This window comes from Equus asinus, chromosome 3 (genome assembly GCF_041296235.1).
Source record: "Equus asinus isolate D_3611 breed Donkey chromosome 3, EquAss-T2T_v2, whole genome shotgun sequence".
NCBI lineage: Eukaryota > Metazoa > Chordata > Mammalia > Perissodactyla > Equidae > Equus > Equus asinus.
Genome location: NC_091792.1, coordinates 107,141,163 through 107,285,341, shown reverse-complemented (window position 1 = coordinate 107,285,341; position 144,179 = coordinate 107,141,163). Strand labels below are relative to the sequence as shown.

Here is a 144,179-nt window from a genome sequence, read left to right as displayed (position 1 = left end):
TTTAAGAAATTTCACAGTACAGAAGCTACATTGGCAGATTTTTTCACCTCATTGAACCAGTCTCTTAGTTCTGACAATAAGTCTGTTTAATTATAAGCATTTTAGGAGGTGGTGATGCAGGTGGGCTTCCAAAGTTAGGCCTACATTGTGTAAGCAAACAATCAGATATTTAATAAGAATCATTTCTATGGAAATAAAGAGAAAAAAGAGTTAATGGTTGTAGCAAATTATAAACCAGTTTCTGAGTCCAGGGGACAGCTAGTCAAGGAGATTTTTAGATGTCATAGTTGAAGTGTCTTGCAATTTTAAATGTCACTGATGATGTAATTTGGTGTTCAGGTATCTTTTTCGGTGGCTTCCACAGGAACAAGCATGAAGAATGTCTAAACATGGGCTATTGTGTTTATCTCTCTTATATCAAGTTGTTAAGCTTTAGTTTTCAGGGCTTCAAGAAAAAGATTGACTTCAGTTCTCAGTGATTCCAAATGAAAAGGATGGAATAAAACTGAAAATGTTAATGGAGATTTTTAGCCAGATATTTGAGGAAATTAGAAGAATTCAGGATCCAGTCAAGTTTATAGGTATAAGACAAAAACCTCAAAGACAACAGAACTTGAATCTAATATCCACAAGTGTGTATTATAGTTTCTACTGAAACAGTTTTTCTCTATGAAATCACCCTTGTCTTTACCAAAAATTGCCAAATTAAGAGAATTGATTTGCAAAATAAGTCTATTTTCATAAACTTGACCCAATTGTTTACATAAGTACAGTAAGAATAGCAATTGATCATATAGGGTCTTTTAAATCTGCTTTACTGAAACTTTTCATAAGGAATAAAAGATTGAACTTTACAGGCTTCTAGAGACCAGGAAAGCTAACCCAGGGACTTATCACCAGACTCCATCTGCAATACTTATACTTTGGGGTGAATTCCTTTCTTCTTGAAGTTCCCCAAAATATCTTGAAGTTCTTGTACCTGCCAAGAACTGGCCTTCTTTATTCACCTGGTAAAGTTACTGGGAACACTGCAATCAAAGTTCCAGGCCAATATTTCCAGGGGCTCTATTTACTCCATAAAATCAACCTTTTTCCATAAAGCTGTCTGATCATTTCTGAGTCTATGTATGTCTCTCTCAAATATGACACTGAAGTCAAAACTCTAGTAATGTAACCAATGTTACCAACTGTGTCCAGTTATAAAGAGAACACATTCTTAATGAATTGATGCAAATTAGCGTGTTGTCATGCAAATAATGCTACTCACTCATCAAGAGTTTCTAAATTCTGGAGGGATCAGGTAGGGAGAAAAAAGATAAATGTTTCAATTCTGCTTACAATGGTATAATTTAAAAAATTGCTGTAAGTAATGGTTAGCTTAAGAGAAGATAGAAAAAGATTTCCTTAAATCTGGAAAAATAAAACATTAAAAGAATCAGCAATATTTCAAAATTTCATAAAAATTATAATCATCATCAATTCATTCAGTCCTGTGTAATCAACTCTTGATCTTGATCCTTTGTAAGCAGTTTTTGAAGCCATTATTTTCTCCATTAGATTTCTGTGATTTCTTACCCAGTTCAGTTTTATGATCTGAAAGTTTAACAGAAACCTATATTCTAGAGTAAATGTCAGAGTCCTTCCCAGGAATCTCCCTGAAGATCAAATATATTTGCAAAAGCAGAATAAAAGAATAACTGTCTATAAATGACAAAAGAAAATAGAAATATGACTATTTGTGACCACAAACCTTAAGATATCTAATATTATGACTGATAACCAGACTGATCAGAATTTTAGGAATGTTAAATAATTTTTAAAACACATATTAATAACATCCACTTATGCAACATAATCTAAGAAGGTTTCCCACGTAATTTAACATACTAAATAAACCTAATTAGTTTAATATCTCCCTCTTTATAGAAAAAGAGAACAATTTCTTTGAGAAGTCCCAGGTACCACTTGAAAATTCTCAAAGTTACTTTCAGGTCAAAAGAAAGACACTTTTAGGATGTGAATTTGGGCAAATTGGTTCAAAAATATCAGCAGGTTTAAAACACTTGGTCAAATAGAGTCATAGGTCACTGTGAAACAATGCTTAGTCATCCATTTAACCAAAATGACAACAGAAGATGTTAAAGGCAAACATATAGAGTTAAACAGTTAAAAAAAATAAAACCTTATTTCTCTTAATAGAGAGGCCTCAGCTTTTTGAACATAGGAAATTATTTTCACAAAACATAGAATTTCTGTCTTTTAGATAGACTTATTCAAAGGTAAATAAAAATGTATTACAATCTCTTTATCAAGAGCAGACTAAGTGTTCAAGAAAATTATCCTTCAAAGACAGAGAAAACCAAATCCTAATTTTGCACCAGCTTACTTTTGATATTAAAACACATTTACTTTATTAAATTCATTTCAATCTTAGCCAACTTGACTATGCACAAACTCTTTTTTCCGAATTCTTCTTTTATAAATCTTCTATTACACTTTAAAAAGACAAAAATGTCTCCGTTCTTTACACCTTCTTTACTGAAAATATACATCTTACTTTTCTTGTACACAGAGATGTTTCCCTTATTAATTTTTAGTGGCTTTAATCACATGTATTATTAATTAAAATTCTTAACTCCTACAAACCTTAATTTTTAGTGAAAACTAAGTGGTGAGAAATTATGAACTGTTTTTTACCTTACCATTATGTGGCTTGGCAAATTTATAAATACTTTTCATAATTCTAGAAATATTACTTTATAGTACAATCTTTTAATAAAATACAAGAAATATACTTAAATGTATATAAAATATTAAATAATTAAAATATATTTTTATATATTTAAGTATACTTATATTAAAATATATTTCCTTCTTCCTTGCCCGTCTAAAACTTCTATGTGTACTGTAAGTTTTATAGCATGAGTTTCTTTTGAAGATAGGATTCAAAATTCAATGTCTTCAAGAAATAATGAATTCTATTTGGGCTAAAAGTGTTGATAATTTCTTCTAACTTGTGAAGACTTAAGATTAGCCTTAAATCCACATTTCCAAGGGCAAAATGGTGATTTATGGTGGACTAAATCAGACTTAAAGGAAATGAACTGAGCAAGGCCTACATTTTCACAAATACTTTCCCAGAAAATGAATTTCTATTCTCTAGGAAAGATTCAGATTATTTCAACTCTTCTGTCTCTCTAAAATCTATTCTCAGGATGTGGTGATATGAGATGAGATGAGACATGCACATCGTGAAGCTTAATAAAGCTTCCCTTCAATTCTTCAGGGAGGTAGATAACTTCTTGCTTATACACATTCATGTATCTTAGACTGGGACATTTTAGATTCTGCCTGACTACAAGTCCTCTGCTGCATGACTACAGGTCTGTGAATGTATTCTGTAAACTTATAAAGGCTTTTGAAAGCTACTTCTTATAAACTTTTGAAATCAGTTTCAAAGACTCTTTCATGGTTATTTTACCAAGTCTCAGAACACAAGAGAAACTTGCTCTTAGATGCAATGAAAAAGATATAAATTTGTTAACATTATAAGGAGAACAAAGAATCTAAGTGATGTTGAAAAACCTCCACTAAATACTCTAAACCATCATAAAATACTAAATGAGTCATGTGACACAAAACAAAAAATTTTTTAATATTAAAATCTCTTTCAGTATATCTGGAAATTTAGATATCATATGATAGTATAAGACTTCAACTATATTATACCCATTGTAAGTTGGAGATGTGGTAACTTTAAAATACAGTATAGTTTTATACATTTTGATAACTAAAAAATCTACAAAGCACTAAAAAGAAAAATACAATTTTATAACATTTTCAGAACATTGGCTTATAAATTTCAAATATTTAAATTTCCATGTATCTGAGAAAAAATATTTAGATCTTTTTTAAAAAGTAGTAATTGTGAAACATTAATTCATTGGGAAAAAAACTTGTATTGATTGATTTAGGCATTAGCCTAAATAGACTAATCTGAATTACTAGAATTGTTTAATTTAAAATATTTGGATTTCAACTGTATTAAGCCTTTTTCATTGGTTGCTAAAATATGATGTTAAATATTCTCATTAATACAGTAAATAATGATATCACATGACTTTAATTTAATAAGAATTTTTGTGCTGATGTGCAGTTCTTAGAATATTGCTTTGGTAATAAACAAATGGTTAACAGCAAAGGGACGTATAAGAGCTTATGCAGAAGTGGTTGTGCATTAGAGTGACAACAGGAAGGTGCATGTATAAAAAGTAAAATGGCTTAAATCTTGTTTAAAAACCCTTTAGGGAGTAATAAATTTCCAGAAATTTGAAGAACACATCACTGTAGTGGTTTTCTGATTTAATGATTAAAAAGATCACGTATATTGTGGTGAAAATATACCATATACTAGTCAAAATATTTTTGAAAAAGGAAATAAAGCAGACCTCAATGGAAAATGCATTCATTTAGCATCTATACAATACATCATTTTTGAGAATCTCAAGAAGTATACAAAATTAGACTTCTGAAAACTATATAGTTATCTAGATCTGATTTTCATATTCCCACACACAGATTTTTTAAGAACTCAAACTAGTAGTACACCATGCAAGAATATACCTTGGGAATAAATAGAAATGTTAAGAAGGTGAAAGACTAGTAGCCTTTCAAATTATTTTTAGCCTTATAAACCTAAAATTAATAGAGCAGACTACCTCAATATAATTTTAAATGTGAAAAATAATCTTGTGAATTCATGATAGGAAATCTGGATCTAAGAACTTCCCAGTATTTCCCCCTTTATGGCAAAAACATCCATACTAGAATTTTCCATTCTTCATTCTCTAATTTTTCAATTATCGCATTAGTTTTATACAAGATAAGGGCACTTTAAAGACAAAGTTGATAGATTACTTACCTGATGCCTGTCTTGAGGAACTGGAGGTCTAGATTTTGTTTCCACAGTAATTGCTTAATGGAAGGTCCACTCTCTATGTTGTTTCGGTCAGCCAAGATACTCTGTCTTATGTGTTAGGAAGGCAAATAATGAAGTCTATAGAGCTGTATGAGGGTGATGATTTAGCCATACAAAGTCTGTTGCTGTTTTAAACATAAAAGGCTTAAGAAAAGGTTTTTTATTGTCACTTGTGGTGGTAGACAAATGAAACAAAGGGCCCATGGTAAAACACAGGTTCATTCACCTGCCACACAAGAAGGGGCCAGATAAAAAACTGGGATGAGAGGCTTGTGGCAAGGAAAGGGGATTTTATTTCAGGTGACATCAGCAGGGAGATGCGAGAAGGCACTAACATTCATCTGTCCAAAAGATGTGGGAGGCAAGGAGTTTCAGAGATTGTGAGGAATATGACTACATGCAGGGATAGGGGTGGCAAGATAGCAGAATCTGCAGGTGAATGCCCTGGGTTGTGTGCTTCCATGATGAATGGTGGATTCCGGTGCCAGGAAACCAAAGAGTTGTCTTGGAAGCTTCAATTTCTTGATATTCTGCGGATATCAGTTTTCCTGTGATAAACTTTAAGGCCCTGTAATTAGCCAAGACTTCAGTGAGAGGCCACCTGAGCTTTAGTAATTTTAACTTCTACTTATGTTGTGCAAGGGGAAGGTCAGTGCTCTAATCTCAACAGTAGTTTCAGACACAGGTGAAGCTCAGGGATACAAACATTAAAGAAACTGATATTTACATGTGAATGTAACTAAGGAAGCATGGAAAGGGGATGGTTGCTCTTGGGTTTAACCCAATATGTGCTGGGGTTAGTATAGGGGAACCGATATCAGGGCTGGTAACAAAAAAATCATCAAGGGGAATGGATTTGGAAACAACCTATAAAAGGCAAGCAGAGTTGGGGAGGGCTTCAGGAGTGCCATGTGTTTGACGACTGCAGAGCGCTGGGCCACTCTCCATAGACAAATGGTTTGGCTCTGCTGAATGTGACATTCTGAGGAATAAAAGAAAACATTAGTTGTTTTCTTGTCAGAGAGAGAAGGAACAGTTTGAGCAGAGGACTTAAATCTTCTGCTAACTAGTCATTTTCTCTAGTGGTTACTGACTGGCTACAGATTAGCTTGCCTAAGTGCAGTTCTAAGCATTTGTCCAAAACACACTGTGAGAATAAGATGGGAGAGGGTAGTGTTTACACATGGAGTCTCTCATGCTAACTCGGTCTTGTACTAAGCTTGGCATCTGGAATTAATACCATCAAATTATCATGTATACTAAATGAAGGTCCTGTACTTTTGCTTCTGATTTCCACTGTAAAAGCTGAGCAAAACAGAGACGCTGTTTCATGGATCCAGGGCTTCTATTAGAAACCCTCACTAACAGGTGATTTATCTGTACCTCTAGAACTGCATGGGCAAGTTAACAGGCAAGAATATATTCCCTGTGTAGGAGAGAAGGGAAAAGGGAATGCAGCCAAAGGAAGTTGGAAACTATTCTGCACCTTAAATGATGCCTGTACCATCCAAAGGCAGGTCCATGTATCACCTTTCTTAGCGACCTAGTAATAGTGGTGACTAGCAAAAACATCTGTTTCAAAATAGAAAAAACTTGCTTGAGATCTTCTCATTTTCCATATAACCAAAATATTTTCTAGGATGTGGTTTCTTTTTATCTCTAAAAATTATGAAATTTTGATGCTGAAATTATGATGCTGGTAAAGTGCAAAGTTTTTTAAATAAATGAGTTTATTGATCTGTACAATAATGGAATTTGAAGTGAAAACCTCTCATTCAACAAAATATGAAGACACAAATGTTTTGTATTACCATACTCTGCAAACATCACAAACAAATATTTTCTTTTAATGCAATGGAAAAATCTGGATCAAGATTTTTTCTTGAAATCTGCATCAGGGAAGAAACCGAGAAACAAGCTGAATGTCACGCTGCTACAGAATTACAGGAGGGCAAAACAACTGGAGGCAATGAGATACTTGGACAGATTAATCTGAAAAACAAGGGAAAAATATTCCTAGCTTGTCTTCCCATATGCTTTGCAACCAGAACATGATCCTGAGGCTTTTAGTATGCTTCCGTATCTTCCCCTTGCAGGATACCAAGATTTATGTTCTGGAGAAATTAGAACATAGGGATTCAGGCTTGAGGGTCACCAGATGTAGTCAAGGAAAATGTGTCATAATGAAAACAGGGGAATTAAGTGATAAGACCCTACCAGTTAATTTGATTGAAGGATGCAGTCCACTTAAGTTGACCACATGGGAAAGAGACAGAGAAGTAATCAACTTCACTTCACTCTCCTACCTCTCTCAGATTTGCTGCCAAATAGAAACAGCAGTGCCCAGAATCCTATCGATATAATCCATACACATCAGCCTCCCAGGGTACAGAATAGAACGGAAAAAGGTGGAGGGTGAATCTGGAGGGGTAAACTAAAGATATCCAGCACAGTCAACTTGTCCCATTTCTTAGAGGGCATACCCCAATGAAACACTAATTATCATTTCCCTAAAAAGCATTGCTAATTTGATGAAACAATATTTTACATGTTTTTCTATCAGAATACATTTTAAAAATAAATATTCTCTAGAAATAAACTTTACAAATTTTCATAAACTATGTGTATGCATGTTTATACATATATATCCATCAGAGTGACTATCCACACAGCAAAAATAGACGGAAATCAAGTTTGAAATAACTGGAAAGACATGCTTTAGTATAAAGATCGATTACAGGTGGCATACACTATGAGCTTTTGAGGGAGGGTATCACATCAGGGGATTTTGTCAACACTGCCCTGGCTCTGATAAGACAGAACCTGAGAGCAAGATATCTCAAAGCAGAGCTCTCTAGTTTCTCATAATTACACCAGCTTTGGCAGCATGGACTGTGGATAATCTTTAAGGTGTGAATCACTTTGATATTTTTTCTGTAACTTGGGAGTCTCAAATGATTCTGACACTTTGGGCCAAACATTGGGAATGTGATGACTTCAGCACTTTCATAACAAGAGATGAATAACTGACTGAGTTTTAGGGGAGCAGGGGGGTTAAGAGTGAAACTGGGAGGTGCTTGAACTCCTGATAATGTAATTCTTCCTACAGGATATCAGATAGATGCTAACAGTTCTGATTATGAAAGGCTATAAAGAGGTAACAGAAGACCGTGGGAGCTGATGTTAATGTTAGCAAATATTTGCCGGACACCATTTTGTCCGTGAAAGGAATATAATTTTCTGTCCAATGACTTTGAACTTGGTCATGATATCTTTGGCCAACTAAACGTGAGCTGAAGTGAGAACACACCAATGATGCATTAAGGAACATTGCATTTTACAGTGGATTTCTTGTTCTTCTTGTGTCTACCTCGAAAAAGAGCATGTCCCACAAAGGGGTCAGTCCCTCAGCCTGTCGCAGAATGAAAAACACGTGTCGGTGTCTCAGCCTGTCTAAAGCCTGGAACCGTGTGGCAGTCTACAAGGAGCATGAACAAGAATAACCTTTTGCTGTTGTAGGTGGTGAGAGATTTGAGATTGTTTTGTCTTTTAGTAAAGCTGACTAACACGATGGCTTTTCACAGACCTTCCCTAAAATAGTCGCTAATTTAGAGACTGGTTTAATATTTTTCCTGTGAGTAGTTGTTCTAAAACATTTACAATAAATTTCTCCCTTTATAGACAACTTTAGTCTTGATATTCAGAGATTTGGTTAAAAGTACTGGGTAATTCAGTTCAAATTAATGGTCAGTGGTTCTAAGAGTTGATATAAATGTAAAAAGTTATATTTTTTTGGTAAACGAGTAAGGAATTTCTTTTTTAAACTCTTGCTAATAACAGAGTTGTGTATATGTACCTGAGTAGACATTCAATTATTCATTTATCAAATATTCATGAGTACCTACTGTATACAAAATCTCTGTTCTATGCACTTTGTATTGATCAGTGAATGAAATGAATTCCTTGCCTTCATGGATTTAATTTTATTTGGGTTGGAGAGAGACAAAATAGATGTTATCCTTGGTTGCTTGGTCAAGCTGGAGTCTGATAGCTGGAGTCTGATAGGTTTGTGCATCTTAATGTCACCGGTTTTCTATTTGTAATTGATTAGTATTCTCTGGAAAGATACAGTTGGTATCTGCAATGTCCAGTTCCAAATTGGATTAACTATAGTTTGTAACATAACAAATTACACTAAAATGTAGTAGGTTAAAGCAACAAATATTTATATTCTCACACAGTTTCTGAACGTTAGGAATATGGGAATGGCTTACGAGGGTAGTTCAGGCTTAGGGTCTCTCACAGGGTTACAGTTAAATTGTTGGTTGGGGTTTCAATCATCTGATGGCTTGAATTAGGGCTGGAGAATTAAATTCTGAGATCTTTGGCTTGCTTGGCTGTGGCAGGAGGTCTCAGTTTCATTCTAGCCATTGACAGATGACTTTATTTCTTTGCCATAATGAAATGTTCACAGGGCTGCGTAGTCATGACATAGCAACATTATTTCCTCTGCTACAATCTTTATAAATTTTATTTCTTTTCCTTGCCTTACTGCAGTGCCCAGAACTTCTCCTACCAGGTTTAACAAGAGTGATGAGAACAGGCATTCTTGACTTGTTCCTGATTTTAAGGTGAAAGGATTCAGTCTTTCACATTTACTTATGATGTTGGGATAGACTTTTTACAGATATTCTATATGAAGTTGATATAGTTGCCCTCTATTCTCAAGTTGCTGAGAGTTTTTATAATCAGTGGGCCTTGAATTGTATCAAATGCTTTTCTTGCCTCAATTGATATAATCATATGATAATTCTTCTTTAGCTGATTAATGTGGTGAACTATACTGATTGATTTTCAAATATTGAAACAGCCTTGCATAACTGAATTAATGTCCAATTGGACATAGTATGTAATTCTTTTCACATATTATTGGATTCAGTTTGCTAACACTTTAGTTGAGTGTTTTTGGTCTAAGTTCATGAGATATATTGGTCTGTGGTTTTCTTTTTTGCATTATCTTTGTCTGGTTTTACTATAAGGGTAATATTAGTATTATAATATGAGTTGGAAAATATTCTCTCCTCTTTTATATCCTGGAAGAGATTGTTCAAAATTGTTCTTAATGCTTCTTTGAATGTTTCATAAAATTCTGCACTGAAACCATCTAGGAATGCCTTTCTTTTTTAAGAGTATTTTAATTAGAAATTCTGCTTTTTGATGGTTACAAGACTATTCAGTTTATTTCGGCTTCTATTAGTTTTGATAGTCTATTATTTTCAAGTACTTTAATTTTTTCTAAGTTGTCAAATTTATGAGCATAAAATTGTGTATAGACTTTCCTTATTATCCTTTTATTGCCTATAATCTGTGGTTATATCTCCTGGTTTATCCCTAATGTTGGTGATTTATACTTTGTATCATTTCATCCTTGTCATTCTTGCCAGAGAATTATCAATTTTATTGATTCTTTTTTTAAGAAGTAGCTTTTGGTTTCATTAAGTTTCTCTACTGTTTTCATGCATTCAATTTCATTTTTTTTTTGGAGAAAAATTTATTTTTTTAATTCCTATATGTATCCAGGGGAAAACATCATGTTGGCTTCAGACTTACACTCTACAATACTAAATGGCAGAAAATGTTGGAGCATCATTTACCCAACACTTAAGTAAAGAGTTGTGACCAAAGGTTTCTGTATCCAGTCAAGTTGCCATTTGGAGAAGAATCATCAGAAAGATTTTTTCAAACATGCAAAGATCCATCCTGAGTGAAATATTTGGAAACCTGTGTCAAAAAACGAAAGAGCAATCAGAGGTAAATACTCAAGAGAGATGAAATTGTAGCTAACAAGGATGTGTTTTGCCTACTGAAGCCATTTATACACAATAGAAGTAGTAATTCTAAAGGAGTGTTTTAGTAGGGATACAAGATTGGTTGTCCCTCCAAAGTTCTTTTTTTTTTTTGAGGAAGATTAGCCCTGAGCTAACTGCTGCCGATCCTCATCTTTTTTGCTGAGGAAGACTGGCCCTGAGCTAACATCTGTGCCCATCTTCCTGTACTTTATATGTGGGATGCCTACCGCAGCATGGCTTTTCAAGTGGTGCCAGGTCCACACCCAGGATCCAAACTGGCAAACCCCAGGCTGCCAAAGTAGAACACGCACACTTAACTGCTGCACCACCAGGCCGGCCCCAAAAGTTCCTTTTTTAATTATTTTATTTAGGTCATCTTGGTTTATAACGTTAGGCAAATTTCAGGTGTACATTTTTATATTTCAGCTTCTGTATAGACTGCATTGTGTCTACCACCAAAGTCTGATTTCCATCTGGCACTATACATATGTGTCCTTTTATCCCTTTTGCACTCTACCCATCCCTTCTCCTCTGGTAATCACCAATCTATTCTCCTTATCTGTGTGTTTATTTGTTTGTTTATCTTCCACATATGAGTGAAATCATAGGGTATTTGTCTTTCTGTCTGACTTATTTTGCTTAGCCTAATACCTTCAAAGCCCATCCATGTTGTTGCAAATGGCACGTTTTCATCTTTTTTGCAACTGAGCAGTATATATATATATATAACACAATACCACATGATCTTTAGCCATTCGTTTGTTGATGGGCACTTGGGTTGCTTCCAAGTCTTGGCTATTGGGAATAATGCTGCAATGATCATAGGAGTTCACATATCTGTTTTGAATTAGTGCTTTCATGTTCTTTGGATAAATACCCAGAAGTGGAATAGTTGGATCATACACTATTTCTATTTTTAATTTTTTTAATATTGTATTTTTTTATTGTGGTAAAATATACATGCCATAAAATTTACCATTTTAATCATTTTAAGTGTATAGTTCTGTGGCATTAAGTATATTCACATTGTTGTGCAAGCATCACTACCATCCATCTCCAGAACTTTTTCATCTTCTCCAACCAAAACTTTGTAACTCATTAAACACTAACACCATATTTTCTGCTGCCCCTAGTCACTGACAACCATCTTTCTACTTTCTGTTTCTGTGAAGACGACTCTTTTAGGTATTTCATATAGGTAAAATCATATAGTATTTTTCATTTTGGGTCTGGCTTATTCTTTTCTTTTTTTCTTTTTTTCTATGATCAGATTTCATTTTTTTTTTATTGCAATAACATTGGATTATGACATTATATAGCTTTCAGATGTACATATTAATATATTTTGAAATTCCTTGTAGATTACATCATGTTCACCACCCAAAAACTAATTATATTCCATCACCGCACACGTGAGCCTAATTACCCCTTTTGCCCTCCCCCCTCCTCCCTACCCCTATGGTAGCCGCCAATCTAATCCCTGTTGCTATGTGTTCATTTGCCATTTTTTTATCTTCTATTTATGAGTGAGATCATATGGTATTTGACTTTCTCCCTCTGACATTTCACTGAGCATAATACCCTCAGGGTCCACCCATGTTGTCACAAATGGCTGGATTTCATCATTTCTTATGGCTGAGTAGTATTCCGTTATGTATATATACCACATCGTCTTTATCCATTCATCCCTTGAGGGGCACCTAGGTTGCTTCCAAGTCTTGGCTATTGTGTATAATGCTGCAATGAACAAGGAGTGCATGTATGTTTACATATTTGTGTTTTCAAGTTCTTTGGATAAATACCCAGCTGCGGGATAGCTGGATCATATGGTATATCTATCCTTAATTTTCTGAGGATACTCCATACTGCTTTTCATAGTGGCTGCACCAGTTTGCACTCCCACCAGCAGTGGACAAGGGTTCCCTTCTCTCCACATCCTCTCCAACACTTGTTGTTTCCTGTCTTGTTAATTATAGCCATTCTGACCAGAGTGAGGTGATACCTCATTGTAGTTTTGATCTGCATTTCCCTGATAGCAAATGATGTTGAACATCTTTTCATATGCCTGTTAGACATCCATATATCTTCTTTGGAGAAATCTCTGTTCAGATATTTTACCCATTTTTCACCTTCGTTGTTGGTTTTTTTGTTGTTGAGCTGTATGAGTTCTTTGTATATTTTGGATATTAACCCCTTATCTGATATATGGTTTGCAAATATCTTCTCCTAATTGTTAGGTTATCTTTTCATTTTGCTGATCGTTTCCTTTGCTGTGCAGAAGATTTTTAGTTTGATGTAGTCCCATTTGTTCATTTTTTTCTTTTGTTTCCCTTGCCCGGTTGGACATGGCACTTGAAAATATGCTGCTAAGACCGATGTCAAAGGGCGTATTGCCTATATTTTCTTCTAGAAGTCTCATGGTTTCAAGCCATACATTCAAGTCTTTAATCTATTTTGAGTTGATTTTTGTACATGGTGTAAAATAATGATCTACTTTCATTCTTTTGCTTGTGGCGGTCGAGTTTTCCCAACACCATTAATTGAAGAGACTCTCCTTTCTCTATTGTAAGCTCTTGGCTCCTTTGTAGGATATTAGCTTTCCAAAAATGTGTAGGTTAACTTCTGGGCTCTTGATTCTGCTCCATTGATCTGTGTGTCTGTTTTTGTGCCAGTACCATGCTGTTTTGGTTACTATGGCTTTGTAGTATATTTTGAAATCACGGAGTGTGATACCTCCAGCTTTGTTCTTTCTTCTCAGGAAAACTTTGGCTATTCGGGGTCTTTTTTTGTTGCATACAAATTTTAGGATTCTTTCTTCTATTTCTGTGAAAAATGTTGTTGGAACTTTGATAGGGATTGTGTTGAATCTATAGATTGCTTTAGGAAGTACGGACATTTTACCTATGTTAATTCTTCCAATCCAAGATCACAGAATATCTTTCCATTTCTTTGTGTCTTCTTCAATTTCTTTCAACAGTGTTTTATAGTTTTCAGTGTACAGATTTTTCACCTCTTTGGTTAAGTTTATTCCTAAGTATTTTATTCTTTTTGTTGCCATTGTACATGAGATTGTCTTCTTAATTTCTCTTTCTGCTATTTCATTGTTAGTGTGTAGAAACGCAACCAACTTCTGTATGTTGATTTTGTATTCTGCAACTTGACTGTATTCATTTATTATTTCTAAAAGATTTTTAGTGGATTCTTTAGGGTTTTCTATATATAAAATCATGTGGTCTGCAAAGAGTGACAGTTTCACTTCTTCTTTTCCAATGTGGATCCCTTTTATTTCTTTTTCTTGCCTAATGCTCTGGCAAAGACTTCCAATACTATGTTAAATAAGAGTGGTGAAAGTGGGCATCCTCGTGTGGTTGCTGTTCTTAGAGGGATAGTTTTCATGTTTTTTCCATTGAGAATGATATTTACTGTGGGTTTGTTATATATGGCCTTTATTATGTTGAGGTATTTTCCTTCTATACCCATTTTATTTAGAGTTTTTCTCATAAATGGGTGCTGTATCTTTTCAAATGCTTTGTCTGCATCTGTTGAGACGATCCTGTAATTTTTATTCTTCATTTTGTTAATGTGGTATATCACGGTGACAGATTTGCAGATGTTGAACCATTCCTGCATCCCTGGAATGAAACCCACTTGATCATGATGTATGATCTTTTTTATGTATTGTTGTATTCGATTTGCTAGTATTTTGTTGAGGATTTTTGCATCAATTTTCATCAGTAATATTGGCCTGTAATTTTTTTGTGTGTGTTGTCCTTTTCTGGTTACAGTATCAGGATAATGTTGGCTTTGTAGAATGAGTTAGGAAGCCTTCCCTCCTCTTCAATTTTTTGGAAGAGTTTGAGAAGGACAGGCATTAAGTCTTCTTTGAATGTTTGGTAGAATTCACTAGGGAAGCCAACTGGTCCTGGACTTTTATTTTTTGGGAGGTTTTTTATTCTGTTTTGATCTCCTTACTGGTGATCGCTCTATTCGAATTTTCTACTTCTTCTTGGTCCAGTTTGGGAAGGTTTTATGTTTCTAAGAATTTGTCCATTTCTTCTAGATTACCCAATTTATTGGCATATAGCTTTTCATAGCATTCTCTTATCTTTTGTATTTCTGAGGTATCCATTGTAATTTGTCCTCTTTCATTTCTCATTTTATTTTTGTGAGCCTTCTCTCTTTTTTTCTTGGTGAGTCTAGCTAAAGCTTTGTCAATTTTGTTTATCATTTCAAAGAACCAGTTCTTGGTTTCAATAATTTTTTCTCTTGTTTTTTTAGTCCTATTTCATTGTTTTGTGCTCTGATTTTTATGATTTCCTTCCTTCTGCTGATTTTGGGCTTTGTTTGTTCTTCTTTTTCCAGTCCCTTTCGATGTGCTGCTAGATTGTTTATTTCAGATTTTTCTTCTTTGTTGAGGTAGGCCTGAACTGCTACAAATTCCCCTGTTAGAACCACTTTTGCTGTATCCCATAGATTTTGGCATGTGGTATTTTCATTTTCACTTGTCTCCAGGAATTTTTTGATTTCTCCTTTGATTTCTTCATTGACCCAATCATTGTTCAGTGGCATTTTGCATAATCTCCACACTTTTGTGACTTTTCTGGTTTTCTTCCTGTAGTTGATTTCTAGTTTCATACCTTTTGGTCAGAAAAGATGCACAGTATTATTTTGATCTTCTTATATTTATTGAGACTTGTTTTGTGGCCTAATATGTGATTAATTCTGGAGACTGTTCTATACTCACTTGAAAAGAATGTCTATTCTGTGGTTTTGGGATGGAATGTTCTACATATGTCTACTAAGTCCATCTGGTCAAATGTGTCATTTAAGGCCAGTGTTTCCTTATTGATCTGCTGTTTGGATGATCTATCCATTGGTGTAAGTGGAGTGTTAAAGTCCCACACTATTATTGTGTTACTGTCTATTTCTCCTTTTATATCTGTTAATAATTGCTTTATATATTTAATTGCTCCTATGTTGGGTGCATAGGTATTTACAAGTGTTATATCTTCTTGTTGGATTGTTCGCTTTATCATTATGTAGTGCCCTCCTTTGTCTCTTGTCACAGTTTTTGTTTTAAAGTCTATTTTCTCTGATATAAGTATTGCTACCCCCACTTTCTTTGCTTTGCCATTTGCATGGAGTATCTCTGTCTATCCCTTCGCTTTCAGTTTGTGTGTCTTTAGGTCTGAAGTGTGTCTCTTGTATGCAGCATATATATGGGTCTTTTTTTTTAATCCAATTGGCCACCCTATGCCTTTTGATTGGAGTATTTAGTCCATTGACGTTTAAAGTAGCTATTGATAAATATGTATTTATTGCCATTTTGTTACTTTTTTTCTGGGTGTTTTAGTAGTTGTTGTCTGTTCCTTTCTTTTTTGCTTGCTCTCTTCCCTTGTGGTTTGATGGCTTTCTTTAGTAACATGTTTGATTTCTTTTGTCTTATTTGCTTACTTTTTATGGGTTTCTGATTTGTGATTACCATGAGGATCCTATGTAATATTCTATGTATTAGCAATCTATATCGAGTTGATAGACTCTTTAGCTTGACCTCTTTCTAAAAGCACTACTTTTTCACTCCCCTCTTCCCACACTTTATCTTTTTGAAGTCACATCTAATCTCTTGTTTTGTGTGTGTCTATCCATTACCCTTTTACCATTGAAATAGGTAATTTTAGTACTTTTGTCTTTAAACCTTCATATTATCTTCACAGGTGGTTGATCTGCTACCTCTACTATATTTTTACCTTTACCAGTGATTTTATTGCCTGTTTTTTGGGGTGAGGGGTTGATAATTTTTTATCCTTATTTGTGGTTATTGCTTTCCCACTTAAATAAGTCCCTTTAGCATTTCTCGTAGAACTGGTTTCTTGGTGATAAACTCCTTTATTTTTGCTTGTCTGGGAAGCTCTTTATCTCTCCTTCCACTCTGAATAACAACCTTGATGGATAGAGTATTCTTTACTGTAGGTTTTTTCCTTTTAGCACTTTAAATATGTCGTGCCATTCTCTTCTCACCTGTTGGGTTTTGACTGAGAAGTCTGCTGATAGCCTTATGGGCTTTCCTTTGTAGGTAACTTGTTGCCTTTCTCTTGCCGCTTTTAGGATTCTCTCTTTATCTTCAATTTTGGACATTTTAATTATAATGTTTCTTGGTGTGGGCCTATCTTGTTTGGAGCTCTCTGTGCTTCCTGTACTTGGATGTCTGTTTTCTTCCTTAGGTTAGGAAAATTTTCAGCTCTTATTTCTTCAAACATATTTTCTTCCCTTTTTTCTCACTCTTTTTCTTCTGTGGCACCTATAATATGAATGTTAGTGTGCTTGATATGTCCCAGAGTTCCCTTAGATTGTTCTCATTCTGTCTAATTCTTTTTTCTGTTATACTTGGGTGACTTCCTCTAGCCTTTTGTCTGGCTCACTGATTCATTCTTGTGTATCATCTACTCTGCTATTGAGTCCTTCTAGTGAATTTTTCATTTCCAGTAATTGTATTCTTCATTTCTGATTGGTTCTTTTTTATGTTTTCCAGTTCTTTGTTGATGAGCTCATTGTGTTCATCCAGTCTTCTCCCAATGTCTGTGAGCATCTTTATGAGTTTTTGTTTGAACTCTTTGTTGAGTAGGTTGCTTATTTCTGTTTCAGTTAGTCCTTTTTCTGGGGTTTTGTCCTGTTCCATTGATTGGAATGTATTCCTTTCTCTCCTCATTATGCCTCTTTATCTGTGCTTATATCTATGTATTAGGTGAGTTGGCTATGTCTCCTGATCTTGGAGAAGTTGCCTTGTGTAAGGGATGCCTTTTGAGGCCCAGCAATGTGCTTCCCTCTTGTCACCAGTCCAAATGATCCAGGAGTGACCACTTTGTGGGCTATTTGTGTACTTCTGCTGTGGCAGGGTTTCTCTTAATGTGGATACCCAGGTAGTCTAGTCTTTCCTTCCCTGGCCAGCAGTTTGTAAATCTGGTTTGGGGAGCCTCAGCACCATTGGCTACAAGGTCTAGCAGCACATTCCTGTTGAAGTTTTCCTGTTAATTGGGTAGGTACCCAGTGTAGCTGATTGCTAGGCTCATGGGCTTACAGTTGCTATAGGCCTCAGGCCCACAAGGCTCTTGTCAGTTCTCTTAGGAGTGCAGCTGAGTGGGGCTGGCCCTAGGCATGGGAGCACTCAATTGTTTCAGGCTTTGGAACATTGGGCTGATCCTTTTTATGGCTATTTGTGAAGAATAAGTCTTCTGCCATTGATAAGCCTCACCCCCCACATGATCACACACACTGTCAACACAGTCCTGGTCTATGCACACTTCCCAAGCCCCTGGAGTGTTCCCTGACACCCCACTGCAGAGGCTTCCACCTCTCCACCAATGTCCTCCACAGTTCACCTGGTCCTCATACAGGTCCTGCTCCACAGAGGCAGACACACTCGCCTGCCTGTAGAGGATTCAGGCACCCAGTTAATGCAGGCTGACAAGTAGCCTGAGAGCTTGCTGTTTGGGTGGGGCTGGTCCCTAGGATGGGCTGCCTGCCCTGGCTGAAGTATATTAAATCTGCATTCTAATGGGTGTGGCAGATCCCTGGGCTAACTCATCATGGGAAGTACTTCAATGGCATCTGCCTGTCTGTGTCAGCACGCCTGGGCTAGGTGACAGCAATGGCCACTACCGATGTCTCAGTCTCCCGAGAGGTCTCTCCTCGCACCAAGATGCACCCAGATCCTACCAGGTGAGTCTCTTTTCACCAAAGGATTGTCAGCCTTCTCTCTGGTGACTTTAGGTTGCCAAGAGGGGTGAGTTTGTGCATGGGCCATTTAAGACCCAGGACTTTTTGGCTTTTGTCCAATAGATTTTCTGGGGATATTCCCTGCTGCAGTTAATAGCCAGCAGAGCCAGATAGTAAGACGCTCATCTCAGTTGTGCTGAGTCTGAAGGATGCTTATAGCAGTATCAGGCCACTGTTCAGGACCTCACTTCTCCTGGAAGGGCTGTGCACCCTAGGAAGGCTCCCGCCTGGCTGGCTGAGAAACTCTGCTGCTCCTGAAGGTGGCTTTTTTTTTTTTTTATCTCCAGAAGGATTTCTGCCTCTTCCACCCTAGTCAGGACTGTCCCTTGTTGGGGTTCTTTTTATCCAGTTTTAAGTTTTCTATCCAGGGTAATTTTTCCAAAAATAGTTGTAATCTCATTGTGTTCATGGGAGGAGATGAATTCAGAGTCTGCCTATGCCATCATCTTGACAAGATTCTTATTTTTAAATTTTTGAGAAATCTCCATACTGTTTTCTATAATGGTTGCACCAGTTTGCATTCCCACCATCAGTGTATGAGTATTCCCTTTTCTCCACATCCTCTCCAACAATTGTTATTTCCTGTCTCTTTAGTAGGATCCATTCTGAGATGCGTGACATGATATCTCATGGTAGTTTTGATTTGCGTTTCCTTAATAATTAGTGATGTTGAGTATCTTTTCATGTATCTATTGGTCATCTGTATGTCTTGATTGGAAAAATATCTGTTGCTGCCATTTTTTGATTGGGTTCCTTTGTTGTTGTTGAGTTGTTTGAGTTCTTGATATATTTTGAAATTAACCCCTTATTAGATATATGATTTGCAAATATTTTCTCCCAGTTGGTGAATTGTCTTTTCATTTTATTAATGGTTTCCTTTGTTGTGCAGAGGCTTTTTAGTTTGAAGTAAACCTATTTGTTCATTTTTTTCTTTTGTTTCCCTTGCCTGAGGAGACATGGTATGCAAAAAGATATTGCTAAGACCTTTGCCAAACAGTGTGCTGCCTGTGTTTTCTTCTAGGAGTTTTATGGTTTTAGGTCATACGTTCAAGTCTTTATTCCACTTTGAGTTAATTTTTGTATATATTGTAAGACAATTGTCTGCTTTCATTCTTTTACATGTGCCTGTCCAGTTTTCCAAACACCAATTATTGATGAGGTTTTCCTTTCTCCATTATATATTCTTGGTTCTCTTGTCAAAGATTAGCTATCCATAGATATATGGTTTTAGTTCTGTGGTCTCAATTCTGTTCCATTGGTCTGTTTATCTGTTTTTCCACCAATTCTGTTCCATTTTGCTTACTTCCAAAGCATATAGCTTACTTACAAACATATTTCTTACTTACAAAACATATTGCAGTATATTTTTAAAGCAGGGTATGGATACTTTCAGCTTTGTTCTTTTTTTCTCAAGATTGCTTTGGCTATTCAAGGTCTTCTGTTGTTCCATATAAATTTTAAAATTCTTTGTTCTATTTTTGTGAAAAATGTGATTGGGATTCTGAATGGGATTGCATTGAATCTGTGGATTGCTTTAGGTAATATGGACATGTTAATTAGTATTTATTCTTCTGATCCATGAACATGGAATATCTATTTCTTTGTGTTTTCTTGAATTTCTTTCAATAATGTCATAGTTTTCAGTGTATAAGGCTTTCACCTTTTTGGTTAAATTTATTCTTAGGATTTTATTCTTTTTGTTATGATTGTAAATAGGATTGTATTCTTTATTTCTCTTTCTGTTAATTCATTATTAATGTATAGAAATGCAGCCGGATTTTGTACCATGCTATTTGCATATTCATTAATTATTTCTAATAGATTTTTTGTAGAGTCTTCATGGTTTTCTATAGAATCATTTCATCCACAAATAGTGACAGTTTTATTTCTTCCTTTCCAATTTGGATGACTTTTATTTCTTTTTCTTACCTAATTTCCCTGGCTAGGACTTCAAATACTATGCTGAATAAGAGTAACAAGAATGGGCATCCTTGTCTTGTTCTTATTCCTAGAGGAATAACTTTCCATTTTTCACCATTGAGTATGCTACTGGCTGTAGGTTTGTCATATATGGCCTTTATTATGTTAGGGTAATTCCTTCTGTTCACATTTTATTGAGAGCTTTTACCATAAATCAGTGTTGGATCTTGTTAAATGTCTTTTTCTGTGTCTATTGAGATGATCATGTAATTTTTATTCTTCGTTTTGTTAATGTGTTGTATCATATTGATTTTCCTGTGGATGTTGAACAATCCTCACATCCCTGGAATAAATCCCATGTTATCACAGTGTATGATCCTTTTAATGAATTGTTGTATTTGATTTACTAATATTTTATTGAGGATTTTTGCATTTCTGTTGATTAGCAATATTGGCATGTGATGTTCCTTTCTCATGTTTTCCTCATCTAGTTTTGGTAGCAGGGTAATATTGACCTCATAAAATGAGTTAGGAAGCATCCTGTACTCCTAAATTTTTTGGAAGAATTTGAGAAGGATTGCTATCAAGTGTTTTTGAATGTTTCATAGAATTTACAGAGAAGTCTTCTGGTCAAGGACTTTTGTTTTCGGTAGGTTTTGATTACTATGTCAATATTTTTCTTGTGATTGGTCTATTCAGATTCTCTACTTCTTCTTGTTTCAGTGTTGGGAGGTTGTATGGATTCTAAAAATATGTCCATTTCTGCTAGATTATACTACTTGTCTGCATGTGTGTTTTCATCATATTTTCTTATAAACCTTTGTATTTCTATGGTATTCATTGTAATTTCTCCTTTTTCATTCCTGATTTTATTTATTTGACCCTTCTCTCTTTTTTCTCTATGGGTCTGACTAAGGGTTTCCCAATTTTGTTTATATTTTCAAAAAACCAGCTCTTAGTTTCATGGATCCTTTCTATTGATTTTTCATCTCTATGTATTTCTGCTCTGATATGCATTATTTTCTTCCTTCTACTGACTTTGAGTTTTGTTTGTTATTCTTTTTCTAGTTCTTTTAAGTATAGTGTTAGATTGTTTATTTGAGATTGTTCTTGTTGCTTGAGGTAGACCTGTATAACTATAAACTTCCTTCTTAGTGTAGCTTTTCCTGAATCCCATAATTTTGGTATGTTTTGTTTCCATGTTTGTTTGTCTCCAGGTATTTTTATTTCTCCTTTGATTTCTGCATTGACCCAATAGTTGTTCAGTAGCATATTGTTTACTCACTATATATTGGTGAGTTTGTCAGCTTTCTTCTGGTATTGATGTCTAGTTTCATACCCTAGTGGTCAGGAAAGGTCCTTGACGTGATTACAACTTTCTTAAAATTATTGAGGATTGTTTTTTTTCTCAAAATATCATCTATATTTGAGAATGTTCCATGTGCACTTGAGACAAATATGTATTCTGCTGCTTTTGGATAGAATGATCTATCTATATATGTATCTACTAACTCCACCTGGTCTAGTGCTTCATTTAAGGCCACTCTTTCCCTGTTGTCTTTCTGTCTGGAAGAAGTGTCCATTGATATAAGTGGATGTTAAAGTCCCCTACTCTTATTGTGTTACTATCATTTTCTCCCTTTAAGTCTGTTAATAGTTGCTTTATGTATTTTGATGCTCCTATGTTAGGTGCATATATATTAATGCTCTGCCCTCTTAGTGGAATGTCCCTTTAATGATATGACATCCATCTTTTTCTCTTGTTATCTCTTTTGTCTTGAAGTCTGTTTTGTCTCATAAAAGTATAACTATATTCATCTTCTTTTGGTAGCCTTTTGCTTGGAGTATCATCTTCCATCCCTTCACTCTGAGCTTGTTTGTCTTTAAAGCTCAGATGTGTCTTTTAGAGGCAGCATATTTTTGTGTCTTTTATTAATCTATTCTTCCACTCTGTGTTTTTTGATTGGTGAATTCAATCTATTTACTTTTAGTGTGATTATTGACTTATGAGGGCTTAAAATTGCCATTTCATCTTTTGTTTTCTGGTTGTTCTAAATTTCCATTGTTTCTTTATCCTGGTATTTCTTCTGCAATTTCAGTTTGGTGGTTTTTTGTGATGTTTATCTCAGTTTTAGCTTTATTTATTAATTGTGACCCTGCTCTTATTTTTTTTGTTGTTTTGTTTTATGGTTACCATGAGGTTTTGATAAAAAAATCTAATAGATGATGTAGTCCTTTTTCTGCGGATAGCATCTTATCTCCTTTAGTGTATGCATGCTCCATCCTTTTCCTCTTCCCCTTCTATGTTGTCTTTGTCACAAATTATTATTTTTATTGTTAGTTTGTGACAAAATTGAAGTGTTTATAGTCATTTTTTATATTTTCTTTACTTTTAGCCTTTTTCTCAGCTATTATTTCTTTGAATAAGGTCTCTGCTTCCTTCTCTCTTTCTTCTCCCTCTGGGATACCTATTACTCTTATGTTACTTTTCCTAATTGAGTCAGATATTTCCCTCAGATTTCTTCCTTTTTTAAAAAGTCTTCTTCCCTGTCTCCTCTTTCACCTGAATTATTTCCAGGTTTCAATCCTCAAACTCACTAATTCTCTCTTCCACATGGTCTACACTATTTTTAATGTTTTCTACTTTATTTTTAATCTCATTAATTGCGTTCTTCATCTCCAGTATTTCAGGGGTTTTTTCTGAGTCTCAATCTCTTTGGTGAAGTACTCCTTCTGTTCATTAATTTTATTTGTGAGTTCATTGAACTGTGTTTCTGAATTTTCTTGTAACTCACTGAGTTTCTTAATGACAGCTATTTTGAATTCATTATCAGTTAGATTGCAATCTTCTGTGACTTCAAGTTTGGTTTTGAAGAGTTTCATTTTTTTCTGTTCTACCATGACACTGTAGTTTTTCATGGTATTTGACTAGTTGATCCTCTGGCAGTGCATTTGTGGTAGTAACCACCATTCTTATTTGATTACTTTGATTACTTTGTTTCTGAACTACTTCTGGTTGTATTTGAGACCCTGCACTTTCCACCCTCTCCTAACTCTGCTAGAAGCATTGTCAGTGCCTTCCTTCTGCTGCTTGTTTCTCTGAGGTTGTTAATGCCTTGCTTATGATGTTGATGCACTCCCAGGTATTACAAATAGGGTCATCAGGCTGGGAGCATTTCTGTCCTCTGGGGTCACCTGGATCTCATGTTGCACCACTGGCTCTCTGTGGGCTTTCCACAGGCTCAGATGTTACTGCCTAAGCACCACCTGTGCTGCTTCTCACAGGTTTTCTGGGGTTGATGGGAGAACCACTGCCAGAAGCACTTGGTTCATGGATGTTGTTGTCACTGCTGGTGGCCTGCAGACTCAGAAACTTGTATGCAGCCCCTGCAGCTTATAGAGTCCAGTGTCAGTGGTACCATCACTGGGGACTGGGTCATGGGTTCTGCTGTGGTTCCTGAAACTTCAGGTCATAGGTTCCAGCTGCCACTGCTGAGGGGGCAGAGTTTAAGCAAGGAATGAGTGTCATTTCTGCTCACTTGTGCAGCCTCTGGTCATTGCTGTGAGCCCTTGCATTTTAAAAATTCAAGTCAGGGCCCTCTCCTCCATCTGGGAAAATCCATATTTTGGATAAATTCCTCACTGTTGTAAAGACTAGGCCACTGCTTGGGGATGGGAAGGGCTATATCACCTGCTCTGCTCTGTATCCTGAATCCTCTGGACATGTGCATGACCTGCCATTTCTGAGGGAGGCAGGGGCTAAGCCATGAGTTCCACAGCTGCCCTTGCAGCCTCAGCCTCTATTCAGAGGTGCCTGAGCTGGCGTCAGGATCCACATTATGGTTCACCACTTCCAGGGGATGTAGAGGAGGCTATTTCTCTAGTTCCACTTCCTCTCATATGTCCATTCCACCCACCTGCAGATGTATACGTGCATGAGTCTCTCAGGTATTCTGTTGTACTACATAAGGAGTCCTTTTCTGGTCAATGGATATTCCATTGGTTGTAACTTAGAGGGGAGAGACAAAGGGAATAACTTTCTCTACCATGATGCTGATGACACCCAGAAATATCCAATTTCATTTATTTCTGATTTTGATTTTTATCATTTCTTTCCTTCTGCTTCTTTGGGCTTATTTTACTTTGGTGAACTAATGAGGATATAATAAAGTATCAGTACAAATTCCAGGAGACAGAAGTCTAGAGAACTGAACCCTGCTAGTCTAAGGAATACTTTTTCTGATTTCCTAAAAGGTGGTTGAGAAGATTAGCAGAGCTTTTGAGAGACTTGTGGGTTTAGAAACATAAAATTGGATTCCAGGTCCCAGAAAAAGATATGATAGGGGAGGGAAGGGCTTATATAGCCTCTGCATTTTTAGTCAAACCCTGAAGAACTTAGAAGTAACTGCAAATTCTCTTTCCTCTTCCTTTACCTTTCTTTCCTTTGGAAGTGGTAGCTTCACTAAGGGCTAAAGAGTTACTGGGGTCTAGCAGTCAGTTGCATGCCAGGGGGTTGAGAAAGTGGCAGTGAGGTCAGAGTTCAAGTAAGTGTCAGGGCAGAGCAAGTAACAGCATGATCATGAGATTGGTTACATATGTCAGGGTAGAATTAAGAAAAAGTAAGTAAATTAAGGATAAATGAAGCTAATTTAAAAATTTGGAAAATGAAAAGTCTGGATAGTATTCTTGGGGTTTTGCATCAGAATTGTAGGTATTAACGTAAACTTGTATTTTTTTATAGTATGAACTCTTATAAACTCAGAAATTACATATATATCTTTAGAGATCTGTGTATAGATCTGTCTATATCTATCTATCTGTCCATATCTATCTATGTATCTACCTATCTGTCTATTTATTTATCTACCCATAGAGAAAGAGACTGAGAAACAAAGAGTGGGACAGCTGTTCACTAAGATGGCTGTAAGCAATGATGACAGGCTAGTAACAATGGGCACAAAAAGTACCCAGATATTGATTTCTAAATGTGATCTTCCACTAAAAGAATTCAAAAGTCTTGGAAAAATAGCTGACTCCAGGAGTGAGGCTAGGAAAATATCTAAGTCAGAAAATAAGGAAGTTCTCAGATGTTAAGAGAATGTCAAAAAAAACACAGAGCCAGCTTGAGGGGAACTCCCACTGGCCAGATCTGGGATAATTTGAGTATCAAAATAAATTAAGAGGGCTATCCCCATGGCCTAGTGGTTAGGTTTGGTGTGCTTGACTTTGGTGGCCCCAGTTCATGGGTTTGGATCCCAGACATGGACCTATACCACTCATCAGCCATGCAGTGGCAGCGATCCACATACAAAATAGAGGAAGATTGGCACAGAGATTAGCTCATGATGAGTCTTCTTCAGCAAAATAAACAAATAAATAAATGAATAAAGATATGATATATTACAGCTTTTGAGATAAATAGAAAGCCATGATTCATATTGATATGAATGCATAAATGAGGGGGGAAAAGAGTTTTTTTATTTTAATATAACATCGTTTAATAAATTAATGATAGAAATAAACACCATTGATAGAATTTGCAACCATTGCAGTGGTGAAAGATTCAGGCTAAATGATCAATGGCTGCTAAATGCAGGAAAGTGAATTCTATTCTCAGATTATCTCCCTAAAAAATACTACTTACTTACAAAGATGGAAAGGTAACATTGTGGTACAGAAATATGGCAGAACCAATTTAACCAAATGATCCAGTTTGACAACACCCGCCAGTGGTGGAACAGGACACTATTGCATTCCATCTGATATGAGGCACTGAAAGAGCCACAATATCCTTTCTCTTCTATTCCTGCCTAAAATGTATGTCTTGACTGTTGATATGGGCAAAGTTGAGAGACACCGTACAAAATTAAAAGTCTCTACTCTAAAACTGCAAAGGTCCTGAGACATAGAATATACTGAGTAACTGTTTAGATTAAAGGAAACAAAAACAATATGAAATTAAATGGAACATGCAATCTCTGACTGGATCCTGGGCCAGAAGGAAAAACAAAAAGTCTGTGATGAAAGAGTTGGGATGGATATGAAAGTAATCTATAAATTGAATAGTAGTATTACATCAATGTTGATTTTCTGTCTTGGATAGTTGTGGTTATGTAAGAAGGTGTTATTATTTAAGGAAATACATGCTGGTATATTTATGAATGATTATATCTACTTTTTGATCTCAACAGGCTCGGAAAAAGGATAATGATAATGAATGAGTGTGAATGTGTATATGTATATATATGCATGTTTGTATGTATTTATATATATTTTTGTATGTAGTTGTATATATATCTGTATGTTTATATGTATATATACACATAAATATATGCATATATATGTATATAAATATATATATATACACAGAAAGAGAACAAATATGATGAAATGCTAACAATTGAGAAACATGGGTGAAGCAGATACACGATATTTTGCACTTCTATTGTAACTACTCTAAGTTTGAGATTATTTTACAAGAAATTATTATAAAAAAAGAAGAAAGAGTAAATTGGAAATAGGCCATTCTTTAAATGTTTGGATCATCTTAATTGTTAAAAATTGACTAAGTGGTTCTAACTATTAGTAGTTTCCTTAGGTATATGGCAGAAATATATGAATATTTTTCCTGGAGGAAAAAAATCTTATCACAGCCTTTAAATTACATCTGTAAACAAATTTTCAAATACAATCTCCAACATAAAATAAAAAATAACCAAGCATAAGACAAGATAACATGAATTGACTATAATATTGTTCCCAAATATTCCCTGCCTCATCTTTTGGAAGATTATACTTCCCCATTTTGTTGACATCAGATTTGGATATATGACTAGATCAGGCCAGTAAAATGTGAATAAAAGTGGTAAATGCGACTTTCGTGCCAAAGTTCTAAGAGCTCATAGTCTTGCCATCTCATCTACATTTGCCATGGCACCAGTGATGTCTTAGGTGTAGTCTGTTCCTTCAACCTGTCTTCGGCAATAAGCCATTATTAATTAGGGAAATATAAGGCAATATCACCATAATGAGATGCAATTTTATGCTCAAGAGATAGTAAATATTAAAATATGACAATAATAGGTATTAACATTTATGTGAAAAAAAAGGCAATATCCAGGAAATTGAAAATGTACAGACCTGACAACCCAGTAATTTGATTTACATGTAGAGAAACTCTTGGGAATTTTCTTCAGAATATATGTACATGAATTGTCATAATATCATTGCCCATAACAGAAATTTTTCTACTACTCAAATATCTATCAACATTAAAGTGAATGCACAAATATAATCTTATACCTGTAGCACAAATGAATGTTCTACAGCTTCAAATATCAACATCAGTAAGTTTTAGTAAAATGACTTTGAGCCAGGATAAAAGTAAGTCACAAAAGAACACATTGAGTATGATTGTCTTTATATATGATTAACACCTGCAAATTGAAGGAATAAACTATATGACCAAACATGTAAGAGTGTTAAGCTATAAAGGAAATCCAGGGGATGATAAATACAAAATTCGGGACAGTGATTATGTTACCAGTGGGCAGGATATGTAAAGAGAAGGGCATGGCAAGATGCACAGAGGTACTTCACTGGTATGGATAATGCTCCATTTCTTAGGCAGATGGTAGTACAGTGGTGTTTCTTTTGTTCTTATTCTTTATACCATAAATGCATACACATATTTTTGTGTGTATGAATATATATGTACTTGTGTTTATAAATATTTAATGACATAATTTAGTACATCTAATTCAGGAAAGGATATAGTAGGAGAAAAGCGAAAAATTGAGTATAAGTAAGTCTTGAGTGACTTCTAATGTAAAGAAGAACAGAGAAAATGTAGGAATATCTGGAGGAGATTTAATGCAAAGATTTGTTTTATTTTAAGTTGTGAGATATCACAACATATTTGATGATGGTAATTGATCATACAGGAAGAAAAAATGATAAGGATACAGACGAGAAGTATCAATTGCTGGCCAAGATGACAGTTGAAGAGCCCAGTGCACAAGTAGAGAGAATGGCATTACACAGATACCAAGGACTGTTCATCTGTAGTAAGAGAAAATTCAGAGTTGAATGAAAGAGATACATATTTGTTGATGGTGGTAGAGGAGCTATTTTTCTTTTATTTGTGATTAAAGGAGATAGCAAATCCTTGTAGTACCCATTCTAGCTCTAGTGCTTGTATTAAAAAATATAACGTTTTGTTTCAGGTACAGATTACCCCCAGATGAAGATTTTGACTTCCAATTCGTCTCCAATAGGAGACATTTGATATATGCTATGACACTTGCTTCTAGCAACATGGCTATCTAGATACTCTGAAAGATAACCAGTGACACACTCCATAATTTATGCAGTGTTTCCTGTGGCTGTTTTCAAGTTTTAATGAAGGAGTTGAATGGTTCCAACAGTCTGTAAAGTTAGAAATATTTACTATCTGTTCCTTTTCAGAAAAGCATTTGTTGCAGGAATATTACAAAGAATTTCGGTATGTTCACTATCCATTTTCCCCCATTATTAACCTCTTACACTCTCATAGTATATTTGTTACATACTAATGAACCACACTTGACACATTATTATTAAGTAAAGTCCATACTTTATTAGAATTATATGAATTTTTACCTAATTCCGTTTTCTGTCCCAGGATCGCATACAGGGGTGCCACATTACATTGAGGAGTCATGTCTCTTTAGACTCCTTTTGACAGTGGTAGTTTCTCAGTTTTTCCCTATTTTTCATGATATTGACAAAACTGAGGAGTATTGGTCAGATATTTTGATTATCCTTCCATTTCAGTTTACTTGATGTTTTTCCCGTGTTTATGCAATGGTTATAGGTTTTGGGGAGAACGACTAGAGAGGTAAAGAGCCATTTTCATCAATATCAAGGGTATTTATTATCAACATGTCTCATCACTGAAGATGTTCACATGACTAACTGGCCAAAGTAGCATTTGCCAGATTTCTCCAGTGTAAAGTGACTCTTCCTTCCTCACTCTACTGGCCACCCTTTCCACATTCTTTATACAGAATGAACTACGTGAATCCTACACTTCGGGGATGGAATGGAGAGTTATATGTAGTTATTTAGAATTCTTATGTATGGGATATTTATATATTCTCCACCTCTTATCTATTTATTCATTGATTTTTATCAACTTGGATTCATGGATATTTATTTTGTATGAATTAGCTTATAATCCAATACTATTTTATTTATTCTATTGCCTAAATTGAATTCTCAGGTATCTTAGTCATATAAAGAAACTCTGTTGCATGGCTCAAATTCTGGGAAATTACAATCCTCCTAAATAAATGCTTACTGAGCACTTCCTAGTCTTAACATGTCATCCATCAATCAGTAAATCAATAAACCTTCATTAAGTGCTGCTAAGTATCTAGCACTTGGACTAAGAACATCGTTCTAGACATCAAATTGTTGGGAAACCTTAAACACTAAGGTAACCAGAAATCTCCAGCTTTTCTGACAGCACAGAAGCAAAGCTACAGTGGCTACTCCTGCGTACCCACCACTCAATGCTGTCCAAGGCCCTCATTGTCTCCAGCCCACAGGAACTTTAACCTCAGCTCAGGGAAGATGCCAAAGAATCACGTAGAGTTTGAAATTGTATTTGAATTTTCAGCTGGATCCCGGTCCCCTTCTTTCTCCAAGGAAGTTACAGGAATTTCAGGACAAGTTGTGGGAAAATGTGATTAGTCCAAATTTCAATCAGGTCAACTTTGAAAATGTTGCTTTACTTATAACTAGAGTCAGAAAGATACATGAGTTTATTCTTATTTAGTTATATGTGGGCAACATCAACTATGAATTTTACAAAGGACAAAATTAAAAAGCAGTTATTATACATATAATGTTAAATGAAAAAGAATCATGAAAAAATAGATGTTTAAAAAATAAGTAACAATTGTTGCCTTCTGAGATCGAGATTCTACTTCCTATCCCCACCCCAACTGAATCTTAATTGTTTTCAAGACTCTCCAATATTTGTACAATGCATAACTACATTACATTTTTTAAAAAACAATAGCTTTGATTCTGAAAAATTATAATTATTGAACAGGGTTCTGAGAAATTCCTTAGACTTTTATCCAAACAGTAAGAAAGCAAATCATGTCAATTTCTCCCTAGATTTGACCCCTTAGTTTAGGAAATAAGGATGTAATAGTTTCCTAAGGCCCTAGTGAATTTTTCATGATCCTGTGTGTCTTCTAATTTAGACAAGGAAGCTTTGACTGTTACTGTAAACATAGTATAGAAGGAAAATCAAAAATAGAATACAGAAAAATAGGAGACATAAGCTAAAACAACGTTGTATAAGTAAAAAGTAATAATTCTTCTTTTGTTTTTGCTTTATTTTACTGGCAAATATCACATTCTTTAAAGCTTTAGCTTACAGAGCTTACATTCATCACATTGTACATAAGAGAGAAGGAACACTAAAGCTTAAGTATTTCAAATTTGCTAAAGACATTCAAGCACGAATTACAATCAGTTTTCATTTTTTATTTTGTTGCTGAGGAAGATTCATATTGAATTAACATCTGTTGCCAATTTTCCTCTTTTGTTGCTTGAGGAAGATTATCCCTGAGCTAACATATGTGCCACTCTTCCGCTATTTTGTATGTGGGTCACCAGCACAGCATGGCTGATAAGTGGTTTATGTCCGAATGTGGGATCCAAACCCACAAATCCAGGCTTCCAAAGCAGAGCTTGCCAAAATTAATCACTATGCCATGGGGCTTGCCCCTATACTCATTATTTTTAGGCATTATATAATGTAATGTAATGTATATAAAGACTATTTATAGACATCTTGAAATCAGCTCTTTTATGTCCAAAATTTACATTAGACTAAGGTAAATTCCAATATAGCCACTTTGCAGAAAGTGAAAGAAAATAAGTAAGGAAATAATAAGTATAGTTATGCCCTCAAGTTTATTTATTCTTTAGTTCTTTCTCCCTAATTTTCAAAGCCCATGTACAGTTATTAATACATAGATATATTTACACATATATCTATATATAAGTATATGTATATATCAGATGTACTACTAAATGGAAAGAAAGGTAATCACAAAAATAAAGAATATGAAATTCTTGGTTATTTTTAATGAGACTGACAACTCAAACTATCTGTGTGTTTCTACATCATTATAGATTCATGCAATATTTGAAAATAAAAGAAAGAACCAAAATAAAAAAGATAACAGCAGGGAAAACATTCTTGTTTTTTATATGAAGATCTCAAAAACCCTGTGAACCTGATCCTAATTGCTCACATGATTCCTTCTCTACCAATCTAAACTTTTAAAAAGTTGAAGAATGATGGAGGAGAAAGCTTTAACCTCAGATATATTAAGAAATTCCTTTTTAGATCTCAGTTTGTAATTTCAATGTAGACCCTTTCATTTCCTGCTCGTAGTGTGTGTCAAATTTCTCATTCAGGGCCACTGTAAAGTGATTCTTCCAGTCTCCCACAATCCCTGTAACAAAAGAGAAAATACAGTAAATACGTCTTCCAGTCAGAATCATGAAATCTTCTAATATTTATCACTTTCTTTAATCTAATCAAATTGTGTTCTTGTACTTCTCAATTATAGAAATAGAATGTATACCATAAATAATATATATTTGAGTTCACAAAGGATATATCCTGATCGCTAAAAAAGAAAAGAAAACAAACTGCAAATTTCTTTCTCTGATTCTTCCCTTTTATATTTTACTTAATTTTTCTTCTCCAATTTCCTGTGAAACGTTGGACCTCCTAAGATGAGATCCATGTTTTACCCACTTCCAAGACATTATCATCTTCATGCTGGTAACCCTCAAATCCAGACTTCTATCTCCATATCCAACTGCCTACATGATAGTGCCACCTGGATTGCATACAAGTATCTCAAATTCAACTAGTTCAAAAGTAAATTCATGTTCTCCCTCACCAAATTGTGTTTTCTTTGTGCACTTTTCCATAACCTGGTTAATGGCAACACCAGGTATCCAGGCATAAACTTTGAGGTTGTCCCTCAACCACAGCATCTAACTCTTTCTTCATATTCAGACTTCCTTCATATCCATTGCCTCCTTCCATTTCTGCGGCCACTGACAGAGAAGCTCCTCAGTGTTTCCCACCTGTGCTAATATGATAGTCTAGCAGGCCCTTCTCTTTTGCTTTCCATCATTTCCAACATTACCCTGACAGAAGAAAGTCACCTGTATTTTAAATTAGTCAGTAGTTCACTTGCTTCCTTAGCTCAAGGAGCTCTAAACTTTCCCAATGAAATAAACACAGAAGATAGAAAATGTGTGTCCTGAGGATTGGGTAGAGTCTGAGCATATAGCCGGAAGCAGCCCTTTACATGCATGACAACTATTTTAAGATCATTGTTTCATCTTAAAAATACATGTGGATATTATGGAAAAGGAGACTGAGATAATCTGAGAAGTGAATAATTAAAATATAACCTGTACGTTAACTCTCTTTTCAGGAGCTCCCTGTTTTTGTCCAGAGTCAGGTTTGTTTTTCCCATTATTTCAAAGATCCCTGACCCTCTCACTGACAATTGGGTTCAAAGAACAAGATTTTCTTTGTCCTATCTCTGCTTCACATATCAGTAAGCCTGGATATCCCAATACTCTGCATCTCCTCCACGCCTTTGGGTTTATAAACGGACTATATCTATTCAGACCCCCCCGCCTCCTAATAGAACGTCACCTCATTGTACTTTGATGTTTTTGCTAAACAGACTTGTATTTGCCACTATGTGCTTTGAAACTTAGCCTTTTTTCAAGAGGTTTCTTGAGATATAACTGATATACAAAGAACTGTGCATATTTAATGTGTACGATTTGATGAGTTTTGACATTTGTCAGTCTTGAAAAGTATCTGCCAGTTGGTCAAGGAAAAGCTAAGGGTTCTAAGCTTGTTTCATCATCTCAAAATGAGATAATAATAGAAGCTTTCTCCTGAGTCTCTGATTATAATTTAAAGAGAATTAGAATTGTAAAATTATCTATGTTTATGTAATGTATATGGTGCAGCATCAAGGCACAAAGGCTTAGTAAATGAAAGCTAGTAGAGTGTGGTATTAGTGCTGGTGCTGAAGTTGGGGTTGCTGCTGCTCATACTTAATGTAATGTGCTGCATATATTAAATAATCAACAAGTAATAGCAATATATTACTAGTATTACTAGTAGTACTAATGTTTTATGCCTCTCTAGAACTGGTAACTAACTCAATAAAGAGAGTGCTCAAAGGTCAAATAGCTCTGAAGAAAACAAGCTGGGTTCACAGGCATGAATAGACCTCAATAGACATTTGCCTATAACTATGTCAACTTGCGAATTCCTATAACAATAGAGGCAAATAACATAACTATCTCACCTTTTCTCATGAAGGGAGATATTTTTTGGTTCATGATTTCATCTGGTAGCATTGTGTAATTGGTAGATGGATTGTTCTTCATCTCATGGAATGAAGTATGTTGTACAATCTTGTCCACAAGCTCCTCTGATGGCTTCCTTCCCAGAAATTGCATTAATTTTATCACTTCTCTTTTGATATCCTAGGGAGAAAAATTATTTTGAAGACTCCATTACTAAAATTGAATACATTACTATTTGAATTTAAAAAAAGAGAGAGAAAAAAATCTTTCATTTTTCCCACTGGTAATGGAATTAGGCTTCTAAAGAGGAAAAACACCTCCTGGGGAAGTGGTATTCTTTTTCTTTGAGGAAGATTAGCCCTGAGCTCTCACCTCTGCTGCCAATCCTCCTCTTTTTGCTGAGGAAGATGGGCACTGAGCTAACATCCATGCCCATCTTCCTCTACTTTATCTGTAGGACACCTGCCACAGCATGGCTTGACAAGCGGTGCATAGGTCCACACCCAGGATCTGAACAGGCGAACCCCAGGCTGCCAAAGCAGAATATGTGAACTTAACCCCTGTGCCACCAGCCCAGCCCAGAAGTGGCATTTTTTTAACTTCTCTAAGGATAATTTTCCTTGTGCATATGATGGACATAAAAGATACTTCAATTATTGTTAGAATACTAAATGAGTTGATGTTTCTAAAATATTTATTGTTGTCCTTGAGGCATACTACATGCTCAATAATATAATCTATGAATATTAATATACTCTTTCAAAGACTACAGTTCCCTGTGAAAGACTAAGTTTTGGGGTGAAAATATGCAGACAGCTTTCAGTTTTCTCCTACTGGGGTGATTAGTGAGAAGCAAAGGAATCAGAAGGATTAAGAAAAGATGGGAAAAAGCAAATACTCAACATAAAACATCAGATTTATACAAACTATAGCTACAAACATCCCCATCTCTATAACTTCAATAGTGTACCCTATTATCCACCTAAATCCCTCAATGCAACCATTCGCAAAACCAACTAAAACGCTTATTTTGATGTTTAGTTCCCTCTACACAGAATACTGTTCTCAAGTTCTCTAGCCAATAAATTACAGCTTGTCTATCAGACTTCAGCTTAAGTATCACCTTCTTTGGGATGATTTCCTTGACTATTCCAATCTGAGTTAGATAACCCTATATTTGCTCCCATAATTTTCCATATAAATTTATTGTACCATTATTCTCATAATTTTTAAATTTATTTGTCTGTCTTCCACAAAAAAGACCATTTCTCTACATATAATCTTTGATAGACATAATATTAATTTATAACATTACATAAATTTCAAGTTTATCCCCTTATATTTTATTTTCTGTATAGAGTACATTGTGTTCCCACCAAAAGTCTAGTTGCCATTCGTCACTGTACATATGTCCCTCTTTACCCCTTTCACCCTCCCTCTCACCTTGCACCTGGCAACAACCAATCTGTCTTCTGTATCTGTGTGTTTGGTTTTCGTTTACTTTTCACATATGAGTGAAATCATATGGTATATGACTTTCTCTGGCTTACTTATTTTTCTTAGCGTGATACCCTCAAAGTCATTCCATAGCATTGCAAATGAGAAGATTTCGTCTTTTTAGAGTTGAGTAGTATTCCGTCACTCCATCTTTATCCATTTCCATCAATGGGTACTCAGGTTGTTTCCAATTCTTGGCTATTGTGAATAACGCTGCAATGTACATCAGGGTGCCTATATATGTTTTCAAGTCAGTGTTTTCATGTTCTTTGGATAACTATACAAAAGTGGAATAGCTGGACCATATGATAGTTTTATTTTTAATTTTTTGAGGAATCTTCATACTGTTTTCCATAGTGGCTGCACCAATTCATGTTTCCATCAGCAGTACCTAAGGGTTCCCTTTTTCTGCCTCATCTCCAACATTTGTTATTTCTTGTCTTTTTAATAACAGCCATTCTGACAGCTGTGAGGTGATATCAAAACAGGTTTTGCTTTGTGTTTCCCTAATAATTAGTGATGTTGAACATCTTTTCATGTGCCTGTTGGCCACCTGTATGCCTTCTTTGGAAAATGTCTGTTCAGATCCTCTGCCCACTTTTTTAACTGGGTTTTTTGGTTTTTGTTGTTGAATTGTATAAGTTCTTTGTGTATATTAGATATTAACCCCTTATTAGAGATATGATTTGCAAATCTCCTCTCCCAACTAATAGATTGTCTCTTTGATTTGTTGATGGTTTCCTTTGCTGTGCAGAAGCTTTTTAGTTCAAAGTAATCCCATTTGTTTCTTTTTTCTTTTTTTCTTCTGGCCTGAGGAAATATATTTAAAAAATACTGCTAAGACCAATGTTAAAGAGCATGCTACCTACGTTTTTCTTCTAGAAGTTTTAGGTCTTATATTCAAGTCTTTAATCCATTTTTAATTAATTTTTATGCATGTTTTAAGATAGTGGTCTACTTTCATTCTTTTTTCACGTGGCTGTCTAGTTTTCCTAACACCGTTTGCTGATGAGACTTTTCTTTTTCCATTATATGTTCTTGGCTCCTTTGTTGAAAACTAGCTGCCCCTAAATGTGAGGGTTTATTTCTGGGCTCTCAGTTTCATTCATTTCATATGTGTGTCTGTTTTTCTGCCGGTACCATGCTGTTTTGATTACTATAGCTTTGTAGTGTATTTTGAAATCACAGAGTGTGATACCTCCAAGTTAGTTCTTTTTTCTTTGAATTGCTTTGGCTATTCAGGGTCTTTTGTTGTTCCATGTAAATATTGGGATCTTCGTTCTTTTCTATGAAAACTGCCATTGGGATTTTCATAGGGATTGAAATGAATTTCTAGATTGCTTTAAGTAATATGGAGATTTTAATGATGCTAATTCTTCCAATCTATGAGCATGGAATGTCTTTTCATTGGTTTGTGTCTACTTGGATTTCTCTCAACAATGTCTTACAGTTTTCAGTATACAAGCCTTTCATCTCCTTCATCAGACAATTTTTATAGAATCTCTACATTTTAAAAAAATCTTAGTTCTCTCTTCTTCTACCTACATCATTTTTAGATTTCAATCTCACTAATTCTCTCTTCAACATGATCTGCTCTATTTCTAGTGATTTCTAATGTATTCTTCATGTCATTTATTGAGTTCTACAGTTCAAGGATTTGTTTATTTTTGGAAATTTCAATCTCTCAGGTAAAGTATTTCTTCTGTTCATTAATTTTATTCTTGAGCTCATTGAACTGCCTTTCTGACTTTTCTTGTAGCTTGTTGAGTTTCTTCAAGACAGCTATTTTGAATTCTTTACCAGTTAGATCAACAATCTTCCATGACTTTATTTTTGGTTTCTGGAGAATGTTTCTTTCTATAATGCCATGGTATTGTGGCTTTTGCTTGCTGAGTTATTTCTCTGTGGGCACATTTACTGTAGCAAACACATCTATTTAGATATAGTTTTGATTCAAGATTTTGAACTGCTTGGAGATTAGAAGCCTTTCTTTTATTTTTCAGTAGATGGCACTATTGTGCTAGCTTTTGGTTTCTCTTACCTGAGCTGCCTCTTGCTACATTTGAGGATCTGCATATCCCCCCCTGCACAGCCTTTGTATTGCCACTTCTCTCCTCTTGACCGTCTGCACTGTTGGGGCTTGCTGATGCCTTGTTGCTGGTGTTTCTGTAGTTTCTGGCTTTGCCACAGAGACTCAGGGATGGCTGACACTCTAGCAGTATCCAGGATCATCTGGTTCAGAAGTGCCACAGCCCTACTGGGGCAGGGAATGGTGGGGAGTGAGCTTGATAGTCAGGGCACCATCTCAGCTTTTGTTCCTTACCTTGTGGTCACAGGTTCAGCTGAGGTTGAGCTGTAGAGTCCTGTATGCATGTCACCACTGCTACCAGACCCCTGGCCAAGGCTGGGGTCTTTGATTATGGGCTTTCCCCCTCTACTCTGCTTCCCACTCCAGGATTGTCCACAGCTGGCTGGCTGTAGTCACACACATGCCTCTGCTGCTGCCCACCAAAATCTCTGGGGTTGAGAGCATCTGGCTTAGTCACTGCAGTCAGTGATCTAGGATCCTAGGCTGTGCCTCTGCATTCTCTGTGTGCTCCAATTCACTGGCCTTTGTATGTATCAATATGTGTATCTTTCTGGCATCCTGTTGCCTTATGCATTGTAGGCTTGTCAGATTATGGATGTTATATTGTAGATTGAAGGTGAGAGATAAAAGAGTCCTCTCACACCTACTTGGTGATGATATCATCCTACATACAATGTCAATATCTTATTTTCTTTCTACTTGATACATTGTAGAAACAAAAGAAAAGTAATTTATTCATTCTTAGGCTCCTTATTGATTCAACTGTAAAGATAACCTGAACATGGTCATTATTGACCAAAATAGGGAGCGAATGGACATGGACAATTTGAAGAGGTGAATTGGTTAAATTAACTAAGAAATTTTGTTTTTGTGCCTTTCAAATTTACTGTCTTCAATATTCTAGTTACAAAACACAATGTGCAAAAATTATTGTGCAAAAGTGTGAACAAGACACGGATATTGATTCCTTTCTTGGTGCTAATAAAGAATGAACATAGAGAGGACATTTCTCATCTCTTAATGAAGGGAACCAGTGTTTTGTCTGTTTTTAAAAAATAATTTGATATGTGTACCTATGTGCTTTAAAGAATAAAAATGAGTACAGCACCCCTTACCTACTATCCATCTTATGGAATAGAACATTCAAAATTTGTTGGGTTCTTCCATGGGCAAGTTTCAAATTGCTTTTCTTCTGCTCTCCATTCCCATTCCCACAAACAACAACAGCAACAAAACCTATCCTGAAATTGATCTAATCAATCTTGTGCTTTACTTTATAGTTTTCAAACTTTTATATGTATCCATAGACAACATCTAGCTTGGTTTTACCCAATCGATGTGCATATTTGAACTTTATTCCTTTTCATTGCAATATAATATAATATTTAATTATGTAACAATAATATACATCATATACTGATTCTTGAGTTTATGTATATTTGGGTTGTTTCCAATTTTTATGGTTATGAAGAATGCTGCTATGAAGACTGTTAACAGTACATATAACCTAATGAACACATATCAGAGATTCTGAAGAGTATATACCTACTAGTAGAATTTCTGAGTCTTAAGTTACGTGCATGTTTACCCTTCCTAGATAATGACAAGCTGTTTCCATAATATTTGTATTTTTACTCTTCTATCAGCAGTGTGTTACTTCTCCCTGATGCATTTCTTGACTAATATTTATTAAGGTCAAATTTTAATTGCTGTCAGTCTTCTGGCTATGACATGACATCTCATAATGATTTTTATTTTGAATTACTTATTACTAATGAAGCTAAAGAAAACCTAGATTATGAGGAAATTTTGATGTCATCATACTTTTGCATAATGCTGTGCCAGCATTCTCTTTACTCTCTCCTTCTGGAAGTTTGAGCTGATATATGTGGGACCTTATTACTCTATCCTACATATCTATTATTCTCTTTTCAAAGTAGTCTATTTGTCTCATGTGGCACATTCTGTGGAATTTCCTCAGTTCTATTTTATGTATAAGTAACCATCTCTTGATTTTCTAATTTTAATGTTTTTTATTATTTTAGAAATTCTATTTTGCTAATTTTTTTAATCTGCCTTGACAATTTTAGTAAGATATAGTTTCTTTGTAAAATTTTAATTTCTTCATTTCTTTAAACATATTAGACTCAGTTATTTTATAGTCCTTATCTGATAACTCCAACATCTATAAATTTGGAGTCTTGTTGACTCATCCTGTCCATTGTGATTCCTTGTTTGTATGTGCTTCTGTGTGTGTGTGTGTTTGTTGTTGATGTTTTGTTTTATTTGTTTTATGAACTCAAGTTCTTTCAAATTTTATATTTGGTAATTTTTTGCGACTTGGGTTTAAATGTATTCATTCATAGGAGACTTTTATTTACTAGTTTCAAATCTGTGCCAAAGTATCTGCATTGTTGTAACTTTTGGAGGTGGCTGCATCATTTATTTAAAGGCAGATCTTTGACTCTAGAGTGTTGTCAAATGCTACCATGTTAGAAATTACTAAGTTGCCCATATGTTTTCAGCTTCTTACCTCCTGCATGTCTTCATAGAAAAGAAATAGCACATGTGGCTTCTTTCTCTTTTCCCACCAAGATTTTGCATGTTTATACCAGGAACCATAGGGAACTAAAATTAGAGATAAAAACAATGCAAAGGCATAGTATCATCCTTATACAGCTTGAAAATGAGTCTTCACACAGCAGTATCAAAAATAAATATAAATAAATGATCATGGAATGAAAACTAGAGATCAGACACACAGCTTAAGCAAATTTCTCTGCAGAAAGAGAGGCAAAGTATGTTGAATAATCCATGTACTTTCATCATTATGACCTGGTTTATGACACAGAGGAAAAGTAAAGGAAATTCTCTTTCCATCAACTTGCTTCAGGGCTTATGAGAGCATTTTTGAAAATGATATGTGTGTGCATGTGTGAGTGTGTGTGCGTGTGTGTGTGTGTGTAAAATCAAGCTGTTAGTGAAAGGAGTTGAGTTAGTGGAGCTATCAACATTCTTATCATCAGAATTCAGGCCAGGTCTCAAATTGACCATTTACAAACTAGCCTTGGCAACTGAAGCTAGTAACTATATAAATTTTTGCTATGCTATTTCAAGCTTAGGTGGTAAACGATATTTTCTTCAAGGACTTTAGTATCATTCTGACTCTAAAAAATTGGAAGATTTTGAAGATGATCTCATATGACCAAATGCTCTCTCTTCCTTTCTTTTCTCTTATCTTCTTGCATGTATATCCAAATGTTTCACCCAATAAAAAGCTGACAGAATAACATCATAATGTGTAAGTTAAAGTATTCTGGTTTGCATTACATCATTGCATATCTCTTCTGTTCTTTGTCCTTATTGACAATTTTCTTTACAGAAAAAGTTATGTAATGATATTTATGTGGTCTTATTCATCTGTTTTATAGAGGTGCAACATTATTTTTCTCTGCCTTACAATGTGGGTTTTGATGATGTTGAGGTATATATTTTATTCTTGATGATTTAGCATAAATTTTTCCAACATGTAGCAACAAACATAAAGTACATACATCCTACTTTTATTTAGTTAATGTCATCTACCATGGATATAGAAATGGCATTATTATCATTTTTCCTTATAATTATTACTACAGGATCAGAATGGCCTTCTTTAGCTAATAGTAAACTCTCCTCTATACTTTCTTCCTCAAATCTAAATACTCAGGTGTTTTAATATGGAGTTAACTAAAAAGGAAAACTCTCCCAGAATTTCTGCTCAAGTAACTCTGTACTGTTCTGAAAAATCTAGTTGAATCATTTAGACTCTACACTGCATAGAATGAGTAAGAACTTTGTAGATGTTCAGAATTCTTTATGAATTCTGGTCTCATGTAGCACCTGAAATTTTTCAGGAAACAAATGAGCATTCTCTTCTCTTTTTTCCTTCCTGCTTGCTCAATGGAATTTAATAACATGTTGTGGAATAATTTACTAATAAGAAGAGATAAGAGAGAAAATTTGGGCCTGAGTTTCTGTCTTATGAAAATTTGTACTTCCAACTTCCAAACAGACTTCTATATATTTATTTTTAGGCACTGAGCTAGAGTGTCCAGGTTTTGACATTTGACATCCGTGTCCGGAAATCCTATGCTTGCTCTAAAATTCAAAGGCTTCTAAAACTTCTGTGTATTAATGAATGATCAGGGAAGAAATTAGACCAGGACAGACAAAAAAGATTTTTGCTCAGAGATGCCATTTGTCTTGTATCGTTTGCCTTGAAAGAATTTAGAGAAAAGAAGCTGTTCTTACCTTCTCCATCCATGAATTTCTCCACAAACTCTTGAAAAGATCCAGGATGTGGATGCCCAGCTACCATTAGAAAGAAATAATAAAAAGAAACAACCACGTCCTTGGCATTCCGGCAAAGATAGATCATCTAAGAGAATGAAATCATATATTAAATCACCTATTTTTTTTCAAACGTAGTTTCATCAAGATTTAAAAGGAAATCATTTGTGCTTTCAACTATAAATATACTATAATGCATTATATATATATAATACATATTCATTGTAGAAAGTGTAAAATATATAAAATTATAAAGAAGAAAAGTTCTTTAATAACTTGAAGTGACAGCATCTTTTGTAGTGTTGTTCAAAGCCAGTTCTCACTTTTCATTTTCATGCCACCTTCAAATATAATACCTTATTTACGCATCACAAATTCCATTGATATACATTGGACCAGATCAATTATTATCCCAAATTTATAACTGAAGAAACTAAACCAAAGCTGAGTCAGACTAGATAATTGACAATAAATCAATGAGAGTAAATGACCTGATAAATCATTACGTCAACAATAAAGTCCTCTGGTCTTTATTCTATACCACCATTCTACATACTAAAGAAAAAAAAGTCCTGCTGTTTCCTCGCTTTCAATCTTGGGGAAAAATACATTTTTATGAGGGTCTATTTAAATGCACATTGATCTCAGTGAAAATATTATCTTCAACAACACCTTGCTGAGTTTCCATTTTACACATAGAGGAAACACCAATAAATTAGCAACAGGAAGACATTTTTCTTTTTAAGTTGCTAGTTCTGACACTAAGTTCTATCATCTTTCTCAAAGCACCAAACATTTTGGACCTACATTTTTTTATGCATTAAGCAAGTGAACTGGGTCAGATCTCTATAGTTTCTTCTGGGTCTGGTACTTAGAGCTGCAGGAAAAGATCTGGAACCAATCTCTGATATCCCAGTGGTCTTCCACATCTGCCCTCAGGTGCCTGAGCAACGCGATGAGGGAAGGTTGCTCGTGATCTCCACTGTTTACCGAATACGACTAAGCTCACTAAATTTGTCTTACTCAAGTCTCTACATTTTCAAACAATTTTAAAGAAATCTTCCACGTTATTCTGAGAAGTATGGCTCTCATTTTTAAGGTCTCTCTATAAAATCTTTTCATTATTCCAGAAAGAAAGTGATATTTCGGTTCTTACCAAAGCTATCATTAGCCATATTGAACTTTTCCAATCTTATTTACAACTCTCCCTTGTTCTTTTTGCCTATTAGCTGAATGGAATTCTTTGCTAATATATTCATGAATATGCTTCAGAATTTTCACCCTTTGCCTTTCTTCATGCTATTCTTTCTGTCTTGAATATGCTCTGCATCTCAAAATACTACCCATACTTAAAGCTTGACTCCAGATCTTCCGTGAAGATTTTTATTCTGCCACTTGATGGGGGGTGGGGGAGGGAGCAAAATCAATCCCTCTTCTCATAAAATCCCATTAGTTTATCTTATCTACATTTTGGCAAATCCTATTCCATATCTAAAGCTTTCTATTGCACATACTGTTCCTGCTTTCAAGGAAAATGTAGTTCTTTCTTGAAGATATGATTTTCCCTGTAGCTCTCTCAAGTCAAAATTACTAGCTTACCCACATTTCACTTGAAATCACAATCCATCTAAAAATCCTATACTTGAAAGATTCCCTTCCTGGGACAGTGAACCCATTCCTCTCCCAGATAAATTTCTAAGCTTGTGGTCATTCCCTTGCTTTAATTGAAGATTTGAATACCTGCCTTGTAGTATTACTCTCCATTCCAAATCCTGTCATCGTCTTGTGTAATTTTAGTATCTGCACGCATGATCCCTCTGATTCTCTATGCCCTTGTACTCATTGATCATTGCTTCTATTTTGCTTCAGTCAACCACTTTTATAATCAAATTGCGAATTTTGTTAGTACCCTTAAGGTTTCGGTTTTGAAGACTTATCCTGGAGCCTCACGTTTTCTTCCAAGAAAATCCTGCTCCCTCCTTCTTCCTTATCAGTTATTCCCAATATACCTCAGCTGCAGCCACTCCAAGACCTCAAATCTCTTGGTCTCAATTATTTCTCTTATCTATAAGCCTATTCCGTTTTTCTTCACTTTCTTTTTTTTTTTTAATCACTTATATTTTCTGTCCATCACTCCAAACACACTTTTACTAATAGTCTCAATCCATTTGTCTTCTTATCCTCTAGTGAATCACCATGGAAATACTCAGATCATTAATCCATCTAACTGTTTTCCTACTCTTTGATTATCTCTGAGATGATAACCAGTTTTGTGAAGACTGAGAAGATGGTAAATGTATGGTATCTCTTTTCATTTGAAAAGTAAAGGGGTAACATCAAGGTTACAACCCATTCTCCAAAGGAAATAAAGTGACTTGGTCTAATCTCTTGAAAAAATGGCAATGACACTTTTCCATGAAAATACATGAATGGTAGTTACTAATGAGTAAACGGTATTTACTTTATGTATGGAATGATTTCACCAGGATATATGTGGTCTAACTAGGATTGCTTATGATAAAAGCAAAAAAAAACCAAATAAGAAACATTGGAATCTTCAGAATTTTGGATCACGGATCTCCAGAAAATGTCAAATACACCATTAATATCAGAGTAAAAAATGAAAATATTTCATGACTGTGATAAATCCCCTTTTTTGTTACTAATGGGTGCACACAATACTTTAATATCTCATAGGTATAGTATGGGTCATAGTGTATCCTAAAAATGCTGGAAAGGGCTTAAGAATAGCATCAGTGGTCCAAGACTTAGTGTTTTACCTGTACTTTGGGATTACATGTATCATTATTTCTAAGAAGCAAAACTGATCATGTCAATCATTTGCTTACTATATCTATAACTCCTTATTATCATCAAATAGAGTCCAAACATCTTAACTCAGCTTCAGTGTCTGCTGTAATCAAACCCAGCTTCTCTCTCTTCACTCATCCAGCCATATGTACACTCAACCTCCCAGATAAACTGAACTGGTTTCACATTCCCACCTTGGGTTGCATCTGAGATTGTATACACAGACGCTTACACATCCTTCCCAACTCAGCTTAGATGTTACTTGCTTCTGGATGCCTCCCCTGCCCTCAGTGTCTGGGCTAAAATTCTTCTCTTACTTGACCTATGGCACCTCCTGCAGTGGACCTCTCTTTCTTCCAATGGACCATGTGTCCATGAAGACAAGGATTACATGTGTCTTGTTAATTGTTACATTGCTGATACATGGTAGACACTCAGTAAATAATTATTATGTGATGCTTGTCTGGTTGATCTTTGTCTAGTTTGTCTGCCTTCCTCACAATGCCACACACAACAGTTTGCAAAAGGAGTACATTCAATACAATCAGTACTAACAATGAATACAAAAGTAGCTACCATTTATTGAGGTGTTTAGAATATGCTGGGCACTATGTTAAGCACGTTACAAGTATTATATCATTGAATCTTTATAACAACAAGATGAGGAAGATGCTAATGTTATCCTTCTTTTACAGATGAGGAAACTGCAGCTTAGAGAGTTTACCTTTTTTTGTTTCAGAATTACCTAGAATTGGCATTGAAATCTAGACTCTTTGACTATACTATGATCTACATTTATTAAATGTCTGTGGATTCAATGAAAGAATAAATGAACAAGTGTGGATAAGACACAGTTAAGATGTAACTTGATTTGATCATGCTAAAATTTTTTTGAGTTGGTTGAAGTTCTAATAATACTTGACTCTGGTTACCTTACAGTTCTTTTCCCAAAATGAGCCTGGAAGAAGGTCAGCTGACAGATGAGTCTTCATTATTCTAGGAGATGCCATCTGTTTCAGTTGTTTTATTCCTGATTTTTAAGAAATTAAAAGTAAGACAACTTCAAAAATTATAAATATTTATATGAAATTTACAGATATTTAAAAAATAAAAGTAACTTGAATATTCTATATTCTATTCATAATAATACATACTGTGATGGGAGTTTTTATAGAGAAAATTATACACAAAAAATAAGATCAAATAAAATTTCACCAATTTGGAAAAATCATTATTAACATTTTGGGAAGCAGTCTTCTATACAAATATTTCTCTGTGCCAGATTCACAGTCATCCAAATATCACACACACAGATGGAGTTTTTAATATCTTCTAATTGCCTTTTTCTTAAGATATTGTGCTGAAACTACAATGCCAAGAAACACATGATATCCTAAAATTTTTAATCATTTCATAGTGCTATTATATCTCTTTTAACTTTTCTTTTGTTGGTTAACATTTTTTGTTTCTAATTTTTCATAATATTAAAAGAATCTGTGACAAATATCCTTTTGCGTATATCTTTGAAAATTTCATGGGTATTTTCCTAGTTTTTAAAGTGTTATCATAGTCAACCCATAGAGAAATAAACAGTCACACATTACTAGGCTCTGCTGAAGGCATGTAAATACTATCCTTATTCACTGTATTCCAGACACATGCTACACCGTAAACTCTGTGAAGATTTAAATTTAGAGGCCGGCCAGGTGGTGCAGCAGTTAAGTTTGCATGTTCTGCTTCTCGGTGGCCCGGGGTTTGCCAGTTTGGATCCCGGGTGCGGACATGGCACCGCTTGACAAAAACCATGCTGTGGTAGGCATCCCACATATAAAGCAGAGGAAGATGGACACGGATGTTAGCTCAGGGCCAGGCTTCCTCAGCAAAAAGAGAAGGACTGGCAGTAGTTAGCTCAGGGCTAATCTTCCTCAAAAAAAAAAAAAAGATTTAAATTTAAATTTACAGCTTTCTTGTGTAGAAGACATAATATTTATTTCCACTCTTGTTTACAGTCTCTTTCCTTGTATAATCTACATCCACACCTTGAAACATATGTATACAACTTTTAAAATCAACTTAAACGTTACCATTCATTACATCTTCTTTTCTGCATTCCAAGTAAGGTACTCGATTAAATATGGCATCTTCTTTGCACTTTTCCACATCACCCTCTTTATAGATCATGTCTACAATTTCACTAAGCCAGGTTGTGCCTGTAAAAGTTAAACAAACCTGAGTCTCCCACTAACCATGCAGGGCTGATGACAGGACTAGTGGATTTGCCGCTGGATTAAGTAGGAAGAAACCAATACGATATTATTTGAAAGATATCAGAATAACCAAAGGACTCTAGAAATATTTCCTCTAATATTTAATCTTATAGGTCCCAAAAATAGCTTCAACAAATAAGGGTGAATATTGTAGTAAGACACACCTTTGGTGAGAGTCCAAATTTGTCCATGATGGATTGCGATATTATGCAAGCTGTTAACAGATTGGGATGGAAATTTTTACATCAAAATAAAGGAGGCTTGAATAATAATGATGCATTTAAGCATGGTTTCAACTATAAAATTTACTGATAGCTGATTAGGCCTCAATTTGAATCCTAGTTCAGAAGATGTAGAAAAGAACAAAACTGGTCTTTGCCCTATGGTCGTCCAAGGCCCTTTGAAGAGCCAGAAACAATGCTCAATAATTGCAACACTTTTTATTTCTTAAGATTTTATAATACAGGTAGGCACAGGGATTTAAAGGACTGCAAAGGAGGAACATTTAACTCAGTGTGCTGCTGCTGCTGTCACGTTTCAAAAAGAAATGCCATCAAGAGAACATAATTGAGCTCAGCCTTTACAAATTACTAGCATAAGTTCTTAACTTTGTGAGGTAGAGAAGGATTCTACCAGGCAGAAAGACTGTTTTGTTTTTTTTTTTAATCAAAGGTCAGATACTTGAAAATAGTATAGTGGTGAGGAAAAGAATTGGAAATAGATTATAAAGCCTAAATCAAAGAGTCTACCCGAAGAGATGGGTGGGGATGAGGCTACAGAGGCAAGCAGAAGGCAAACATAAAATGCCTTGTAGTTCATACTAAAGAATACCAGTTGTTTCTAAAAGTTTTGGAAAGGCACTGATGTACATTAAGCAAGCGGATGAGATTATTGGGGATATGTTTTGGAAAGATTGTTCTAGTGGGAGAGAAAATAAAACATTGGAGTGAGGGGTCAATAAGAAGGGAGGCAAGAGACCTGTAAGAGACTGATTCTGAGACATGGCTATGAGACTAAATGGGCAAAACATCTTGATTGATTGAATATGGGAAATGAAGAAGCAAGAGGAATTAAATCTGGAATCGCCCTCAGGTTTCTTCTTCAGATGCTGACATTGATCCAGAAAGAGAAGAGAAGTGGAGGAACAGCTTCAGAGTTAGAGTAGTCAAAGACATATGCAATATTTGACAAATTTAAGTACTAAATGGAACAACCAGATAAAGTGGTCTAGGCTGGACCTTCCTAATTTCTAAAGGTCTACGATTGTAGGACTCCAGAACTTTGATAAACAGTTGAGCTAATCTCAGGAAAAAAGATATTGCTTAAAAATGGAGTTCGAGAGAACGACTTAAAGAAGCGGAGCTGGTTAGCTCAAAAGAGATTTCTTAAATCCGTGAATATTGCTTATACTTTGTCTACACAATAATGACGATAGTGGCATAAATTAGAGTTAGTAATTTCAAATTTTAGTTATTGTTCTGTAGTCATTCATATATATTACATAATTTTCTAAAGTGGGCAATAATACCCATTTGTCAATGGGCTGCTCAAGTTATAGCACAGATGTGGTTTTACAATAGAGTTATCCTATGCCACTTCCTATGTCTGTATCAAAATCACTATACCTATCCTTATTCAATATGGAGAATGGGTATGGAAGAAATAAACAGCTTAATATTTACCATTCAATAGGTTTGTCATTTCTGGGTGAAAAGGGAACAACTTTGACATAACAAGGAGACTTACCAGATTTGGGATAGGTGGCAATGACAAGGTCATCTGGTCTTGCTTCGAATGCCTCCACATCATCCCAAAATTCAACAAAATCTTTATACATTAGAATTCCATGGATTCTGCCAAAGTATGAAGAACTGTCAAATTTGGAAGAATCCATCATACAGTGGTACACTGAAAGAGAAAACATATATTTTCCACTTTGTATGTACTTTGAAATGTTTTAATATTAATAATAGCTCTGAATATTGAGGTCCTCTTGAGAGTGTAGCATTTCTTAGCTGTTGAGTATTTGGGTTAAAGGCATATTAAAGAAGTATGTGTCATATTCTTGGTGCTTTAATAGTTTCTCTTCCTATTAAGGAGATAAGTCTAACATAAAAGAATAATAAAGTACAAGACACTGTCAAGTAAAATGTTTAAAACTATCTACAGAATGTGTGATACATTTGTATTATCATGTTTATAGACAATATTTATATATAATAAATTCCAAGATGAATGAAAAAAACAGAGCCCTAAATTTCTATGTCAAAATTGAAGGGGCATTTAAGAAGACTAAGAAGTTCAGAAATACAACAATATTTGACAAAGAATCACTTTGATTAATTATGTATACATCAAATAACAATAAAGATTAATGGCCATATTTGATAGCTAGTACCAGAGCTCAAAGTCAGAGTTTCTGTACTTCCTGAATATGTTTCATTAAGTGAAAAAGTTAAAATACTTGATGAGTGTATTCAAAGAAGATGAAATTGATGACACTGTAAGGAATATATCTAAGACATGGATCCTTGAGAGAACAGAAGTTTCTTCTGGGACCTCTGACATTTCTTTTACTTCTCTCTCTCACTGGATCAGTAAATTAGTGGACACTGCCATTGAGTGAGTTGTCTGAAAATTATAAGATTACACAAGATATTTATCATTTGATAATTCAAATCCTGATCCTGTGACAACCCACTTCATGTTCATGATTAGTCATAGAATTTTTAATTAAGCAAGTTTCCTTCCTTGGCTTTCAACTCCTTTCACTCTTTTTTTTCCAAACTTACCCCTTTCTGATTTTGTGATATGGCATCTCAACAAACTTTGTCCTTCTTTGGTATTAGCCTTTCTAGATCTCCCTTTTATCCACCCTTGCCCAAAAAGCTGCCTGGTAAGTTGTCGTACATTCATACATTTGTGACAGGTGCAGCTTTTATTGTCTTTTTCAGAGAGTTTGTATTATAACAGGAGCCTCTTGGAGGCAACAGTTCTTCTAGTCTCCTAATGTATTTCCTTTAATACAGACAATCCCAATCCCTGAGAGAGCACTGAGAAGAGGAAATGAAATTAGTAGATACTGTAACAAATTAGTAGAATTAAATTAGTATTAAATTAGATCAAATTAAATTTAAATCTAATTTAATTTGATTTAATTTAATTTAATTAGAATTAGTAGAATGAAATTAGTAGATACTATACCCAAAGGAAGAAATATCTGATGGTCAAATTTTAGGAAGATAAGTGACTACAAATCAAACCAAATAGACCCTTGACTTATCCTGCGGGCTTCTGATAGTGTTTTCCTCGCTGCATTTCTAGGCTGCACATTACAGATGAAAACCTTCACATAGTACCTCCTTACTCTCCCTCACCAACACGTGGCTCTCAATGCCATCGATTCCATTTTCATTATTTTCCTCTCTTTCTACCTTTATGGTCACTGCCTTAGTTCAGAACCTCTCCAACTGTTGGTTGAATATGAAAATAGTGTTCCAACTGGCCTTCCTGTAAAAAGTGCATTTCTCCTCTTTCTACAACCAGCAGAAGAAGGAAAACAGATGTTATTTACTAAGCACTTACTTTGTGCCAGACTTGAAAAGTTTTATTTTACAATCTTATTTTCATGTTATAAAATTCTGTGAAAAAGCAGACAATATTCTCAGTTTGGTTGTTTGTCCTGTCCCAGAATCCTTGAGGACTGACCATATTTGTCTTACTCTAGGAAGGATAAATATGCACATATTTACACACGTTTGTAAACATGTACATGCAAATATCCTTATTTTCGACACATAATTGTTGACAAAGTTAAATATACAGAAAATGAAAGTGCTTTCTTTATTCTAATCTCAAGAGATAATTACTCCTAATAGTATTACATTTATTTATCCAAATATTTAAATATTTATAGAATCTATACACATGTATATAACAATTTGTATTATATTTTACATTCATTTTGTCCTTTATTTTTTCACTGAACTACATAATGTGAATATATTTTGGTGTTGATGTGTAAATTCTATCTTTATTCTTATAAATGACACACAGCAGTCCATACTATGGATGGAACATAGATGATACAATTCTTTATTGTTGGAAATTCCTGTTTTATCCAATTTTTTTGGTATAAGTATCACTGCAATGTCTTCAGCATATGTCTTTCACACTTATCTTTACATGACAATGGAATTGCCAAAATAACACGTATACACGTGGAAGATACAAATTTTTTTTAACAAACCAATGAAGATTGTAACAATTTTACAGTCTATGAAATTGCCTATATTTTCACATCCTCACTAGGACTGGAAACTACTTATTATAATCTTTCATGATTGACAACATATTTTTTTAGGGAGCTGGTCCCATTACCTAGTGTTTAAGTTCAGTATGCTCCCCTTCAGCAGCCCAGATTTGGTTCCTGGGTGTGGACCTACACCACTCATTGGTAGTCATGCTGTGGCAGTGACCCACATGCAAAATAGAGGAAGATGGGCACAGATGTTAGCTCAGGGCAAATATTCCTCAGCAAAAAAATTAAATATATATATATATATATATTTTAAATCTGCATTTTATAGACATTTTGTAATTTTCCTGTTTTTATAGTTTGTAAGTTTTTTTGGGGGGGGAAGATTAGCCCTGAGCTGATATCTGTTGCCAATCTTCCTCTTTTTTTGCTGAGGAAGTCTGACCCTGAGTTAATATCCATGACCATCTTCCTCTGTTTTAAGTGGGACGCCTGCCACAGCATGGCTTGACAAGCAGTGTGTAGGTCCACACCTGGGATCCGTGAACCCCAGGCAGCCAAAGCAGAAGGTGCAAACTGAACCACTGCATGACCAGGCCAGCCTCTACAGTTAGTAAGTTTCTTGGTTATTTTATTCTATTTGATCCATTTTGCCCATGAGGAGTGTAGCTTTTTCCTAACTTATTTAAAGTTAGTAATTTATTACTGATTTGTATATTGATAGTATCTATAGTTTTTTTTTGTGTTATATTGCCAGTTATCTTTTAACTTTTTTAGTGGTGTTGTATAGAAGTTTATTATTCATGTAATAAAATGTGTCAAATTTTTGCCTTATGGTTGGTATGTTTGCCTAAAACTTTAAATATGCTCATTTAATGAGAAATACATATGTGTTAAAAGTTTATGCATTCATATTCATTTAGATGATTAATATGTACCTAGCAGAGAATATGGTTATTAAGACGTGGGCTCTACAGTAGGTCCTCTTGGTTTAAATCTTAGCTCTGCTATTTGAAGTTGTGTGATCTTGGCAAATTACTGTAGCTCTGCTCTGCTCCATTTTCTCATCTACTAACTGAGGATGAGAATAATTATAATTCTTACAAAAAACAGTTATTGAAACTTAAATGAGAGGATAAGCCTGACAAATAAATGCTTAATAAGTGTAAGCTTATCTTGTTATTATGCCAAGTCTGTATGATAATGCAGAGAAGCCAGTCACTTTAAAGTCACTCAGTAACAGTGCACATTACATGGCACTATCTCTGTTCAAAGCAGGGAAATATTTGTCCTCAAAAATTCTGAAAAGTGAGTTTCATATATATAAACTTATCTGGAGAAACTTATAGTCAATAATCTGTTTTCTCACTGGAGAGGATAAAATCTATACATGTCCAATCTGACTTTTCTCCTGTTTGTTTGCTTCTCTAAAGTTCTCTGGGACAACCCAGCATGACATTCATTTCATTTTGGTCCCAAATTGCATACCAGAAAGAAGGTACAATGAAAGATTTTTTCATTTGTTTATTTGTTTTTAACCAAAGAATGGCTTAACATGTGTTTTGGAAACCACACATTGACACTAGTCAAAGTTGCTCTTACCAAAAAGGAAAAGATTCCCAGTCCCTGAGGACAAACTCAACTCTTTCCAAACCTCCCTCGCTGGTAAATCAGATGTAATCTCACAAAAATGATGAAATTTTCATTAAAAATCAGTCTTGCTGATAAATCGGCTTGTTTCCCAAATCTTCTCATTGCTCTCAGAAAATAGATCTTTCACAAGAAACAATGTGTATGAAAGACGTCGCTTGCTCTGCCTACTGATTTGTTTATTCATGTGAACAATTTTTCTTGATGTTTTGCCCACTTTGTAAGAATTCCCTTATAGTCAATTGGGAGTAGCTGATTTATCATTAAACAATTGGCTGACTTCTGGCATCCCTTTCACAGTCAATGTTGGTCTGAGTTAACCTAGGTGTCGTATAATAAAATCTCTTTCTTTGTTTAACTTCCTTTGGTAAATTATCTCGTATTACAATGTATAGATTCACCCTCTAGCTGCTCTCTTCTTTCTCAAAGGTATAATTCATCTGAAATTGTTAATTTCATTTCCTGAGTGTGTAGATTACTGTTGTCTAGAAACACCAACAAAAAATTGTTAAACTGTGATTCATAAATTCAATTGAATTAAGAAATCTTTTTTCTTCTTTCCTTTCTCTTTACTTCTTCTTTCCTTCCTCCTTTTCTTTCTCCTTTTCTCCACCTTCCCTTCTCCATCCCCTAATCTGCCTTTCATCCAGCAAATGCTATGTGAGTGCTCACCTTGTTCCCAGGCGCAGAGGTAAGTGCTGAGATACCACAGTGAGTACAGATGCATAGGGCTCATTGAGTCCTCACTGTCTTGGACTTACCTGGATTTGGGTAAAGTGGCTGAAAAAAGAGAATATCCTTTTGTGCATCTTTCTATCTATATTCAGTGCTATGTCACAAAGTAGATGCTTCACAAATACTCGTTAAACTTAATTGTTTGATCAAATCCTTCTGGGCTTTCTAGTTTCTACTAGGGACTCTGAGATAAAATAAGTACCTTCCTGTCAATGCTTTACCAAGCACTTGGGCTTCTCCTCTTGTTTATTGGATGCCTCCCACTTAAAAGTAACAATAGTATTTGCAAGGCTGCTGGTAGTAATAGACTGCTTCTGACATATTTCACAAAAGTGAACACGAGCCTAGAAGCCAGTCTCCACTCTGTTTCTACCCTGCTAGCTTTGTTTCCTCGTTGGTAAAATGGAGACCATGTCTAGCATGCAAGACTTGCAAGGCAGCCTTGATACTGTCTATGTTAAAACTCTTTAAAGAGCAAAGTACTATATAAATGCAAAACGTTATTTTTAATGACAAAAGAGTGATTAAAAAGGCTTTAAATGCTTTACATTATTAAGTAACTAAAGTTATAATATTGATTATATTATAATCAATAAAGTTTTAATATTGATTATAAGATTGATAAAGAATTTATTCTCTCTATATTTCCTTTTTTAACAGCTTTGTGCTATATAATTTGCATTCTATACATTTAGATAAATGTATAATCTATCTATTATACATATAAATGTATAATTTAGATAAATAGATAATTTAAACATTAATATCAACAATAATAATAAAAATACAACCTGTCCAGATGATCCTGTGAAAGAAACTTGATGGTCCAGTTTAGTTTTCTTAAAATTCACACTCAGGTTGTGAGCTGCAAAAAGTTTTAAGACCACTTGCTCCTTTTGAATGTTTCTGGTGAGCTTTTATTCTGAATCCAGAGAAGGAGGCAGAGTTTAATTTGAGGGGTTTGGCTTTCTGGAGCATGTGACGCAATGGAGTAGAACAAATATGGATACACACCTGCAGATACATTTAGCCACGCCGAGTCATGCTCATTCATACAGAGATGTAGAAAGCCTCTGCTGTTATTTTTCCTTCTTGGCTCATAATCAAATTCCTAAATTTGCCAATAGCCATCAGTGTGTTGAAGACAGAGAGAGGGGAAGCTAAGGTGACAATGAGGGAGAAAAGATTTGAGACAAAATAAAGAGAGCTCGGAAAGGGAGAGTCCCTTGCTCCTTCACTGATGAATGATAAAATGGGTGAGGTACCTTCAAAAGAATAACTTGCTTGAGGAGTTAAAGGAGACAGGAAAATGACAGGGAAGAAGCAGGAGGGCAGCAAGGACCCTGGATCAGGAGACCCGGCTCAGTTTACTGAGACCTGTCAAAGAAGACTTTGTAGTACTTGGTTGTGTCCTAACACGTCAAGTGGAAAACACCTTCTATTTAAAATCTTTGCCTTTAACTCTTCAGCATCATTAAAAATCAAAAACACATGACAGGTAAGGAAAGAATGTAAACATCACTTACCTTTGAATTATTACTTTAAAAATCTCACTTGTCTCTGCTCCCAAACACATTATTAATGGGATGATGTGGATTTTCCAAGTAAAGTTAGCTATTGGCACCATTGGAATTCAGAGAAGAGAATGAGAAAAATAAAAGGCCAAGGATTTGTGGAACCTGTGAATCCCCCACCTTTCTTCTTTTCATGTCTCTAAACCTACTCTGTTGAGTTGAGAAAATTCTTCCTTGCTCCCACCCCACGACTCCCCTCAATACCTTCAACCCAGTTAGTTGCAAACCTCATTAGTTCTCATTTGTCTTTCAATACTAATTACATTGAACTTACTTTGAAAGGTCTTTCCTAACTCTTGCAAGACTAAATATCCTTTTGATTGACTTGAAACCCTCCACTTTCTCCTAATTAGCACATATTCCTCAATTGCGCTGTAATTAAAATTTTCTAGTCCAGCATCCTTATTAAACCATACACAGCCTAAAAATACGGCCTTACTCTGTAATTAGCACACTGCATGGCATGTATTAGACTTGGCATTGAATACATATTAAGTGACTGAAAATGGCTGATGTGTTCAAGAAAGATAAGAAGTTAGCACGTCTATCACTGCTAGTTATTGATGGCATTAATATCCAGCCTTAACGAAAGTGACAGAGAATAGCTAAGTAGTTTCCAAGCATGGGGCTTTTCATGATAGAAAATCAAGGTAGAGCAGGAGTAACCAGGAGCCCAAATTTAGATTTTATGTAGGCAGTCATTTTACTTTTTATATTTAGTGGAGTTAAATAAAATGTGTGTTAACAACATTTAATCATTAAATAAAAAATTTAATAAGGACTGCAATTTTTAACAAAATTGCTTAGCTTACTTTAATTATTTTATTATTTTTCAATAATAAGATTCTGTGAGGCTTCATTTATTGTTTATATAGCATATTATTTCATCCAGAAATTAGAATATGACCATGTTGATGCAAACCAACCAATAACCATTGTATAGATAAGAGAGATAAGGGGAGTTTTACTTGAGCCAAACTGAGGATTATAACCACAGAAGGCAGTTTCCACAGGGGAAGAAAATGTTCTAGGGAAGCATGATTTTTAGTATAGTTTTATAACTTTTTAGAACAAACAACATACACTAAACACACCAAAGTTACACATTCATCAAAGTTTCAAAGAGGTAGCAAAATAGCAGGTCAACATGACCCTGATGTCCGGGAAAGGGAACTTATCTTCAGGAGAATGACTATTTGCATTACCTATACTGATGTCATAGGAGGCGAAGTATGTGTTCTTAAGAGACTGCTGTCTTTTACTTTGAGATAATGTTTAATGCATTCTTTAATGGTTAAAGTAGCTCTATAATGTAGGTTTGATCAGTCATAAGTCAGGCTTCTTTAGTTCAAACTGAGTTTTGAACCAGAATAGCTATCCCATATACCTGAATATGTGAAAATCTCTTGTCCAGCTCAACCTCATCTGAACAGGTTTACCTTCAGGCCATCTCGCTTGTCTTTCACTTGTAAGCAGTTGGCTACAGGGATGTTACAAATGCTTCTAAATCATGTGATGCTGGCAAACAGCAAAGTTCAAAACACATTTAGCCTCAGAAGATCTTCCAAATGATGAGGATGCACTTGCTGGTAAAAATAAAAACAATATGCAAAATGGCCTCCTTAACCTTCATCCTTCTCCATGAGAAATGAGTACAAAGGAAGTTATAAAATGTTTGAGTCTGTGGTCTGACCTTTCCTCCTTTGTCCACTTAATCTAGAAAAAAATCCCAGGTAAGCACCTACTTTTAAAAGGTTTATCTTGACATTTAGAATTTGGGCTGGTCTGATATCAAACTGCTATCATACTCCAAAATGCTGAAAACAAATATGAGACTGGCATGTCTGTGTGAGAAATGTTCCCAAGACAATGGCTGTTCGCTATTTGTGATCACTGAGCTTTTTATTTTCCTTCCGTATCACACAGTTACTTCTGGGTTGAGTTTGAGGATTCTAGCATCTTATTTATAAATGACAAGATTTCAATATTAACAGTGAAAAAATAAGTGGTAGCATCACCAATTGGTTCTTTTTTACTTAAATGACTATTTTCTAGAACAATTTTGGGTTTGCAAAAAAAACTGAGCAGATAGTACAGAGAGGTCTGACATGTCTGTTCTCTCCTGTACAATTTCCCCTCTTTATTAACATCTTGCATTAGTGTACATTCATTAGACTTGAAGAACCAATATTGATATATTAGTATTAAATAAAGTCCATAGGTTACATGAAGGTGCACTTTTTGCATTGTTCAGTTTATGGGTGTTGACAAATGCATAATATCATGCATCTGCCGTCATAGCATTGTAGAAAATAGTTTCACTCCCCTAAAATCTCTTGTGCTCCACTTATTCATCCTGCCTCCCTTACCCTGAAATCCTGACAACCACTCATCCTTTTCTTGTCTCTACAGTTTTGCCTTTTCCAGAATGTCAGATTCGGGAATATGTAGCATTTTAATATTGACTTCTTTGACTTAGCAACATACATTCAAGGTTCTATGTCTTTTTTGCCTGATAACTCATTTTTTTTATTGCTGAATAATAACCTGTTGTCTCAACGTACCAAAGATTGTTTATTCATTCAAATATTGAAGGACATCTTGACTGCTTCCAATTCTTCCAATTATGAATAAAGCTGCTATTAACATTCATATACAGGGTTTTGTGTGGATGTAAATTTTCATCTCATTTCAGTAAATACTTGGGAGTGGAATTCCTGGATTTTATGGTAAGACTATGTCTAGCCCCTTTTAAGAAATTGCCTCAGTGGCTATACCATTTTGCATTTCTACCAGGAATAAATGAGAACTAGTGTTGCTCCACATCCTGGTCAGCATTTGGTACTGTCTGTTTTGGATATTATCCGACTAAGAATTAAACTGTGTTTAATGTTTACTGTAGTTGTAACGTCACAGACTTCGATTTCCTCTAGTGCCCTTGTTTTGTCTCCTCTGTTGTCTCTCTACCTCCCACCCTCCCAACTGCCACCATCCCACGTCTGCATCCCCCAGCCTCTATTATCAGACAGGAAGGCCAGAGGGGACTGTAGTTGGTATTTCCCTTCCCCAGGTCGGGTAAGTTTCTGGTAAGGTCTTTCTCCATCACGAGTAGGACTTTGTTGTGGAGAACACTCCAGATTTATTTGTAAATGGTTATTTTTTGCCCTACCCCTCCTGAATACAAGAGGATTTTTCTCCACTCATAATAACCATGTGAGAATCCTGAGTGTAAAACTCAACAAAAGCATGGATATCTCTGAGACTGGGCCCCCAGGACTTCTTAACTCTTGAGCTCATGCACACTCAGCCTCCAGGATTTTATCAGTTACCATTCAATTGTTCCTAACAGTTCCTGACACCAGTGGCTTCTACTCTCATTGGCTCCTTCTATGTATTTTCCTGTCTCTCCAATTTTGGGGGCTGCACTTTGCCCTGTAACCTCATTTCTCTGATGGATTTAAGAAGAATTGCTGATTTCCAGTTCAGTTTTTTCTTATAAGGGTGGGAGTGACTATTTACAAGCTTTTTATATGTCAGAGCTGACACCAGGAGTCTGACTGCACTTTAATGCATCTATGTAGCTTTATTTTTATATTCTATAACTCTAAAAGGTAAAAGTGGCTACAGTCTTCTCTCATTCATTAAAACCCCTGGGAGTTGTATCAGAAAAGACAGACGTAATCAGTAAACTTTTCTTAGCACTTATTTGAGCACATAGGTAATTTGAAATGCCAGCTATCTTGCATGTCAAGAATTTTAATTTCAAAACTCAGCATCTTTATTTCATCTAAGTAAAAGTAAATCTTCTTGAATTCAGATTTTTTGTCAATGTCAAATTTAGTAGTTGATCTTTTCATTGTCATTTATGTGAGGTACGTTCCTGCTGAGCAATTGTTAGAGTTAGCTTTAAAACTCAGAACAGTAGTGGTTGGCCTATAAATTGTACTGTTAATGTCATATCTAATTATTTTAACAACTTCATATATTTGAAAGTAATAAACTATGTATAATATAGATTATAATTCATATTCTTTTACTACATGGGTCATCACACACTTAATGTAGCATTAAAAAAATGGCACTGATAATTTTGTAAATACTTTTGAAAACCCTCACATAAAGGTCCCATTTTTGTGATTTTATTTATTTTGTGGGGATTTTTGCCCCTTGAATTCAAGCAGGTATCAGCAAGCAGGAAGATTGCAAAGTCATATTTTTCTCTTATTGTTTCAATTCCTTTCCTCCTCAATGGGTCTAATTCTCAAAGACGGTATCAATATGAAGTTTCAAGTGTCCTCATTTTACCGCTTTCTGAACACTGTACTCCCAATCCTGGTAAATTAAAAACTATTTTGAAAAAATATTGATAGCATACTTATTGTGTAGTAAGTTGGCCTTGTTATTGTTAACGTTCACCTGTAGCTAGTACCTGGGCTCTTTCTTTACTCATGCATCTGCAGCGGCAACAATGACAATAAGAAGGCACAGCAACATTTTCAGAATACCAACTATACGCCACCCAGTTTATGTAGAGTTATCTATGATCTCCACATTTATAATTTGGAGGTGTAGGGGAGCAGAATTGGCCATCCCAAAATGTATTTCTTTGGCTTGATTATTTTTAAGAACAAAAGGCTTAGGAAGAAACTTTGACCTTCCCCTTAACTGCCTAGAAGAATTTAAGATAGAAGGCCTGTTTCATTAAGGAGCTATTGCCATAGATAACTATAACATAATATGAACTAGGTGTGGTAGACAGGGAGGAACCTAGCAAGGCACATTTGATCAAAGTCCTCTCCATGTCCCACTGTCTTTAGAAGGCAAGGCAAATATTTGTTTGCCAAACATTTGCTTTCCTGTCTCCATATGAATTGACTTTCTTCCTTTTGAGGTCCCAAACTACTACTGCCAACATCTTCTTTTGTCTTTAGCTAAAGATTTTTAAGGTGATGGCTTTGGCCATTTTGATGAGTTGCTCAATTTTCCTGAGTTTCTTCCATGTATACATGTTATTAAACTTGTTTACTTTGCTCCTGTTATTCTGTCTCATGCCAATTTAATTCCTAGACCAGGCAGAGGAACTTAGAAGAGTAGAGGAAAATTTCTACTTCCCCTGCAGTACAAACTTCCAGTGATAAGAAGAACAAGTTTTGAGAATCTAATGTACATCATTGTGACTATAGTTAATAATACTGTATTGTATACTTGAAATTTCCCGAGAGTAGATCTTCAGTGCTCTGAGCACATATACATGCAAAATAACTGTGAGGTGATAGACGTGTTAATTACCTTCATTGTGGTGATCATTTCCCAATGTATATCTATATCAAATCATCATGTTGTAGAGCTTAAATACGGACTATTTTTGTCAGTTATACTACAATAAAGCTGGGGCTGAGGCAAAGAGTTAGATAAGGCGTTTTTCTTTCATACAGAGAAATCAACAAGGCTAGAAAGAACTTTGTGTGAAGTGCAATAAAGAGTGGCACGATGAAATAGAAGATCAGAGATGTTTCACTCTGAGGCCAGCCTATTCTCAGGAAGGGCTGTTAAAGAGGTTTTGTTTACTGATTCAGACTGATGGTAGGACAAAGTTCAGTGTCCTGGCAGAAAGAGAGAATCTTAACCAAAGTTTGACAAACAAGCATTTTGTTCCCATTAATCAAGAGGAGAGAGTTCTGCTCAACTTCAAGACACAGAATGGGAATTTGGGGGGTCTGTGCCTGGTGTTGTCACAAGTAAACAGAGGGACGTCCATGAGTTGTATGTAAGTCACATAGGGAAGGGTGTTTTTTTATAGTAAGCCTTTTTGCAGAAGACAAAATGTGAAGGAATTCTTTTAACATTTGCTGTTTTCTATGAACATGGAGCTCAGGTAAAGTTCAACATTGTCAGCAATGTCTCAAAATTGTAAATCCCCAGAGAGGAGGAATCAAAGGTAGTTATCTGTTCCTCTTTAAGGTCATGGTGCCCTCCACAGAATAGCAAACAATGCAGGATAGTGAATAGATCTGATAGTCAGGCTGCCTGATCTGCTTATTATAAACTGAACAATGTGGGGTGATTATTTTAACTACTGTTGCTTAACATAAAAAATAATAACACTTATCTCCTCTTACCATGTGGAACAGAGCAAATACTAAAATTTTTGTAAACTGCAAAACGTCACATGTCGTTTTAATATGTGTGAAATGAGTGAGTGCAGAAGTGCAAGGGAACAGGAGGAGCTCTGTGTTCTCTCTTTGCCAGTTTGTTAGAACATACGCTTCCTCTGCCCCATGCTTGCCTCCACGTCTTGCTCAAGCAGGAAAGAACAAATGAGGTTTAACTTGCCAGAGATAGTAACTTTGAAATCTCTGCTGTTCAGTACTTATCAAAGGCCGGGTTATGATGAGCAATATTTACAGAGAAATGTTTGAAGGGAGTGTATTGTATCTGTTCCACTGGATATTTGAAATGTTACTCTTGGATTAAGGTAGGCCATCAAAGAGCTATGCACTTAGACAATTATTTTATCTCCTTGTAGAATACTTTCTACTGAGCTAAGCCTCCATTTAGAAATATGACGGACTGGTTTAGAGCTCTGACTCTAGACCCCCAGCAGACCTGAATTTAAATCCCAATTCTGTCACTTAATCGTGAATTTGAGCAATTTATTTAGCCTTCTTGGGCTTTATCTCTAAATGGGGTCCATATAGTAACTTCATCTTAGAGTTTCTGGAAGAATATATGAAATTATATAATCAAAAAGATTCTCATAACATTTTCAGGTAATAAACCTCTTTTAGGGCATGTTTTTGGCTAAAAATGATGTTCTGAGCTCTAGTCTTAGAACCCACCAGTCAATATTGTCAAAGTGACCCTTTCCCTTTGACCACAGATGATCAAGGAGGAAGTAAACATTTCCCCAGGTAGGGTGAATCAGACTATGAGTGGCAATCTGAACCTAGAGATTCTAGATGGTTTTCGGTTGGTCTCTTGAACAAGCAATTCAATTAGAGCACTACAGTAGCCAAATTCCTTTTGCATTGAAAATTGAGAAGTAGAGGAAACCACACAGGGAGAGAAGCAAAGAGTAGATGTGAGAAAAAGACAAATTCCTTGCAGTTTTTCTATTTGGTCTCCAGTGCTCTCTGAAGGTCGCACACCTGCCTTTAGGATCTGAGAGTACCCTCATGGGAAAACTCTGCGTCTAGTTATATATTTCTATAACATAAACTTCTTCAATTATTTACTCATTTTATTTTTAGAAAAGAACATTGAAATTTGAATCAGAATGAGATGAAAGGTAAAGGAGAGACTATACATATGATTTGTGCATCCATGTAAGGAGTATATTTTATTGATGAAACCAGTATAAGTCACATCTTGTGCTACTTTAATAATTAATTTCCTTAAATGGAAATCAAGACATACTCAGTTATTACCAAATTAAAACGTTTTCTCAACAGCTTGATTTGTTTTCATCCAGCATAGACTCATCAACACAAGCTTAACTCTCAATTGAAAAATCCCTAACTGCAAAAGTTAATTTATTATTACTCCAAAAACTGGATTGTAGCTAAGCAAGAATGTAATTCCACTCAAGAAGATTTGACTGAAGACAGATTAATGAAGATATTATTTCCAAAGATGCAAGCAAGATTAAGGGAACCAATGAAGTATAATTAGGCACCCAAAGACTGGCTTCAGTGGAAGTAATCACCACTCCTAACCTAAAGGGGCAAGACGAAAAAGTGTAGCTAGAAGCAGTGAGAGCTAGAGAAGAGGTCACTTCTCAGGATCTTAAGCATGCTATTTTTTGTTGACTTTTCTTCATGACCTTCCTTAGAATCATGTAGGTCATGACATTCCTTGTTAAAATATAAAACAAGCCCTGTATTTTTATTGCTTTTGTTTTATTAACTAAGGAAGAATTGTTCAATGTATGAGTTTGTGTCTTCTTATTAATATGATTGAATCTTTCAATTACTCAAGTCTCAATTTGCATCCTTCTGTAGCTTTTGTGATTTTTTTGTGTAAGTCTCACATGAATCCAGGTGTATGGGGAGGGGTGCTTCATCTTTGTTGCTGTTGTTGTTGTTCCTGTTATTACTGTTGCTTTTGTGAATAGTTAGTTTTCTTCATTATTTCTTCTAACAGGTGGTTCTGTGATTAATTGCAAGCTCTTGCACTGATAGTTGCATTTCACAGTGAGCCTTTCACCTTCAGAATGTAGCACTTCCGTGGTGGTTACTAAGTGGTCCCCAGTGAGTACTCTTCCTGCCCTTCTTCTCCTCACTTCTTTGCTGTCAGATTTGCCAAATCTCAACTCAGGCAAACAAGTTGGCACCAAATGTCTTTATTATTTTCCCCACAATTATATTTTAATGAAAAAAGACCATGCACATGCACTGTACAAAAAAATCATGCAAACCAAAGATATTGTAATAGATAAAATGAAGCATCCTTTACACTTCCTAGAAATAACCACTCAATAATTAATTTTTGTTCGTTTGTGGTGTATATATATATATATATTTTTTTTTTAAATCATCTCACATATATTGTAGAAAAAGCAGGCATATGAATAAATAAATATAAGCCCTTTCAAACTTTGGGTATTTAAGGCTCTTATTGAAATCTCACTAACAAAATGGATGTAATATCAATACAAAAAGAAAAGACCACTTATTAATTACATAAATATCAGCTCTTTGAGGGTAAAAATTATCTCTTTTAATTATTTTAATTCTTTTTTTTGTCTATGTAGTACATTTCTGTATAAAGAAGTAGAGCAATTTACTGTTGAAGGCTTTGTATCACTTGGTGAATCCCAGAATTTTCTGAGGCTTTAGACTATACTAGTGTTGTAGGAAAAATTATTCATGCCCCTTGTTCAAGACAGTAAAGCAGATTTTATCCCGGACTATCAGAATGTATTTAGAGATTACTGCAATGGAGTTTTGCAGTAAGGGAGAGACATTGAGCTCCACTTCAAATAAGCAAGGAAAGGTGGGGCTTTATAGCCAAAGAGTAGATTAGTATGACAGGGAAATGGCAATGGATAGAAAATTACTAAGAGGGTAGGGTGTTATTCTTTGTGAAACTGAACTAACAAGATTGTTGCTGAAGGTAGGCCAAGCTGATCAGATATTACCTGGAAAATGGTAGGAGATAAGGAATTTAGTTCAATATTGAAGGTGGTCAGATATTGAATATGGGGGATTCTGGCTAAACTGAATTAGCAGGATTCTTGCCTAAATAGGGCTCTATAAGCAGAGAGATGAAACCTAAGGTCAGGCCTAGTCCAGCAGTGGGCTCAGAGGAGCCTGACTAAAGGTTGGTCAAGGTGAGAATCTTTGTCACTGGCAGCACAGGATCATGCTGCTCTCCACTGGCACATATGAGTATCTGTTGCTACATTGACTAGGCAACATTATTTCATTTTTGGATTTCTGGCTTGGAGCATAATACAAATGAAATGATCAAAAAGTTAAAAGATAGTCAATGCTATTAATTTTCTGCTGTTTTCTTCAGTTCTGTAAGAGTGAATAAATTAGTCTTATTTTTAATGCAACTCCAATAATTATTTAAAAACTAATTTGAGAAGAAATTTCTTAGCATCAACTAAGTGCCAGACACTATGAGAGTCATCAAACATGCATAGTTAGATCAGCATAGATCTTATCTTTAAGGAGCTCATGCAATAATACCACCATCAGAAAGTGTCATTAAATGTAATGCTAAAGTACAAAGGAAGTAGAGACAGAAAGAGTGTGTGTCTTCACTCTCCTTATCCTTGATCAATTTCAGATAAGAGATTTTCATCTGCAGTGTCATTCCCACCAGTTCTAGAGCTGTAGAGAAGAAAGTTTGAAATTATTTTCCTCATTGTGAGATTGTTCTTCATGAAAGTCTTTTCTTTATTCTCTGCGCTACTACAGCTTTTTCCATTAAATTCATAAAGTGTGCCAATCCACATGAAACCACCAGTTTTAGATTTAGATATACTAAATAGTTAGACAAATTTATAAATGTACACTATGTTTCAAATATGAAATAGAGTTTAACGCCAAAGAAAAATATGGACCTTTTTAAAAATATTTTTGCTTCCTAAGCAGATCCATAAATTAAGTGACTTTTAAAGTGTGTGTTACTGAAATTGTAGGGGCTCTTCCTTATAAGACATGCTTTTGGCGTTTCTGGCAAATTGCATTAAGCTTAATTAATTTTGGAAATTCTGAAATTTTAGCAATTTTTTTTCCTGGGAAGATTAGCCCTGAGATAACATCTGTGTCAGTCTTCTTCTACTTTACATGTGAGTCACTGCCACAGCGTGGCTAACAAGTGATGTAGGTTACCACCAGGAATCCAAATCCATGAACTCAGGCCACCAAAGTGGAACATGACAAACTTAACCACTATTCCACACGGCCAGCCCCAGTAAATTATTTTTAACGTGTTTTGTTTCCATTTTGTTGTTATAAACAGGGCGGTAAAAAAGTTGCTTTGTGCCTAAAGTGTTTTAAGTTTATTTTTGTGTTTTCCCATTGTAAGTTAATAAATTTTCTTAGTGTCTGCTTCACTTGTTAAGAAGGAAATTAGTGACTTTTGTTTGGTCAATCAAATATGCGTGTGTTTGTTTACTCTTTGAGTTGAACTCTGTGAAAGACTCAATTTGTGTAGAAGTGAAAATAACTTTGGTCTACAAAATGCAGTTAAAGATAGAGTTGTAGTTAAATTGATTTATACTATTGCTGCTGTTCTTTTAAAGTCAGTTTTTACAAGCTTTCTGAGAATACAGTAGACTGGCTGGGAAAGGAAAGCTGAAAGGGAAATGTATTTGGAATAGAAAATTATGAGAAAAAATGAAGAATGTGAAGACTAATGACTATAAATTTCTCCCTCTTAAGTTTAAATATGACATTCAAATTCTGTCAAGTATTTAATTATAAATTTTATTGTATTCAATCATAAAATGAAGTTACTAATCTCAATATCATGTCTATTCCTAAAAAATAATTTTTGAGGTCTCATCTTTCTGTTGATATGTAACTTCTTTTTAAAATACTAAGATAAGTAGGAAAAAAATTGGTTATGGAGCTAAAGTTAGATAAAACTGAAATAAAGACAACTCATAAATTTGGAAAATTTGCTGATTTTCTCAATCAGTTAGAAAAAAATGGACGTAGGGGCTGGCCCCATGGCCAAGTGGTTAAGTTCGCGCACTCCGCTGTGGCAGCCTAGAGTTTTGTCAGTTCGGATCCTGGGCATGGACATGGCACCACTCATTAGGTCACGTTGAGGCAGCGTCCCACATGCCACAACTAGAAAGACCTGCAACTAAGATATACAACTATGTACTGAGAGGATTTGGGGAGAAAAAGCAGAAAGAAAAAAAGATTGGCAACAGTTGTTAGCTCAGGTGCCAATCTTAGGAAAAAAAAAAAAAGACCTATATATATATATGTGCCAAAATTCAATGTTTAATTAATTTATTTATTTATCTATGTATTTATTTTGGTGAGGAAGATTGTCCCTCAGCTAACATCTATTGTCAATCTTTCTCTTTTTGCTAGAGGAAAATTGGCCTTGAGCTAACAATGTCTGTGGTGATCTTCCTCTATTTTGTATGTAAGATGTCACCACAGCATGGCTTGATGAGTAGTGTGTAGGTCCACGCCCAAGATCCAAGCCTGTGAACCCCAGGCCACGGAAGCAGAGCTCATGAATTTAACCACTACGCCACCACCAGATTGGCCCAGTGTTCAATATTTTTATCAAAATAAGTTGTCTCTAAGCAAAAGATAACAGGAAGAGTCACTAGTCTTTGTAAAATATTAATGAAACCAGTCTAATTTTTTCTTGATCTGTCTCACCATAGGTTTCTTAATTTTGTTATTCATTGCATATATTTAAATTATGATGTAATTGATCCTACTTTATTAATTCCTGCTCTTCTTATTTCATTGTTTTCATTATCATTTCTAAAGTTAATGAACAATTTAATCAAATTTAATCACCTCCCAAATTATTACAGAAAGTGTTAAAACTCCTTAACTTTTCAAAATAAGAATTATGGGAGGTTTGCATAAAATAAATGTAGAATTAGAAAGTCACATATTTAAGCTCATGGATATACATAAAAAGAAATAAAACTGTCCAAAATGGAAGGAGACTGTTTCACAATTATTGGCTTTCCTGAAACATCCATGAGCTCTGCATTTAGTGATGTGTTGAAGTACATTGTCATCTTTTAGATTTTTAGATCACATAAATGTTCTCTTCATTCCTCACATCTGCACCATACTATATGTGCTGTATCATAGAATTGCTTGCATTTTAAATTCTATTAGTTTTGTGCTTCATTGGTAATTCTCTCCACTTAATGAAATAATCTCTAATTATTAAAATTATTTAAAATAATTATAGTTTAGCACAGTTTCCTTTAGTTTAATCTTTTTGTTTTAAATTGTTCCCTTGCTTTAATTTTGAATTTGTGGACCAACTAATCTATTTCAAGGCATTTTCAGGGATTTTCACACTTTATTACACATGTGAATCATTGGAGATTTTATTAAAATGTAGAGTGTATTTAATTTAGCAGAGCTGCAGGGGGCCTGAGGTTCTGCATCTAACAAGCTCCTAGGTGGCACCAATACTGTTGGACCATGGGCCACACTCTGAATAACAGAGCTCTAAAGAGAAGATGCTAAATTATGTATTCAAATCTTGTAAATCCTAAGTGACCATAACATATTTGGAAAAAAGAACTCTAAAGAATCACAAAATTTCTTCAAATATAGGGGAGAAAGTAAGCTTTATATTGGCAAAAACATAGGCCTGAACATTAAGATACAAACATGGTTTTTCAAATATTCATTCAGAATTTCAGTGCGGCTCTTTTCTACATTGTCCACGCCAGGCCTTTCATTCTGAGCCACAGCGTAGTGATTCTTTCAATCTTCAGAGATTTCTGTTAGAAATAATTAAAGACACATTTAAGTGATTGCCTTATTTATTAGCTATGTCCTTCTCTCTTTCATTCTGATTCAAGACTACATTCACTTACTCATAAGAATGTCTTACACAGTTTTTAAAAAGTACTGAATATGACTATATTTCAGGATTGCTTTGTGTGTTAAGGTATACGAAAAATAATATTGAAATATTTTCCTAATTCCTTCTTCTATCAATAATTTACATGATATTAAGCAATCCTTCTTAGCACTGCTACTTTCTCTGTGGCATGAGTATCACACATTAGAACTCATCTTTTCTAATAAATGGGAAAACTTTATGGTCCAGTGAAAAGGAATCTAGTCTTATATAATTTTCTTGTGAATTTTCCTTCATCAAACCTGAGTGAGGTACCCAGATAATTGTATCTATAATTTTGCTTGAAATGTCCTTTTCTAGGAATTGCATAAATTTTAACAATTCATGAGGTGGATCGTATAGAAAAAGACACAAAAGGCTGATTTATCAGGGATTCAATTAAGTAAGAACTACTTTATGCCTTTTAGTAAACCACTTTTACAAGAATGATTATTGAATTGCTCAGGAGGTAGAATACTGGATCAGTAGCTGTTTTTCACACCTACGGTCTCACACATCATCATGCACCAAAGAAAATTTTCCAGTATAATTTCTACATGTACCAGAATCCACCCAGTCACAAAAAAATATGGTAAGCTTTGTTCTGGCTGAGGACTCGTAAAAGAAAACAGCTTTGGTCTTGGAGTCAATGCCTTGTGAAGAGGTCTGTTGGTTACAGAATCTTGTGACTATGTGACGAAGGAGCGTAATGCAGCTGGTTTCAATTTCCTTTAGAAGATTTGGTCTGTTGCCTGTGTCTGTAGAAATTGGAACCCCATAACTATCTGATTAAACTTTAATGTGCAATATATGTTTACTTACTAAAACCTCCTTCCTCTTGCTGTGTATTTAATGGTCTTCAAACTACCAACTCTGTAAGTTGAAGAGCGACCACTTCCCCACATAATTTCCTGTTGTCTCCTAGCTTTAGGTTCCACTGTTTCACAAAGTGGTGTAGATCGAATTCAGTTCCTATTCTTACTTTTGTAAAATCCTTTTCAGGTTCCGGTCTCTTTCTCTCTCATCTTAAGGATTACCCTCACCTCTTGGATATCCTCACAGAGCAGGAAAACTATGCCAGGATGACTCTTCTTCTCCCCACAGTCTTATATGTGTTCAAGTCAGGCACCCTAACGCACTGAAAGGAAAAACAAAGCAACTTAGATAAAGGTTTCTAGTCTGATTGCCTATGATGTCTATTTTATTTAGAGTTTTGATAAGAATACTTAAGGAATAATTTTTAAGCCATTTCATGTTCAACAAATAATCCATGATACATTGATTTCACTTCACTTTCCCTAGTGCTATAATCAACCCCATAAACAATGATTGAATTAATAAATGAATATATAGGAGAATTATATAAATATTTTGCTATATGATAGAATATAAAACACGAAGAGAAAGAAAAAGCAGAGTACAAGGAGTTCTAGGAATAAGACATGTAATACAAAAGCTTATGTGAAAAAATAAACTGAAAATGGCCTTGAAAGATGGATAGAACCTTGGCAGGCCAAGAAGAGTGGAAAAGTAATTACAGCCAAAGACAACAGGATGGACAAATGCAGAAACAAAAAGATTAATAGCATAATGGTAAAACAACAATCAGTACAGTATGGTGCAATGCAAAATACTAAACATGAGATAGGGTTTGAGAGATAAATGGAGGCTTATTCCTGAGGCCTTTTTTTGCCTGACTAAGGAGATTTTCATTAATTCAGTGGTTAGATAAGACTGAGGTTGGAAAGTGGAGAAAAGACACATTCTGAGCTTAGGACACTTCAAAATAAAGGAAATAAACAGAGGGATCAGGACAATTTGGGACAGTGTAAGCATTTGAGATATATGTAAATAAATATGTAGACTTGAGGAAATATGGGATGACAATGCTGAATAAAGAAGAAAATGGTTATTAAAAGAGGAGATGAGAAGACTTCTTAGTTTTATCTCAAGCTAGCCCAGAAAATACCAAGATTCAAATTGTTCAAACCTATCTCAATATCTCTTATAGATATTCTTTTTCCTCTTGCCCAATTGGCATGCAATCCAATATCACATTATCGTAAAAATCATAACCACATCATTAAAAGTATAAGATGATAGACTTTGATTTAAAATATTAATGTCTTTTAACTCCTAGCTAAGACAAATAGTTTTCTATGTTTTCTTCCAGACTTTGACTTTAATTTCTACGAAATTATTTTGAGCACTTCAAAGAGCAGCTTTGGGGGGCCAGCCCCATGGCCAAGTGGTTAAAGTTCCATGCACTCTGCTTCTGCAGCTCATGTTCTCAGGTTCAGATTCCTGGAGCAGATCTATTCCACTCATCGACCATGCTGTGGAGGCATCCCACATATAAAAAAATAGAAGCACATTGGCACAGATGTTAGCTCAGGCCTAATCTTCCTCAACCAAAAAAGAGGAAGATTGGCAATGAATGTTAGCTCAGGATGAGTCTTTCTCAACAAAAAAAATAATCAGCTTTGGTCCCTGGCGTGTATCCTGTCTTTCCAATATGAACTGGACTTTAGTGTCTCTAAAGACCTAGTGCATGAGGGAGAGTTCATTTCTACAGAAAATGGTCCATAATAAATGCTATAGGAATGGTAGAATAAAAAAAATCAATATTTCTCAACAAATCAGCCTAAATCCAGGCTAAGATTTTTCAGACGATAGCAACACCATTATGTAAACGGAATAGTCTTTCAGTCTCTGAACCCACTGATCAATCAGTCACTAATTGTGAGAGAATCAGAAAATATTGGTCTTCTGATGTGATGCAACTTGAAACATACTAATTACTTATGAAGTGCAGTCGGCCCTTCGTATCTTCAGGTTCCACACCTGCAGATCAACCAACCATGGATGAAAGGCCTACAATGGCTGCATCTGTAGCAAACATGTGCTGTTCCCCAAAAGGCAGGACCTAGGATTGCATGAAGGAAATGACCCAATTATGATTGAAATCTTTCTCTGTAGTTCTATCCAGTTATCGTGTTTGAGCATTATGGAACGTTAACTACCACAAAGCTGGGGATTTCTGGTTGTGTACCCAGATTAATAACCTGATCTACCACAGATGTGATGGCAGTTACCTGCATTTGCCTTCTTGCCACAGCTTAGGGAACCTTGTAGTACAAGTGAAGGGGAAGGCGCCTATATAGGAATTATTCTCCATGGTGTTGCTGGAGCAGTAGCACAGACAATATTCTATGCATTTGATGGAAACCATGGGCAGATGCAATTAGAAACTGTTTTGTAGAATCCAAAGTGCCTTATCATGAGGGAAACAAATGAACTATGTCTATGGACACCATGTGATTCCAGAAAGATAATATCTTGGTTTATCTCTTAATTATAATTATATCATTCCCTCCTAATTCTAGCTTTTACAACATATGAACTTATAAGCAGTTTTTTCACCATGACTAAAAACAGAATCTTGCACCCCTGTGGCCCCCTTTAATAGACTGTCAGAGAGAGAAATAAGATGCTACTTTAACGTTTGGATGGAACATTTGTTTGAATATTTACCAGGTCACAGGAACCACTGGTAATTTAGTTCTTTCTTTTTTCTTTCTTCCTTCCTTCTTTTTTCCTTTCATTCTTCCTTTCTTTCTTCCTCACAAATCAAAAACACTTACCATACTTTTTTTATTTTAGAAGTTGTAGTTTAGAATATTGAAAAATCCTTAAGTTGATACTGGATAGTTTTGCTTTTTTGGTTTCTTTTTGCTGAGGAAGACTCGCCCCAAGCTAACATCTGCTGCCAATCTTCCTCTTTTTGCTCGAGGAAGATTTGCCCTGAGATAACATCTGTGCCAAACGTCCTCTACTTTTTTTGAATATGGGTTGCCACCACAGCATGGCTGACGAGTGGTATAGGTCCATGCCAGGGAACCAAACCCAAAGACCCCAGGCTGCTGAAACAGAGCATGGGAACTTAACCACTAGGCCACTGGGCCAGCTTCAGTTTTGCTTTTTTTTTTTTTTTTAAAGAATATTAAAATGCTATTTGGTAGTAGAACTAATTTCAATCTGTTGCCATTAGCTTGATGACGTTGTTCCATGCTTTTCATTATAGTTATGGTTTTTAAAATATTCTTATGTTTATTATCATAAAATGTTTGGTTATAGTGTGGCAGAAAGACGAGAGCTGAATTTTTAAGTTCTATAAAACATAGCTTAGAAATCAACATTGAAGTACTATTCTTAGTTCTCTTCTCATAATTGTACTCCACTAGATAAAAGAACACTTTTTTAAAAACATAGTTTTAGCAAAAATAAATACTCTGCTTTAAAAAGTAGCCTTGTGAACAATTTTTACTCAAAATATACAAAGAACTCTTAAAGCTCAAAATAAAAAAACAAGAGACCTGGTTAAAAAATGCACAAAAGATCTGAACAAGTCGTCTCAGCAGGCAAGACATACAGATGGCAAATAACCATCTATATGAAAAGATGCTCAACATCGTATGACATTAGGGAATTGGAAATTAAAAAAATAATGAGATACTACTCCACACCTATTAGAGTGGCTAAACTCCAAAAGAATGACCATTAAATGCTGGTGAGTATGTGGAGCAGTGGAAACTCTTGTTCATTGTTGGTAGGAATGCAAGATAATACAGTCACTTTGGAAGATAACTTGGCGATTTCTCACCAAGCTAAACATAATCTTAGCATCCACTCTAACAACCATATTCCTAGGTGTTTAACCAAATGAGCAAAAACTTATGTCCACACAAAAACCTTCACGAGTGTTTATAGCAGCTTTACTAATAATTGCCAGAAGTTGGAAGCAACCAAGATGTCCTTCAATACGTGAATGGTTAAACAAACTGTGGCACATCCGTACAATTGAATCTTATTCAGCAGTAAAAAGAAATGAGCTATCAAACCGTAAAAAGACATGGAGGAACCTTGAATTCATGTTGCTAATTAAATGAAACCAGTCTAAGATGGATATAGCCTGAATGATTCCAACTATATGAGAAAAGGCAAAACTACGGAGACAGTAAAAAGATCAAGCATTCAGGGGACAGCAGAGGGAAGAACAGTGGAAAATAGGACATTTTTAGGGCAGTGGCACTATTTTGTATGATATTGTAATGGTGGATACATGATATTTTGCATTAACCAAAACCCATTGAAGTGTACAACACAAAAAGTGAATCCTAATGTAAACTATGAACTCTAGTTAATAATAATGTATCAATATTAGTTCATCAGTTGTAATAAATGTACCATGCTATTGCATGATGTTAATAATAGGGGAAACTGTTGTTGGGAGGGAGAGTATATTGGAAATCTCTGTACTTTCTGCATAATTTTTCAGTAGACCTAAAAATTATCCTTAAAAAACTGTCTATTAAGCAAACAAACAAAAGGTAGCCATGTAGAGACTCAACCACAAGTGACAAATTTTACTCAAATGTTACCAGTTACTATGGGTGATTTACGTGTGTCTTTGAAAGTCAAAGTTTTTCCAAAGGCAGTAACATTGAATATCTTTGCTTTGAAAAAAAAAAGATTAACATTGTCAAATTTTTGTTCCTGTTGTTGGAAGATTTGATATATACTAGAAGATTTGTTTAAGCATACTGTGAAATACCCATTAATGTAGATATAGGAATGCTATAGAATATTTCTTAGGTATTATCCCATGATACAACAAGCTCTTTCATGTAAAGTCATTTTAATGCAATATAAACTTAAGTAGAGATGTAAAATAGGATTCAAATTATTGTCCTTTATTTTAAGGAAATGGTTTAAAATGTAAGAAACGCATTTATCATGTTCAGAGTCCTCTCCATGTTTTATTATCAGGGTGACAGGTACACATAGAGGACAAGGTGATTTGCAGATTTGATGTTATTTTTAAGGCATTAAAAATCTAAGTTGAGGGGCTGGCCCCATGGCCAAGTGGTTAAGTCTGTGCGCTCCGCTGCAGGCGGCCCAGTGTTTCGTTGGTTCGAACCCTGGGCACGGACATGGCACTGCTCATCAAACCATGCTGAGGCGGCGTCCCACATGCCGCAACTAGAAGGACCCACAACGAAGAATATACAACTATGTACTGGGGGGCTTTGGGGAGAAAAAGGAAAAAATAAAATCTTTAAAAAAAAAATCTAAGTTGAGAGTGATTTTTCTCCTTCAATTTTTATTTTTCCACAAAGTATGTCTTGCCATTATCTTAGTAAAAAGATGTGATGAACTGATTTCATGTTCAATGCCTTTATTTTAAAATAAATTTGTATCTTTGTGTGATTTATAAATATACTAGTGGGTGGAAACACATGTGTTCCTAAAACTATTTTGTTTATTTTCATTTCCAGGGTACACTATAGCTAATATTATCAGATGATAAGAAGATTTAGATATATAAAATAAGTATCTCAGTCATGTTATCATGTTATTAGTGACAGGAAACATAATGTTTCTAAGGAAAAATTTGTACTCTATGTAATAAAATACATAGAATAATTAAAAATAATTTTTTCATGTTTCAACAACAATGACAAAGATATGTGATACTCTTCTGGATAAGAAAGACTTGGGAGAAAAAATAATGAAATACTAAAAATGAAACTTATTTGAATCCTGATTTGAATAATAGATCTAAAAAACAACCTGTTACAGGTTATCAAGAACATTTGAATAGTACCTCACATTAAATGCTTTTAATAAAATGTTAATTTTGTTGAGTGTAAAAGTGGCATTGCATTTGTCTTAGTCCATTTGGGCTGCTGTAACAAAGTACCATAGACCAGCTGGCTTGTAAACAACAGAAATTTATTTCCTGTTGTTCTTGGGGCTGGGAACTCCCAGATCAAGATGCTGGCAGATTCAGTGTCTGGTGAGAGCCCCCTTCCTGGCTCATAGACAGCTGTCTCCTTGCTGTGTCCTCATGTGACAGAATGGGCAAGGAAGCTCTCTTTTATAAGGGCACTAATCCCATTCACAAGGGCTCCACTCTCATGACCTAATCACCTGCCAAAGGCCCCAAATCCAAATATGACCACACTGGGGATTAGAATTTCAACATGCATATTTTAGGGGTACATAAACATTCAGTCTATAGCAGTAGCTATATTAAAATTACTTTTTAGAGATTCATACTACAGTGTGTAGGGGCAAAATGGTGTGATATCTGAGATTTGTTTTAAAATATTCCAAGAAAAATCAAACTGCGATGGGGGCTGGCCCCATGGCCGAGTGGTTGGGTTCACGTGCTCCGCTGCAGGCGGCCCAGTGTTTCGTCGGTTTGAATCCTGGGCGCAGACATGGCACTGCTCATCAAACCACGCTGAGGCAGCGTCCCATATGCCACAACTAGAAGGACCCACAACGAAGAATATATAACTATGTACCGGGGGGCTTTAGGGAGAAAAAGGAAAAAAATCAAATCTTAAAAAAAAAAATCAAACTGTGATGGGTTAGGTGAAACAAGCTTTGAAAGATGTTGATATTGAATCTTGGTGATGGGTTGATGGATTTTGTTGTATGATGTACTTTGCAGCATGATCAACTTTTTCATATTAAATACTTTTTTAAAATCTTTGACTGATGTTTAATTCCTTCTGTAACATGTTTCAAGCTTTACTTTAACTTTACCTCCAATTCACTTTCCAAAAATCTTAGCTCCATCCAATTTGGTGCATTCTTAATTTTACACATGCCTGTGTTTTCCTAATTCTATGCCTATGTTTGAAATTTTATACGTTTCTGAATGCTCTTTCGATCTTGTTAGGTTTGTGTTAGAGCCTCAGGAGTGGACTGCACTGACAGTTATCTGTTAACAAATTTTGTTAATCTTTAAGGCATAGCTGAACCTCCTTAAACATTTTTCCCAGAACTCTGCAATCAATGTGATATGTAAGCTTACACTTTCCAGTCATAAATTTGTCTAGAAAATCTTATCAGACACCTGGATCAGGAGTCTTTGCCCTTTGGTAGAAATAACAGTATGAAAAGGTCACATTCTTTGCATCAAACCACATAGATTATCTGCAGACACAGAAAGACACTTCAGGGTATGCTATTATATTTTCAGTCCTGAATGAGAGAATTTATAACTAATGGGAGACTGTTTCTCAAGATTGCGACAGAGAATGCTTTCTATATTCAATGTGATACACTTGTAATTTTTGATTTCCAGGTCTGAATGTAGAGAAAGAAAAATATTGAGTGTTGATTTGTTTTGTTTAGGGGAAGGATGAGGAACAAAGGAAATAATCAGAATGAAAAAGAGTATGGTCAAAGCATTAAAATAATATGAAATAGAATGGAGCAGGAACAGAAAAATATTTTTGATGATTTGGGGTGTGGTACGTAAGGGGAAAAAATCTTATGTTTTAAAAACGAGAAAAAGGACATAATATTTAACTAGATAGTAGTAAAGTTGTTAATTAAACTGTAAAACAACTAACTTCTAAATTAAGCTTTCTGGAGATTACCTGGGAACCAAATCCCTTTAGCAATAAAAGTGGTTAATTATCATCGCAGCCGAACTCTTTTCTACCTGCTCCAGTTGGTAAGTGGTATGCAACATGACTCAGATCCTTTGAATAATATATTTATGAAAAATGAAAAAAACAGTTCTATAATGTTTAAACATGTTTAAACATCTTGGGGAAAAAATGCACATTTTTTGGTTCAAGAAGTCTGATTGAAAACGTTTCTTTACCTATTCACTCTCCTAAAATAATATTGAAATCATAGAAAAGCTGTAAGTACACACTGAAAAAGTTCTGATAAGCACCAAATGACAAAATTAGGGACAACTATCTGGAATATATAAAACAGGTAAAATTGGATTGTCAGTAGAATTACAACATCATGGAGACGAGAGAGAGCCTTCGAAGATGCTGAGTTATCTCAGCAGAACAGAACCTCAAGATCAGAGACGGCAAACGCTGACGGAGGAGGCGCCTGTGGGAACAGCTGCGCATTTAATTGATGGGTGGCCGAATAGCTGGCCTAACTCTCCACTTCTGACTTGGAAGATTCCTCCTGGGCAAAAGCTGAGAGCGAAGCTATCTAAAATGGGAGTTCTGACAATAGATATTTCTAGAACAAATATTATGGATGTAAAAGTGTAACCCAGGTGACAAAAGACCAAGAGGGAAAATGGATTGCTTTTGTCAAACAAGCTAGCCACACACTCTAAAGAAAAGCATACTAGATGCATATACTCTCCAGCTGTTAATTGTGCAATATACCTCAAGAAAACTGTTAAATATAATTTAGAACCTAACAATATGCAATATAGTACATTGTGTTCTAATATAAACAGTCAACCAAGAGCATGATAGAGAGGCCTCAAAATTACAAAAAGAAGCATTAACACCTGAAGAAACTGGTTTATGCAGAAAACTTTAAAAGATTAATAATTAGTATGTCTAGGATTATTCACTAGGATATTACACCTATTTTAAAGTAGACCGCTTTTAAAAAGAAATTATCATTATTATAGAAATTAATCACATGATCATTGAAATAAAAAATTCTCTAGAGATTAAAATAAAGTATCGATTCAGCCAAGTAGGAGTTGAAGTAGAGAGATTTTTTTTGGCAGATCAGTGCAAAGGTCAAAAAGGTAAAAAATGCAAAACAAGAGTTAAGATAACCTGACTATATATGTCTATATATCTTGACATTTGAAAATCCACATAATAAATATCCCAGAAAGGTAGACATTAGGGAGTACAATGTAAAGGAAATAATAAACAGGAATGAAATAGTTTCCTTTTGAAAGAGCAATTATATTGAGAAGCGGTAAAAAAAAAAAAAAAAAAATCCACATCTTGCTAAGAAAGAAATTTTCATGAACATATTTAGTAATAAACTGATTAGGTTAATCCACAAGGACTTTCATCTTTATAATTACTGATAAGTAAGCATTTACTGTAAGCTTAACTTTTCTTTCCACATAAGGGTCCATGTAAGACATAGATATAGTGGAGTTGGAAGAGAAATTATAAGTCATGGTGTGGACTCTGTAACACCCAAAAGGACAGGTCTGTTAAACTGCCTCTAAACTACCTCTAATGTTAATTAGGTGTTGATTGCTGTCTGCATAAGCACATTTAGCATCCCCACAGAAATATTTCCTCCACAGTGAAATAAAAAATAGCAATATGTATAGAAGAATCATAAATAAACCTTGGTATAATCATGGACACAGGTGTAGAGCATCTGGAGATAAGTAATTGAGGAAAAAAATTAGAGCAGAGAGCCCTGTGGCCATCAGAGTAAAGGGTAGAGCCCGTTGTACAATATTATAACATCAGACGGCACTGAGAGAAGAACTTAAAACTCTGCTGAATGGTAGTGTTGGAATTCTACCTCAGACAGATTGACTATAGTGCAGAAGTGACTCAGCCCAGGACAGCTAACTGATTTTAGAATTAAATCTGCTAAAAGATTCAGGCTAGAAGATGAAAGGAAGAGATTCTCCCAGCTCAGTTTCAATTTTGGCATTTGAAAAAAGAAACGAAAACATTCAACATACTCAAAGTTGCCTAAATGGTCAATTGGTAAGATACACATGGTCACAGAATTGTAAATGTGGACAAACTTAGATATTTTCTAAAAGAAGTCCACTTTGCAACTGTTACCTGGTGTTCACATTCCTTTCAGAAGAGATAGACATGTAAACAGGTAAATAAAATACAGTCTTATAGATTTAAATCAAACTATACACAAGGTTGAGTGACTTCTACCTGGTGAATTAGGAATCATGCAGGAGACGAGTCTTGAGACAATTCTTACTAATTAGATATAGAATGAGGGAGAAACAGCATCCCAGGTGGTAACGCAGTGTGAGCAAAAGAGCAGCGACAAAAACAGACCAGGGCATAAAGGGAACTTCACACAACTTGGCTTGGTATCATGAAGGATAAGACTGGAGAGTCTTAAGGGAAAAGACAAAAAGCTAAGTGGTCTGTGCATATCCTGCAGGCACTGAGGAGATTTAGGGCAAAGCTTGAAGAGCATGTGAGAAAATAGAGGTGGTTAGCTTTTTATTTTGAGAAGCTTGTACCCATAGACATATAGTCACAAGGTGTCAGGATAGTTACCTTGCACTTATTCTCTCAGAGGGATATGGAAGCAGTGAACAGGAAGATGAGTCTTTATAACTCTCAGATATGACATCTTATTCAATGACTCCATACCTTAAAGGACACCCAGTAATTGTTAAAGGATTGTAGGATACTGCGGGTTTCCAACAGAGTCTTCCTACATGGTTTTGGCCAAATGGTTCTGAAAATGTGATATCCCTGGACCTGCAGCATCAATATCATCTACAACTTTTAGAAATTCAGATTTTTAGACTCCACCTCAAACCCACTGAATTGTAAACTCTGAAAGTGAGTTCCATAATCTGTGTTTAAACTACCCCTCTATATTCTGAAGTGTGTTATATTTGAGAACCACCAGTGTAACTCATTCCAAAGATCACATCAATAGATTAATTAAGTAGAGGAACTAATTGAAACCTAATATCAATCCATTCAAGGTATTATAATAATATATTTTTCAGCAATGTTATAATTGGAGCTATTTGTGAATGTCTGTATTATATATTAATCCAAATTATATGACATCACACGGCTCTGTAAAGGACAAGCTTAAGGTAAACTTACCCATTTGCAATTTCAGGCATAATCAATACCATGAATACAACTTTGTTACAAATAGAATCTTATTTACATTTTTTTCCACATTTTATTCTGTTAACAATACAACCATTGTTTATAATCTGGTGTATCTTTCGCTAACCCTGGTTGTCCTTGAAAAAAAAAAGAAATCAGATTTATTCTCTTTTGGAAGTTTACTAGGAAAACATACTCACCTAATAGGTTTTCCTTTTATTTTAATAAAAGCGTACCACCATACTATATCAATATTTAACATGGATTGGATGTTACCATGTACCAAATACTATTGTAATCCTCAGAAAACTCCATGAAATCAACAGAATTATCATCTACAGAAGCACAGAAGTGATAAGGAATGTACCCAACATCCTTCACCTAGGAGGGAGAGAGCCAGGATGATTGTCCCAGAACCCATACTAGTTCTTGTTCTAAATAGTAGTTTAAAATTCTCCTTTGTTTGCTTTGCTGTTTAAGTCAGGCTTATTGAAGCATAATATATTATAGAGTAAAATTCATAATCTTTCATGGTCCAGTCACTGCCCATGATTCATACTCTTTTCCTTTATAACAGTAGTTCTCAAACTGTGGTCCCCAGACCAGCAGCATCAGCACCACCTGGAAGCCTGTTAGCTCACCCGTCTTACCAAATCAGAAACTCAGGAGGGGATGAGATCCAAAGCACATGTCATATTTACTAAAGTTAACATTAACAGTGATAAACCATGTTGATAGTATACACACTTGATATGCTAAAATGATAATCCTACTGTACCTCCGTGCTTTTCCTCCCAAAAACTGTAGTCTAATGATGAGAAGAATATCAGACAATTCCCAGTTGAGGAGCATTCTACAAAATACTTGACAATTACTCCACAAAATTATCAAGATCATCAGAAGACAAGAAAAATTGTCATAGCCAAGAGAAACCAAGAGGAGACATGAGAACTAAATGTAATATGGTATCTTTGGATCCTAGAACAGAAAAATACGTTAAGGAAAAACTAAGAAAATCTGAATTGAGTATGAACTGTGGTTAATAATAATGTATCAATATTGGTTCATTCATTGTAACAAATTCACTACACAACTGTAAGTTGTTAATAGTGGAGAAAATTGGGTGTAGGGTATGTGGGAACTCTACTGTCTTCATCATCTTCCTATAAATATAAAACTGCTCTAAAATTAAAGGACAATTAAAATAAACAAATAATGAGATCATAATTCAACTTAAAAGTTGGAAAAAAGAATAACGTACCATAATAAACTCAAAGTATACAGAACTCAGTATTACAAACAAGAGTAGAAAATGGAAGAATGCTTAGGGAAGAAAAAGACAAAATTTTCTTTGAAATAAAGGATAAACCTAGGACATTCAAGAAAAATAAAAAATAGATAAAAATATCACACTTACAAACAATGTTGGAAACGAGAACAAGTGATTTACAGAATGAAAGTGATAAGACCTCTATGAACACCTTTTTTGCCAATAAATTAAAACAGATGAAATGGAGATAATCTTGGCAAAATATAACTTTAATCAATAATGAATACAAAGAAAAAGTCAGAAACATTGTTTTGATTACATTTCCTTAACAATTATTGAATCCTATATTACAATAATATTAAGAAACAGTAGTTTAGGGACCAGCCCCGTGGCCGAGTGGTTAAGTTCTCAGGCTCTGCTCCGGTGGCCCAGGGTTTCACCAGTTCGAATGCTGGGCGCAGACATGGCACCGTTCGTCAGGCCATGCTCGGGTGGCATCCCACATGCCACAACTAGAAGGACCACAACTGAAAATACACAACTATGTACTGGGGGCTTTGGGAGAAAAAGGAAAAATAAAATCTTTATAAAAAAGAAACAATAGTTTAAAGCAATTAAGTAAACTTTAGTCCTTAAAGAAATTTAATAAACAATTTAATACTTTACAGAAAGTAAATATCAGATTCAATGGTTTTACAGAAGAGGTCTATTAAATATTCAAAGAAAAATAATTATTGAATGTTTTTAATTTCTGATGGTGTTAAAAGTGATATTCTCTTTAGTTCCAGTAGGAGGAGGTAAAACCTAAGGATTTTTAAAGAGAGCATCAGAGAAGAAATTTGAAAGCTAAGAGGAAACTCAGATTTCAAGTTATTTTAATTCCAAACACCTTTGTGAGACATGCTCCAAGTCTTAAAGAAGTTCAGTTTTACTCTCTAGGTTATGTGTTTCCTGACCATTCCAAATGAAAATATTTGAATTTTATGTCTGGGGAAGAGTTGTGGTAGGGAAGTGATGTTAATGAATGGACTAAGGAAGATTACAAAGTCCTACTTCTTCCCTCCCCCTGCTCTCTCCATCTCTGTCTCTCTCTCTTTCTGCCTCTCCCTTATTTAGCCCGCACACACAACCTAGGGAGACTTCAACCCTTCTCTACTTTACAGATTTGAGAAGGGAAGATAGATCCATTTAAATTTTGATCCTTTCTTTTCAGAAAGAAAGTATCATCTTCGGTCATCAGGTGGCATCAAAGAGCAACATAAAAATAGATCCATTTTAATTTTGATCCTTTTTCTTTTCAGAAGGACGTACCACCTTTGATCATTAGGTGGCACCAAAGAGCAGCATAGTTTGCACAGATGAAAAAATGCAAAGTAAAGGAGAGAAACGAAATAGGTCCTGCAATAAATCATCTTTCTTTAGGCAGGCAGAGACTGTATCTAGGTTGAAATAAAATTAAACAGATTTTTAAAGATTTCCTGAAAGATAACCTGTGAATCATTAAAAATCATAACAAAACACTTGCTATAAATTCTACAATTAAACATATGATTTAATCATATGAATTATTTGATCTTTCTTGAAAAACAAGTATTACTAATTTTATTTGTCCAGACATTTCTATCATCCATGGACCAGATCCGAAACATTTAAATTCATTAGGTGCTAGGCATCAAAATGTACAAATAAATTTGTTGCTTACATTATATCCTTATTTGTTCCCTTCAGTTTATTTCAAGGCCATAGGGTTAGAGAAGAAGAGCTAATTCCAAATTCAGTTAAAAACTATCGATTTATGACCAAGTATATTTCAAGTATTGCAAGTTGCTGATGATACAGTGACTTCTACTCTTGCTCTTAAAGCATTCACAATCAAGAAGGGAAGACAAAAATATAAATAGGAAATTAAAATACAGCGCTGATAAAATACAATGCTCGTCACATGGGAATTGAACATTGTTCAAAAGACCTCAGAGAAGGGCCACTTAACAAACAGTGGAGGGGAAGTGAGGACAAAGCAAGCATAGGCCAGGAAGAGCAGAGTTGGAGTGGAATAATATGGAATGGGAATATTCCAGGTGAAGGAAATAATGTGTGCATAGGGGTGGAAAAGTAAGATCCTTACACATTCTTAAAACTGAAAGAAATTTGTTGTGGTTGTATCCTTGAGAATAGGATGGATTTTGTGAGGTAGTGAGAGGTAAGGTTAAAGAAGTGAGCAAGGCTCATATCATGCAGGGATTTATAGGTGAGTTTAGATGCTTGACTATTATCTTATAAGCATTGGGAGCCAATAGAAAAAAGGATTTTAATAAGATAGATACCACAATCAACTTTGAACTTTTGAGAGGTTGCTTGGGCTAAAGTGTGGAACACGGATTATATAAGAACAATATCAGAAGCAGTGAGAAGAATGAAGAGATTAGACTGTTCCAGTAAGACGATGGTTGCTTAACTAAGAATGGGACATTTGGTAGGTAGACTCAAAAAGAGTTAATGCTAGATTTCCTCTTGGGGAAAGAGATAAAGAGGAGTCAGGGATGGTCTGCTGGTGTCTGGACTGAGCAACTGAGGGAAGGATCAAGGGAAATAAGAGCCAGCCTCCAGCAGAAGGGAATAGTATGTTCCTCTTAGACAAACTGAATCTGAGATGCCGATAAGGCCTTCCTGATCTTCTCCCCAGAGTTCTCCATCGCAGTGAAAGGCACTAACACCCATGCATGTGTTATTTCCCTTACCCTCCGAACCCAAATTATCACAAAGTTCCATATATGTTCCTTTTTAAAGTCCCTCTAATCTGTCTAGTTCTTTCCATCCCTACCAACCGTCTAGTTTAAATGTTATCATCTCTAATTTGAATGACTCCAAAAGGCTCTGAACTGGTCTGTCTACTTTCATCCTTCTCCTATTGCAATCTGTTCTCCACGCTGAGGCCAGAGTAAACTTCAGTATATGAATCTGATCTTGTCACCTCCCATCATATTCCTACTTAAAACTTTTCAATAGCTTCCTTCCGTTCTCAAGATTAAGGCCAAGTTCTTAAATTGTCCTACAAATACCTGGATGACGTGGCTCCTGCCTTTCCAGTTTCGGGTATCAGCTTTCCTCCACACTCCTCTACTCCAACAACACTGTGTCCTTCTAGTCCTGCAATTGCATCTTGATTCTCCTTCAACAGCTCTTCATATCATGCTCTATTTTTGCCAGAAAAGCTCTCCAGCACCAATTTCAACTCTTTCTCATTCTATGGACTGTAGCTTTAAAAGCCAGTTCCTAAAGAAAGAAGCGTTTACTGGCCTGCCTAGATCAAATACCTCTTTCACAGGCACCCATAGCACTATGCAGCTCTCCTTGTTGCACTTGTCAAAGTTGCACTTTTGCATACGATTATGTGATTATGATAGTATCTCCTGATCCACTAAGCTTCAAGTTTCATAAAGACAAGACTGGGTCTAGTTTTAATTCATCTTTGGGTTTCCAGAACCTAGTCTGCTGCTGGCATGTGGTGAACACATATTTCTTATTTGTTGAATAAATAAGCATAAGCAGAGTAGTACAGTGCACTTTACATATAGCCATGAAGCTTAAGAGACAAGTCTGGATGGGTCATATGATTCAGGTGTCTTTAGAATAAAAATAATCATTGTAGTTATGGGAATGAATGAGGTCATTTAAAAAATGCACAGAGAATGAAAAAGAAAGGAATGAAAGAAGGAAAGGAGAAAGGAGGGGAAGGGAAAGAAAAAAAAAAGACAACCAAGGCTGCAATGATCACCGTTCTCAGTCGCTGACATAAAAACCGCTTCTGTTTTTAAGCAAGAAAAGAATCTATTGAAGGATTTTCAGTAGCTTACAGAATCTGGTTCAAAGATCCAGGCCTGGAATCAGACAGCAGCAGTGCTAGACCATGAGGCATTTCTAGGGATATACTGAAGCTCCAACAGGTTCTGTGCTCCCCTGAGGACCTGCAGTTCATACAGTCAATACTGGAGAATAAACCAGAAGGTCTGCCACTCCAGCCAGCCAAGAGCTGGAGCCTTCCGCTATCAGACGCACCAAGAAGTTAATTCCCCAGGCACCTGCTTCTTCATGTTCACTGAATTTCCAGTTGTAGTACCTTGAGAGTGACTCTGATAAGCAGGACCTAGATCACATGCTCACTATGGTACCAAGAGAGTCTCAAAAAGCAAATTTTTGGGTTTCTCCCTTGAGAAGATGAAGAGTCATAATATGAGAAATTACCAAAATATAGAGATGCCATTCCAAAGAAGTTGAGTACCCCTCACATATAACAAATATCTTCTTCGATGACTCAGAATAAATCCTGAAAATATCAATATAAAATGAATGGTAAAGGAAATAGAGCTAGATAAGGAAACCAGAGAGATAGGAGGCAAATTGGGGGATATTTTGTTAGGGACAGCATACGAACAGAGTATTCCTTGAAAATAGGAGGATTGGTGATGTCAAATGTTGAGAGAAGTTTAGAAGGACACAGACTGAGGAGTATCCATTGGAAACCAGTCAGAAGAAGGTCGTTAGTGACTATGGAGGGGGTAGTTTCTGGGGATAATGAAGCAGAAGGGAAAGTATAGTATATAAGGAGTGAGTGAGAGGAAAGGATGTAAAGAGAGTAAGTGTAGGGCATTATTTCAAGAAAGAAACTGTTGAAAAAGACCTATCAAAAGAATATGGGATTAAAAAGTCTTGGTTGTTATTGTTTCTTCCAAGGGAGAGATTTCATCATGTTAAACCATTAGAGACAGAAATATTGAAAAAGTTGAGAGAAGAGGAAGTTAATAGAACAAAGTCTCTGTTGTGATGCTTCAGCACAGGTGAAAGACCTGCCTTTAAAGAGGAAGAGGGACACATTCTACTGAAAAGGGAGGAAAAGAGCAAAGAAAGGTGCAGATGATTATTTTGCAGGTTTGATGGCAAGAAGAGTGAGAGCAGGTTTGCTGCAGTCAAGTTTTGGTCAGTAGAGAGCATTTGAAATAGCAGTCGAAAATAGAAAATATATTCATTTCTGTGAGCAACATTCACAGTCCAGATAAGTTTTGGGCATGGAAATATACAATGGCATCAATGTGCATGATTTTGTGGTTTTCTTCCATAGGTTTCAGTAGTCTGGTTGTTGGGATAAATAATTCAGGCCAGGGATGTCTAACGGAATTTTTTGCAGTGATGAAAATGTTCTATTCTGTGCTTTCCAATTTGGCAGCCACTAGTCATAAGTGGCTTTTAGCACTTGAAATATGGCTAGAATGACAGAGAAACTACATTTTTAATATCAGTTCATTTTAATTACTTAAAATTTGATTTTAAACATCCACATGTGGCTAGGGCTACTTCATTATGCAGTATAGATTGAGAACTGGAATTTTACGATTCAGCTTGAAAGGATAGTGGAACTAGGAAATTAAGAATGTTGGTACCAGAATGGATGAAGGGACCATGGATTTGAAGTGACTTACAAAATAGTTAATGGAAAGAAATAGGAATATTGGTTTTTCAGAAGCAGATGTCCCTCAAAATACAACTACCATTGTAGAAATATCTAAATAAGAGACATTAGAAGCTTAGGAGGTTAAGATAAAAAATTAACATATTCTAGGTACTTAATCAACATTTACGAGTCAAAGTTGAGGTAAGCCTTACAAATAGGTTGCAGAAGTGAAGTGGATGTGGAAATGAAGAGAACGAAGAATTGAAGGAAGTGGTTCTTGACTGGATTGGATAAAATTCCTAACTCTCCTTAATAGGGAGCATGTAGAAACATGTAGAATTGCTTTTGATCATTTACAAGACTGGGAAGAATTTGCTACTGGCAGTTAGGGGCAATTCAAGAATTTTCAATATCCTGAAATAAATGAAACAGACTCAAGCAAAAAGTAATTTTCCTTCACAAACGCAATGCCTAGGATTTTGGATGAGCCATGTAAGAATGTTAAATTAACTCTTGATAATAGTAGAATTTAGAGACAAGAGGAAGATTTTGAGAAAGAAGTTATAGTCCTCAGTGACTAAGTTCAAGATACTAGGAGTTTTGTAGATGACACTAGTGATATAGGTAAACAGTCACATATCAAACGGTGTAAGTTCCAAAAGGTCAGACACTTTGCCCTGAATGGAAAATTGGACGCTTCTAAGCAATAATAGAAAGTGAGGAAAATATTAACCCACTTCCAGACCGTGTATAAAAAAATTAGCAATACTCTCTTAGGTGGATTCCAGGGTAAACAGATTTCCTCCAGGTGAAAACTAGATTTCTTTCAAAGTATTTGAAGGCATTCATTTAAGATGCTGACAGTAAAGGAAAGCTATATTTAACATGAAATTACAATTGCATGGATCATCAGTCTTCAAACTGATAGGCACATCTCAAGGGACTTATGTAGATGTTCCAAGGGTATGAGACACAGGTATACTTAAGAAATCTATTTACAGATACTCAGCTTTCAAACGTGTTCTTCTCTAAACTATTGTACTCAGAACATGTGGTGGAGGTACCATGCTGGTCTTCCTTTTGAATTTACTCTTTCACTGTAACATTTTCTCCACCTAAAGGAAAATAAAGGCATAACCCTACTCAATCCAAATTTAATCATGGTACATTTATCCAAAATGGAAAAAAAAAAAACAAATTGAGGTGCAAAACGAAGAATCAATTCAAGCTGTAGTTGTCAGCAAAGTCTCCTTTAACCAAGGCAACATAAAACTTACCATCCTTATCATTAAAAGAAGCATTTTCAACACAATTTCACTTTATGATAATTAACATCACAAGTAAATACATGTATGTTGCTTTGATCAAATATGTTTAAATAATTCAAGCTATAAGTATGTTTTAATACTTAGAAAGCATTTATGGTCACTGAAAATTTTACGAAACACAAAATTTCAATGTATTAATATATTCCTGTCATGCTCTAGAAAATGTATGAAAGAAATGGTTGCTATCCTTTATGAACAATTTTCCATTTAGATAAAAATAGGCTTGAAAAACCAAACCAAAACAGAAGAGAATTTTTCTGAATTCATTGCCTTTTCCTTGGAGACTTCTATAGAAACTAGAGACAGAAAAGGAAGCTTAAAAGTAACAAAAGATAATATCCTTCCTTCAGGTAAATTCTCATATTTATATAACTAGATGAATCAAATATTTTAGAAAATTTCTCAAAATAAGATTCCATAGACTAATTAAAACTTAACTTTATAATTTTAATATTTAAATTTATAAGTTTAATGTTCTTTGAGGAAAGTTCTTCCTTATAGATAATTCAACCCCACTTGATTGATGCTTAAATGTAATATTTTTTTCTTTCTTCATCACTTCCTTTCATAACTAATTTGGCCTTCTGTTTGTATCAATCTTTCCTAAATATTTACTTGGGCCAATAAATTACTTATTTTGAGTTGCCTTAGAATTCAAGTCCTCTGAGATTTTAACAGAATGAGTCCTGCTCTGAATTGTAGGACTCTCCTATACCAGCTCTGTGGTTTCCCAATGTACATTTTCCTTCTCTCTATAGACATCCGTGTCAACAGATCATTTTCTTAGAGCAATTATTTGTTCTCTCATATTGTACAGGACATATCACATATTAAACAGTACAGGTTTTGAATAAATGGATCTTCCTTTACAGAAGAAATATACAAAATAACAAATGATTTGATTATAACACTTTACATATCATTTAAACCTATATTTTTTTATTCTGTTTCATAACATAATAGTCTTATATAAGGCAAACTGAAACCAGGAACCACAAGACTGTGTCCTACACTGAGGTAAGTAACCTTAATTGTAATTATTAATTGTAAAATAGGAAGAATTATGCAAGTGATAGTGTTGCTAGAACATATTTCCAAATTGCTTAAATTCTCCTCATATACATAATTCAGTGGAAATTAGGCAGGAAGAAATTGTATAAGGAGGAACTGTTACACGTCTCCATTTGAATGTTCACTTGAAAGAGAATTACTCTGATCTACTGTACCAGATGCAAGAATTTGCTGCAATGCTGATGATTCAGAGAGAAGTTGCCTCCAGCCCTATCAAAAGATTATAATATGGGTTGAATCACAAAATACCAGACTTAGGAAGAATTATAAAGGGCTTCTAGACCAATCACCTGTATGCCTAGGATCCTTCTTCAACATCTCCTCTAAGAGATGACTAATCTAGGTTTGAACACATTCATTGGGAGGATCTTCTCTCAATATATTTCGAATCACCAGTGCCAAGACTAATTTGCAAGCATTCAAAAAAAGCTTATTTAATTGGATCAAAATAAATAATATGTATAATTTTATGTATTTAAAATATATCACATCATTATAGTACGTTCAATTAAAAATTGAGCACCTGCTGGGAGTAAGGAAATCAAAGGATAAAAAATAGCTTGAGGATTTTGGAGTAAAATTCAATAAAAATGAATCTCAGAACTAGCTTCTAGTCACGTTAAAGATACTCTTCTTATTATGCATTATTTTACACTTATCTTCAGAGGTACCCTTACTTACTCTCTTCCAACTATGATACAATGAAGATTATAATTTATTTCATAGGAAACAAATGCAGCTGCTTGGAATAATCTTTAGAGCATATGACAAATGAAATTGTAAAAATTGATCTAGTGTCATAATGTATGTATTTCTTTGTCTCTTTTAAAGCATTTAACGTGATGTTTTAAATATCGTATTCATTAATTTGTATCTCTTATTCATATATTTTATGTTCAATTGAATTCATTCATTCATTCAATTTTTTCCTCCCAACTATGTCAAGCAAAGTGTGATTCCTCCCTTTCAGGAACTTATAGTCAGTCCTGGAAAAAGTAAGCAAATGACCAATTTACAGTAGTGAGATAAGTGTTGTGACAAGCGTAGGCACAAGAGGTTGAAAATAGAGAGGAGAGGCACCTGACTAGCTTTAGGGATCATGGAAGGTTGAAGGGTTTAGCCCCCACAGTGACATTTTCATATTTAAGCTTCAGAAACACCACTGAATCGTCAGTGTGAAAAAGTGAAGTCTAATCAGGTTACTCCAGCAATGGGGAGAGATGGAGACCAAGTGAAGATTACACTGAAAGTAGAGAGGAGGTTGATTTGCAAGAGACTAAAAGGATAGATCTGGTGGAACTTGTATTTACTTGAACGAGGTGGGTACTGAAAAGTGACGAATCAAAGATGACACCTTGGCCTGGACCCCTGGTTACTGGTGACATTCATGGTTAAGAATAGTATCATAAAGGATACAATTTTGCTAACCCAACCAATTAATATAACATTATTTTCTTCATTAACTTCCCATTCATTTAACACGTCATATTATTTTGTGTTAAGATGTAATTCCTCTTATTTCAAGTAAGTAATTTAATGTTTGATAGGATGAGTTGCAGAACAATTCAAACTCTGTTGCATGTTTTTCAGCACAGTCACCTGAGAACTCAGTGGAGGGGGTGGGGGTGGGGGTGGGGGTGCTGTTCATTTCTAGGAAGAAGGTTCAAGGGAAATTCACAAACCAGATGAGAAAAGTTTGTGTCTTTTGACTAGTTGAGTTTTGATGGCCCTGTGCTTGAGTGTTTTTTCCCACTGATAAAAAAAAGCTGCTATTGTAAATACAGTCAATATATATCATAGTCCTGTTAGTTCTAAGGCTGCCTGTCTGGGTTCAAAGTCTGATTCTGCCACTTACTATCTTACCATAGACAAATGTAACTTCTCTTAGACTCAGGGCCCACATCTATAAACTAGAGATAATATCGTAGGGTGTTTGTAAAGATTAAAAGATACAATATATGTAAAGTCCTTGGAACTTTATTCAATTAACTTTAATTATTATTAAAATAAAAAATCTAATGCTTTTTTGTATGAGAGTACAATATATTATTATTAAAAATTATTAAATTATTATTAAAGATCTTGGAGAATTTTCTAATAAAATTTCTGATGGAATTTATATATATGTACAAGGAAAAGTGATTAAAATCAGTAAAATCTCTATGTCTGTATAGATCACATAAATATGTTATATAAATATAACACATATATATACATAAGGAAATACGGATGTATCTATAAACCTAAATAACTTGAATCTAATGCCTAATACTGATAGTCTTAAAAAGAGATCATAAGTTTCACCTTCTCAACAGAACTCCACAAATGCATATCTCCCTACCCATCTGGCTACCAAGTTCCTGTTCTAATTCTACCCTGTCCGTCAAGCTTTGCTTGATATTCTAACTGGAAATATAGTCTCTCTCTCCTGTATAGGCATAACGTCTCTCGGAAAGCTAATCTTTTTCTGCTTTTATTATAGCTGATGTTATTCTCATTTATCTCCTCTTCTACACTCTAGTCTCCCTAAAGACAGAATTTTCATTTAAAGTATCTTTGTATAATCTGTATCAACTAGTATAATATTTTGCACACTGTAGATTATTAACAAGTACTGTTGATTAGATAAAGAAACGACACTTCAGTGAATGGGTTTTGTGCAGACTTAAATTCCTATAGTGCCAGGCAGCTAACAGCAAAGGAATTGAATGATGCAGGTTAGGTGTAAATTAAAAGAACCTGATGGTAAGTGTGTTAAATGAAAGTGCATACCATGTATAAAGCCAATATTCACAACTCAATCCCTGCCAATATAACCCTGTAGGATTGCAGGCCCAGTGTTGTAAGTTATCTGATTTATCAAGAAAGGCTAGAATTACTGAATTATATATGAAATTTTTTGTTACAAACATTTGAATGTTTCAGGCCAAATAAAATATTTAACCTTTGGGACATCAGTTGGCCATCTCCGATACTGAAAAGTGTGCCAAGTAAGGCAGGTGCTCAAAAGTTAATCTTCCCTATTTCCCCTCCTTCTCTTCCCCCTCACCCCCACAACTCCTACTCCTGACGTTCTTTTCTTCTAAACTTCTACATTCTTTCGCATATAAAATTCCCTTCTGCTCTCATCTTCCATATTTTTGGGCCTGGCCCAAAGGCATAGGTAAGTCTATTTAGAAAGGTCATCACTGTTTAGCCCCTCACCAAAACAAATAACTGATCCACAAACAGGTGTTTACAGAAGAAGTATTTGAGGATGAAGGTTCAAGAAATCCAGGAAGATTGTGGATCATCAGCTGAATTGGGGAACAAGGCATAGGAAAAATATCATCTGGTTAGTAAAGGGAAAGAATAGGTTTGGACCCCATGGGCCACACAATGAGATCAGGACAAAAATACATTTTAAGATGGAAGAACTAAGTCCAAAAGCAAAAACTCGTGTAACCGATTTCTGATTGAGATTGCCGGAGTCTTCAACAGCTACCATGGTTCCATGTCAGCCAGCTTTGGTTAGGTATGATGTACTGCTAATTAGAAATTTCAACCATATTTAACAACTACATTTGTTTCATGAATATTAAATGTAAATGTCACTTTTATAATTACATTTTTTTAAATGAAAGCCTCTTTTTTTTCTCATTATCCAAAACATTTGATCCATGTGCAAATTCACACAACGGGATATAACAGTATTAATCATGACCTATTATGATAATCATTTTTCTGTGTCTCTATTTCTTTTCCAGATATTAAAGAATTAAATATATTTTTTAGCTTAATTTGGCCTCACATCTTGAGGAGGATGAACATTAATACAGTTTGCCAAATTATATGTTTAACTGTGAGAACTGGTGTATCAATATTAACAGATCAGTAGTAGAACTGAGTTCTATTAGGCCATATAATTTGATTAGATAACTTTCTAGTCCTTTCTTCTCCAATTTTGAGATTTCAAATTTAAAGAGCACAGCTGAAGTAATTACGGTCCATCTTTAGATTAAAATATAATTAATCTATCTTACAGATTCAAAGAGTAGTTTATTCTTTTCATATTTACTTGTTGGTTTTGGCTGAAGAAAGATACTGATGCTAGAGACCTTGTGTCACTGAAATATGCCTAGCAAAGAATTTCCTTGTCCTAAGTTTGCCTTTAAATAACTGCTGGTGATTTCAGAACATTTCTAGGAAGTGTATTGTCTTGATTTTTTGACACTTTATCTTGTGACATCTTAATTTCCTAATGCATCATTTAAACTCTTTTTATAATTTCAAATTCATGAATGATTATATGCCAGAAACACAAACTGTTTTCATCACCATTTATCTATATTTTAACCCTTTTTAAATAAAAGTCACATAATTTCATAAAGAAGTATCCACAATCTTGGGATGTTTAGAGATTATAAAGAAATTAACGTACTCTTGAACTTGTACACATCCAAATAGTAACTTTAATTCAGTCCAGGTAGCCGAAGTCAGAAAAAGAAAAAGAAATTTGACTTCTTAAAATAAGAATAGCCCTATAAAGTACAGTATATCAGGGTAATGAATAATAACCTTTATATTATTTAAGATTCTCTACATTACAATTTGGTAACCATCATTTATTTCTATTAACTATTGAAATTCTATTTATTGACCAAATACTTCGAGTAAGGCACTTTTTTAGGTACTTAGGGTACGTTAGTGAACAATACTAGCAAAGATGCCTATTTTGTGGTACATTCTAGAGGAATGTAGATAAAATATAAACTACTAATAGACATGTTAAAATTATAAATTAGGTCAGAAGATGGTACAGGCTATCAAAAAAAAAAGAAAAGGACAAAGCAGGCTAAAGGGGATCAGTATGGTAAAATGGCCCGGCGGGGGGGGGGGGGAGTGCGGGGGGGTGGGGGGGGTGAATAAAGTTGTGAAGGCCTCATTGTGATGATAAGGAACATGCCTAAGAGAACGCATTTGCTAGATGGCAAATGTGTTTCTCTTTGCTACCAATTTATTTAAGATTTCAGACAACAAAGTATTTTTGTAAAATTAGCTCTAACACCAGTGTAAACAACAGTTTCTAAGAAATGGATTTGATCACATGGACTCATACTGCAAAGGCTATTACTTTTATTTTGTTACTTCCACGTTTTGATATTAACTACACACATTTGGAAAAATATTTGTTTGGCTTTGGATAAACACTAAAGGGCTATTTCTATTTACATGCTACTCCAACATAGTTCAAAACTTAATCCTGAGTGGCAAATTTTTTGACCAAGAGCTCAATTCAAATTTTAATTATGATATCATCAGTTGAGTTCATCTATGCAATTCAACTTTTTATAACAAAGTAACTAAATCGTTTTCATATAAGGCTGTCTAGAACTTTAAAATGTTACCATGGATTATTTCTTCTCTCTTCCTATTGTTCTTTGCATCTCTTCTCACCTTATTTTCCTGCTCTGTCTTCATTGGCTTTCATGCATACCAAGTTTAAGGTTGTGCATTATTAAATGACTGAATCATTGAATGATTCTGGTTGATAGGAATGATATGCACCAGAGGGACAAAAATATATGAAAAGCTATTGTTTGCACAGTATTATCACATTTGCTTCAGGCTTATAAGCTCAAATCCATGATTATGGATTGGAAGCTGTTGTCTCTGAGGCACAAAATCATGGTATATTTCAGTCCAGGAAATGTAATACTTTATCGTTTTAATATATTTATTCCCACATCTGTTTAAAACATTGCATCCCTATTAGATGCAACACACCTTAAAGGTTATAGGAATGAAAAACTATGTTTAATCTGTAAGAGAAAGAAAGCGGGGAAAGAATGAAGGAAAGAAGGAAAAAAGAGAGGAAGGAAAGAAAGAAGGAGAAAAGGGGGAAGTATAGAGAGAGATAGGCTACACAAAATTCATCATTATAAACGTTACAATCCTTTAATATCTTAAATATCTTAATAAAAGTCCAACGTACTATAAAAGTTTAAAGTGAGCACAAATTACTTCCAACTGAAGCAAGCAGGCAGGGTTTTGTAGAAGAGGACATAGCATTCTTGAAGCGAAGAGGAAGAGTGAGAAGTAGTGAATTTAAAATTATTGAGCATTTCTACATATAAACAAGACACATTTCAACATCTTTCACAAATTTTATTTCTCTTCCTCTTTATAACAACCCTAGGAGCCATCATCATTCTCATCTTCACTTTTCAGGTAAAATAAATAAAATTCAGAAGAATCTAAGTCCCCAGTGTCACACACTGGGTTTTTTCTTTTTCAGAGACTATTTTCTGAGAATATCTTAATCAGAAACCATAAAATCACCTCCTGTGTGACCATAGGAAATGAGACCTCTCCAGAATATTGCTGATGGCTTTTCTAAATATTTTTTAATCCTCATTCTAAACTGTTGCCCCTGGCACCAACCCTGGGGATTGCACCAAGACTTCGTCACGTTGAATTCTACTTATTGTATTATTTTCTTCCAAGCATGAACACATGCTTCCTCTGCTCCCTAAGATATCATTCATACAAAGTGTTGAATTTGTCAGAATTTCCTGGCCACTTAATGATGTCAAAAAGGGACTACAGTACAGGAGGAAGAAAAAAAAAGACTGAAGCCAAGTTATTATAAGTGCTGTTAACATTCATTAGCTAAACTCCAACAAAGAGTCTTTTTACAAGTCGTCTTTCCTCTTGACCTCAACCTGCTGTCACAAGCTGTAATTCGCCTCTTTTGAAATCAGTTACTCATATCCTGTCATATCTAGTGAGATTCAAGCTCCCTAAATGCTTATCTCAAGGTGCCTAATGAAAGACAAAAATGAATTGGCTTGTAAATATTTTATTCACCATTAACAGGGATTCTTTTACATTATTTTGCAAAACAGTTCAACACCTCTTTAACCTAAACTTTATCAGTCAATATTTTGCTAAGATTTTGCAAAACTAAACACATTTTTTAGGAGTGACAAAGGAAAGAAGAAATGTCTGCATTTTATTTGATATTAAAGACAACTTTTCTGCCTTGCCTGACTATGCCAGTATATGGAGCTTGATGCTGAACTGAGGTCTATTTTATTTCAATCTCATTCTTTTTTCATTATGTTACTTCTTTTACATAAAGGTAAATATAGTTCAACAGTTTGGGAAAGAGAAAGTTTCTCACCTCACACAGGCAGAGCGGTGAGAAAACTAAAGGTGAGTGTGAGAAATAGCAATAGGCCAGGTGAATGAAGCTCAGGTTACGTTACGAGTGTTGTGAGAATTGGTTGGAAAGATAACTTCGGTTTCGTTCCATATGTGAATAATTAATACTCAGATATTTAGACATAATTTACCAGGTGCCATGTAGCCAATAAAGTGAAGACTTGGGAAGATAGAAGAAGCAAGATGTAAAAGTTCCACTGCTTAATGTAGAAGATGGAGTTGTGTCAATTGTGTCCAAACCACCAGCCTGGAACAACTGTCTGTTCACACACAGCATCCCACATAACTGCACACCCATCCCATTGCCTTGGTTCCAACTTTTGAGCCTAATCTTCTGTATATTGTCTAGATACTAGTGTGATATTCTCTTTTTGGATTTAGCACATGTTCTGTCTTTGTCCTAGTAGACTGGAGGATTCAGACTGCCTTTCTTCTCAAGATTGCTCCTGACTAGATACATTGCCCTGGAGAGAAACTGAATAATGAATGAAGCAGTATGCCTTAACTTTAGACAAGTTGTGTTAAATTAGTGTGCTTAAACGTTTAGTTAATTTTTTTATCTCCGATCATAGGCTCTTCTTTTTTCCATAGGTTTTCAGGAAGGAATCAAAGATGAGACTGTTTTTGGTTTTTCTGTTATTGCTTCTCAGCAGGGCTTCTAGTTTTCCTCAGAATGATTCTCTATGCCATAATGATTCATCTTATTACTTATCCAGTTGCTTTACCTACTGTGACCATAGAATGAACTGGACTCAGGCGCAGGTATGCATCCATGTTTTCGCTTATGATTTTAAGCCCTCCCTCTCAGTGCCCTGGTTCTTTCAGACCACTTACTTATAATACCAAAATTTGGAGATGGAATTGTTTTCTGTTAATTCAGCATAATTTGCACTATACTACAAAAAGTCAGGATTAACCTTTCTACTTTTCCCTTCCCAGAGTACATGCCAACAACGTGGTCTTCATCTTATCACTATACTAAAATTTAACGAAGCCTCTGCCATTGCTCCTTTGGTAAAAAAATACCAACAGAATGAAAACATCTGGATAACATTAGAAAAACCTATTCAGGTATTGCTAAATTATCTCTCTAAAAGAGGATACACACTCACACACACACACACACACATATAATTAACTAGATTTTTTTTCTTCATAAAGAACGAAGTATTAGCGGACTGCTAGTCACCCTAGATACTATGCTCCTGATCTCTTGGCTTTCACAAGTTCTCTCAATTTCAAAAGATTGGAAAATTATTAACCAAATTCCACATTTTTTTAATTAACTCACAATTTGTGGAGACTCTGAATTTCCTAATGGTGTAACCTACCTTCGATCGGTCACATGGTACATTAGGTAGGTCACAGGGTTTTTTCTAAGAAGAGTATGATCAATGCACAATGTTTCGTATTGTGTGAGTTTACAGATATTACTTCTGTAAGGAGGATCAGCATCATCTCTATAATATTTCCCAGAAAACTTTGTTTTAAAAGTTAAAGAATATTCTGTAAAGTGGATTGATAACCTCTAATCTACTCCTTTTGCCTATACAACATGATTTTATTCTATATTATGTGAATATAATATAGAATAATTCTATCACTATGATAGTATCATTTAAAATTTCATTGATAATTATATTACTACCAGAATATTCTTCTGAATACTCAACTTGAGACCCAATATGCGTACTGTGACATTAAATCTCTGTAAGCAGCCAATATTATTATAATCTTTTGATCTTCTGTTCTCAGAAACTATGATCTTCTATACTTCTTAATTGATCTTCTATTCATGTTTGTTCATTCACTCAACAATAATATCTTAGTTTAATCTATATACGTGTTAATGACATCTATGGACCAATTACTGATTCATTATTATTATTATTACCATCAGAATTTTAATTTCTCTCAGCTTGAGATAATATAGCCTGTAGACTACACCAGATCCTAGAAAGGTAAAGTTTTCTGTATCCTGCCTTACAAATTCTAAAAGCTCTTGCTCTGTGGTCTATACCACACTTGGATTATGAATGGCCAAAAAATACTCTATGTCTTGTTAACCCTCAACTTGTAAACTAAAACTTTTTTCCCACTAGAAATTCATCATTTTATTTCAGAATAAACAGTGGAAATTTACACATCGACATGGAAATGGAAATGGTAAACATAAACCATCAAATGGCCAAGAAGTCACTATAAAAAAAGAAGTCTGTGTGGAACTTGTAGCAAGAGAAGGTGAGAGTATGTGATAATCTAAGTAAATACAATTTTTTAAGAAATCTGAGATGCACTAAGAAGGCCTCTTCCTAGTCAGTTTTACTGATATCTCCCAAAATTTTAGAGATGTAATTGATACGTCAAAAAAGAAAGGGTTCCTTTATTAATATGTTTTGGAAATACTACATTCTATAACCTTTCTCTTGGAAATTTGTAAAGTAAATTAGTGCATTAAAAGCTTGAAAACTCTCTTGTGGTAAAAAAAAAAAGGCTTTGGTAGTCTTCAACCAACACTTAACTAAATGTATTTAATCATAGATTTGTTTTCCCCTTACCTTGTAACATTTTGCAAAGTGGTATTTAGTTTGTAAAATGGAGATTCAGATTTATCAATTGAGTACTACAGAGAAAAATATAAGTAACTTCCTCAGTATTGTTGGAAAACCATTGATTGTCATACAATTTTTTATTTATTTTATACAGGATTCTTAAAGTGGAATAATCTTGACTGCGAAGAAAGAAGGTCCTTCTTGTGTCAAACATTGTAAGTCTCTCAAGGGTTGTAGTTTCTCATTCATCCGTCTTGGAATTTGCAGAAAATCCTATCTTACATTAATTACTCTCACAGTTATAAAGATAAGAATGCCTCCCATGGTGAATGCAACATATAAATACTGTTTTAAGCATTTCTTTTCATAGATTTCAGAAGAAGCCACATTTTTTCAAACCAAAACACTTCCCGAGCAATGTTTCTTATGAGATCAAAAGCCAGAAAGTCAGAAAAACATGTATGATTCCAGGCACTTTAAGTTCCAAGTTAATTAAGTTAATTATAGTAAGAGTATTATTGTATAATATGAGAAGAACACAGAAAATGAAATTGCGAGAACATATTATTCATATCCTATCTATTGCAGGAGATACAGTGACCTCTGTGTCCAGTACATACATTTCCAAGCATGGTACTAGGCATTGAGAGTAAGACAAAAAAGATTCCTGCTCACATTCTAATGGAGAAGTCAGAAAATAAAGTAAATAAATATACACTATGACTACCAGATTATAAATACTATGTAGATGTGTGTTATCTACATTAAAATTCTCTTATGTACTAGTTACCCCCTTTACCAATAAAAGCAATTCTAGCCATAGCCCATGCATCCTGATTTGCTACAATGCAGTAAATATAAATGACTTACAGATTATCAAGCTGCTGCTTTATCAGCAATTGACAGAATTTCCTCCATGTTTGAATAGGGTTTATATTGTGCAAATCCTAAAACTTCCACTTTTAAATAGCTCTCTGAATTCCTTTGGAGATACTCCTTTCCTCTATTGTGTGAGGACATTTGCACATACCTGATTTCCCACTGTGGAAGCTCAAAGAACCAGATCTTACTTTCCCATGCTTTGTTATAGCCCACATGACCCAAGCTTGATAGTCTGAAACTTCTCTCCTAGAATTGTGATCCTTGATTGAGCAACCCCAAAGTGAAGACATGTTTAGATATTTTGGACCAGCTGCTGAATAGAGCTCAGACTATTCCAGCTAGATGCCCATGCTGTTCTATCCTATACCCTTCAAAGCTACCTTGATCACTTAATATTAAATTATCCTTTAATTCTGAATCTTCTTCTCCAATAGCCTTTTGCTCAAGGTAGTCCGAGCTGGTTTGAGGAGTTTGCAATCAAGAACCATAAACTCCTGGTGTTTGACAAGTCTCCGACTAGTTCTATAAGAAATACATGGAAATTTAGATGCAAAGAGAGAAATGAGGACTATATGCCTGGAATCAGACAAAGTGGTGAAGTTTCGAGTTAGGCGCTTATCTAGTCTTTCTCTGACGACATGTGTGGTATTACTTCCCTGATACCATGAATCACTGAATAATTTTATGTTATCCAGGACCTCCCATAGCAGGATCCCCCCTACAAATCCACATAAGCCAACCACTTTCCTCTACTACTAAATTTTCAAAATCTCCTCCTGTCCACCACATTCTAGGTGTCCCATGTCTCTCACTGGCATAACCCTAATCCCTTCTAGGTTATCTCGTCTGAAAAAGAAAAACAAAACAAAGTTTACTGAGTACAGAAAATTAGCTTATATCTTGATAGGGGTGATTAGTAGAATACATACCTTTACCAAAATCCAAAATTTAAAACAGGTGAAACTGTGTCTTTTGGTGAAGCCCATTATTAAACTACATAATCATTATTATGCCACATAAGCATGGTTACACAGGGCTTGCTTATTTTTTAGATTTTTTTTTGTTTAATAAATTTAGATTCTTACATATTTTCAGTAATAGTCCAAACATTTCTGTATTTATAGGCACCTTCATTCAGAATTACTGATGAAAGAGAGTAATGTCACAAAATTAAGCAAAGTAACGGAAAGTAATGACAAAAACAAGGACTATAAATTAACCAAATATGGTGGTAAAATAAGAGAAAAAACAACAACTAAGGAAGATCAAAAAATAAAGGAAAACCTTTTTACAAATGTAAGTTCATAGCCCATTTTATTCCTTCATTTCATTCTCCTTTTTGCATTTCTCTCCCTCTTTTCTTTCATTGCTTCTTTCTATCCTTCACTTTAGGAACTTTCCTTTCTTATTTCTGTTAATATTGGTATACAGAATGATCAAACCCAAAGGACATGTGGTTAAAACTTAACTTCTAACTGACTAAAATGTGGTGTGATTATGAATAAAATTGAAAGTCTTGATTCACTACCTTTTGAAAAGTTTTGATAACCCTCTTTTTCATGCTCGTATTTTAAAAGCTCATTAAATTGTCATATTCACCACATTGGTTTCTAGATGCCAAGAGATTGACAGTTTCCTGAGTTGTATTTGTTTTGAAAACCCCTTTACTAAAGTTATTGATTTAGTGCTGTAATATCACTAGTATTCTAAAACACTTAGGGAAATTATTTCTATGGCAATTACTAGTCTCCAAGGCAAATTTACATTAGTCAATGAAGAAGAGCTTTGACATTCTATTCAGGTGGTGACTTCAGTCTGGCGTTTTGCTATCCTCATCACTGCTTTCCTCTTTTTTTTGTTTTTCCAGAATCATTCTTCAGAGAAAAGCTCAACCTCTTTGCTGATGATGACCCTGGTATTCATCTCTTTCCTTATTTCCTTCTTTCCCAAAATCAAGATCTCAAAACAAGATCTGCAAAGTTAGCTTGCTTAAAAAGATTCCTATTGAGTTAACTCTGAAGTCTCTAAAATGGCTCAGGAACTCAGTTTTAGAAATGTTGGATGGGCTATGATTTCATCCTATTTGTAGGATAATGAGATAGTCTGCTACCGTTTAAGGGATGCTGGCAGAAGACGCAAAACAGCTGAACACACAAGACAAAGGACTTTATTACACACGGCAATCACAGTAGAGTAGCAGCATTTGCACTGGTTCCACCAGTCACAATTTTTACAGTGCTGTGTGAAGAGGACCAGGTGACACCTGCATACACAGCAGTTTGTTTTACAGGGGAGGGACACCAAACATAGGGAACTCAATTTTTTATAGTGAGCAGAAAGTTTACCTGATCTTTACCCTTGAGGGAGCCATTATCTTTATTATAACTGGACAGTAGACAAGCCTGCGCTTTATTCTGAAGGAAGACACTATCTTTATCTTCCTAGAATGTTTGCTATAAAGCATCCTTGAAAAGATAATTCAGCACAAAGGCAGTCAGTGCCTCTACTTGCAAGACATGCAGAAAAGCAAGAGATCCCTGGGGGACTGTCTCTCAATATTTTTTGAATACCCAGAGTAGGTGTTCAAATGTTTCTGGGAAGATAGATAGACTCTAAACCAAACAATTCTGATTTTTTCTCATTTTTCAATTAGTCCTTATTTTTAACTTTATATCTCCTCTGTCAAAATGAAATCTGGATTTTAACACTGGTTTGTAAGAGATATTAGAGATAGTTGTTTGTTAGGCATATAGCACAGGTTTTCAACTATTCTTGTACAATATAAGAAGGGTAAAAACAAAAAGATGATATAGAGGAATAGTAATGCTTTTGCTTTGTTTATTCATTTTGTTTTTGTTTTAAGAAGAGAGAAATTGTCCTTATATCTGTATTATAGGTAAAGATTATATCCTACATTACCCCTCCCCAAAATGTGAACGTGACATTAAAATAAACTTTGTAAGCAGCTATGTTTAAAATAAATTAATGTTTAATAAGTTTAAATAATGTATATAGTCCCAATTTTATTTTAAGATAAAGAACCACATGTAACATGTTGTATATGAATGACAATGTAGATAAAATTGCCCAAAAATATTTAATGTTTTTTTAATTTAAATACTGTAATATAGAAATTTGTTGGCTATTCCTTTTCCAAGTTAAAAAAAGACACTATTTTAATTTTATATCATAAAGAAGTAACTGTTTAGCCTTTAAATATTTCCTTGTTTTGAAGAATTCTGATAAACTAGTCAACCTATCTGACTGATACAAAGGCATTTTTAAGATCTATATTGGATATACCACTGAAGAGCCATTGTTTTATAGCTAATGGATCCTTCTCTTATCTTGAGTCATAAATATTATCCAAAATGATTCAATAGTTTTAGGGCAAATGAAATGTCCTTGATCTCTATCTTTAATGCTGCCTTAAACAAAGATAGACTTGACTACTTTGACTGTCTGTTTTGTCTTAAAAATTAATAATTCAAAATTAAATGTAAAGAATGAAACCAGAGAAAAGAAATAGACATTGCAGTTAGAAATTTAAAAATAGGAAAGCCAGGATCAGAACTGAGTGTGAGGCCAAAATGCACTCCTTCCAAAGGTTTGGATGCTTAGGATTTTTCTCCTTGGATTTTAGAAAAAACAATCTTACCACAGAAGTATGAGTTTTTAACCCATCACATTAAATTACATTTATTATATCAACTCAGTGAATAAAATAATATAAAATTATAGTAAATTTTTTAAATTTCAGAGACAATAAATATAGAAAAAGGAAACAGCATACAACAAAAATTTGACTTGTTTGATTATCTATATGTTGAAGTCTTCTCTATGTCAAACCCATCACAACATTAAAAGGCAAACATAAAAGGCAAATAGCATTTGTGAAAACATGTCCACAAAATTAATGACTGACAAAAGATAAATATATTTACAAATAAATAAAAATCTGCAAAAATATGAAAAGATTTCCCAGGAGAAAGACAAGGGATATGAAATAATTCAAGAAAGTAGACATGGCCAACATGAATTTGGAAAATGATGAACTGTGTTTATAATAAGTGAAATGCAACTCAATATTGATAAGATACAGTTTCCTGCCCATTAAATTATGAAATTAACAAAAACATAAAATCCAAAATCAGATGGAAAATATTTGATATAAAACTCCTAGCCAAAGGGACACTTTAAAACATGAATTCTGCTTTTATAAGTTGAAAACAGTGTTTCTGAAGTGTGAATCAAAGATCAGAAATATTTACACTTTTTATTTGGGAATTTCCAATTCTTCTAGAAATGTATACAAAAGACATTGCTAAAGAGTATGCAGTAAAATTCTTGTACCTGTGTGCATGTTACAACCCTATGTACAACAGCAAAAAACAAACAAAAAACCAAACTCTGAAAATAATATAAATGCCCCTTAAATAGTGGCTAAATAAATTGTAACGTAATAATAAGATGAAAAATTGTGGAGTCATTATATAAGATTATATAGAACTATGGTCTTTCCATCTGTGGCCCATAGGAGACTTTAACGTGCCCCAGGGAATGCAAAGGACAATATTCCATCAGGAGGGGAAATATTCCAACCAAAGAAGTACACATTTATCTAACTTAACTTTGAGGCTTTGAAGAAAAGGATCAATTACTTAAAATTTGTTAAATGTTACTAATTTATAAAAATGACAGTGTGAGAAAATGATGATAATCCAAAAAGTAAAAAAAAAAAATCAGTTTATGAAATCAATGTAATGTACTATACACAAACAGTCATATATAGTTTAAAAAATACTTCACATTTTTACCAATGATTGCTTATATTTGGGTCATGGGTTAATGAATTCTTTTTCTTTTTCCTCTTATTGATTTTTTAAAATTTTGTGAATATTTAAATAGTCACTAAACTCAAAGTTACAACTATTCTGCAATAAATGAAAGTTTGTGACTCAAACCCTATACCTCTCTTTACAAGTTAAATGTCAGAAACCTATAAAACTGACTTCACTATTTCATTAATATTCCTGACTATGAAAATTTAAATAATAAAACACAGAAATATGATAAAGCCATTTGCTGGACTCATCTATGGTGCAGAAATTCTTTTGGGGTATATTTTAAAAAATAAAGCACAATGCTTAAGAGTGGGGTCTCTGGAATAAAATGGCCTGGTTCAAATGCAGCTTGGTCATTTATGTTTTAACTTGGGAAAGTCATGTAACTATTGTAAGCCTTAGTTTCTCTATCTTTAAAATTGAAATAAAAATAGTATTTGCTTCCATGAGTTGTCATGAGAAAAATCCTTACAATGAGAGAATCCATGAAAAGTGCTAACACAGTGCTTGAGTGCCTGGCTTATTAAAAGTGCTCAACAAATGTCAGCTCGCACTACTGTTGCAAGAATCTGATTGCATTAGAGAGCTGGCACTACAATAAACAGTGCATTGTAGTGAATGTCCTTCCTTGTGTCCTCAGCTGGGTGCTTAGAAACAAGGCAATCTGTTGGCCAGACCAATATAGCATGTGCATTGTTGGAGCAGGAAGAGACCTAACTCCTATATCCTTCTCAGAGAGCTTCCAGGCAGAGGAAGAGGAAGGTCTCGGAGGTACTTGGGCTGAAACAATCCGTGATCATTCTGATTTGAAACAACAAGCCGCAGTTATGACTTCCTAGAAGAGCTGGGGTGGGGAGGGCTGGAGCAGACGTGAAGAGCACAGCAGAGCGTCATGGCAAGGCCCAAAGAGACCCAAAGGCTTCTGCCTTCCTCATAACAAAAAGAATTTCCAAGTCTCAGTATCAAGTCCAAATTCCTCTTTGTATTGGTCTTCTGTGTTCTGCTTGTTTTCCTTGAATGTCACCCATCACTTTCCTTATTAGCATTGTGGTACAGTCCCTTCAAACGACTGCCATTATCACACCTTCCTACCTCTACATGTCTTTCTCCTCACCTTTTTGCTCTTCCTCAGCTCATACACTTCTACTCATCTTTCAAGTCTCCGTTTCTAATCTTTCCATATTGAGAATAACACGTCCTCTTTTGTGCCTTCAAAGTTCTTGTATTCCTCAACAACTACATATAATATACATATAATGTATTAATTTATAGATTCATTTCCCCAACAGAATTATTTTAGAGTTTTAACTTCATGCCTCCACACACTTGCCAATAGCACTTCCCTCATCTGAAAACTTCTCCTCTCACTTTTCAATTTTCCAAATCCTACACAAATATTAACAGTCACTTCATGTTTCTGGCCACCCATCCCATTATATGCCTTCTGTCTTCTGGACCTCTATTGTCCTTTGCTAATTATATTAGCCATTTAGAAATTAAATTCTGAAATAACTTCTACTTTTCATATTTTTATATGACTTTTCTACTATACGACATCCTTCACTGCTGTAAATTTTAATCACTAACCATGTTGAAAACATCTCCAGCCTGCTATCTTCTCTTCCTCATTTACCCTCTTCTGAAACAGTCCAGTTTCACAGACTCCTCATAGTCTCTTTCCTTGTGTCTACAAAAATTCAATTATATTACTAGTAACCTCTTTCATCTCTTTTACTTCCAAGAAAGACAGGAATTTGAAGCTGAATACCCTCAGATAAAACTACCTTATTTGATAACTCTCTCAAGTGAGGGAAGGTGGTCCTTCTCTGTTGCCACCTGTACCTGGAGGTCAGAGGGAGGGGAGGGAATTGTCATTCTACTTTCAATTTCTTGTCCTGATTACCTTCTGCCCTAACTATTCCAAGGTCCTCCCTACTTTGAGGTTTCTGTTATTCTAGAATTCAGCCCTCTTCCTTGTCTCACTGCTGCCATCTACTGGCCTTCAAGGTCCCAAATGCGATAGATTATTGTTCAAAGGTTTCTTCTCCATTCCATCTTGAATCTGTCATGGTCCTAGGCTACATCAGTGCTCACACAAATGGTCCAGTCAAACTCCTGACTTCTTTAACTTAAAAAAAGTCCACCTCACTTCACTAGTTAGCCTCTTATTGCTATTAGCAAGAACTTTTTTATCTTTAAAATTTTTCAATTCTAAAATTTCCATCTCTGCTCCAATATTTACTTTTAGGCACTTCAGTACTGCTATGTGAGTAACAAACATTCTTACTAGCTATGAAAGATTAATCAATGAAAAAACATTGTTATTATTGATATTGTTGTAGTTACCAAAAGGGAAAAGGATCAAAAGATTGTGGTTGGATATTGTTGGATTTAGGAAATTGCATATCTGACAGTCTGCAGACTTCTGCAGAAGTATTGTGAAGTTTATCTTTAGCCACATTGTGACCTTTTTTACTCTACTAGTTCCTTTCACTCTCGTACTATCCTCTGGTAGCTTACATCAGTTCATTTTATAGGCATGTTAGGCAATCTCCTCTTGCCAGAAGTTTACTATCTAAGGATACAATACCTTGCAAACATTAAGTGCTGTCATGGAGTGAAATGGTGAGCAGCTCAGTATGTTAGAAAGAGCGCAGGCTCTGATATTGGAAGATCCAAGTCACTACTTCTTGGCTGATGTATGACCTCAGGTGGAAATTAATTTATTTAACTTATGGAAGGCTTGGTTTCCTTATCTATAAAAGAGAATATAATGGCTGCTTTCCCTGCATTACATGGTGCTTGTGAGGAGTAAATGGGATACTAATTGTAAGAATTTTAAACATCATAAAGAACTATATAAACTAATTAATAAGTGAATATATTCCATTCTGCTGATGAATGGCTTATTAGCCTATCTGATATACTATGGTTCTGATAGCTAATAATGTCTGTTAAATACATTATATCCCCATAATAACATTGTTAAATAAGGACATCCAGTGATTAGACCCAGGAAAATATATGAATCATGAAAACTATATTCTGTCGAGTCAGAAGAAGATATATTGCTGATAGGCAAAAATCTCCTTACCCATCAAATTACATGGTCTTTCAGAAAGAACTGACTAGGTAGGATTTAGTTAACAGAGCCAAATTTTAGCCTAATTTTCCCAGATGTCTTGGGGAGGCAAAAGTTTCATTAATGGCAAGATGCATAAAGTTTGGTTGGAGGTAAGAGAAGGGTATTGATATTGATTTTACACAGCCAGATGAACTGTTACTAGTGGGACATTCTGCCTACAAAGAGAATCTAGAGTTAGGTAAGGAAATGCTTTATTTTAAACGTTGTTATGAAAGTAAACAATTTCGTGGAAACCTAATTCAGCATTTTTAACATCACTGTGTTTTCTATGTAAGTTGCATGTTTTTACAATTTTTATGTGCTAAGTATTTTCCAATTTTTTTTACATACAAACTTTCATTATTGGCTAAGTTTAAGGGAGAAGACTATACATCACATTTTCAAATCTCCTAGGTCCTTGCTACTCAAAGTGTGTCTGCCCCATAGATCATCAGTGATGACATCACCTAGGAACTTGTTAAAATTGCAGGATATTGAGACACCTCTCAGATCTACTGAAGCTGGACCTGAATTTTAACAAGATCCTCTAGTGATTCATAAGCACATGAAAGTTTGAGAAGCACTGTCTTAGTTCATTGTTCTGTGAAAATACTAAATAGTACAGGATTACTATTAATAAATTACTATTACATTAATAAAAATTCAAGTTTCCTTCTACTCTCTTCTCATATTCCCATCCCAATCTTTCTTTATTGTGGTCACTATTAGAAATTTTGTCTTTATCCTTCTACACATCTATGCATATACAAATATAAAAGCATAATTCATAAATTCTTAAAAGTTTATAAATCTATGAAGTAGGACGATAATTTGCACACAAAATAATTAGTTGAGTTTTTTTTTAATTATGTTCCAATAATGGATAATCTTAAATGAGCACTTACTTTGTTTCAGGCACTCTTCTAAGTGTGTGACCTAATTTTTTTTCTCTCAATCACATAGGAGGTGGATGCTATTGACCAGAGAGGAACATTGAAGCCCAGTAACTTCCTAAGATTACATAGTAGGTTAGTGAGAGCCAGGATTTAAACTTACAATTTGACCCCAAAGCTTTGCACTGCAACCACTACACTATTTCACTTTACTTAGACGATGTGTTTCATTTAAAATCTCCAGAGACTTATTGACAGAGCACCAAAGAATCAAAAAGGACATTGTTCTAAATACAACATGAAATTAAGCATTGGTTCCATATTTCAGTGCTATTATATATTCATACTAGACAACAACTTCCTTAAAAGAATTCTATTTTAGTTTTGGGTGCCACGGTTCTATTCATACAGTTCCTAAGAGCAGTTACTAAGCATCCATTGTGAATCCTCTCTTACATTCCAAATGACTTGTGGGTTTCTAGAGAAAAACAAAAATATGTTTCACATTTCTCAGTATATTTCCTTCTGGAAGCCTAGCTGTTTTTTATAAAATTAAAGGACACTTTCCTAGAAGTGTCACCACTTGAAAACTCAAATCTTCCCAGAAGAACTATGAAAACTAGCTTTGAAACGTCATATTCTGAACTATTGACTGTCTCATACAAAATGAGTCCTCCAAAGTTGGTTTGAGTCTGGACCAGAATATGTAGCAACAATATACATAACCTTGCATAGTAAAGTTTACCTCTTAACTCGTAGTACTTTTTTCAAAATCTCTGTCTACTGCTGATGATGTTCCCTATCATTTTTGTGCTAGTTTTTCTAATAAGTATGAATCCTAGAAAAGTAATTCTTCCAATATTGAAAAGGTGAAAACAAGGAAACTTTCCATCTAATTGTGCCTTATCTGACCTATTTCCACTTTCACTTGTTTAGGGGTTCTGTTAGATTTTCAAAACCAGTTGTGAAATCACTAGAGTGGCCATGCCTTGGGTTTGCCTAAAATAATCCTGACTTATGTTTGTTGTTCTATTATAATTATTAAGAGCAGACCCTTTCATTATCATAAATGTTCATTGCTGGATGATCAATTATATGTTCACCCTACATATGACTTTATTGCATCAGAAAATTGATGGTAAGTAAATAATCTCATTTTTTCTTCACTCATTGGGCAAAGGGCCATCTGACTACAAATGGTCTAGCTGTGAGTCTCAAATTTGAGCTTCATTTTAATGGTTGGAACTGACCAAATTCAAATGACAACAGTAAATGCAAAGTATCAAGATAAAGCAAGTAAACTCAGGCTAAAATTTTGCACAACTTGGCATTGTATAAATCTACGAAGAACGCATAAAACCATGTTTTCTCAAACTATAGTGAACACCTATATTTTGCAACAAGAATGATTTACTTAAAAAATACAAACCTAACTAAATATCTTCAATACTTAATTAAGACAAAGTAGAGATTGATCCTTATCTATAGGGGATTATAGATAGAAAAATCTGGCTTTGGAGTTCATGAGAATTCCCATTGTAGATACACAAGTTCACTAAGAGGCGGTTTCTCTTATGATGAAGATTAAGAGGTCTGATTGTTCCCCCTTGATGAGAAGCCTTATGATTATTTTATCTAAGAAGCCTTGTCTGGTACGGCCCCCAGTCTCCGATGCTCATAGGTACTCCAAAGGCCCTGTTCAAATCTCTATTTTTAGACTATTATTAAAATTAAACACATTAAAATTATTATAAACTACATAATTAAAATTATTATGAATAATAGAGGACAAATCGAGTTTTAAAAGGTGAAATAAATGATGAATTCTTCTCATGGTCAATATGTTGACAAAAATTGAAAATTTTCAGGGACCCTATTTTGTTCGAAGAATTTCCTTCATAGGCACTGAATTTTTCAAAAGATATAAAAGTAATTTTATTGCTATATAGGCATACCTCAGAGATATTGCAGGTTTGGTCCCCAGGTCACTGCAATAAAGTGAATATTACAATAAACAAAGTCACACAAATTTTTTGGTTTCCCAGGGCACATAAAAGTTATGTTTACACTATACTGTAGTCTATTAAGTGTGCAATAGCATTATGTCTAAATAAACAATGTACATACCTTACTTAAAAAATACTTTGGGGCCTGGCCTGGTGTTGCAGCAGTTAGGTGCACACGTTCCACTTCTCGGCGGCCCAGGGTTCTCCTGTTCAGATCCCAGGTGTGGATATGGCACCGCTTGGCAAAAGCCATGATGTGGTAGGCGTCCCACATATAAAGTAGAGAAAGATGGGCATGGATGTTAGCTCAGGGCCAGTCTTCCTCAACAAAAAGAGGAAGATTGGCAGCAGTAAGCTCAGGGCTAATCTTCCTCAAGAAAAAAGTACTTTGTTGCTAAAAAATGCTGTCACCTGAGCCTTGATTGAGCCATCTTTTCGCGGGTGCAGGTCTTGCCGTGATGTTGCTGGCTGCTGACTGATCAGGGTGGTAGTTGCTGAAGGTTGGAGTGGCTGTGGCGGTTCTTAAAATATGACAACAATGAAGTTTGCTGCATCAATTGACTCTTCCTTTCACGAACAATTTCTCCTCAGCATGCAACAGCTTTTGATAGCATTTTATCCACACTAGAACTTCTTTTGAAATTGGAGTCAATCCTCTCAAACCTGCCACTGCTTTATCTACTAAGTTCATGTAGTATTCTAAATCCTTTGTTGTCATTTCAACAATCTTCACAGCATCTGCACCAGGAGTAGATTTCATCTCAAGAAATCACTTTCTTTGCTCATCTATAAGAAGCAACTCCTCATTCGTTAAAATTTTTTCATGAGATTGAAGCAATTCAATCATATCTTCAGGCTCCACTTCTAATTTTAGTTTTCTTGCTATTTCCACCACATCTGCAGTTACCTCCTCTACTGAAGTCTTGAACCTCTCAGAGTCATCCATAAGGGTTGGAATCAACTTCTTCCAAACTCCCATTAATGTTGGTATTTTGACCTCTTCTTGTGAATCATAAATGTTCTTAATGGCATCTAGAATGTTGAACGCTTTCCAGAAGGTTTTCAATTTACTTTGCCCAGATCCATCAGAGGAATCAGTATCTATGGCAGATATAGACGTATGAAATGTATTTCTTAAATATTGAGGCCTGAATGTTGAAATTACTCCTCAATCCATGGGCTGCAGAATGGATGTTGTGTTAGCAAGCATGAAAACAACATTCATCTCATTGTACACCTCCATCAGAGCTCTTGGGTGACCAGGTCCATTGTCAATGAGCAGTAATATTTTGAAAGGAGTCTTTTTTTCTGAGCAGTAGGTCTCAATACTGGGCTTAAAATATTCAGTAAACCATGTTGTAGTAAACAGATATGCTGTCATTCAGGCTTTGTTGATCCCTTTATAGCACATAGGCAGAGTAGACTTAACATAATTCTCAAGGGCTCTAGGATTTTCAGAATGAGAAATGAGCATTGGCTTTGACTTAAAGTGACCAGCTGCACTAGCCCCTAACAAGAGAATCAGCCTGTCTTTTGAAACTTTGAATACAGGCATTGACTTCTCCTCTCTAGTTATGAAAGTCCTAGATGTCATCTTCTTCCCATATGAGGCTATTTCGTCTACATTGAAAATCTATTGTTTAGTGTAGCCACCTTCACTAATTATCTTAGCTAGATCTTCTGAGTAACTTGCTGCAGCTTCTACATCAGCACTTGCTGCTTCATTTTGCACTTTTATGTTATGGTTATGAAGACAGCTTCCTGGCTTAAATCTCATGAATGAAAGTTTGCTAGCTTCAAACTTTTCTTCTGCAGTGTTGTCACCTCTCTCAGCCTTTATAGAATTGAGAGAGTTAGAGTCTTGCTCTGGATCAAATTTTGGCTTGAGGGAATGTTGTGGCTGGTTTGATCTTTTGTCCATATTATTAAAACTTTCTCCGTGTCAGCTATAAGGCTGTTTCACTTTCTTATCATTCATGTGTTCACTGGAGCAGCACTTTTGGTTTCCTTCAAGAACTTTTCCTTTGCATTCACTACTTGGCTAACTGTTTGGTGCAAGAAGCCTAGCTTTCAGCCTTTCTAGGCTTTCAATACACCTTCCTCACTGAGCTTTATCGTTTCTAGCTTTTGATTTAAAGTGCGAAACATCTAACACTTCCTTTCACTTGAAAACTTAGTGGCCATTGTAGGCTTATTAATTGGCCTAATTTCAATATTGTCGTGTCTCAGGGATTAGGGAGGCCTGAGGAGAGGGAGAGAGATGGGGGATTGCCCTGGCAGTGGAGCAGTCAGAACACATACGACATTTATTGATTAAGTTTGTCGCCTTATATGGCACCATTCATGGTGCCCCAAAACAATTACAATAGTAACATCAAAGATCACTGGTCACAGATCACAAAAACAGATAAAATAATCAAAAAGTTTGAAATACAAAACAAATATAATAATAATCAAAAAGTTTGAAGTATTGTGAGAATTAACAAAATTTGATACGGCAACACAAAGTGAGCCAATGATGTTGGAAAAATGGTGCCAATAGACTTACTTGACACAGAGCTGCCACAAAGCTTGAATTTGTGAAAAACACAATATCTATGAAGCACAATAAAACGAAGCATAATAACACAAGGTGTGCTTGTATTTGTCTTTCCAATTATCCATTTAGCATAAAATCATGTTCCTATAATAACTATAAATCTAGAAATTTTTGTATTTTAATTTTAAAGAATGTCATTCCATTTCCTGTATAATCTTGTTATCATAGTACGGATCATTTCTTTGTTGAAAACTCTCCTCAGAATTTCTTGGGAGAGGAATTAGACAGAAAATTAATTTCCTATTTGGGAGGATTCTTAGAATTTACGTAAACCTATTGGTTGAATTGAAACCACCAAATTAACATTTTACTAATCACTGGGTTTAAATAGCTGTGAAAGAAAGAGAACTGCCATCACCTTGATCATCAACCCAGCTTGCTTCTTCTTCGCAATCTTGGGTTCAAGGTATTGTGTTTACATATGGCAAAATTACTATGATTTCACAGTGCCTAATCTTTCACTCCTCATTAAGATGCACTTGTAACTTTTCTATTTATTTGCAAATATTAATACCTTCTTATGATATAGTGATAGCTTAAAAATGCATTTGCAAATGTTGATACCATCTCAGAAGTTTAGGTGAAAAAGAAATATAGTTTTATAAAGGCCAAATCCTATTTTTATGATTTGGTAACTAAAATCTCATATACTGAAAAAGTAGATACATAATTTCAATAGACTTGTGGTAAGATAATTTGAATTATTTTTGCCCAATTCTCTGGAGAGTTGTTGTGCAAAATGATTTTTGATTTCTGTAATTACCATAATAAAGACATTTGGTAGAATGTTTCAAGGCCATTTTTATTCCATGTCGTTTAGTTGACAAAATTAAATCTATTTGGGTATGTCAATAGTAAGCAATTAGATATAAATGACTACTTTAGTAAAGATAAATTTGGATATTTAGAAGTATACAAACGGATAAAAATAGTAAATTTATTTTGCATTTATAAATATGCCTTCTTTACTAATTCATTTAACTTCTACGGTTTATAAACTGAAGCAGTATGTATAAAATATGGCCATATTAGTTTATCGAGAAAGTATGAACAAATTGCATTATAAGCTGATTTTTTCCTAATTTCTCTGGAAACTATTTTCCCAGCATATGTAGCTGTGAGTATTGCTAGGTTCTTGCAATTTGTTGGCACTCTAGAAATCAAACATGATATGACATCTGCATTTTATAATCCTGTCCAATTCAATCATCTTCATATAGTCATGTCATGGGTATATCAATGTAGCAAAACATCAAGTGATAGGTAAATTCTTTTAAAAAATAATTGATGGAGGTTAATAGTTTCTACATAATGCACTGATAGCATTTTTCATGAAGATTCTGAAAGAGCATGATGCTCTCAAATAGACTTAAAGGAAAAAAACATTTTCAAAATATTTCAGGTGAAATTAAACACCAGTTCTCAGTGGAGTTTAGTTTATTACTCACATTAGCAAATCAGATGATCTAGGAAGAAACATTTTTTTTTAACTGTATTTAAATATTGATGCTTCCGTATTCCTCTGACAAAACCATATTACCACTTCCCGAATCAAACGTTCTGTTTTAGAGTGTTGGTGAATAAAATTATTGGTAAGAAATTGGTTTTTCTAAATAATATAAGCACTAAGAAAGATAACTAGAATAATAAACATTTATACTGAGTAGCAAAATTAAAAATTGTAGGTTAATAAAAATACTTCTAAAATGAAGCTGCTTTTATCACAGTATGCTCTGTTGTTAGAAAAGTCAAAGATTTTCTCTTTCATGGAATAAATTTTGTTATAGGCTAACTTTTGAATTTTTTCCTCTTTTATACAGGCCTTGACAAGCATGAAGCTTCTCATCCTTACCTGCCTTGTGGCTGTTGCTCTTGCCAGGCCTGTGAGTACAGTAGAGAATTTAGAAGTTCTAGATTCTTGATATATATGGCCTGATATCTCATCTGATACGAGATACTGAGAATAATAATTTTAAATCACTGGTTAATGACTAATTAGCTATTAGAGTCTTGACACTGAAACTGTAGAAATGCTTCATATTTTAATCATCATTACGTAGCCCATTCAGAGCCTTAACTCCAAAAAAAATGCCTGACTTGAAATACAAGCACCTCACAATAAAAAAAAATTAAGAAGAGATAAATACGGTATTGCACAACACAATAACGGCATCAAAAATTAAAATTAAGCTCTTTGCCTGGGTTCATAGAGAATTAGCATACTTGTAGACATATAATAAGTGTCCAATATTTTCTTACTAATGTAACATAAAGCCAATTTTCCAGTGAATCCTACTTTTGGAACTTTATTTGAGTTAAATCCTCTTTTGAGATGGCTTGAGTCAACCAATTTTTTCCCAAGGCATAGAAAACTGCGCTCATTCTGCTGATTCAGAGATCAAGTTATTATGGTCACTGTAGACAGTGAAACTACATAATATAAATTAAAATAACCTTTCTTCCAAGAAATAAAAACAAAAAAACTATTTAGACAGTTAAGTGAAACAAAAACGTATTCTGTTCCCTTGAGATGTGAAGCTAATGAAGGTGAGAGGAATAAACGGGAATCATCTGACCAGAAAACAATTAAGAGCAAATAATAATCTGGGATATTTGGAAGTTGAAACTATTTCATACAGAAGCAAAAGTTTCTGAAATGTTGAGATATTCTATTGTTTGCATTGATGAGAATTTTATTCTCTAAAACCCCATTTGCGTGACGCAAACTCACCAGAAACAACTTCTTAACCAATAGCGTTTTGTTTATGCTGCAACCTAAGCACCAATAGAAAGAAATCACAGATTATAAACGACAAAAAAGGTCCAAGGTCCAAGTTCCTCAGAAATGTGTCGTTGGAGTAGTTCTTATCTTGTCCTTTTACAATTTGAAATGGATAAAGTTTCCCCAGAATAGATTCTATGCCCCTGTTCCAAACAAAACATTCATTTTCTTTTTTATGCCATCACTTAACAAGCCTAAGTCTTATCTCCACAGTCAAAATGCAGATTGAGATAAATTTTTAGATAATTTAATTAATGATAAAAATAAAATCCAGACAACATTCTTTTAGGAAAGTATACATTTTGCTCCAAAAATTTATAAAGGTTTAAAATCACCTTTAGAACTATCATGTGAAATAAATTATTCAGAGAACTAAATAACTTCTTTACTATTCTGGATCAATTCAAACTAACAAAATGTCTTTTTTTTCTTTTAGTCTTTTTTACATAGTTTTCTCAATTCTCGCCATACTCTAAAGAGAGGAAATAATTAACCATTTTTGCCTTCATATTTATCAATACAAAATTATGGTTCTTTTTTTTCCTTTTTGTTCCAAGGGAAACTTAGTCTCTGACAAATTTAGCTATTAAAATACACACCTTTCTTAAATAGTAATGTTAAAATTCATAGTATTATATGTGTATAGTGATGTTATTATTATATTTTGATTTTGTTTTGTTTTGTTGTTTTGTTTTCCAATTCTTGCATTGTTTTCCACAGAAACTTCCTCATAGACACCCAGAAATCATTCAGGTGAGTATTCTAGCCTATGTTCCAAGGGCTCGCTCTAATTGTGGAACTTAAGCGATGTGCTGATAACACACAGCCACTAGCCCTGGTTCTTCTTTCTCTATAAAACAGCCAGTTTCACATTCACTGAGGTATAATATATTCAGTTCAAGTACTGGCAAATATAGGTTTGTTCTCACAACACTTCTCAGAGAGGAGGGCACATGGATTTATATAAATATTTATAGTTAATAAAAACATTATTATTCAAGAGAAATAGTTCACTAAACAGAACATGTTAACACGGTTTATTTTAATGTATTCTTGCTTCTTTCTATCTCTCTCACTTGTACTCAAACATGATTTATAACTTGGTCTCATTTCACACGTTGAATCTTAAATTAGATACCTCTACCACACGCTTTTACAAGAGTCATTAATCTTCCACTCTGCCCACTAGTTAAATTAATATCCTTTTTTTTTCAATTTTTTGCAGAATGAACAGGACAGTAGAGAGGTAAGGCTTTTTCTATCCACTCCCCCCAACCTCACCCCACACACTCTCTCTGTCAGTTAACTATAATGAATGTTGAATTCTCTGTTTTCATTAAATGCGTGTTCGATTCCTCCTTTGACATTTTATTAAACATGGACTTACTAAATCTCTAGGCCCGGTAAAGAAGAGATGAAATAGGATATCTCCTATAGATTTTAAAATTAGATCATAAAACTAAACTAATTGTCTTTTCTTTTACGTAAGACTTAATATGGCTTACTAATTAAATGGAGAATTTGTGTCTAAATGGAAATACGTACTTCTTTTCTTTGGTATCTTTTTGATTTTTATAATTCGCAATTTAATTTCTACAGAAAGTCCTCAAAGAAAGAAAGTTTCCCAGTTTTGCTCTAGTAAGTGTTATCCACTTCTTCTTGAAAGACAAATGTATTTTTCTGAGAAAATTAATTTTTGTTGTAACGTGTCTTTTCACTTGACTTGATCAAACTTCTTTACTCGCTCACCCAGGGATCCACAAAGAATGTGAAAACCAGATATACAAATATTAAAGAGCTGCTTTAAGTTTTAATTTGCACCTGTATATTACCTCTTTGCAAAATACTTGTGCTTTCCTTTGCAAAATCTATGTAGAACTTTATAATTTCCATGTTCATTTTAATGGAGTGCTCCCTGTCTCTAAATAGTACCCTGAATATGTTGTATTTTCTATCATTTTGTGACTTAATTGTCAAATAGAAATTTTACTTCACGGTCACTATTTAAAAGATTTGATAGGTAACCCAACTTGTCTGAATTATTTTTAACATAATTTTTTTTTTTTGTAGCATACACCAAGAGAGGTAAGAAAGCCTCCATGAGATATATTGTAGAGTTAACAAAGGGAAGCAAGTGCTGTGCTGTCCAATTCTTTATTGCTTTTTTATGGAAATAGACTGTAGGTTTATTGAATCAGACAGAGGAAATCAAGAGAACTCAGAACTATGACCAAAGTAATGTGAAAGATAATAACATTTAGTGGAAAATAATTAAAAATTTTTTTTCATTTTTTGGTAAGGAAGATTGGCCTTGATCTAACATCTGTGCCAATCTTCCTCTATTTTGTATGTAGGATGCCACCACAGCATGGCCTGATGAGCAGGGTGTATGTCTATGCCTGGGATCTGAACCCACGAACCCCGGGCCACCAAAGTGGAGCCCGTAAACTTAAACACTATGCCACTGGGCTGGGCCCAATTTTAAAATATTTTTAAGCACACATTTACATACTGACAGCTTAAGCAAAGAAAGCTTAGCAAAGAGACACAATGTTAGAAATGACTTAGCAAGAAATATTAGTGCATTCATGACAAACACATTTATGTTTTAATTTGCAGCAGCACAATGTAAGGTATGCTTTCTCATAGATTTCCATTTGTCTGTGTCGCTCTTCACTAGTGATGATTCTGTCTTCTTTTCTATCCCTAAGGAGTACATCAATGAACTGAACAGGGTAAGGAATATCAATGATATTTAAATCATTTGAAAATTTTGTCATTTTAAAAATATATTTTACAAGCTACACTTTATTGGTTTTAGCAGAGAGAACTTCTGAAAGAAAAACAGAAAGATGAACACAAGGTACGAAAATTTTCTTAAAATAGTGTGGCAAAAATGTGTATTCTTGCAGTAGGAAAATTGTTTTAATTTAGAAAAAAAAATTTTTATATGAAATTTATACTGTCCTTGAACTTTTCAGTCAGACACTCACAATGACTATTGAATTCTGCTGAAAATTCCAAAGAATACTGATTTTATTGACTTAACTATGTCACTATGAGGAGACAAGGCATTAGTATGAATGAATGAATGAATGCATTTATGGACTGGCCAAATGTTTGCACTAATTACCAAAGCTGAAGGAATGGTTCATCAAGGGTGTTAGATAAAGCAGTATATCTACTCCAAGAACGTGTTACATTACATAGTCACAGTTCATTATTCACTTTCTTAAAGCATGATTTTTTTTAATCTGGATTGTCTACTAGATTTTTTAATAGACTTGGTATTAAGAGATCACAAAGGTGCTCAAAATTTATGATATAAAATATATCTCCTTAGCTATCCTTCATACCTGAACGATTGTCTTTTCTTGGCAGGACACTAGCAATGAATCAACTGAAGTAAGATCCTTTGTTTTAAAACTATTAAATCCAGTGTAAAGAAAAGAAACAAGTAAAAACATTTCCTATAAATACCCCACCCAAAATGAACAAATAATTCTCTTAAGTCAAAATTAATACAGATGTCTCTATTTCAGAGAAAAAATGATATATCACACGTTGACCAGAATTAGCTGGATAACTAAACCAGCGCTAATATTTTGAACTTAAATTCTGTGGATAATGTCACTATTGTCTACATGGCCCTGGTTATGAAACTGAACACAACATTCTAGATGAAGAAAATCCATTTTGCTTGAGTATTTAAATTTCACTGAACCAATGCTTTGTGCACTTTTATCTACCACATGAGCTTTAATCCAATGTTCCTGCTTAATATCCAAAAGCCAAGTAAAGAAAAAAAGAAGTTAGACTGGTTAGAGGAAATTGTAAGATGATTTACATTGATTTACCACAACATATAAGAATCCACAATAGTTTTTTTAAACTCTGGAGTGCAGATTAGGGAGGTGAATCTTTTGGTTAGTTCAGGTCAGGTAGGCAGGCTTTTGTTTCCTTTATCACTTGGCTATTACTTCAATTTTCTACTTTCTTTGGCATCTATTTTATTTGATAATTATCATTTTACATTTGAGTACCCACCATGAAAAATAAGATTAATTTCCTTTTCTTTTCCTAAGGAATATCTCATAGAAGACCCTGAGGTAAGACACTTTTATTTTAATAAACTCTGCACTTACATATCATATATAGTATATGCTACATGTTTTATTTTAAGAAAGCTACCTTCTCAAGTTGAGCAAGATTGAACTTCTCAAACAGGGGAATTATACCCAGGAACATACAATGTTGTACCAGATAAAGTCAAAATTGGAAAAAGAAATTTAAGTCTTCTAAATGATAATCAGTGAAAATATTACTTATTTATTAAAACAAAGAGTAAAAAGCAAAATGTGCATGAACATTTAAAATGGAACATGAGACTCTAACAAAACTCTGCCTCTACCATCCCAGGGTGTGATCTCATTCTCTTCTATGCTGAGGATAGTCCTCCAGCAGAAAGAATCTACGGCAGCAATTACCTAGGATCAATGGGCTTTGTGACCCAGTCTAAAAATCTGGAAAACACATCTGCTAGCCCATAATATATGGGTAATCAAGTCTCCCTCTTAAGGGATGCACAGTCTGTTTAATATCAAAATCAATCTTTTAAAATAGGTACTTGGGAACAGAAATTGTATCCATATGTAAATATAAACATACCTGATGTAAAAAAAACCCTAAATATTTCTAAGGGTAGGTATTTTAAAGGTTAATGTAATTTTAGTTCCATCTTGAAACTGGTTGTTGTATTTTAATGTTTCCAGTTTATTTGAATCAAAGTAGCCCCAAGCGTAGATGAGAATAAACTCTTAACCCAGGGTTCTAGGTAACCCAGCTCAATAGGGCTCTTCTTTCAAGGGTTTCATTTTTATCACAAAGTCTGTATACATTTTGTATTCTACTCAATCATATACCTGTGTTTATTTTAATAAAAAAGTTTTTAAGTTATCGAGTAAGTTATGCTCTCCCCTCAATATATTTTAAATAAAATTGACACTCCAGGAAAATGCATTATAGTGGTCCTGAATTTTTTTCATACCACTTGTTTCAATTCTGAAACGAGGGATAAGTAACCCAGTAATGAATGTATGGAACTAGTTTCCTTTCAATTCTAAAAGTCCTAAGGTCATTAACACTGGTTTTCTTTCTCTTAGCAACAGGAATCTAGCAGCACTTCATCAAGCGAGGTAAACGATTCTAATGGTTAATTCAGAGTCCTAGTTATAGTAAACAGTTATGAAAGCTTGTTGTTCCATGAATGTTACATATCCTGTAAGGTTTCATTGTACAAAGCATTATGTATGTGACACTCTCTTAATTTTGACATACTGTGAGTATCAACCCAACAGATGTAAGAAAGCATCTATTTGTCAGCAACAAAATTGCAGAATTGTTTCTGGGAAAACAATCCTATCTGGCCTTCTGTGGTGCTCAAACATTTTTTTTTTTCCTAATTATACTGCCCTTCTCTGATTTTGGTAGAACTCAATCTTATCATTGAAATTATATTAACAGCTATGCTTCCCAGTCAATTATGTAGACATTTTATAGCCTGTGTAGAAATCAACCAATTCTAAGTTAATCGGATATTCAAATCCTTTGCTTCTTGTTAACCTACAGAAAAAAACAGAAAGCAGGCATAGAAGGTGATAGGGTCCTTCCTTTGACTTTGGGAGAAGACCCTCACCCAAGTTACTAAAATAAAACCAATTCTATTATGTAGCGTTCCTGTGAGTCCAGTAAAGGCGAATACTTCACATCCACCTCCATCATTCTTAATAACTTACCTGGTGAAAGCGGTGAGAAGAGAAAAGGCAACCTTGAATATAAGGTGCACCTCGAATTATTCATTTTGCTTCAGTTATTCAGGAATTTGTAGCTGAAATCAATTTACCACAGTTATTTGCCAACGGTGTCTGGTTGATTAGTATTTTTATCTTAAATGTAAATTGTCAAAAAACTAACACTGCGCGTGTTTTTTTTTAAAGGAAGTTGTTCCCATTAACACTGAGGTGAGATATGTTTGCTAAATTTAAAATATATTAATATTATCCAGAATATGTTAAAATTTACTTACGCAACTTTTATATATATATATATATTTTTTTTTTTAGCAGAAGCGCATTCCAAGGGAAGACATGCTCTACCAACACACTCTGGTAAAATTTCATTAAATGTTTATCAAAGACAAATGTACTAAGGAATGAGTAAGAATGTTGTATTGCTAAATTATTTCTCCTTCTCAGTATCTGCTAAACTTTAATCCATAGTAAGAAATCCGACAGACTCTAGATGTTACAGATTGCCCTCTGAAAATAAAACTAACTTTTTTATCCCAGGTATTTAATTCATGCTTTCAGTTGAATATCTGTATTTCACAGTCTCCTTGGGGATCTGAATAGCATAGTATTTCAATGGCTGTCTATAGATTTGGCCAGACTTGAGTTTAAATCTAAGCTCTACTTTTTACCAGCATGTGATATCAGACAATTTACTTATCTGCTATGAGTCTATAACCAAAATTTTAAAATGGTAATAACAATAATAAATATTCAATGATACAAAGCAATTAATACAATCCATAACACAACGTAAAATCTCAATAAATGTGGCTATTATCAGAAGCATCATCATTTTCGTTTAATATTCTGATTTAATTTGACCAACGTTAAATCTTCAGTCAGAAAGCAAAAATGATTTTCAATTTTTTTAGTCATTCTGACATATGATATGCTGTAAGTAAAATTGCCCAAATGCTCATTTATATCTGACTACATTGTAATTTACTTTAAGTTAAAAATAAGTTAAGAAAGTAGTTTTTCTAATGTTTTAAAAAGGAATAATTGAATTGCCCAAGTTATTTGTGGTAGAAGTAACTCTAAAGTAGGATTAATAGTTCCTCATTCTTTACTTCTGAGAAAGAGCATTGTAGAATTCCAGCTTCTTTATCTGAAAATGCTGGCGTTGGATTGAATGGTATCCAAGCAATTGGGAATATTTTTCCTTTTGAATAGGAGCAGCTTCGCAGACTGAGCAAATACAACCAACTCCAGCTGGTAATATTTTGTTTATTATAATACAAAATCGTATTCTGCAGAATTAAAATACATTAAATTTTAAATCAGGTCCACTTCTAAATATGTTTTCTTTTTTCTCAATAAATTATTTAGTCTAGCCTTGACCGTTAATAATAATTGACAAGTTATTCATATGATTGCCTATATATTTATTATCAGAGCCACTGTTTCTATTTATGCCTAGACTAATGCTGTATGTAACATCCATAATTCCTAATCAGGGAGAGATTTACTTTCATTATGTTCTACATCAAATCCTTTTATAGCCTCCCTGATGTTGCACTATGTTTAGGAATTTATCATGTGTTTATTTTCCCAAATTCAGTCCTGGGTAGGATTCCGTAAATATGTCCGCTTGTGAAAGCACAGATATGCCAAATAAACTTTCCAATTAGGGAATCAAGGTAGACTCTAAAAGAATCAGGAATCCTAAATGTTTGAATGCTTTTGACAAAACTCTCTAGGAAAGAATGGACAGGTTGATCTAATTGTCTCTGGCCCTGGTACTTTGTGTATGAAATGGAAATATAGTTATACTCACCTCCTGGTGTTATTTTGAATATTGAATAAGTAATCTCCTCCTCAGCTAGCTCAGACTCTGACTTGTTGCAAGTCCAGTAAAATGTTCATTCCTTCTCTTCCTGCCCACATTCCCCAGACTATAAAAACCTTTCTTTTAATTGCTGCAAATAAATTTGGTTTAATTAGGACTTTAGGGAAAAGGCCTATCCTAATTTAGTAAAATTACATTTTTTACATTTTCTTCTTCTATCAGTGTAGGAACAGGAAAGTCAGTAATGAATTTAATTTGGGCTCCCATTGTTACCCTTTTTGTTTCAGTTTCCAAGTTGTTTGTTTTTAAAATACAGTACAGTCCAAATAAATTTAAATATATCAGTACTCCACTGGAATTCATCATTACTGATCTAAGAAATTACCTGACAATAGTGTTCATCACACTTCATAGCTGCGTCCCCAGTACTTAGTGTAGTCCCTGAATGAATGAAGGTACCTAGCAAATATTTGTTGTTCATAAATTAATAAAATCAAAGTACTAAACAAAATATTCTCTCTTTCTTAGCAAGCCATCTATGCCCAGGTAAGATTATTTATTCAATCTAGAATATTTTAATATTTCCTTCATGAGTTTTGTTTTTATAATGTGTGCTCCTCTTTTTTTAATACAAATATATTCCAAGAGAGAATTTGTTCCACCACCTATATCTGCTAATATTTTATTTAAAATCTACCAAAGATACAACTTGAATAAATGGTTAATAAATAGCCATGAACAGAAAATAGGTAGTCCTGGAGAACTGGTAGGCTATTATTTTCCCCTTAAGTATGAACCTTACAAATTTTTTATTTTTCCAAACTATAGTAAGTCCAGCCTTAGTTGAAGATTTTCTAAAGTTAGAAAATAAGAAGTGTTTTGATGTTTTTTCATAATTCTGGCATAGAATACAGTTTATCCTGAATTTTATGGATGATGATATACTCTTGGTAGACTGCAAAATGAATTGTTGTACCAGAAGATGTCTAAATAATTTAGAATGTTTTTCCTTTTATGCAGGAACAACTTCTCAGAATGAAGGAAAACAGCCAGGTGGTAGATTTTGTTTAATAAATTACAGAGTAATAATATATTGTGAAGTTGAAATATGTTTGTTTTTAAATAGCTTCACACTATTGAAGAGATTTCTTTCTTCTCAAGCAGTTATTTCTTACTCCTAACTTTCTGAAATGATTTCTATTAATCAATCTGAGAGATGAGAACTACTGACCACTATTCTTTGGATGGGAGAGATTCTATTCTGGCTGTCTCAGCTGATGTGGACATCACGTTTATAATCATAAACATTATGAAGTGTTAGTCTCCATGGTTACCTTCATTTCTCTTTTAACATATTCCTTAATTTTATATCTTTATGTTTATAATTTGATTCTCAATATTTAAGGATCTCAAACTCAGTTGTAATTATACTCTCTTAAGCGAGGCATATTGGAAATATACTACTTGATACTTCTTTTGAAGAAAACATCTGGAGAGAAACTGTCTTTGTCAAAAAACTCCTTGATCCTCTGTTTTCTCATCTGTAAAATGAGTACGTCAGTAACGCATAACAGAAACTGATTCTTCCTCTGCTCTACATTCCACTGATTCCACACTGTCCCCGGGGCTACTGATTCCACTTTGAAGGCAATAATAAGTTACTGTGAAATGTGTGCTCCCATAACGATTCAGATTACTGTGAATAGCTAGGCCAATTCCATACGAATCATGGAGCCCTCCAACCACTACTTGCTTTTTAGTGACTCTTATAAAGATTGTTGAGGATATTCCATATGTTTTAGAAGAAATTGTCTCTAGGTAATGCAATTGGCAAAATTAGTGTCAGTTTCCAAATCTCTAACATGAAAAGGACTTCAGATAAGTTGCTTCTTCCATCTTTGAAGTTTTACTCAGCCTTGAAAGTTAACTCTTGTTCTCTTTTCATTTCCAGAGAAAGCCTATGAGAGTAGTGAATCAGGTAAATCTGTGTGTTGTGTGTATGTGTGTGTGTTTTAATACTGCCCCACACTGTCTGTTAGCATTCACTGTTTTTTTGGAAACTATTGCACTATTTACATCATGAACTAGCGCTATGATAGCATTTCTTAGCTGTTGACTAGTGTTGGACTCTCCAGTGTTAGTTCTAACATCGTTATCGAAGTTTAGATCTAAGTTGCAAAAGGAAAATGAATGAATAATTCTATGGCCTTGAGTGAAGATAGCTTCACGTCAACTTTTAAGTCAGGACAATTCCAACTGGCTATTCATGCTGTGAAATTTGACCTTTATAGTACTGTGCAGTGGAAATAACTTGAGTTTTAAGTCTTAGGTCTGCCACCTTCTAATCACATGACCTTGAGTGAATTGTATGTTCTATTTAAGCTTTGCTTTCTCACATGGATCTATCAATTTATTTCCTCCCCAAACTCCCATAGCCTGATTTTTGCACTGTGTTTTTGTGTCTTCACTTTTAAAGGTAGTAACTGTGCATTCAATTCAGTGACTTTGGTCCATTGATGGTTCAACTTATATATGTCATGCCAATTTAAAAAAAATCATGTAAAGAAAACCACGGAGTTTTTTCTATATGAATGTGATTAGGGAGAGAAGCTTTTCCTCAAGATTTAAAACAATGAGGTCATCAATCAATTTTATGATAATGGTTCCTACAGGGTATCAGATTTTACTCTCAATTTATTGTAAAATTCTCTAATCACTCCTTGGCCAAAATCAGAGGAAAATAAGGGAAAGTATTCACTTTATTTGAGCTCCAAAGAGTACGCTAGCCTAAACTTTCCATGTAATTCTAAAAAAAGACGGTGATAACTATATATGTACTTTTTTCTTAATGAGAGTGTTTAACAGTAGTAACCTAGTCTATCATGATATTCAATTGGATTTAAGTCACAAAACTAATTTTTTTCTCTCTCTCTATTAAGGAACAGGCCTACTTCTACCTTGAGGTGATTAATTTTATTATACTTAATTTTTTTATCTAAATGATTTCATAGAAAAGGATCTCACATATTACACCTCTTTTAATCTTCACATAGTCAGGTAAACATAGCAAAACTTGAAATGCTTTCATTTTTTTTTTTCTAATTCCAGCAAAGAACACATACCTTCTATCTAAATATATAAAGAATTATGTTAATACATAACATAAAAAGTGAAATGTCATGATAGATTAACAGAGGCAGCTATTTCAAAATTTTAGAAAGGAAAATAATGTTTTGGCACCAAAACTCCGTGGGTCAGCAGGAGCACTGGGCTAGGAATTAAAGAATCATTTTCTCTCTATTCCTGGTATTTCTGAAAGCCAGCTCTATTGACCCTGGGTTGGGACCCTTCCTTTGATGTCACTGTTTTCACGGAAAATTAAAGTGTAGACCTAAATGGCAAAAATTGTCCTTTCCAGTCCAAATGCTCATGAATCTATAAATTATATAATAATTAAATTCACACTACACTTTATTCTGGGGTCTGGTAGTTGGGCTTGTGCTAGTAATGTAGGTTCTTGGAGTTCAATATTGAATAGTGATCTAAAGAAGGGATTTATTCATTGCTCCTCAGGTACCCTAAAAGGCCCCCTTCTGAAAGTTTCTTCACCATGATCCATCATGGAGGAGTTTGATTTCTCCTTTTCCCTCACAGAGGAATTATCTTTTGTGATGCTAATAGCCATATCAGAAATGAATGAAATGATTTATTTTCAGAGATTCAAAACAGCAGTTGCTCACACACTGTTACTTTTCAATGGTCCTTCCGTCTAGCCTTTCCAACCATCCTACCAGCTTGATGTCTATCCCTATGCTGCTTGGTTTCATCCTGCACAAATCATGCAACATGTTGCTTACTCACCATTCCATGACACTGCCAAACTCATTGCCTCTGAGAACTCGGAAAAAACTGACATTATACCAGAGTGGTGGTAAGTTTATTTAAATTACTGTATGTTGGTGTTCTACCAAAGGCAATAAAAGAAAATCACTTACAGAACATACCGTAAAAACAGATTTAGAATAAACTTGGCAAATCAGTGCTTAGTGCCTCATACTAGAGTTTTCTGACGTGGAAAATTGATAATACTTTCTGACATCTATGGCTAATGTTAATCCATTAATCAGGAACGTGTGAGCAGTGCTATCCATTTTATAAGTGAAATTCAATCTGATGAGGAGAAAAAACTTCTCTTCAAATCAAAAATATTAAGAGTTCTGACATATAATTCAACTTTATCCTCCTGGCACTTTTACTAGTCTTTAAATGCCTTCCTTCTGGTTATACCTGTGATATACATAAGGATGCAGTGTGCAGACTAGAGCACAGATTTTGGCATCCAGTAGTCTTAAATTCAAGTTCTGACCTTTTTGCTTACTGGAAATAATATAAAGATGCTTATGTTTCATAACTCTGAAGGTGATTAAATGTAATAACCTTTGTTAAGTATAGTGCGGAGAAAATAGACAATAAGTAGCAGCCAGTTTTTTTCTTGACTTGGTAAAGTTTTATTGCTGATTGCCTTCATCATATGATTTTAACAATTTTTGTTCCTTCAGAAGGATTAAGTGAATTCTCAGAAACTCCACAATTATGGCCCTTGGTAAGTTTGGAAATTACCTGTCTAACCATTAATCCCATTTCCATATGAGGACTAAGTACAAAGATATTTTTGTTATGTTTTTTGCCTGAATTCTAGCTATTTATGGACACATTTGGACTGAGATAATAATTAAATTGGCTTAGACATTCAGAATTGTTTCAGAATAATACTATGCTTAAATATCAACTTAAAAATTACCTAATTTTAACTAATATAATATAATATATTAACTCTTCTACAAGTATAGGAGTGTGAATGTTACTAATTTTCTATGAAGGATGTGACTTTGAGACTCTGGTGAACCCAACAGTGGGATCCTGGTCTTTATGACCACTGCAATAGAAATCCTTAGCAAGTTACGTAGTAATACCAAGTTTTGTCGGTCAACAGGCAAACTGACTGAAACATCTACAGATTTATCATTACCTTCCTCCACTGTATTGGACTCCTAATTGCTCCACTTTCTCTAAGTGTGCAGGTGCATGTGTGTGTGCATGCATGCATGTGTGATTTCCCTTTCCAACGGTAGAAACTTCTCTTCCAACAGATCAAACTAAGGAAAACAATAATCCTCTGACCTATGTGGAAGCTTTTTTTCTAATTGTTTTTCCATATTTTCTATGTTACTGTACAAGAGAATACTATCTAGTAATAAACTGTCTCTGAAACTTAAAAATCAGGAGCAATGTATGTATGTCAGTAACAGGAAAACACAAATAACATTGCGTTCTTTGTCTTAAGATGACGAGAAAATGACAATTAAAATATATCGTATCATGAGAGTGTCTCTTTCCCTCAAAAATAGGTAATATGGTCGTCCCTCAGTATCTGCGGGGGATTGGTTCCAGGACCCCCTGAAGATACCAAAATCTGCAGATGCTCAAGTCTTTTATATAAAATGGCATAGTATTTGCATCTAACCTATGCACGTCCTCCTGTATATTTTAAATCATCTCTAGATTACTTGTAATACCTACTACAATGTAAATGCTATATAAATAGATGCTATATTGTATTATTTAGGGAATCGTGGCAAGAAAAAAGGTCTGTACATGTTCAGTACAAATATAGTCGTCATAGGCCTTTTGATCTGCAGTTGGTTGAAACCTCAATGCAGAATCTGCAGGTGCGGAGCCTGCAGATACGTGGGGCCAACTGTATAATTAACCATAAATTTCTTTTTCTCTTTACAGATGTGACTGAAAATTCCATTCTTGATTTTTCTCCTCGATGTCGATCGTGTAAACCCAACCTATCCAAAGGCTTCAACTGTTATTTTAGAGTAGGACAATCCCAAATTGAGGGTAATCTTTCTTCCTGAGTTCTCTTCTGTATATTAGATAGCATATCATCCTTTTCTTTAAGTTAAATTTTCCTGTACAGTTTATTGTCTGAATTCCAGTTGTATTATGCCAGTATGAAGGTCACTGAATCAGAGTGTATAAAAGTCTTTACTGAGTTTCTATATGGGAATTTTGTTTGAAAAGTCTTTAAATTGCTTCTTCTGTAAGTGTCATCATTTCAAATAATTGTGAGCAGTGACTGAGATTTTTTTCTTCTTTAGAATAAATTATGTTTTAATGCATAATACCTATTTTCTGTAATTATTTCATTCAGAAGTGTTTCATAATCCTGTTAAGAATCTTTAAGTATGTATGTAACATTTTGTTTTCACTAAATTTCTTACGACACGTTCAATCATATTTTAATGAAAAAATTTTTAAATGTTCACTTCTGGCAGAGGCAGGTAGATTGTAAACTGGGTCCAAGATCTTTTACTTGAAATCAGCTGTTTGTAGACTATTTCCCATGAGGACATAAGTCTGCTGCTGAGAGGAACAGAGGTGTGGCAGTTGTGGGCACGCTGGGAATTTGAATGACTTGGTTATTCAGTTTACTTATGCCATCAGGATTTATGTGGGCCCAATCCACCTGATTATACTCTGAGTTTATAGCTAGGTAGATTAGATAATACAGGTATATCTAAGATATATTGTGGGTTCAGTTCCAGGCCACTATAATAAAGCAAATATTGCAATAAATCTAGTCACACAAATTTTTTGGTTTCCCAATGCATATAAAAGTTGTGTTTAGGGTCCAGTGGCACAGTGGTTAGGTTTACAGGCTCCACTTTGGTGGCCCAGTGTTCGCAGGTTTGGATCCTGAGCGCAAACATACATACCACTCATCAAGCCATGCTGTGAAGGTGTCCCACATACAACATAGAGGACAATTACCAAAGACATTAGCTCAGGGCTAATCTTCCTCACCAAAAAAATAATAAAATAATAAATAAATAAACAAAAAGTTATGTTTATACTATACTGCAATCTGTTAAGTGTGCCATAATGTTATGTCCAAAAAAATTGTACATACCTTACTTGAAAATATTCTATTGGTAAATAATGCTAACCATCATCTGAGCCTTCAGTGAGTCATAATTTCTATTCACTGTTTTTTGCCTTCTTACTCCATACGTTGGGGAGGTTATATGGCGATTAGACCAATTTCGAAGTATATCTATTCAAACTATAGTCTGAACCAAGGATTTAGCATGAACAGTTTAGACTATCACTAGACTTAAAAGGAGGCAAACTCTGATGGTAACACTAGTTATTAGTTGACTCAAAGGAATTCCAACATGAACAACAGATCATTAGGACATTCTCCATTCCAAGTAATAAGTGGTAAGACAGAGCATGGATCCAAAAGTCTATAAGAAAATCATATAGCTCTCCTTCTCCAGGTAAATGCCCAAAAGCTCATAGGTCAGAAGCAAGGACCTGGGCTGGAAATAGAAAGTTACAATAGGATCCTTCCTGTAGAACTTTGACTTTCCCTTCATTCAAAGGATATAGATGCATAAACTGATTCCTATTCAGAAATTGGAGGTAGGGTGAGTCATCACTCCCTCCAATGGTAGCTCTAGCTAGAATTCTACTCACCAAACATAATCTGTTCACAGGAATATATTTATATTTACATATCAAAAATAACCCTAGTAGGACTGCCATTAAATTTTTCCCTAGGAATATAATAATTAGCCTTATACAGAGATCTCTTCTGGTTTGATCATTTCTCATGCAATAATTACTCCCTCCCTACACCTCTGAAAATTTTAATATCACTTTTCTTCGGGAATTTGCCTGCTATCACTTGATTTAGGGACACCAGGCTCCTTCCATTTTTCCCTGAGGTCAGAAATGCAATTTCAATTACTCCGTGCCCCCCACTAGAGTTCTCAGTCAACTGTAGTTAGTCAGGAAAGACTTTTATAAAAGTCCATTCTTCACGGGAAAAGTTAAAGGATTGTCATCCATGCTTTGTCTGCAGACATGGAGAGGTGATGGGTCATTAGGATTAAACATAACTATCTGTGGATATTTTTGATATTTCCCTTTTCATTATGGCTACCAAACTGCCTTCTAGAGCCTGACACATAACACAAATGAGTAAAAAAATGGTTGTGAAAAAAATGATACTGACAGGGACTGAAGAATAAATGTCTTCCCCTTCCACTACTCCTTCCAATCAATTGTTACCACGCAGGGATTGTTATCACCCATCATGTGTGATGAGGTATGGAAACTTACAGGAGAAACCAGAAATGTAGATTGATGTGTAGAAGCTCCTGATTTTTTAATATGGTCTAATTTTTTTAAAATGCAAAAATGCACAGTCCCCTTCTTTTCATTGGTTACATCCAGCCCCTAAGATACTAGTCTTTGTACTCTGCTGTACATTAACAAAAAAACTTTCTTGTTTTTTACTCTTACTTCCAGTCCCTATCAAGGTTGAATCCCCGTTGTAGTGAAGTAAAAGTGAGAAGTGGGAAATTAAGGTAACCATTAGCTACAGTAAACAAAGAAATCATGATTTGATCATGAAAAAAGAGGCACAGTGAGAGTTTCAAGAACATTTTGAAGCTGGGGGTACATTAAATCTTCGATATCTTCCAATATATTTCATGTTTTTTCCAATAATTGGAATCCTACTTTCCTATATTTCGCATAAGACCTACCAAGTTTGTGAATTTCTGGCATTTTAATTGCTATAGATTGAGTGTTGATCTCCCCCCTAAATTCCTGTGTTGCAACCCTAATCCCTGGTGTAATGGTATTTGGAGGTGGGGTCTTTGGAGGCGATTAGGTCATGAGAGTGGAACCTCCATGAGTGGGATTAGTTCTCTTATAAGAAAAGATACAAGAGAGATGACCTCTCGCTCCCCCTACCATGTGAGGATACAGCAAGAAGGAAGCCATCTGAAAACTGGAAGCAAGTCTTCACTAGACGTAAGATCTGCTGGCACCTTGATCTTGGATGGCCAGATTCCAGAATTGTGGGAAATAAATATTTGTTGTTGAAGCCATTCAGTCTATAGTATTTTGTTATGGAAGCCTGAACTAAGACATTAATTGTGTAATTCAAAAATTCAATCCTAGATTTTTTTTTCTTCAAAAATTTAAGCTCTGGGGGATGAACCTGGTGGCACAGCGGTTAAGTTTGCATGTTCCACTTTGGCGACCCAGGGTTCCTGGGTGTGGGACGAGCCGTTCTGAGGTAGGTGTCCCATGTATAAAGTAGAGGAAGATGGGCAGGGACATTAGCTCAGGGCCAGTCTTCCTCAGCTAAAAGAGGAGGATTGGCAGTAGACGTTATCTCAGGGCTAATCATTCTCAAAAAAAAAAAAAAAAAAAATTAAGCTCTATGGCCATAAGCAGTGAAAGATCCATTAACATAGACTCATGACATACTTTATTTGAGCTTTGATTATTTTTAAAAACTTTCTCCCTTGGGGAGTAAATTTCAATGTTTTCCCATTTGTAAGCTTTACTTTCAATAATTTCAGTAAATCAGAAACTTTTTAGTTCTCCATCTGTTATATGATTTGATCAAAGATTTTAACTAACTTTTGAACAAAATGTAACCAAAATCTGTATGCTTCATTGTATTAGTTTCCCAGGGCTGCTTTAACAAAGTGCCACAAATTGGACTTAAAACAGCAGAAATGCATTCTCTCGCAGTCTGGAGGCTACAAGTCTGAAATCAATATGTTGGTAGGGCCATGCTTCCTCTGAAGGCTCTAGAGAGTCTCCCTTACCTATTCCTAGCTTCTAGTGATTGCCGACAATCTTTGGCTTTCCTTAATTTTTGGCTGCATCTTGTAACTGCATCACTCCGGTTTCTGCTTCTATCTTCATGTTACCGCCCAAGTGGGCTCGTCTGCCCGCTGCAAGACAGGAGGCAAGGTGGTAGGAGAGAAAAGACTTTATTACAGCTTCCTAGCAAGAGGGAAGATGGCCAACTCATGTCCAAAAGAACCATCTCACAGAACAAAGACTACAGGCCACTTACATTGGGGGCTGGTCTCCAGGTTGGGGATGTGGCTGGTCTGTGGGTGGGGCAGACATCTGGTCCCATTTCCTGATAGTCCTTTGTTTTACTGAATGTGCATCAGAGAAGGGAGCAGCTGCCCTATACCCTGATCTTTCAGTTGTCATTGATGATGACTATCAGCATAGGTTCTCTGCCCAGGGGTCATCACATCCTAAGGAACTCAAAAGAACAAAAGTTATCATCTTAAAGCAGCTGGCAGGGGCCACAAAATCTACAGAGCATGTCTGAGTTAGTTAGTCAGAGGTCATTTAAAGTTACAATATAGTTTCTTTTCTACAATATGGCTTCCCTTATGTCAACCTTGTGTTGAGCCGCTATCATTCACATGGCCATCTTTCCTCCCTTTATTCCAAAAATTTCCAAATTTCCTCTTTTTTGTAAGGACAGCAGTCATTGGCTTTGGGGCTCAATCTAGTCCAGTGTGACCTTATATTAACTTGATTACATCTACAAACTCCCCATTTTCAAACAAGGTCACTTTCACAGGAGCAGGGTTAGGACTTGAAGATATCTTTTGACTGGACAAAATTCCACTCACTATACTCTTTTAAGCAGAAAATTCAATATTTTTGCAGTATACTTAGATTGGATTTCAAATTGATTCTCTCAAAGAACCAGACATTTCTTAAATCCAGTTGATAATAGTTAGAGAAAATACATTCTGTCATGTTGAAGTATTTCATTAAAGTCAATATCAACTTTGTCACAATATCTTGTAGTTTATTTACTTTGTGTTTATGTAATATTTGTAAATTTCTACAACTTCGGCTCCTTTTGGATTGATGGTTTATTGAAGTTTGCTTGGAAGCAATTATCAATTATGTGTACGTATGCACCCTAAGTAAATGGAGGTAAAGGAAGATGTAAGGCAGTGCAAGGGCCATTTCATTACAAATTGGAGGATATCCAGCAGGTATGCTTTATCAGCACACAAGATTTCTCTAGAAAGGTTATGCGTAACATTGGTTAATCTCAGCTGGTCTGGGTTGACTGTATGCTTGTTTCCAGAGTAACTAACCCTTGGCAACACTATGGTATTTAGTAACTAAAGATAAATGATCTTCTATAACCATATGTCCATGAGTTGCTTTGGACAGAATGTATCAGGCAGTCAGGATGGTTTGGTAACAATTGCAGATGGTTTGCACCAGGAGTCAGTGAAATCTAGAGGCGGAGGGATGAAGTGGGAGTGGTTTTCATGGTTAAGATTGGTGATGTAGCTAAAATATGCCTACATGACTAGCTTATTGTAAGAAAACCTCATAACAAGTAGTTTTGAGCTTCCTGGTGCTGAGGTGCTTTGCAAGCCCTCCGTTAATCATTAAGACCTGGAGTGAAAGCATAGCCTGTGCTCCAAAGCAGATGGAAGACAAATTTGCTCCTGAGATCCAAGCACCTCTTTTAATGCATATCCTTCTCCTGCTGTTGCTGTACTTTGTCCTTTGTCTGTAATAAAGCTGTTCTGTTGTGATAAACCATTTGAGCCCTCTGAATCATTTCAGCAATCAGAAACTTAAGGTGAGTATTATGTCATTAGCACCGGCTGCACAGAAGAACTGTACCTCTGAATAATATACAGAGAAGAAAATGAAGCAGGAATTAATCCTCAAGTTCGCTGCCATCTCATACTTCTCATATTTCAAATGTCACCCCTACTGGTGCATTTCATAGTAGCATTATCCAGCCATTCCACAGCTTCTGAGGAAAACAGACCCTATGTCTTAGTATGGAATTACATTCAAGTCCAGAAGCAAAGAGGTGATTCTGCATTGGTAAAGCCCCACCCACAGAGAAAAAGAATCAGGTGGGCAAGACACTGAAGAAGAAGCACATGATTTTAAATGTAATCTACATTTAAAATTTTAAAGCAACAGACATACATATAGAAAAGCACACACATCAAAATGAATTATCACAAAGTACTCATCACCCAGGTTAAGGGATCCCGGGCAGAGATGTAGCACCACTTGGCAAGCCATGCTGTAGTAGGCATCCCACATATAAAGTGGAGGAAGATGGGCACAGATGTTAGCTCAGGGCCAGTCTTCCTCAGCCCAAAAAAGAGGAGGATTGGCAGCAGATGTTAGCTCAGGGCTAATCTTCCCAGCCCCCACCACCCCCCCAAAAAAAGAATTATGCTGTTAAGAACATTGGGTACGTATCTCTGGGCACACATATATGTGTTTCTGTTGGCTGTATACCTAAGAGTGGAACCGCTGGTTTATCTCTGACAAAGATTCACACAATTTTCCAGTTTTTGTGCCAGTTTATATTTACATGAGCATTGCTTAGCATTCCTTTTGTTTGTTTGTTTCTGCAAACTCGATATTGTCAGTTTTTTTCATTTTAGTTGTTCTGGTGATTGTATCATGACATTCTTTGCTAGCTTTAATTTGCATTTTTCTGAGGACTAATGATTTTGAGCACCTTTTCATATGTTTATTGGCTATTAAGATAGCCTCTTTTGGTGAAGCGCCTATTCAAGTAAGTCTGTTGCCTACATACTACTGTATCAGTTGTCTTTCTTACTGAAATATGCCTAATTAAATTTAGGCAAGTCAGACACCAGATCCAAATGAAGTGTTATACTTGGCCATTTTGGGTTTGAAACAGTAATTAGATACTCAGGTGTGGAGGTCAAGAAAACAAGTTGAGTGCATGAGTTTGGAGTTCAGGAAAGAAGTAAGTTTGGAGATATACATTTAGAAGTTCTCAGCCTATGAATGGACTTAAAGCCATGGAACTAAACAATATCAGCCAGAGCAAGGCTAACTCCTAGGGTACTCCAACCTTTAAAGGTTTGGAAAAGGAAATGCCAGAAGGGAGACTACAAAGAAGCGGCTAGTGAGTTAAGAGAGAAACCAAGGGATTAACAAGTCTAGGATTTCAAATGCAGAGAAGCATGATATTTCAAAAAAGAAGAGATGATCAACTCTACCAAATAGCACTGAGAGGCTGGGTACAATGAACACAGATTAACAAGATGAAAGTTGTTGGTAACCTTGAAAAAAAGTGTTTCCATAGGAACAAAAGCTTGATGGGAGCAGGTTAATAGCATATGAGATAATGGAAACAGCAGTATGGATACTTCTATGAGAGTTGCCATAAAGTAACCTAAAGACCTAGATGGGGTTTGGAAGTATACTGTTAAGGTTGGAATTTTTTCTTTAAAGATGGGAGAGATTATAGCATAAGTTTGGCTTGCACTTCATCTTGAAGTGAAGAAAACATTGAAGATGCAGGAAAGATGGAATAGTTGCTAAAAATGAGTCATTATGTAAACTCAAGGGGATGGAATCAAGTCTACAAGTGTGGGAGTTGGAGAGGGACAACAAAACACAATAAAAGTTTCTCCACAGTCAGAGACAATGGATACCAGAACTTCATATAAGTCTTACTGTCTTGGGCACTACCATCTAAAACCACGTAACCCAGTTCATTCTGATTGTGATACTGGCTATTTCTGCTCTGGGATAAGTGGAGTCAACAAAGTGGAGCAACAGGGAACATTTATCATGTACTGCAGAGTGCATTAATCACATGAAAACTTCAATAAAACCCTTTGAATTGACTGTAAATGTGGAAACTGAAGTTCTGAAAGATTGAGCAACTTTCACAGCACCACTTAGCTACCATGTTGCAGAGCTGTGAATCAGATATCACACTGGAAGCTTTTCTTTCTAGGGCAACCATAAAATTTAACGTTCAATTCTAGGTACTTTTGAGAGTGAAAGGCACATATGTAATAGTTTAATTGGAAGAATAGGTGTAAACCAAGATTTTCTAGAGCAAACTCAGTGTATGATCACTTTATCTTTTCCTCCACTTTTTGATATCCTTTCATATTCAATTCAAAGCACTCTATTCAATTTCATTTTTCTCACGACTATTTTTAGTACAACATCTTAAATTGACATTAGAGAGGCCAATTAGGTTTGAAAAATTATAATAAAGACAGGAAAACTTAAATATGCTTAAAGGATTAATTTATTGAAATGACTGGTTAGGAAATAGATTCTTAAAAAATAATAAGAACAATTCTAGAAATTATTTTTATATATATTTTTTGATATGTTTATGGTTTTTCCAAATCAAAATTGAAATTCTATAGTATTAGTTGAATTAAAATTTGGAAAATGTTGAGTTTATGAGTCAAATTCAAATTAAGATGAATGCTGTATAATACATAAAATAAATAAAGGAATACATTTTCATTTTTGCATGTAGATTAATTTAAAAATTATTAATTTTTGGTAAGTGACACACAGATTGGAAAGATGCCACATTTCCAGTCGCAGTCAATTCTGTGAAATAGAGAAAAAATATAGAATTAGTTACGTTATATAATATAACTGTTTTTCTCTCCTCATTTGTAATTTTGGTGTGACTAATTCCTATGAGAAATTTTATTACAAATGCACCAATTTTTGCCCTAACTTGGAGGCATGATAAAGTTCCTCTAGGATCAAATATAAGCTCACATAGAATTGTTTTGGGGAAACGTCTAGTCTATCATGAGCACAAAGGGATTTGCAAGAATACCAAAGCTATATTCTCTCCCATTTTTAACCCTCACATGTGAACTAATTAATTTTATTTTGACTAGTAAATTAAAAGACAATATGTAAATTTTAAATGAGATAAAAACAATCGAAGTTTATAAAGCCTAAGTTAGAAAAGAGAATGCAAGCTGATCTTTAGATATTAAAAGATCAAACATAATTACTTAAAAGTAGAAGAAACTATTTTCAGTTTTTCCAAAAAAGAGGCTACTCAAGCATAAGCACTTGAAAGTGCTTAGAGGTACTTGAAAGTAAACCAATCAAATCTGTCAATAGCACATAATTAAAATTTAAAATTATTTGAAATACAAGAGATACATAATTTCAGGTCAGTAAATAACAGTCAACTGTAGAGATGTGCACAGCACATTGATAATTAATAAGTAAGCTGGGATACTGATGGAGTTTGCCACTACCTTGGGCTTATCCAAGAGAATGAAATGTGAAAAGGTATTAACCACAAAAATGATCAGTTTAACCTCTCAACTCCCAAAGCTTACCAAACATGAGGACAAAACATTAACTTTGAAATTTTCTTAGACCTTAAAAATAAAAAAAAATACAAAATAAATAAATACGCGTTTCACTTTTTGGCAAGAGCACTCTCCCAAAGAATTCTATGATCAATGAAATAAGCATCTCAATCATTTGCCCTCATATGTGCATGTGTCAAAAAGAAGATGTGAGGGGCCGGCCCAATGGTGCAGCGGTTAAGTGTGCACATTCCACTTGGTCGGCCCTGGGTACCCTGGTTCAGATCCCAGGTGCGGACATGGCACCGTGGGGCAAGCCATGCTATCGCAGGCGTCCCACATATAAAGTAGAGGAAGACGGGTACAGATGTTAGCTCAGGGCCAGTCTTCCTCAGCTAAAAGCGGAGGATTGGTAGCACATGTTAGGGCAGGGCTAATCTTCCTCAAAAAAAACCAAGAAGATGTGAATACGGCGTGTGGGGAATAGAAGTACACAAGGAAAACTTCAAAACTGTAGAAAATAATAAACCTTCCTTATTTCAAGCCCAATTAGATTATTAAATTTAATTCTGGCTTTAGTAAGCCTTAATCCTCTTTATCTAAATTCTCAACAGACCTATTAAATCAGAATTTCAGAAATCATTTCTTCCCAATGCTCAGTTTCCTCTACACAGAAAATCAGAACAATTATATCAGAATCTCTGTGCGTAGTCTTTGACATTGGGATTTTGAAAAAAAAATCAAAGTTCTCCAGCTTATTCTATTGTGTAGCTAATTGTTGAGAATCACTGATCTAAACTATGTGCATTTTGGATCTACTCACTATTCATTTGCTCTTTTATTCTAGAACTATTATTTACTTATTCTAACATAATGTACACATCTTGAGCAAAATAGCAGAGTTAGTAAATTTGGACTTACAATAACGGGGTTGTGCACTGGGACAATTGGTTGAGTGGCAGGGTCGAACTCCCCAGTGAGGCCAAGTTGAGGGTCCTGGTACAGCAGAAAAGCTTGGACAGGTGTATCTCTCTGAGGGTAGGGCACCACAGGCTGAGGGAAAGGTGCGACTTTGGACTGAGGAGGAGACAGCACAGGCTGAGAAGGAAGCATCAGAGTCTGAAGAAGAGACTGGGGGACCTGGTGCATGAAAGGCTGGATCAGATGCACAGGAAGGCGCAGATTTTCACCATTAGTGGGATTCAAGATTTGGCGTTCAGAAAAGGGCACTATTGGAGATTTGAGGAAGGGCATCACTTTGCGCTTAGGAAGGAGGGTCTCCTTAGCTTGGGAGACTTCCATTATTTCAGGCTGAAGGAAAGGCACTATAGGAGGCTGAGCCAGAGGCAGGATGTTTTGTGGAACGACAGCGTAAGGGACTGGCTCAGCATAAGGATAGACTACAGGCTGTGGCTGGACAAAGCGGCTGATTTTATCCTGGTGTTCAACCTGGAAAAAAGGAAAAAGAATCTTTGAGTCCATGATTTAGCTATAATTGTCATTCATGATGAATTAACTTCCCCTCTTCTGAACAATCATAATTGAGTGAAAAGAGAGAAAGATAATCTTTTACTTATCTTGCTTAAGGAATTATTTTGGGTCATGTGAAGGCTACTAAGTAAAATGCTCATGGATGGATTTCTCCTTAACCCACTCCCTTCATAGGTGAATCCACAGACCAAACTGAAATCAATGTTTGGGCATTTCAAGACTTGTTACACCTTTTCCTGAGTTGCCTGCATAGCTATACTATCGTCTTCTAGAAGGCATGGATTTTCACCATAACGTGTTGATAATACACCAAACCATTTTTATATAATGAAGGGAAATCTGTTTAAAAGGACTTAGAGGGATAACGCCAAGGTTCATTTTCATTTTAATGAAAAATAAGTCTGAATTTGTGGTTTAATTCAAGAAGTTACTTAACCCCGGCCAACTTCTATTACTACTTCCCTTGGAAGAGGTAGTTATTTTGAGTCTTTCAAGAGGTATCAATTTGTAAGTTCATTTGGACTTAGAAAATATTTGATGTAGGTACCAAACAATTCGACTTCATTGATAAAACAGAGAAGCTGAAATATTCAAGTTAGATAAGTATTTTATCACAAGTAATTTAATTAAATAAGCAATTTTATGTTGTCCAAGAATATCCTTATTTTTAAACAAGCTCTGCTACTTAATAACTCTGTGATATTGTCACACAACTGTATATTCAATTGTTTTGTACCTCATGTCTCTCATCTGTGTAATGGAAATACTTTTAAGAACTTCGTTATTCATAAATGTTGATAGAAATCCTACAAAATGTTAATGTGAAATCTTTGAGTATTCACTGTGCGTCAGCTCATTAATCCTATGTGGGTTATGAATATTTTCCATTTACAGATGAAGAAATTGAAATACACAGAGACTTGGGGCAAGGTTACACAGCTGATAAATTATCAAATTCGGATTTGTGCCATTTACTTCTCTATTGTCTTTCATTGGCATATCCATCTTGAGAATAAGAGGAACCTAGTCCACAACTTAGAAATGTTTCTATTAATGTTTATTGAAAACAGGTATACCATTGGTAAAATGAATAAATCAACAGTTATTGTTAGGTATTTATTCTATAATCTGGAAGTTGATTATGAGGTTAAAAAATGCGTTTATGTCAAAAACATATTTTTATATATATAAATAATTTCTTACACTGTCATCTATGTTATTACCATTCTTCAGACTGAACGTATACATATATTTTTCTGTGTTATATTTCATAATAATTTTAGAAATGTACTCATCATGAACAAATTACCTCTCTTTGCTGCTGTCCCTCATGTTTAAACTTCTGAACTTTCTCCTAAAGAAAAAATCACATATAAAGAAATGTTATCATCTGTAAAATTTAAATGTAGGAAACTTTGAAAATACGTACTCTTAATACAAAGATTTTACCTTGTTGATGTGTGTAATTGATTCCTTCAGAAAAGTAAAAATAAAATGAGGTTTAGTTTTAATGAACAATTCTTTCCTTTTTTTTCCCTAAAGATTGGCACCTGAGCTAACATCTGTTGCCAGTCTTCTTTTTTTCTTCCTTCTTCTTCTCCCCAAATCCCCCCAGTACATGGTTGTATATTCTAGTTGTAGGTCCTTCTGGTTCTGCTATGTGGGATGCTGCCTCAGCATGGCTTGATGAGCTGTGTGATGTCTGCACTCAGGCTCGAATTGGTGAAACCCTGGGCCTCCAAAGCCGCCGAGAGTGCGAACTTCACCTCTTGTCCCCTGGCCGGCCCCTTAATGAACAATTCTTATTTGTCAATTCTTATTTAACAGTTCTTATTAAATGAAGGCATTTAATGTGTTAATGCGGACACCTTGTTTGATAACATCATTAAAAATTCAGGATAATTGCTGAAACTAATAGGTACTGTATAAGCCTCTTGTATAAAAGAAACACAGATAAATGCAGTCAAGAGAGAGAAGACAACTGGTAAACATAATACAAAAAGGAGCATTTAATAGATGTTAATTTCTCTCTATTACCATACTCCCTTCCTATGACAACAAATGATCTCTAATATCCCATCTGATTCTAAGAGAATAATATTCATTGATAATACCTTATAATAACCCTTGATACATCCTTTTAATAATTCTCAATTTGCTTGTTACATTTAAAATTCAAATGAATTATAAGAAAAAAATACCTCTCCTAAGAATCTGATTACCTTTGTGAAGAGACAAGGTATACTAACGTACCATTTAACTAACAGGTGATGACAGATCCAAAAAGAATGATGAAGGGTAAATATCTACCTGACTCTCCAGGCAGATTTAGGACTACTCTGTTTCACTGCCTGTTATTTACCACAGTGACTATTGTAATTGCAAAACGCACTATTTGCATGTCTACCCACCCACTACTTTGCAAGCTCTATACTATGGGCATCTCTCTTTTCAGCTTGTACCACAGCTCCTAGTCAACGTCTGATGTACAGAAGGCACTTATTAAACGTCAAAACAACGAATGAGGTCAGTGCAGAGAGAGCTCAAGAGAGAAAACAGAACTGTACAGTTCATTTTAAAAAAAGAGGGCACAGTGACACAATTTCAAGTCACAAGCCAACTTAGAAAGTGCTAGAATACTGAATCCTCTAGACATTTGTTCTGTCTTTAAACAGATATAATGGCAGTTTACATCGGAATTTATGTCAGGACATAGCTGCATGGGCATCACTGCCCTAATGTAACACAATAGAAAGACAGCACAGCATTTTACTCTTCCAAAACTAAGAAATTGCCTCCAAATAAACACGATCTTACCTCACTGCTTGAATCTGGTTCATTGCTTGAAAGGCTTTCTACAGTCTGTAAAGGAAAAACGAAAAAGAAAAAGTCAACAACCACCTTCTCCTAGGTCATTGGAGAATGTTACTATTTTATGGCTGGAAAATTTTCTCTGAATAAAAATATCTTACCTCACTGGATACATTGAGCTCTTCCTTCTATAAAGAACAAAAATATCATTTTAGTTTCTATAGCTAGTTCTTTATGAAATGTTTTTCCTACTTAATTTTCATTTTCTTTATGCACAACTCTCACAAACTTCAGAAAAATATGTCTTTTGAGAGATTTGAAAGGTAAGTGTTTTTATGTTTTTTATATTTAGTAAATTTTTATAGATATGTTTTTGTTTTACCTGCATGAAGAACAGTTTTTGATGGGTAACAGAAAAGAGGATATTTTAATTTGCATTAAACACTTTTATTGCATGTGAATATGTTTATGATTATGATGACTGCCTCATACTCCACCCTCTGGATGTCTTGGGATAGACACAGGTAGAATATGGCCCAGTGCCCTAGGGTAAAAGATACATATATTTCATCATTGGAATAAGATGTATTTATCTAGGTTGCACATGAATGCAACTGTATTTGAGCAACATTACTCTTTTTTGTGGTTTTCATAATTTGTCTTCTTGTTTTGTCTGCTGCTTATTGGTTTATTTACTTTGCCCTTAGGGACTAGTGGCACAGTGGTGTAGAAAGCATTTGACCCAGGTTTGTGGCCCCACAAAGCACTGTTGAAGCAGAGGGTGAATGTAAATTATTTTCTTAGCAGTCAGAAAAAATTCTGTTGAAATTTTGCTTTATTTGTACATTTAAAATGTTGGTGATTTTATCCTCTACACATAGGCAGATAGTGCACCATGTCTTAATTAGTTAGAGATTTTCTTACCTCCCTTGCAAGAGCAAGAGCCACCAGGCAGGCAAGGATGAGGATCTTCATGGCTGAGTCCTGTGAATGCGGAAATGAGAGAATGGTAATATATTAGTCAATCTATTTTCTTATTTAGGTAAGGTCTCTTTACTTTCCTTTTAAAGAAACCAAAGAAAACATATAACAAAAATATCTGTGTTTTAGAAAAAAGTACTAGCAGAAGTTTTATCATACAAACAAATTTAGAATCTACTATGACTCTTTACCCTTACATGTGAATTTTATACTTCTTTGCCAGTCATTCAGATTTTTTCAGGTGTCAGCTCTACCCTACCTCACTCTGTTTCATCTCATTCACAGTCCTATAGGGTTTTTTTTTTTTGAAAGACAGAAAAAACAT

The 144,179-nt window shown here is 34.9% G+C and overlaps 2 protein-coding genes and 1 long non-coding RNA gene across 3 annotated transcripts; all 3 read right to left on the bottom strand.

Annotated features, from left to right (window-relative positions):
- Nucleotides 1-30,354: 30,354 nt before the first annotated feature.
- Nucleotides 30,355-54,495, bottom strand: LOC106838823 (sulfotransferase 1E1-like). Its single transcript, XM_014853106.3, has 8 exons — nucleotides 54,373-54,495; nucleotides 48,685-48,846; nucleotides 46,756-46,881; nucleotides 45,604-45,701; nucleotides 41,822-41,948; nucleotides 40,062-40,156; nucleotides 33,942-34,122; nucleotides 30,355-32,042 (listed from the first exon to the last, which is right to left on the bottom strand). Exons 2-8 carry the CDS (start codon nucleotides 48,833-48,835, stop codon nucleotides 31,930-31,932), a joined length of 891 nt encoding a protein of 296 aa, XP_014708592.1. The 5' UTR covers nucleotides 48,836-48,846; nucleotides 54,373-54,495; the 3' UTR covers nucleotides 30,355-31,929.
- A 13,416-nt stretch (nucleotides 54,496-67,911) lies between these two features.
- Nucleotides 67,912-85,140, bottom strand: LOC139044986 (uncharacterized). The gene is made up of 3 exons (XR_011502477.1): nucleotides 85,020-85,140; nucleotides 69,279-69,373; nucleotides 67,912-68,113 (listed from the first exon to the last, which is right to left on the bottom strand). It is a non-coding gene; the product is annotated as an uncharacterized lncRNA (long non-coding RNA).
- Nucleotides 85,141-111,286: 26,146 nt separating this feature from the next.
- On the bottom strand, nucleotides 111,287-143,848 carry CSN2 (casein beta). The gene is made up of 6 exons (XM_070506545.1): nucleotides 143,798-143,848; nucleotides 142,880-142,924; nucleotides 141,372-141,416; nucleotides 139,493-140,020; nucleotides 112,171-112,351; nucleotides 111,287-111,618 (listed from the first exon to the last, which is right to left on the bottom strand). Exons 1-6 carry the CDS (start codon nucleotides 143,846-143,848, stop codon nucleotides 111,287-111,289), a joined length of 1,182 nt encoding a protein of 393 aa, XP_070362646.1.
- Between the last annotated feature and the right edge of the window lie 331 nt (nucleotides 143,849-144,179).

Coding starts and splice junctions, on each gene's coding strand:
- LOC106838823 (XM_014853106.3), bottom strand. CDS start 48,835: ATGATGGATTCTTCCAAATTTGACAGTTCTTCATACTTTGGCAGAATC. Junction 40,157..41,821: donor GAAATTCATGGATGGAGAAG/GTAAGAACAGCT, acceptor CTCTAATTTTAG/TTCCCTATGGTTCCTGGTAT. Junction 34,123..40,061: donor TCTATGAAGACATGCAGGAG/GTAAGAAGCTGA, acceptor TTTTCTCCCTAG/GATATCAAAAGAGAAGTGAT.
- CSN2 (XM_070506545.1), bottom strand. CDS start 143,848: ATGAAGATCCTCATCCTTGCCTGCCTGGTGGCTCTTGCTCTTGCAAGG. Junction 140,021..141,371: donor AGGGACAGCAGCAAAGAGAG/GTAATTTGTTCA, acceptor CCTTTTTTCCAG/GTTGAACACCAGGATAAAAT. Junction 111,619..112,170: donor AGCTAAGATAATTAGTGAAG/GTGGCTACACTA, acceptor TATCTGCCATAG/ATACTGATTCCTCTGATGGA.